The 143,082-nt window shown below is 44.0% G+C and overlaps 4 protein-coding genes and 1 long non-coding RNA gene across 6 annotated transcripts; 2 read left to right on the top strand and 3 right to left on the bottom strand.

The window, feature by feature from the left end:
- Positions 1–5,949: 5,949 nt before the first annotated feature.
- On the top strand, positions 5,950–29,029 carry PWP1 (PWP1 homolog, endonuclein). The gene is made up of 15 exons (XM_061445071.1): positions 5,950–6,100; positions 6,191–6,249; positions 8,179–8,333; positions 8,773–8,858; positions 11,061–11,157; positions 12,433–12,543; positions 13,171–13,301; positions 14,603–14,676; positions 16,890–16,986; positions 18,022–18,083; positions 20,006–20,117; positions 24,551–24,641; positions 25,475–25,596; positions 26,518–26,623; positions 27,352–29,029. The coding sequence occupies exons 1-15, from the start codon at positions 6,035–6,037 to the stop codon at positions 27,453–27,455; spliced, it is 1,473 nt and encodes a 490-aa protein (XP_061301055.1). The 5' UTR covers positions 5,950–6,034; the 3' UTR covers positions 27,456–29,029.
- A 342-nt stretch (positions 29,030–29,371) lies between these two features.
- PRDM4 (PR/SET domain 4) lies at positions 29,372–47,610 on the bottom strand. Of its 2 annotated transcripts, none has more exons than XM_061445069.1 (11): positions 47,346–47,610; positions 45,675–45,808; positions 44,843–45,028; positions 42,001–42,795; positions 38,488–38,637; positions 37,145–37,284; positions 36,319–36,404; positions 35,036–35,163; positions 34,169–34,483; positions 31,981–32,149; positions 29,372–30,582 (listed from the first exon to the last, which is right to left on the bottom strand). In XM_061445069.1, exons 1-11 carry the CDS (start codon positions 47,354–47,356, stop codon positions 30,273–30,275), a joined length of 2,424 nt encoding a protein of 807 aa, XP_061301053.1. In that variant the 5' UTR covers positions 47,357–47,610; the 3' UTR covers positions 29,372–30,272. The 2 variants fall into 2 exon arrangements, with proteins under 2 accessions (XP_061301053.1, XP_061301054.1); XM_061445070.1 differs by having other exon boundaries at positions 37,145–37,263; positions 47,346–47,608.
- Positions 47,611–56,216: 8,606 nt separating this feature from the next.
- Positions 56,217–59,826, top strand: ASCL4 (achaete-scute family bHLH transcription factor 4). Its single transcript, XM_061445072.1, has 2 exons — positions 56,217–56,911; positions 56,998–59,826. Exon 2 carries the CDS (start codon positions 57,908–57,910, stop codon positions 58,472–58,474), a length of 567 nt encoding a protein of 188 aa, XP_061301056.1. The 5' UTR covers positions 56,217–56,911; positions 56,998–57,907; the 3' UTR covers positions 58,475–59,826.
- A 15,504-nt stretch (positions 59,827–75,330) lies between these two features.
- Positions 75,331–85,647, bottom strand: RTCB (RNA 2',3'-cyclic phosphate and 5'-OH ligase). The gene is made up of 12 exons (XM_061445073.1): positions 85,452–85,647; positions 85,276–85,354; positions 84,513–84,580; positions 83,397–83,496; positions 81,998–82,154; positions 81,230–81,386; positions 79,956–80,115; positions 79,461–79,636; positions 78,672–78,860; positions 78,076–78,186; positions 77,263–77,382; positions 75,331–76,402 (listed from the first exon to the last, which is right to left on the bottom strand). Exons 1-12 carry the CDS (start codon positions 85,542–85,544, stop codon positions 76,295–76,297), a joined length of 1,518 nt encoding a protein of 505 aa, XP_061301057.1. The 5' UTR covers positions 85,545–85,647; the 3' UTR covers positions 75,331–76,294.
- A 19,457-nt stretch (positions 85,648–105,104) lies between these two features.
- Positions 105,105–110,436, bottom strand: LOC133275885 (uncharacterized). The gene is made up of 3 exons (XR_009745721.1): positions 110,331–110,436; positions 106,410–106,537; positions 105,105–105,306 (listed from the first exon to the last, which is right to left on the bottom strand). It is a non-coding gene; the product is annotated as an uncharacterized LOC133275885 (long non-coding RNA).
- Between the last annotated feature and the right edge of the window lie 32,646 nt (positions 110,437–143,082).

Consider the following 143,082-nt stretch of genomic DNA (forward strand, 5'->3'; position numbering starts at 1 on the left):
CGGGTGCCTTTGGGCTCTGCAAACTCTGCTGTCCAGGAGCAGAGTTTGAAAGGCAGAACAATTTAAAAACCATCATTTCTGGGCATTGGAGTTAACTCTTCACTGAGAAAAATAGGGAAGTTCAGCTATAATTGTTAACACCATTCTTCTGGGTTCACTATAAACTCATCTGTGCTCTTGCTACATTCATTTCACTTTCCTTGTCTGAGTTTCCTTGCACTGTCTTAACATGTAGAGACTGAGGGCTGTGGCACATGTTCACTGGGCTAATTAAGGTTTGGGACGGACTTGCCCACTACTGTCTTCTCTTCTCAGTGGGGCAGAAATGGGCAGCAGTGTCTAAGCCACCACTGCTACACTGTAGGGCTCACATTAGTGGAGCCTAAGGTTTAGTCCTGAAGCAAAAGCACTGTCAGAAGTGCTTGATGTAGATCTGCTGTTGGAATCAGTAGCAACGACATCTGTGTAACATAAAAAAGATCATTATATATCTCAGTTTGACTACTTTGAAAGCAACAGTAACATTTAAACCAGACAGAAATATTTTTTTAAAAATCTGCATAATACAGACATATTTCTTGCTGTGTAGCACTTTCAGCTAAATTTCTCCATGTCAACAAAGCCTTATATTTTAATGAACATTTCCTCAGTGGCTTTCATTTTATCTAATGAATGTTTCAAGGAAAATGTTGTTTCGGAGAAGGCGTGTGGGCTGGTTATCTCTTAAGCTTTGCAACAAAGATGTAAGACTATGAGGTAAATGACGGCTGACAACCTGTGCACATATCCTTGCAAGCTGGGAGGCCCCCATACCCAGCACAACCCTACTGCCTGGCTACCTTCCTAGAGCTTATCAGCTCCTCTGCTCTGCAAGCCCAGTGGCTTGTGTAAGGAGTTGGAGTCTCCTCCTGAAATAGGCAAATCTTTGGAGAAACCAGTACAGAGCAATATAAGGCCAGGTTGAACAGGGCCTTGAGCAACCTAGTCTAGTGGGAGGTGTCATTGCCATTGGCAGAGGGCTTGGAATTATATGATCTTAAGTTCCTTTCCAACACTAACCATTCTATGGTCCTATACGTCTATGTGAGACAAACACTGGCCCTAACGTCTGCCACCAGACCCATGGTGCTGGAGGGGTAAGAGTCCTCAGCTGTTTTGACACATGCCCCCGTCTTCAGAGGCGTGATGTAGCCCTGCTGCACGTGCCACTTCTCCCAGCACTCACCCAAGTGTATGCTGACACTGAACCTCTGGTTACCAAAGCCTGGAGGTAGAGGCTGTAGCAAAGTCAGGGGAATGCACACAGACCCTGCTTCCCGCCTGCTGTGAGAACAAGCGTTATGGGGCGCAACTCACATAACTTGGCTGAGTCCCAGCACGTGGAGCGCTGCCAGTTGTGTTTTTTTCCCATACCCATATGTTTACTGACTTTACTATTAAATCTTTAGTATGTTGCACCATTTTATGCTTCTTTTCAATTTAATCTTCTCTGTGTAAGTTGGCCAGGAATTATGCTAGATCTTTCATTTTGTCCTACTTTCATGTGCATCTTGGTTCTTCTTCTCCAGAACACTTCTTTTCCTCTCAGCTCTCTAATCCTGGATCCTGGTAGGCCAATGTATTTAAAATTACTTTTCTGTATTGGCTGTATGTGGCAAACATGACTCTTCTCCATACCCAGCCATCCTTTCTCCAGCTTCCTGAGAGAGCACTGATGATATTTCTTTCCCTTCATGTTAGTTCCAGCTCTATCTGACAGCAGTCATCGCAGGGACGATGGGATTCTCACTCCCAAGCTCTCTGCACACATTCTGGGGAAGCAGATGCTCTGTAAGCATGCCTCTCTGCCTTGATAATACACTTACTGTATCCCAAGAAGGATTTAATATCTTTAACATGTATCTAGTTCACATTGAGATCACACTTATTACTACATACAGTTAAAAGCGAAGTGACAGACCTAGTTTATTTCATAAAGTTAAGCAAAGAGCATCAAAAGCAACACGTAAAATCTGGGAGAATAAGCCCTAGCTCAAAGAAGTTTTATCTTTTAAAGTGAGGAGATTGGTGCTCTCCCAGAGAACTCCTTAAGGAGATCATGGATGAAAGAAAACCAAACCAGCCTTGTTTCAACTACCTGAAAACTTAAATTTATGCCTAGCTATCAGTTCAAGAGCTCTTCCCTCCAGGCTATGCTGCTGTGTGCAGAAAGGGTGTGTAGTCTCCTTGACAAGATGCTGCCCTCCTGAGGTCTGATCTTCCTTTGGTTTCCTCCCACTATTCATGCTATGTGCTTTGCAGAAACACAAAGGGAATGCAAATAGAGAATCAAAAGGTAACCTTGAGGACTTTTATGGCTGCCCTTAGTGTTTCAAGCCACTGATAAGTACTTTTCTTTCTTTCCTGAGTTAGAGAATTTCTTGATGTTGTGACTTTGGTTTTAGCTGTTCAGCATCTCTGGAACTGCAACACTAATATTTCACGGCTCATTTGAGAAAACAGAAAATGTTTTCTTTAGTAAGATTCTATTCTAATGTATCAATCCCTTTCCCCTCTTCTCATCTGAAGAGTCAGCTGAACCACAGCCATAAACCTATAGCACAACTTCTCTTAAAACACATAAAATTCCCTTTGTTTTCTTGCGTACACCCTGTATGATTTGCAGTAAGAACCTTTTCATGACCTTGTAGTACCTTCCAGCTGTTATACTAGCCATGTTTACAATGCCTCTGACAGTTTCATGATTCAGGGTATGTCAAAGCCCTTGCAGAGCCTTGGACACTGGAGCTCTTCAAGATTTCAAATACCAGAGCCTGCTGGTACCAGCTGCTTCAGCATCACTCTTTCATCAACCTGCTCTCTCCTCTCTTCCACCCTTACTCAGTGTGAAGAGGAATAATGTAGCTTTCTGGGAACTTCGACATGCCCTGAAAAAGAAGCTGGACCTTCCCTTTGGAGGAGCCATTGATTTTTCCCACTGAACCTGCTTTTCTTGACTGGTAAATCCTCAACAGAGGTTTCCTCTCTAACTTAATCCAGCTGAACTTTTGTGAATGTTTATGACAATGCCTTGAACAAGGCACAAGCAAACACTTCCTGTGGATGAGCACTCTCCAGCACTTGCATCCTCAGGTGAAAATCAGTAGGTCGAGATGGATCAAATGCAGAGCTAGAAACAGGAGCAATGTTTTAATGCATTTCACTTCAGACAGGCAGAAGTTTCTGACACCAGAACTGATTACTAAGCTGAAACAATGAAAATCAGTGCTGTCAGGTTTTATCTTAACTTTGCAGAGGTCCACTGGGATCAAAAGAAACTTAGCTCTGCTCACTGGAAGATAAGAAATGGGTCTAAGAGAGATTCCAGGCACAAACTAGTGCTGGAGGAGAAATACTGCTGTGTCTGATTGATCTCTGATGATGGAGGGGAGTGGGGGGGGAATGAAGCCTTCAGTTTTAGAAGCTAGTTTTTAGTAAAGGCCCAAGGCCAGCCCAGAATGGGCTGTGATGAGAATGTTTGATGACAATGCTTCTGGCCAGAGACCCTTTATTTCCACTGGTCTCTTCCTGGGACAGCCATTCAAGTCCTCGTCTCCTGTTGTATGTACCTTCATGGCCATTTCTTCCACCTCACAGAGATGCAGAGAGACTTCTGTCAGCTATACAGACTCATTTCCAATTAGGACAGCTCTCTGAGTTCATCCCAAATTTCCTCCAACGGTTGTGTCAGAATTCCGTCCAAATTAAGAAATGAACATCTGGTTTCTTCCTGAATCTTCACACCTCTGTGGCTGAGTCATCTTTGGACACTAAATACCAAGAAGACCACTTTTTACTGGTGTGTTATCATGTATGAATTGTCCTGGCTGGTTCCTTGGGGTGAGTGGGCTGTACTGCACTAGCTCCCAGTTACTATACCAAGTGCCTCCAGGGAGCTAAAGGGGCACCACCTTTTCAACCAGCTCTCTGTGATTGCCAAGGCACCCTGGAACAATAATATCTTTAACAGATTGGTGTTTCTTTCCTTCAGACTTTAAGACCCAGCTCCACATCCCCAGCAAGTGTGTGACTGAGAAGTACTAAAATCACACAGCATTTTGGACTGGGTCTTGAAAAAGGTTTATTACTACTAGCTGCAGTTCTCTAAGCTGTAGTATCCATGTGCACAGTTGATACCTATTTTCCTTCCTTTCTCCTTCTCTAAGTCTCATTTTCTGGTACCTCTGTTGTTAAGCCTCACTGCGGTAGGCTGCTATTTTGTGATTATGTACACAACAGGAGGGAAAGTAGAGCTTGTGTGCCCCCTCTGGGCATTGCTTCAGTAAAAGCAAGTCTGGCTCAAGTGTTTGCTGAGCAAACCTTCACACTGTAAATGTATATATCTGCAAAAACACATATCTAGGAAGCACAGCCACTGGAAAGTAACCTTGCTTTCCTTGTCTTGGCTGCATAACACTCCCCTCTGCTTGTCCTTTAGGAATAGCATCTGCTTACACAAAACTGACAGGCAAACCATAGCCAGCTCATGTGTGGAAGGACAAACAGGATTTCTTGACTGCTGTAAGAGAAGGTGACCAGTAAAGCAAATAACAACAGCCCAGCAAAAAGGCAAGCATACCAAAATGCAAGACTCGTCATTATAGTCCCCAGGTAGGACTAAGATGCCTGTGCTACAGGGTAATACAAGGAATAGCTAGAAATAAGCAGCTTTTGCCTTAGTATGCTTGTGTCTACACTAAGACAAAATGTAGCAAATGGGTGAAATGCACAGGGTATTTTGACAGAAATGTATTTATCTCTCATGCCAGAACCACAGAAAAATCAGGATAAAAATAATTAAATTGAATACAGTTGTGCTGCCTAGTGACATGTGGATGAAATAACGCAGCCATCCTGTCTGCCAAGCTGAAGTTCAGTTGCCAAGTCCTGGAGTTTTACCATGAGAAATGCTCCTTTCCCTAACCTCAGTGGCCCATCCATGTAATTTGCAGTTATCCCCTGAATTAAGATCTTGGTGATGGAAACAACAGTGATTTCTGCATGTTAGTAAGAGACTACCTTCCTGTGTATTCCAGCTGGCTTTCTATTTTCTGATTTGATAAGTTAGCTAGTATAGGAATCTGACACTTGAGAGGGCAAAAAGCAGCACCTCCCATGAAGACACTGGTCCCTCCAACTTCTGTACCTCCCTTTCACTGTTGACTGTGCACTGGTTTCATGGATCAATTTTAGGGATCAGTAAAAAGTTTCTAAACCTTTACTTTTGGTGGATCACTGCTGGGGTACTTCAGAGCCAAAGTGAAAGTGTCAGCAGGGCAGGTTTCTCCCTGCAAGTGGGGAATGCCAGTGGGGAAAATGGAGGACCTGAAAAGCCTGAAGATGGGGTTGCGGCACTGACGTGACCTGGTCACTTTCAGCTGCACAAGGACCTTTGCATGGAAAAACCTTATTTTCAGTTACTAAGAGCCTCTTGGAGCTCCAGCAGGGCCCAGCCACAGCTAAAGACAGCAGGGGTACCATGTGTGACAGCCTGGGCATGAATCATAGACTTATAGAATCAAGCAGGTTGGAAAAGACCTTTAAGATCACCAAGTCCCAACTGTTCCCCCAGCACTGCCAAGGCCACCACTAACCCATGTCACTGGGGGCCTCATCTACATGGCTTGTGAACACTTCCAGGGATGGTGACTCCACCACTGCCCTGGGCAGCCTGTTCTAATGCCTGAGCACCCTCTCGGTGCAGAACCGTTCCCTAATACCCACTCTAAACGGGATCGCCTCAGGGACGCGAATACCAACGCGCCAACACCACCCGCTGCCCCTCCCGCTGAGGCCACGCCCTTCCCCTCCTTCCGGCTCTCTCGGCGCTGGGTGATGACGTCACGCTGCTCTATCTCCGCCCGTTCCGTTGTCCTCGGCCGTTGCAGGCGGGGTCTCGTGTCAGACACGTCACTCGTGGCGCGCCGCAGCCGCTTGCACGTGTCGCCCCGCACGGCACCGCACGGCACCGCACTCCACAGAGCCCCGCACCGCCATGAGCTGCCCGGTGACTTGCGCCGCCTGGGTGCGCTGCGGCGTGGCCAAGGAGACGCCGGAAAAGGTGAGGCCGGGGCTGGGCTGAGCTGAGGGACCCCCTGCCCGCTGTCGCCTCCCGCCGTTGCCCTCACACCTCAGTGTGTCTGCCCCGCAGGTACAGCTCAGCCAGGAGGAGCTGAACGACCTCATCGAGGAGGCCCAGGACAGGGTGAGGTGAGCCGGGGCAGCGGGCGAGGCCGTCTACCGGGACCGGTTGGAGCCCGCCGGGTATCGTCGCCGCTGACAGAGCAGGGAAGAGGAAGGGGGGGGGGATGGGGGGGGGGGCGATTGCACAAACCTGTCACACCTTAGATTTTTGTACGTAATAGAATGGTTTGGGTTGGAAAGGACCTTAAGATCATCTAGTTCCAATTCTTCTGTCATGGGCAGGGACAACTCACACTAGACCATGTTGCTCAAGGCTCTGTCCAGCCTGGCCTTGAACATCACCAGGGATAGAGCATTCACAACTTCCCTGGGCAACCCATTCCAGTGCCTCACCACCACCCTAACAGAAAAGAATTTCCTCCTTATATCCAATCTAAACTTCCCCTGTTTAAGTTTTAACCCATTACCCCTTGTCCTGTCACTAGAGTCCCTAATGAAGAGTTCCTCTCTGCCATCCTTGTAGGCCCCCTTCAGATACTGGAAGGCTGCTATGAGGTCTCCATGCAGCCTTCTCTTCTCCAGGCTGAACAGCCCCAACTTCCTCAGCCTGTCTTCATACGGGAGGTGCTCCAGTCCCCTGATCATCCTCGTGGCCCTCCCCTGGACTTGTTCCAACAGTTCCATGTCCTTTTAATGTTGAGGACACCAGAACTGCACACAATACTCCAGGTGAGGTCTCACAAGAGCAGAGTAGAGGGGCAGGATCACCTCCTTGGACCTGTTGGTCACGCTCCTTTTGATGCAGCCCAGGATACGGTTGGCTTTCTGGGCTGCAAGCGCACACTGCCAGCTCATGTTCATTTTCTCATTGACCAGCACCCCCAAGTCCTTCTCTGCAGGGCTGCTCTGAATCTCTTCTCTGCCCAACCTGTAGCTGTGCCTGGGATTGCTCCGACCCAGGTGTAGCACCTTGCACATTAGCAACTCCATAAGGTTGGCATCAGCCCACCTCACAAGCGTGTCAAGGTCCCTCTGGATGGCATTCCTTCCCTCCAGCGTATCAACTGAACCACACAGGTCGGTGTCATCGGCAAACTTGCTGAGGGAGCACTCAATCCCACTGTCCATGTCAGCGACAAAGATGTTAAACAAGACCGGTCCCAACACCGATCCCTGAGGGACACCACTTGTTACTGGTCTCCAGCCGGACATTGAGCCATTGACCACAACTCTTTGTGTGTGGCAAATGGGAACTGTCTTTACTCATTGTTGCTTAGGAATCCTGAGGGCAGAAGGAAAGGAATACAGTGTATTCAGCAGGGATGAATTCCTCTGGATCACATTCCACTGAGACATCTCAGATGCCTATTAGGCCCTCAGTTAATCTTTAATGCACACTTCCTTCTGCTGAATTCCCTGCATATGGAATTGTTCCACCTAAGTACCAAGTTATTCAGATGTTGCATAGTTTACTTTGTAAGAAATAATCCACAATATATCCCTACCTAATGAATTTTATGTTGTTTTTTCCTCTAAGGTAAGTATGGGAAATACGAGTAAATAAGGTCTTGAAAATCTTGAAGAAATGCAAGGGTCATCACCCATGACAGGGCCTGTGAGTATGGGAGGAAAAAGGAAGGAAGGAATTGGACATGTGCAAATGTACACAAGTGAGGTTGAGAGCATTGTATGCATAAAAAAATAAAAAGGTAAGAGCAAGGGATTTAGACACACAGATTATCTCTGAAAACCAAAATGTGTGGCAGTTTGTCATGAAAACTGTCAAGAAAGGCTTCCTTTGGAAGCCTGTGTATAATGGTGCCGTTTATTTTGGGAAAAGATAGGAAAGGAGTGGATGGATTTCCAAATTATTGGCATAAAGGCTGGAGCAGCCAGGATTGGGTGCTGAAATCTTGTAAGCAGTCTCCTAAGCAATTACCTGGAAGAATTCTAAATGTCCGCCTTAGTTTCTCAGGGATGTGTATCTTTAAACAGGGATGCTGCTGATGGTAGTGATGAAGGCCAGATGGCATCTGATGTGAATGTAGATGTTCCTGGCAGATCTGAGTCTTCTCATGAAAATGAAGACCCACCTGATGATGAGCTAGATGAATATGATTTGGAAAATTATGATGAAGAGGAATGCACAGGTAACAAAAATGTTAATGTCAGATACACAATGTAAGTGAAGAACCTTTTCATGTTTTCGTTGTAATTAAGACATTTGTATCCTAAAACTTCACAGGTCTATGTTTCAAATGCTGAAAATCCACATTTTTAGTAATCTGTTTGTCCTAGTTTCGGAAATCGTTTAGTGAGTGAAGTCCTTCGGTGTTCCTCTCCCTGATGCTTTAACCGAGAGCATGTTGGAAAGATTATCGCTCCCCCTGCTGTAGTGCTGGAGCAGAGCAGCAGAAGTCCTCCAAACCAGCAAGCAATTTAGCTTACTGAGGTTCTTACGTTTGTAACTTTGAAGTTAATTTAGCCCACTCCTTTTTTACAATATAGGTAATCCAGGTATTGGTACAGGAGTTTCTAACTTCACCTGTCATTGACATGTGTTAAAGATGTTCTGAAATTCCCACCTAGGTGAACTCAAACTTGGAGACTCCTTGGCTACCCTAGCAGTATATGGGAGTAATGATAATGATCCTTACATCACTCTAAAAACCACTGTAAGTATTATAAAAATGTTAAACATCTTAAACAGCATAAACTTAAAAATCAGTTAAATTTTCCATGCTGCCTCAGGGTCTGTAAGTGCTTGCAGTCCTTTTCCAGAGGTGTGCCAGATTTTTGATCAGATGGAACTCCTTTTATAGTTGCTTTGTGCAGGCCCCTCTACACGTGCCTTTTATGTTTGAGGCAGCTGTAACAGTTCTATGTGTGGTGTGGTTTGTCACCTGTCCAGTAGGACACAGAAAATGCTTGAAGAGGTAACAAATCTCAGGCCACTAATGATCCAAATATTAAAACTTCCCAGACTGCAAGACTTCTACACCTTCCACCAGTTTGTGGAAGAAACCAAACTAAGGTAGACTCAGGTATGGCATGAAGGAATATGTCCCTGTTAAGCATATATGCCCAGCATACTGTGTAGTTAACTGCTTCTGTCTGTGTTAGTTTCTATCAAGTATCAGATGGGGAACATCTTTGCAGGAGCTGGCTTTGTAAGATCTCCTGCAGGGAGTGAAGAAGTCTCTGTCTGTAGTCTAACAAGCTAACTGTGTCAGCAGTGCTGTCCTGTTATGCAGCCTGTTTGTCTTTCTCTAGTGAACATTGGTACTGCCATGGCTAGGATATTTGGTCCTCAGAAAAGACAAGGAGCAATTCCAGAGACTATCCACATTTTAATTCAGAAGGATAGACTGCAACTTGCGATTGATTTACACAGAGAAATTGCATAAATTAGTTGGAAGATGAGGTTGCAAGAGAAGAGTCAATGTAGCATAGAGGCATCAGGAGAGACTATGGTCATCTGGGTCAGGGTGAAGGTATAGGTGAATTTTTGGGACCTCTTGTAAGCATAAAGACTTTTCTGGGTGCTGTCCTTTTTATACTATTTTTTTTTTCTTTACAAAGCTAGTAAGGGCGAAAGAAAAGAGGAGCTATAGGTTTCTACTGCAACATCTAGTTTGTGTGTCGGGGGACTTTATCCAATGTGTGGTCTTGGACAAGGTGTTGTTACGGTGACTTCATATACTTTAACAAAGCTCAAGGAGGAAGGCATACATCTTACCTTTCTGTATGCATTTTGAGGCACTGTATGTTTTCTCTGTGTTCCACTGACTGTTGATGATTTTTCTTGTTCCTGTGTAGCAGTAGAGGAGAGAAATGCTTTCAAAGTGATTTTTATAGTCAAAGAGGTATTTGCACAGGGCTTCAGAGATAATATGAGCTGCATATATTCTATGTCAGAAAAGCTAACTTTCTTCTAGACAGAAAGAATGAACATCTTTTTCTTGGGCCTTTCTTGCTGCACTCAAGACCATTGCTCAAATTCTGAAAGAGAGTACTTTTAGTCTTTAATATGCATTTTATATTGTCTTTTGGTATTTACTGCTGGTACTGTTGAAGGCCAAGTATTGTGTAACATTAAGTTGATTAATTCAAAAAAGTGCAGGACTTGATAGAATTCAAATATTGAAAAGATGCTTCCAGTGAATAAAATAGAAATTAAAAAGCTTGCAACAAGTCCAAAAAGTATGTGTTGTATATTTGAAGGATGGTACTCTGTGCAAGACTATTGACTTTTATGTACAGTTCTTAGTTTTCCACTAACAAAAATTCCCTGAATGCCTTCCATTCCTCAGTAACAATGAAAGTTAGATGAGATGTTACATCTGTTCTGGTACTGCTGAATGCCCAATATAGCTGTAGGCAGCACTTTTTTTGAAATATTTTCCATAAAGTAGACAATGCTTCAGTGCTCTTGGAATTGCTTCCTGGATGTGAGGAGCAGTTACAGTATGCTTATTGTGTAAAATGATGTTACACTATATAGATGCTTAAGGCATGAGAGCACAAGGGAAATAAGCTGCATGTGTGGGCTCCTGGCAGTGATTTTCTTTTCAGCAATGGGCTGCATCATGGTAGCCTCAAAATATGGTTTCATATTTGATAATTAAACATCTCTCTAAATCCACCTAGGTCCACATAAGCACTCCTTCAGTCTATATAATAACTATCCAATTCCCCATGATTGAGTCTGGTTCCTGCCTTTCTTTGTTTACCACTGTAGGATGACTTTAGTCAGGTGGGCAGCAGGGTGTTGGGTTTTTGAGTGTTTTCTGCTAAAAATTATTACTGATTCATGTGTAGTTTTGTGCATTTATGTGCTCTGTTTAATATCCACTGATCTCCTTTTTGCTGTTCAGGATCAGTATGAAGAAGAAGACTTCTTGATTAAGCCCACTGACAATCTTGTCCTTTGTGGCAGAGTTGATAAAGACTACTGTAGTTTGGAGGTCCATGGTATGTAACATAGGATTTGTTCTTTACAGTGAATTTAGGGAGTATGTCTCACCTAGCCTATGCCATATGGCTCTGTAGAAGGGCGAGAGGGTTGGTTTTTGGAAGGTTCTCTTTCTCCTTATCTTTCCTGTGTCATGGTGCTTTAGCCACTTTCCAGAACTTGAGTCTTTCATGTGGTGGTATTGCTATTTAGAGGGTAGTGTGTTTTTTCAGCTATATAGCATTTGCTTTTCTTATTTCATTTCTAAGGGCACTTAGAAAATACTATGGCATTTTTATTCTCTGAATAAATTTATTCTCTGAATAAATTTCTTCTAAATCATGCGAACTTCTTCTACTGGCTTCGTGCTAGGAGTAGAAGAATCAACACCTCTATCATCGTAGTTTTAGAAGAGATGGTCCTTAATGAGGTCTGAATACCACTTGTTCTAGGGATGGTGTTTACAAATTTTATTAACTGTGTAATTTTCCCAATATACACTTATAAAACAATAGCACAGGCTTCTGCTGTTTATAACGTAGGGTGGCTCTGTCTTAGTTAACTGCTAAGACTGCTTAGTTAACTGAAGACTTCAGTTACTATCTGAACATCTGTCACATGCACTTAAAAATGGCACAGTGATTTTGTGTTTGTGATGATACCATGTTATTAAAATAATTAATGGGTTTCTCTGCTGTCCAGTTAGTAAATTCTTTTATTATAAGGAAAAAAATTGCTGGCTAAAGGGAATGCTGTATTTAGTATATGGTTGCTTTAGCAAGTCTTCCTGCAGCTCAGTCAAAACCTGCTAAAGATAATTTCTTCTGACTTCTTCAGCTTTCTCTAATTTGCAAACTGTTTGTCTTTTATCTTCATTTCCCCTTTGATTTCCTCTCAAATTGTTTCTGACTGTATCCTGATGTACAGAGTGTTGGATATGGAGCATCAATTTCGAAGCAGTCGTAGAAACAAAGTAGTGTAGTATGCTCAGAGTCAAGTGTCTAAGCTTTGCTGAACTTGTCACTTCTTTGTCTAAAGTGCACATGAGAATGTTTATTTGTTTTGTGTAATTCACAGGCCATAACATTAAGTAGGCATAATAGTAGTAGTTGGAGGCACTGGCCTCTGTGCTAAAACTCTGAATGTACTGAGTTCATACTGGAATGTAAATTTACATTCTAGATCTCCTTGACAATTTAGCTTTTGCTACGTCTGCCTTTTGCAGAAGTGAACTGTTCATAGTTGCTTACTTTTCCTCTTCATTGATGTCTTGTATGTCTTTAATTCTTTTTCAGTTTATAATCATGAAGAGAACTCATTTTATGTGCATCATGATATTATCTTGCCTGCTTACCCTCTAAGTCTGGAGTGGCTGAATTTTGATCCTAATCCTGATGAATCAGTAGGTAAATTACAAAGGATATTGTAAATGTCCATTTTTTTTATTTGTTTTGGTGATACAGTCATCTTAGTGATGCTGCCATAACAAGTGATTTTACTAAAACACCAGCTTTATTACAAATAATTAAGTTATTGCCAGTTAGACCAAAGCAAGCTCTTCTCTAATTTGCTTTATTTTCCATTTGCAAATGAAAAGTTATTTTTGTTCAAACTCATTATGGCAAATCCAAACTGTAAAACACAGCAAAAGTTTTATATATTTATGTATTCAGTAACTTTTTTCCTCTGTTTTACAGATTTTTTTTCCAATAGTGCAGCCAATGTGGGATTTTGTTGTTTGTTTTTTCATCAAAAAATAAACCAAAACATGGAACTGTATACAGCTGCTTTGGGCAGTTACTTTTACTGAAGGAGGAGAGCAAGTAATCTTTTTTTTCTGGCAACATCTGCTGTCAGTTGATTTTTTAAAATTGCTCCTAGTCAGTTATAAACATCAAATATGTTCAAATGGGAAATTCTGGTACATAAGTATAAGTTTTACTTAATCAAAGAAATAAGCAACAGCTGGATTGCCAAATATGCTGTTTCGTAATTCTAAATAAATGTGGTCACATTTGGGTTTCTGCTTGTAGGAAATTATGTTGCAGTAGCTAACATGACCCCAGTTATTGACATTTGGGACCTTGATGTAGTAGAATCCCTAGAACCAGTCTTTTCTCTTGGAGACAAGAAAGAGAAAAAGAAAAAAAAGAAAGGGAAGAAAGTAAGTATTGCAAAATTGTTTATCTAAATTATAGATAATTGGATTTAATTCAGTCTGTTGAAAGATGGTATTTAGACAGGTTACAGAAGATAATGTCATGGTCATCTGCAGTAGGTTAAAATTGGTATTTTCCTGTGTCTTGGAGTTGAAAAGGCATTGAGGAATAAAGGACAAGGTTTACACTAGTAAAATACATTTACTGAGGATTCACCTTGTTAGCTTTATCTAAAATTTAAGCATATTTCAAGATGATACTCATAGAAATTGAGGTAAAGGCATAGAGGCATAACCTGAAAATGGCTCAGTTTCTCGTAGTGGACTACAGGGAAAACCTTAACCACCAAAGAGGAAGAGTGAGGTTGAGACTGGATGCTAAGTTATGCGAGATGAATGTCATCCTAATTGTATGCCAGAATGTGCTATGATTTATCCTAATCCTTTGGTATGTGAAACAAGTCTGGAAGTTGACGTCACTTAAATTTGCTAGATTTTGTGTGTAATAGATGCTTCAGGAAGTGCTTAAAAACTCCCTAGAGTAAATAGGGAATGTGGATGCTAAATATATAGCTAATCTTGGTTTCCCAAACAAAGGAGCACTACAGTGTTAGATAAAGAACCTTTTTATTAAAGAACCTTACTGTCATTGCGTAGGGGGTTGACTACTGCAGCTCTCAGACCTATTAGTTGTAAATATAATAGAGAAAATATCCTTGGAAGGGGAATTTGTTCTATGAAACTTGCTTCTGAAAATCGCTGGGTTATCAGGATTGCTGTTGAAGATATCATTCATAAATGTTACTTCAGTTTGAAATGCTAATCGTTCTCTGTATGGATAATTAAAACCTGGAATTGAGAGAAATGGGGTGAGTTATGGGTGGTTTCCAGTTGCTGTCTTTGAAGCTTAACCATTTTAAGTTAGAAGTTGTAGGAGCTGGCAGTTACAAGGGCTTCAAGCTCAGTTAATTTGAAGGAGTGAGGGAACTGCCAGGAGTGTTTAGAGAGAAGCTGAAGAAGCTGCACGTTAGCTGGAGACAATGAAATTCTGCTACTAGCCTGAAGGGAGTACCCAGTTCTGTAAACCCAGCAGCTGTGAATGAAATGAAGCCATCTGACATCTGGGATAGGAAGTGAGGTGCAGGTACTGAATAGACACTTCTATCAAAAACCTTGTTGCAGCAAGTGAGAGTAATATAAAATACGAAGTTGTTTGTGAAGGTATTAAGGATTTTATACTAATGTGTTATAACGCTTGACTTCCATTGGAGCTGTAATTTTCAAAAGTATTTTGTATCTACATACAGAGCTTATCTTCAGAAGAGACAGTGAAAGGACATACTGATGCTGTGCTTGATCTTTCGTGGAATAAACAAAGCAGGTAAAAGTATACTTGAATAACAATGGATGGTTACAAATTTGTGCATTTAATTTGGCATGCATTTTTCACAGAAATCCAAAATACAATGTAGTATAACGTTGAACTTGAAAGCAGTGCTGAAATGAATCATTTCTCAAAACTACACCTCCCTCCCCCCTTTTTTAACTGGAAGTCTTGATTATTTTTTTTATTATCATTATTTTTAACCTACATATTGCTGCAGATCACTGTGTGTTTGCAGGTTGTCCAGATGAGTGCAGGGCTAAGGTGGGTTTAAGCCATTTGTTAAATCAGCTCCGTTTAGGTCAGATGCACAGACTAGAGAACCAGATGGCTGCTGTCATCTGTGCTGATCTGACAATGACCTAAAACACCATTTCAGCAGATAGTAGCAGATTTGTAGAAGAAAAGTCCTTGCTATTCTCTTGTTTTTTTTTAACTCTGGCTTTTGCACCTGAACTGTGAGCAGAAAAGATAGTGTAAAAGCCCTAATAGCACAGTTACAAAAATGCCTCTGACCTTTGGGTTATCCTAGACAGAGACAATATTATGCTGCCTGAACAAACTAGCAATTAAGTGCTCCTATTGAAGCAACACAAAGCTGGCCCATCTTGGGTGAGAGGTCAGGGGCAATGTGATGACTGAAGTATCGATGCTGCTGTTTTTATCAATTAAGGTAGTTGTTAACAGTTCAGCTATCAGAGGGTCCTCAGCGTGGGCCTTGAAACTTGAAAGAACTTCTTCCTTGTATCTAACCTGAACTTCCCTGTTTTAGTTTGAACCCATTGCCCCTTGTCCTGTTGCTACAATCCCTGATGAAGAGTCCCTCTCTGGCATTCTTGTAGGCTCCCTTCAGATACTGGAAGGCTGCTTTGAGGTCTCCAGGGAGCCTTCTCCAGGCTGTAGTTAACTCTGTATAGTCCTAATGAGCAGCTGTAAGCCTTCATTTGTAATGACTTTTCTCTAGATACTGAAGGAGGAAACATCCATATAGAAATGCAATAAATGTACATAGATTGCCCTCTTCATTTACAGCGCTTTGCCTGTTCCTAAATTATACACATGTGCACAGTGTGGCAGTGATCTTTCTGTCTGTCTTACAGAAGAGTAGTTTTCACGTACATAGAAATGATTTTCTGGTGATAATATAGAGACAAGTCATAAAACTTAGAGCCACAATAATTAAGTGTTTGGAATGCATAATTCTGCAATGGGCTGAGTTACAGACTCATTGATACTGGTAGATTTTTCAGGACATTAAACCAGCCTTGAAGTAGGAAGCTTATGGGGAAAACAAGAAACTCCGTGGAGCAGCTTGTATTTAAATGTTTTGTTTGTTTTTTAAGCAAGATATACTGTGACAGCTCTCTGTAAATAACTTTCTGCCTGTATGTCATAATGGTGCTACTGTAAAATATTCTCAGAGCCTTCACTATGCATTTTCTTAACTTTCCCTTATAACGTTTGGAAGGACAGTGTTTCCAGGAGGATGTTAGCTCTTTCAGTCCATAACGCTTCGTTAATACACAAAAAATAAGGGATGGGGGAGCAGTTTTGATCAGAAACAACATGTTGAGGTAACAGATCAGGTTTTAAGAGCAATAGTAGTTGTACTGTGTATTTGACAGGCCTTTGGGAATGTTTTGAGTTTTTTTTTCTGATTAAAATTCTAAACTGCATGTTTATTGCTCTTAACACAGTTGGCCAAATTTAAGTTGAAATAGGGGGTCTGTAAACTAGCTAGTATGTTAGTGGTTCCTTTTAGGATTCTCAGAAGGGTGTACAGTGTTAAGTCTTCAGCAGCTAGATAAACAGTCAGAGAGCAAAGTGTTTTAAAACCATTTTTTTCTGGCACTTGGCTGTATGTGTATGTAAGCAGGGCTAAGTTGCTAAGGAAAGGAAATGCTTAAAGCCTTTCTTCATTTTGGTCAAGAAATTTTCCAATAAATGATATTTTAAGTGGTGTCGGGGGGGGAACTGAAGCAAAACTGTCAAATGTTGTTACTGTGTTAAATAATGTAATATAGTCTGTTTGTACTCTTCACTCGTAACTTAGAATTACCTTCAGGGAATTATCCGTCAGGCTTGAGAAATACAGTCTGTAGTCCAGGGCATACTTGATCTCAGAATTGAGTCAATGTATTTTGGACTTTTGACCATTTGTTTGTATCTGTATAAAGATATTTAAAACTTATTTCTTGATCTGTTATCAGGAATGTTTTAGCAAGTGCATCTGCTGACAGTACTGTGATTTTGTGGGATATGTCTGTGGGTAAGCCGGCAGCCAGCCTGATGCTACACACAGACAAGGTAAGTAACAATTGCTGTGTTTCTTCCACTGTAAAATACAGAGAAAAAATAAATGCAGTTTTTCATTAACTGCTTGGTGGTGAACCCTTACAACAACAATTCTGTAGTTTTCTAAGAACTGTGCAGAATTCTTTAAAGTTCTGAATTAGTTGCCTTTGCAAACAACATTGTATTTGCTTTTTAAAGTGCTATTTAACTTGTCCTTTAGATAGTTTGTGAAGATTTACAGCAGTTTTCTAAAATGCCTTTTTTGTGAAAGCCCTAATGGTGGGAATCCGATAGGGCTGCAATAAGCTCCAAAAAATAGGTCTCTGAGAATAGGTCAAACTATAATTTTCTCTGAGGAAACAGTGAGTGTCAGTTCTAGGTAAGAAAAGTTTAAAATAGATGATACTAAAATACCACAGTGGTGGGTACTTCAGAAATGAATTAATCTCATAGTAATTAAAATGTGGAAGTTAGTTATTAATAGCTGTAACCTTATTCTGCTGTTAACGAAGTCGCTGCCCTTGGCAAACTCCTGATTTTCATTTTTTGCTAACATCTGCATTTTTTCTATAACTGGAAGCAGCTCTTTTTTTATCTCCTCTGATTTTGGGGTTTTTTAGGGTTTTGTTTGGTTGGGTTTTTTTGTGGTTTTTTTTTTTTATATCTAGAGCAGAAAGGGCCCATGTGGTTCTGTTCAGTTCATTTCTATATAAAAATACATATAATATATCTAATATATATTATATATTAGATATATTATATATATAAACGTATATATAAATATATATAAAAATATATATAAAACAAGGAAAATACCTTGTTTCCACTGGGTGGGGTGTTTGAATAAAAATAATGTGCCTCTCTTGCACTGTTTTATGAAAAATCTGAGTATCAACAAGCTTAATAGGATCGATTTGGGGGGGGGGTTGGGCAATGTGCTGGCTTTGGGAAGGAGGGCTTGTGCTCTTGTTTGTTCAAAGAAAGATCGTGTATATGCGTACTATACCTCAGTGCTTATTTTTAAATACAAAATTTTCTGTTATCTAGGTCCAGACGTTGCAGTTTCATCCATTTGAAACTCAGACCCTTATTTCTGGATCTTATGATAAGTATGTCAGGGTCAAATGTCATTTTCATTATCATTTCTGGATCTTAATGATAAGTATGTCAGTATGTCATTTTCAAATGTTACATGTAGGGAGGGTATTAGTATTAAATAAAGCCTGTTAAGTTGCTTCATGTTTTCCTTTTCGTTTGCTTGTAACTGTGCCAAATTTGAATAATGCTGTTTATTTTTTTCCAGCAAGGTAGCCAGGTTTGTATGTGGCCAAAATGTAGTTTTCCTTACCTCTTTCTCAGGACTAGCTAAATCCTTTAACCATCTGGAGCAGCATTTTCTGTGCCAGGTGTCTATGCCAAACTGCATTTCTTTCTTAATTTGGCCTTATGGCATTTTCTGCATTGGGAACGTGACACTGCTCATTCCTCTGAAAACCTGTGCAGGTCTTGCCAAGCTGTAGGACCAGGATGGGTGCATGAGGGACTTCAACATCCCAGTCTCCTCCCTACAGCCTCTATTAATAGGCGTGCCATAGCCAAAGTTTAATGGGCTACCTCCGGTGACTGCAGGCTGGAGATGCTGTGAAATGGTTTGTGGCTGCACGCTTTGACTAGCGCTATAACTGCCAGTAGCTTATAAGCCCTGCCAGCCCAAAAACTTCCCCTCTGTTCTCCCATCCCATAGGGGTAACTGTTTAATTTTGTTCTGTAACTGTGACTTTCTTATATTGATTTTTTTTTTTTTTTAATTCTTTTAAGACTTTGTCCTTGTGGTATTTATAGACTTGTCAATCTTTAGCCAGGCCTTTATATTTTCTGGCTTCTGTTGTGCTCTTGCTCCATCTGCTTAAGTGAAAGTAATGGAGGAAATCCTTTTATTGCTGTTAGGAGCTGCTCTGCCTGCTTTCCTCGCTCTTGACTTCCTTCAGTAGAAAGAAAAAAGTCCACACCCTGAGGCCAGCTACTCAATGCTATTTTAGCTAGCCCTTCGATACCATGGACACCTATAAACCAGTTTACTGTCTGTACACTGCCTTTGTGGATTTTTTCCTATGAAGCCTTGCAGAAACACAGGCTATTCAGTGAATATTGGCAGATGCCTTCATAACCTAAAAGTCAGACCATTAAAAATTGCATATATGCTAGAACTGTTGTAAAATGCCAGGTAATAGAGATCTAGATCACATCTCTTTGGTTTTAATTATATGATAGAGTAGGAGCTAGTTACACTGTGGATGCTGGTTGTGATGAGGTGCTGCAAGAGTGACATCATCACACCTCTCTTGCATTCATATCCAGGAGATTTTGGGGTTGGGACACATTCTGCCACCACCGGTTTAAGCACGTACCTGTAAAGAATACCAGGGGACCCATTAACTCCCATCCACTGTTTCTTCTTTTTGGAGCAGCATTTCCCTAATCCCTTGTAAAGATCCATTTTGTATTTCTTAAAGCATATTTTAGGTATATGTATTCCACAAATGTGGAAGGTGTCCTTGCCCAGGGCAGAGGGGGTGGAACTAGATGAGCTTTAAGGTCCCTTCCAACTCAAACCGTTCTGTGATTGAATCCTGAAATGGATTTCCTAATTAGTGCAATATTTTTGAAAGTCATTGCTTGACTTTACTGAAGTGTGTTCATAATTCAGTGATATATTTGCATAATTATGGTCTCCTGTGTAATAAGTATCTTATGCATTGAGTAAATTCAAGCTCTATTTGGTTAGTTTCAATAGAACAGCTGTTTGTAACCGAGATGAAACTTGAAGGCATATGGGAAAGTCTTGTGACTTATCTGAGAAATTTTCATCTATTGTTGAGTTGGAAGACTAAATAGTGAAGTTGTTTCCATTTTAACTTTTGAATTGTAGTTTATGTGGGCCTTCTATAAATGCCAATGGTAAAACAAACTTTGTAAGGTGTTCTACCCTGATTTTTCTTATTCATTTATTTCCTCTCCCTTTTTCGCATAGATCAGCTGCACTGTATGACTGCAGAAACCCACAAGATAACCATCGCGTGTGGCGGTTTAGTGGTCAGGTTGAAAGAGTAACTTGGAATCATTTTTCACCTTGTAACTTCTTAGTGAGTACATGCTCTTCTATTCTCAGTTTGTAGACTGTTGCCATTTCATTTAGCCTATATTTTTGTGTTCATAATGTTTCTGAATCATATAATGGAGGTGATGGAGTTGGACTGTTGTTGTTCCTTATTTTCAAGATGCAGTGCGTGTGAGGATGGTTTTGGGTAGTTTTTTTCAACAAGTATATGAAGACCAGATCTTTACCCAGTACCTTTATTATGGCAGTAGAAAAGCAATTGATACAGTTGCTTTTTGACTCCAGAGGTGGCATCTTTGCCATACTGTTATAGTGTTCAGTGGATGGGATGTATTTTCCTTTGCATAGTTGCTCTTGTGTTTCGTGTAATGAGGCAATTGCAGCTGAGAAGCAGCTCTTTAGACCGAAGATCCTGAATATTGTTTCAAATCAGCACTAGAGGGCATTGTCCACCCTGCTGGGGTACCTTGGGTTTGTGAAGATTTTTATAATACAAGTTTTAAACAGAATTTAAAAAGAAATAATTTTTATTACCTCAGTGGCTGTCTGGTTCTCTGTTGCTTCATATATACAGCCAAAAAAAGCAGTTGCTCAGTTCTCATGGGTTTGTGATACAGATCTCTCAGCTTTGAGTATGGCTCCAGAAACAGCTGGCTGATGCACTGGTAAAGAAGATCTCTACTGGTGCTGCCAGGAAAAAGCGGCGAGTCATAGTAGTAGGGGACTCTACTTTGAAAGGGACAGAAGCACTCATCTGTCAGCCTGACTCAGTCTCAAGGGAGGTGTGTTGCCTACCAGGGGCACGGATCAGGGATGTTGCAGAGAGGCTGCCTGCTCTAGTAAGTCCCACGGATTATTACCCACTTCTAGTGATCCATGTGGGTGCTAGTGATATAGATAGTAGTAGACTGGGGAACATAATGAAGGACTACAGAGCCCTGGGAGAGATGGTTAGGGGCTCTGGAGCTCAGACTGTCTTTTTGTCAATTCTCCAGGATACAGGGGAGGACCTAAAAAAAGCTAGGAGGATTGGCCAGGTTAACAAAGGGTTAAAAGGGTGGTGTCATAGTCAGGGGTTTGGGTGTCTTGAACACGGGACCCAAGTTTGTAGGCCAGGTCTAGTGGGGGCTGGTGGAGCTGGTCTGATGATAAAGAAGGGAAAGAGCAGTTTTGGTAGGAGGCTTGCCAGACTGGTCAAGGAGGCTTTAAACTAGATGTGTTGGGGGAGGGGGGCATCATTCCATCCCAACACACCCAGTCAGTTGCCAACACCTATAACAAATGCTCAGAGCACTGTAGAGATATCCCAGCTGCTCCAGCCAATGAGCTGGCTTCAGTTGGAGCTCGGCTCAGATGCCTCTATACAAACGCCCGCAGCATGGGGAACAAACAAGAGGAATTAGAGATGCGTGCATGTCTATGTGGGTATGATATAATAGGCATCACAGAAACATGGTGGGATGGCTCCTATGACTGGAGTGTTGGAATTGAAGGTTACAGGCTCTTTAGGAAAGACAGGCCTGTGAGGCGGGGAGGGGGAGTTGCCCTTTATGTTAGGGATAGGCTGGAGATTATGGAACTCTGTCTGGGGACAGGTGAGCAGTCCACAGAGAGTTTGTGGGTCAGGGTTAAAGGGAATATAGCTATGGGAGACATTACTGTGGGGATCTGTTACAGACTGCCTGATCAAGGAGAACCTGAGAATGAAGCACTCCATAGACAGACAGGAAAAGCCTCACGCTCGCAGGCCCTTGCTCTCATGGGTGACTTCAACCACCCTGACATCTGTTGGAAGGACAGTACAGCCCAGCACAAGCAATCCAGGAGGTTCCTCGATTGTGTAGAAGACAACTTCCTTCTGCAACTAATAGAGGAGCCGACAAGGAGAAGTGCCATGCTTGACCTCGTGCTCACCAACAGGGAAGGACTCGTTGGAAATGCGACGCTCCAGGGCAGCCTTGGATGCAGCGACCACGAGATGGTCAAATTCGAGATCCTCAGGACAGTGAGAAGAGCGTGCAGCAAGCTCACTGCCCTGGACTTCGAAAGAGCAGATTTTGGCCTCTTCAGGAACCTGCTTAGTAAGGTTCCATGGGATACAGCCCTAGAGGGCAGAGGGGCCCAAGTCTCTTGGTTGATATTCAAGGATCACCTGCTACAAGCTCAGGAGTGTTGCATCCCAACTAGAAGGAAGTGCAGCAGGAGGGCCAGGAGACCTCCTTGGATGGATAAGGAGCTGCTGAGGAAAATTCAATTGAAAAAAGAGGCTTATAAAAAGTGGAAGCAAGGACAGGTGGCCTGGGAAGAGTACAGGGATGTTGTCCGAGAAGCTAGGGACCAGGTTAGGAAAGCCAAGGCCCAGTCAGAATTAAACTTGGCTAGGGATATTAAGGATAACAGGAAGGGATTCTACAGGTACATAGCAAATAAAAAACAGACAAGGGAGAACGTAGGCCCCCTCATGAAGCTCTCGGGAGAACTGGCTACACAGGATTTGGAGAAGGCTGAGGTTCTGAATGACTTCTTTGCCTCGGTCTTCACTGGCAAAGGTTCTGACTGCACCACCCAAGTCTTGGAAGGCAGGCGCAGGGACTGTGAGAATGAAGACCTTGGGCCCACCGTAGGAGAGGATCTGGTTCAAGACCATCTTAAGAACCTGAACATGCACAAGTCCATGGGACCTGATGAGATCCATCCGCGGGTCCTGAAGGAGCTGGAGAATGAAGTTGCGAAGCTGCTGGCCATCATATTTGAGAAATGATGGCAGTCAGGTGAAGTTCCCGATGACTGGAAAAAGGGAAATATAACCCCCATTTTCAAGAAGGGGAAAATGGATGACCCAGGGCATTACAGACCAGTCAGTCTCACCTCTGTGCCTGGCAAAATCTTGGAGCAGATTCTCCTGGAAGGCAGGCTGAGGCACATGAAAAACAACAAGGTGCTTGGTGACAGCCAGCGTGGCTTCACTAAGGGGAAATCCTGCCTGACCAACCTGGTGGCCTTCTATGATGGGGCTACAGAACTGATGGACAGGGGTAGAGCAGTTGATGTCATCTACCTGGACTTGTGCAAAGCGTTCGACACTGTCCCACACGACATCCTTGTCTCTAAATTGGAGAGACATCAGTTTGATGGATGGACCACTCGGTGGATAAAGAACTGGCTGGATGGCCACACACAAAGAGTTGTGGTCAATGGCTCAATGTCCGGCTGGAGACCAGTAACGAGTGGTGTCCCTCAGGGATCGGTGTTGGGACTGGTCTTGTTCAACATCTTTGTCGCTGATGCCAACCTCATGAAGTTTAACCATGCCAAGTGCAAGGTCCTACACCTGTGTCGGAGCAATCCCAGGCACAGCTACAGGTTGGGCAGAGAAGAGATTCAGAGCAGCCCTGCGGAGAAGGACTTAGGGGTGCTGGTCCATGAGAAAATGAACATGAGCAGGCAGTGTGTGTGCTGGCAGCCCAGAAAGCCAACCATATCCTGGGCTGCATCAAAAGGAGCGTGACCAGCAGGTCGAAGGAGGTGATCCTGCCCCTCTACTCTTCTCTCATGAGACCTCACTTGGAGTATTGTGTGCAGTTCTGGTGTCCTCAACATAAAAAGGACATGGAACTGTTGGAACAAGTCCAGAGAAGGGCCACGAGGGTGATCAGGGGACTGGAGCACCTCCCGTATGAAGACAGGTTGAGGAAGTTGGGGCTGTTCAGCCTGGAGAAGAGAAGGCTGCGTGGAGACCTCATAGCAGCCTTCCAGTATCTGAAGGGGGCCTACAAGGATGGCAGAGAGGAACTCTTCATTAGGGATTGGAGTGACAGGACAAGGGATAACGTGTTCAAACTTAAACAGGGCAAGTTTAGATTGGATATAAGGAGAAAATTCTTTTCTGTTAGGGTGGTGAGGCACTGGAATGGGTTGCCCAGGGAGGTTGTGAATGCTCCATCTCTGGCAATGTTCAAGACCAGGTTGGACAAAGCCTTGGGTGAGATGGTTTAGTGTGAGGTGTCCCTGCCCATGGCAGGGGGGTTGGAACTAGATGATCTTAAGGTCCTTTCCAGCTCAAACCATTCTATGATTTACTATTCAATGATTCTATTATGTACCCAGTGGATAGCTCCAGAAGCTTTGAACTGCCAATTAGGAGACTGTATTTCATTGCCTACCGTGACAGCCAAGTGTGGTAGCGTATCTTCAAAATAACAGTTTAAGAAATTTGTATATGATTAAAGCTTCCATGTAAGTCAGTGCAGCATAATTTAGGTACATAGAACAGCTCAGGCACTAGCTGGATGGAGTCTGACTTTGTGGATGCAGATCCATGTACTATGACAAGCGCTACCAAGAAGTGTAAGTCTGTCTCAAATCACAGGGGTTTACTAGAGGGTGGGTATTACTTTGTAGGACCTTTTTTCCAAATGAGTGACTATGGCTGTTTTCACAATCTTGTGTTTTCCTTAGGTGAGCACAGAGGATGGCTTTGTGTACTGTCTGGATGCTCGTTCTGATAAGCCACTGTTTACTCTGAAAGCTCACGATGAAGAGGTGTCAGGTAAACACTCTGTATGTGTGTTATGTTTGTCCCCAGTGGCGAGGCACATCTGGAAGATGTCTTTAATGGCTATGACTGAGGTAGTAGCAATTCCTTGCTTAACAAGTTAAAGTTGTGCATACTCACTATGGGTAACTAGCGAGTGAAACAAATCTGCTGAGAAGCTGTTGTAAGCAAAATATTTTAACAACAGTGAACTTTTCTCAGTGAATGTCCTGAATAAACATGTCAAAGCAGATCTGTTCACTTGAGACACGTTCCCTGTGGTTTTTTGGGTGAGGAAGAACAAAAGCTATGGAACCTGGTCCAGGATCACGAACTATAATGTTTACCTTTATTTTATACTGGCGTTCACTCTGGAGATGATTTAGGTATAGCACTTGGGAAGGTTTATACACTGCCTCCTTCAGGCTACTTTAATTGCTTGATCAGTGTAGGAACCCCTAAGAAGCAACTTGAAACACCCGATTAGGTGTCTGAAATGAGATCTATGAATATGCCACATTGTCTTGCATAGCAAAAGAGTCTTTGGCAAATGAATGAAGAAAACTACCTGGAGAAGCCAGATTATGTGAAGAAAGAAGCATAACAATAGCATCCTTGCACTGCTACAGTTGGAGTGGGAAACGGAATAGGCTGGCATACCATCAGTTTGTTGTCACTACGGGAAGCAGTGGCAGCATGAAACTTTATCACTTTGCTCCTTTTTGCTGGAACAATTTAGTGTGAGGAGACTATTGGATTTCTCATGACTTTGCTTCAAAAAGGGTCCTCATGTCTGTGAAATAGTGATTACCTGGTGCTATCACACTTCTGTATTCTTAATCTTCCAGGGCTACAGCTAAGCAGTCAGATCAAAGGATGCCTTGTGACATCATCTGCTGACAAACATGTGAAAATCTGGGATATCCTGGGAGACAGACCAAGTTTAGTCCATTCCAGGGATATGAAAATGGTAGAGTAATATTAATTTCTTAATTCCAGGAAGGTTTATGTCTGCTTATTCATTTTTTGTCTATCTTGAATCGTGTTTTACCTAACATACTATCTTTTAGGGGAAAAAAGTCACACCTGTGTGTTCTGGGTAAATCACTGTCATTATAGTGCGGTATTCAATTCAACATCTAATTGGCAGACCTGAATATCAGATGCAACATTCTGAGTAGAATTGTAGGTGCTCCAACGTGTAACTTCCAGGTTCAAGACAAAGATGTGATTCACTGTTTGTAACTAGCAGCTCTTGACTTTAATTTTGTGTCTTCACAAAATCAGTTTCAGGAAACTGTCGTGGTTTAAGCCCAGCCGGCAACCCAGAACCATGCAACCATTCGCTCCCTCCCCTCCCACACTACACACAAACCACTGCTGCTACCACCAGTAATAATAATGATAAGGGAAATAACAAGGGAAGAGAGTACAACTGCTCACCACCCACCAACCGATACCCAGCCTGACCCGAGCAGTGATCTAGCCCTTCCGGGTAACTGCCCCCAGTTTATATAGTGGGCATGATGTGCTGTGGTATGAAATACCTCTTTGGTTAGTTTGAGTCAGGTGTCCTGTCTCTGCTTCCTTCCGGCTTCCCCTCCTCCCAGGCAGAGCATGAGACTGAGAAAGTCCTTGGTCAGAGTAAACATTACTGAGCAACAACTAAAAACACTGGTGTTATCAGCGCTGTTCCCAGGCTGAAAGTCAAAAACACAGCACTGCACCAGCTACTAAGAAGGAGAAAAATGTCTGTGACTGCTGAACCCAGGACAGAAACTTAGAGAGATTACATTTCTTAAAACTTGCTTGGGATTTTCAGATGACAGATTCATTTTGGGATGGTGGGTTTTAAACAGTCTCCTCTTTTTTTTCCCTTGCATCTTCCCAGGGTGTTCTCTTCTGCGCGGCTTGCTGCCCTGACCTCCCATTTGTTTTTGCCTTTGGAGGAGAGCGAGAAGGGCTGCGTGTTTGGGATATTAGCAAGATTTCTGCAGGTAACATTCTCATTTCTTTGGATCTTACGATGCTCCCCTTGCCCCCAGGGTGTATTTGTATATTCAGTGATGTACTGTGGCTCTGAGAGTAACTAGGTTAGTATTTTAAATGCCCCAAGGCTGCAGGTGTGTTCACATTTTCAGCTTCAAAAAATGTGGGTTTTTCTAACTTGGAGACCTGTGTTTGCCACATGATTTTCTTGTAGCTGAAGTGTAATACCTGATTTCTTGTAATACCAATGTTTTACTTTGTTCTTAATGTTCCTGGTGTAATCGAGTACCACATTCTTGAGTACTTGTAGGCATAAAAGTGAGGACTGGGTTTGATTGGTGGTGGTAGCTACATGTAACTAAACGGTGTGAATTTCTGGAGAAGGCTCTTAAGAGCTTGGTGGAAACCAGAGAGACTAAAACCAGAAATAAATTATTTAAACATAATGTTTTGCACTACAAAACTCATCCATTTCACAGTACTTAGGCACAGGAATTATACAGAGAGAAACCTCTAGAGATGCTTTGGAGGAGAAATAACAGGACTTGTAATTTAAGTATCATACGTGGGAGATTGTTCTGATGTGTAAGCTTTAACTCCCTATACAGGGGAAGGGGAAAAGCTTTGCAATGGCGCCAAGTTAGGTTTTCCATTCCATTCCGTGATGCTCACCATGCTCCACCTGCTGTAGTTCTCTTGCCTCTGGGAGAATAGCATGTTCCCATCTGTTTTGCAGTGAATGAAGTTTTTGGAAACAGAGAGAGACTTGTTCTGGTAAACGCCAACTCTGTTGCCAGCAGCAGCAGCAGCAACAATTCAGAGACAGCAATGGAATCGTGATGGACCAAACATCAAAAATCAAAGTAATTAACGGCACTATGACTAATGTGGATTCTGCAAGTCCTGCCATTTGGTGAGAGTTCATAGGAATTACTCTGGTGTCCTGCAATCTGCAGGCTTCTTCATCTTGAAGAAATACGGTGATGGGGTCAAGCTCTAAGTCAGCAGTTCTAAGTTCCTGCCTCTGTTACTAGCTGTGAAAGATTAAATGACTTGCTTTTTGCCTGAGATTATGATCCCTGTAACAGGAAGTACTATGTGTAAAGTTGATACATAAACTGAAACAGGCACTAGAAGAGTACTTTGCTACTAACAGAAGTTTGAATACTACAAAGAAGGTAAATATCTTCTAAAGGCATAAGGAAAAATACTTCAGCCAGCAGGTGTGTAATAAAAAAACAAAAGTTAAATGAAATGACAAGTGTAAATAGATAATTTATACTTGATTTGAGGCTAGATTTACAGATTCCTAATACAGATTTTAAAAGTTCTATGTAACTTCCCTAAGTCTTGAGTATTTCTTGGGCAGTAAGTTGGGAGTCCCCGAGTAGGATCTTGAAATGCCTTTGTAACACCTTAGATCACCAGTATCAAACCAGAAATATCCCATATCTATCCCATCAAGATCCAGGGGTTCTTTTTTGTGGTTCCACAGCAGCTGAAGCTTGTTAATGTCACATGTGCACTGGGTTTTTCTTCAAGCTCCAGATGTTACATATATATGAAGACAATTTGAACTGAAGTAAGGGGTTACTACTCAGAAGAGGGCGAGAGGCTGTCAGGACACAAAGCAAGGGTGGGGATCTCGGCTTGTCACTGTCACTGGTGAAAGCTGACCATGTTGCATGCTCATGTTCCTAACTCCTCCCAGGTATTTCTGCCTGAAACCTGAAGGCACAAAGGAACGTTTTGAGTATAATCACCCTAACTGCTGACTTTAATCATAGGTTAGGGTGGGGTGGAAAGGACCTTAAGATCATCTAGTTCCAACCCCCCTGCCATGGGAATGTGACCTAAAACACCCAAGCGCCTTACCCCAGGCCAGTGATTATTGTGTCCTCCTGGGATGTGTTTCCCTGTCTTCATAGTGGAAGGTATCTGTGTCTGTTGAGGTGGTGCTGCTGCAAGAAGTCCCTGGGTATCAAAGCAGCCATAGTATTGGGGCCTGTTGTTGATGGGATCTTACCACCACTTCCCATCCCAGCTCACTGTAACTCCTGGTGAGGTGAGGCAGATTGACTGTATCAATACAAAATGCAGATGGTGAAAAGGCAGGGCTGGCAGTTTGCTTCCCACCCCTTTAAGTTAAATGGCTGCTTCTAAGTTCAATTTAGTTGCTTCTAGTCTGGTGGCATGTACCTAGCATGGCTCTGCAGGAACCAAGAATACTCTGTGTTGGGATTCCTGCTGCAGTCCAAGCAGTAGTGAAGGACGTGATGTGGACAGTAAATGAACCACCACTTTTGTGAAGCTGAAGAAGGTGAAGGCATCAAAACCACCTCTGTTCAAGTGCTCTCCACTGAAAATCTGCAAGTTTTTCAAAGCTTTCCCTTGAAATAAATGCTTTGTGTTAAGCTCTTGGAGGGTAGTTGTTTCTGTTACCTGTACCTCTGGTACTAATTTCCACCATAGCACTAGATGTTGCTTTTTGTTTTGGGAAGAAATTGTGTTACTGCAAGCAACACATCTTTCCCTTGACTAGACAAAATCCCTCAACCTGTCCTTCTGGAGCTTTTTATTCACATTCTGATCTCAGAGGGCAAGCAACATGCATTTATCATGGGATTCTTTGGGATCTCCCTAGGAAATACAGCGTACAGGTGATGAAAAAGTTGTGTTATTTCTCTTAGCATTGCTATCACAAATGGGATCCTTTTTCTTAAGAATGTGTAAATATTAAAAAAAACTCAAAACCATTAGAAAAGAGCCACATTTTTATTTTTTTCAAAGGAAAACCACCAAGTAAAAATACATCTTAATTACATAAATAATGTTAGCAGCAAACCCTCCCATCATTCCAGGTGGTACAAGGTTTACAGCATGAGAAGTAATACATACTGTAAACACCATCTGAGCATCTGTAAGCCTCCTCCTTACTGTATAGTCTTTACGTCTTCACCTGCTGCCATGTTCTCGTGAACCAGAGCAAGAAGAGGCAGTAACTCTTCTCCGAAAGCCAATGTCTGATTTTCTGTACTGGGGTATTTGCTTTGTCTGCAAATGCTGATTTTTGCTGATTTCATGGGATTTTTTTTTCTTTAACCAAAGCTGTTTGTTTGAGGTTTTCTTTAAGAAGGAGACCTGAGCATTGCTAAGTCTTTGCTTTGTACCAAACCACATCTTTCAGTTAAAAAGTATTAAAAAGCAAAATACCTCACATGCCACCACCATTTTTTGTTCATTTCTCTCATTGTCATGGCTTTGGCAGCTAAGGACAGTTGGCTTACAGGTCACTGCAATCACTCAACTACATCTCTTCTGGTTTGTGGCTCTTTATTCAAAGGGCTATGCAAGGTGTGTCATGTATCCCGGCACTGGATGGATTAATCTGAGTGATTTGGAAGAGGAAGTATGCACAGTGTGTGTGAAAAAGTCTGCTTGCCTCACATTTCCTTCTTAGCAACTCTTGACTTGTATGTGCATGATCCATTCTCATTCAGTGTTCTGGCTACAGTTTAATAAGTAAGTGGTGGTAGTGTGGAGACAAAAACAGAAGGAAAAATCCTCATTTGACATACGCTGTTGACTGGGAAAACAAAGAGGGTGTTTTTCCTTCTCAAGTTACAATATCCAAGGATATTTCCCTCTCGCTTTTCTTCATTTGTGTCCAGAGAGGGCATCACCAGTTGAATAGACCCCATTGTTAATCCTACAGTCTTCGGTCCTTATAGAGTCTATTAATTCCTCCTCTGAATCGTCTTCCTCTTCCTCCTCTGGGGCTGACAGGCTGGATGCAGGGCCTTTACATATTTTTAAGTGGCGAGTGAGGTGATATTTGGTTAGATAAGCCTTGGAGCATTTTTCACAGACATAGTCCCTCTTTCCTTCATGTGAATTGAGATGCTTCTTCAGGTGATTTGTCCTCAGAAACAGCTTGTCACACTTGGGGCACTTGATCTGCCGTTCTCTGTAAGACATGATAAAGTTAGTTACAGTCTGCTCCTGCTACAAGGCAGCTGTTCCTGTATTAAATAGCGGGGTGGGTGGTGATAGGAAGGGTGAAAGGGTCAGTCTGACTCCTAAATCTTACTTTCAATATACCTGAAGGAGGAGCAGACCAAAAATAACAGTGCTACTAGTGTAAATACTGCTCAGTTTTCTCACACAGTACACACACATCCATCTTCCCTGAGGCAAAAGTCTGGCTTTTTAGGTTAACTGCTAGCTTGGGACCAATTGTTCTTTCCCAATGATTAACTGAAAAAGAAAGAATTCTACAAGGGTTTTGTTTGTTTGTTTGTTGAGTAAGACACAGCTCTGGTTGAGCTCCATATTTTGGCAGGGGAAGAAATGTTGCCATGGTGGAAAGGCTGGTCTCCGGCCTTCCTACCCTCCCACCCTGCATAAATGGGTGCAGAGGGGTGGGGAAAGAACAATGAAGCAAACAAAGCTGCCGAGTGTTAACAACCCTCGGTCTGTAAATGCCAAGCAGAGGCTTACCAGATTGCAGCAGTCAAATTCTGAAGATGACTCTGCAAAACACCTCCCAGCAGTAGTGCTCTGGGCATAAGAACAAGCAGCCAAGCAAGACTGTCTGTCTGCCCCTCACTCATGCTAGCTGTACTATCCTGTCTCCTAGGCAGCATTAAAGAAGTAACAATCAATTCCAAGCGAGTACAACAAACAGATGCTGAAAACAAAGTAAGCAAAATGAATGGCTTTGGGTGAACAGCCTTTAAGGGAAGACCTTGTCTTGGGAGTAACAAAGCAGGATGGAAAAACCTCACAGCAGAAGGAAAGATCTGGCCTGGCAGAGAGCTGAGGGGCAGGGGGAAGACCTGTAGGTCTGGAGTAGGAGGACCTGTGGGTAGGGATCTGCCCTGACCACGGACATCTCCCTGCAGGAGGAGCAGGAGACGAGGTGCATGTATGAGACCTGGGGGGAGGTAAAAGGTGGGAATGGCTGCACCCCACCCCAGGTGCAAACCAGTTACTCAGGATAACATTGAGGAGTTTTATGATTTTGATTTGTATGATCTATGATTGGGGTTGCGTTCTCAGCAGAGAACTAAATGTAAATCAGCTAACCCCCTCTCTCTCCAAAATGATGAACACTCCAAAATGCCATTTCACAGGACAAGGTGCATGTCTGGAATTTACTGTCATTAAAACACTGTGAAGACTAGAACAGGACAACTCCAGCCAGTAACAAGAAATTTGTCCACCTTGACTTCTCTGTCATTTCAGAGAATGAGCCTATACTCCATAGGCCAAACTATTTGCAAACTTGAGATTCTCTCTCAGACTGTCCAGCTTCATTATATATTGCACTGGCCAGTCCAATGCATCCTGTGGGATCACTTACTGCGTGTGAGTGAGTACATGCTGCTTTAGGTCCTGCCTCCGCATGAACAGCTTTTCACAGTAATCGCACTTGAGGTTCTTCTCCCCTGTGTGGATGACCATGTGCGATTCCAGGTGAGCCTTCTGGGTGAACGACTTGTCACAGAGGGTACAGCGGTAATTCTTCTGCCCTAGGATTGCATATGTACACCCACAAACTGACAGTCAGTGTCCCAGGAAATACAGTAAGCAAACAAGCCTGACCACTTCCCAGAAACACATTTTACCCTGAAAAAAAGCAGATCTGTTGTGAACAGGTCCTGTTTCCTCCTGCAGTTCCTTTAGATTCACCATACAGTCTAGATTTAGCTATGCAAAACCCAGGCATGGAATCACAGAATGGTTTAGTTTGGAAGGGACTTTCAAACTCATTTAGTTCCAAGCCCCTGCCACAGGCAGGGACACCTTCCACTAGACCAGGCTGCTCCAGGCCCCAGCCAGCCTGGCCGTGGAGCTGCCAAGGATGGGGCAGCCACAGTTTCTCTGGGCAATCTGTTCCCATTATCTGTCAGTGTCCCGTGCATCTGACTTCATCATTCCCAAAGCTTTTCATCCGCTAGCCCATGCCCCCAAGCCAAAAGCCCCACTTGATGCTACTGTTTCAAACCACCGAGCCCTTCATGAGATGCAGTTATGCACCCTTATTGGTCCTTCTAAACACCGATTCCTCCAGTGCATGTGGTCAGCCAGCCTTTCCCATAAGACAGACTTTCCGATTCTTGCCTACACGATCTGTGCCTCCCTGAGGCATATTCTGCATAACAAAACATCACCAGTAAGCTTGTAATTTTTCCCGCAAAGAGACTGAGGCAAGCACTTAAAAAGACCAGGCTTATCCAAGATGAATTCTTGAGGAAAAATAATGGTAGCCTCCCTTTTAACAGTAGCCATGGTAGCCATCTAGTTACTGTACAGTAGTACATCCCTATCTCCACTGATTTCCCACTGGAACAGTATCTGATGCCTTACTGGAGCCCAACAACATTTGATGCACTGCATTGCCTTTGTCTAGAAAAACAAGTTCTCTTACGTAACAAACACAGGTACAAAGCTCACTGGGTCTCTGGTAACTTCTGTGTTTTATCCCATTTTCCCACTTACCTGTAGTTCTTCCATTATTCTTTGCCAGAAAACCCCTACACACCACTGCATTCATACTCAGCTTGAATATCACTAGACTCCCTCTCCCACTGAGTATTCTGTGGTTGTGTATACTGCATTTGTACTTGATCAGTTTATTAAAACTCCTCACTGCTGTGCCCACAGCTTCCTGTGCTTGACTCAAGTGCACTGAACTCCCAGTTTTGTTTCCAGCTCTGTGATTTGCAATCTGTGATTCCCAATAGCTGTTTCAACCTTACTGAAAAAAGGAGGCAAAAAGATGCACACTATTGCTAGCCTGTACTTGACCTTCACCTTCTCCCTAGCCTCACACTGTGCTATATCCATGCTTTTTGTATTTCTTCTCTTCTTACACAGATGAGAAATCTTTCACTGTTTAAGCTCTTTTAATGCTCATTCACTGATCTGCTGGCAACTCTCCCTTTATCCCCAAAGGCTCTAGTGATACCCAAATGCCCACAGAAGTCAACAGCATGTTCCAACTTCAGTTTTGATGAGTGACTGACTGACCCTTATACACATCAGTCTCACCCCAGAGTCACCAATTTCAAGTCTTGTGCCATTATCTTAAGATAAAAAACAGTTCAGATAGGAAAGAGGGGAAAGATCTCAGACTTTATACCAACGCCTATAATGACAGGACAAGGGGCAATGGCTTTAAACAAAGTAGAGAAATTTAGATTTGACATAAAGAAGACATTTTTTTAGTGAGGGTGATGAGACACTGGAAGAGGTTGCCCAGAGAAGCTGTGGCTGCCCCATCCCTCGCAGTGTTCAAGGCCAGGTTGGACAGCGCTTGGAGCAACTTGGTCTAGTGGAAGGTGTCTCTGCATAGGCAGGAGAGTTGGACTAAATGATTTTTAAAGGTCCCTTCCAACCCAAAACATTCTATAATTTTATGTTTCTTAGAGCTTAGATTTATAGGCACAAGATATGCCCCGACAACTGGCCAAAGGATCAGACAGAGAAAGCCCTGCCCCAGTGTTTTACTAGCAGACGCATCTCTATTTAAAGTCCCCAGCCCTTACCTGTGTGTATCTTGAGGTGTGTCCGTAAGTTGCTAGGATCACTGAAAGCTTTGCTACAGAAATCACACTTGTGTGGCTTCATGCCCATGTGCCCCATGAAATGGACATGGAGCTTGGATGGGGAGATGAAAGCCTGGGGACACATGGAGCACTTCCACTTCCTTTCCTTGCCATGGCCTGCTCCATGGCTGCTGCTGTGCCCCTGACTGGGGAGGTGGCTGTGAATATGGCTGCTCAAATGGGCCTTGAAGTCCGCATAGGAGGCGCATTCCTTTCCACAGTGGCAGATGTGCACGTCCGGATGTTCAGGTACACCTTTGGGCACAAAGGCATCACTCTTAATGAGGCACAGCAAGGCCTAACAGAGTGTGATCCATGTTAACACTTAGTCTGCGGTAACAAAACCAGCTGCAGAGATTTTCAGCCCTGTTCCTCTCAGCTCTGATGCTTGCTTTTCAGCACTTTTAGGTAGGCCATTTCTAATGTTTTGGGGGGCCAAACTTTGGAATGGTTTTGAGCACAGCTCCACCAAACCTACATTATCATAAGCACAGATACGGGAGGATGGGAAAATCTTCAGCTAGCAAAATTCCTTTAGCACCAGATGGATGAACAGAAGAAAAACAACCCTTTTTTCTTTGAAATGGCAGTCTTTTACTCCTATCAGTGGAATTAGATAGTGAAATATTTCTTTCAGATGATGGTACTCCTGTAGTCATGGAATAGAAAAGGAAACTATGATGTGCATCACTAGGAACTGAGAAGGAACAAAAGGTACTCCCAAGTCACAGTGCCCAGAGATGGCACGAAAAGGGAACTCAAGCCAAGTACTCCCTGCAAAGCCAACAAAGATGCGTGCTTACTTACCAAGCTGTCGTGCGTAGTCCCGACTGTAATAAAAGAGAAGCTCGTGTTCAGGTGGGATGTCCCGAGAGGTGCAAAAGTAAATCTTTCCGTCATGAGGATAAGCTACGAGATTCTGCTCTTCCCGGTTCCTGTGGCAATAATGAGTGTTATGAAAAAAACCCTCCAGAAATGATGACTTGCAAAGAAAAAAAAAAAAAGAAGGAAATCCCTACAAGTAGGTAATAAGAGAACCTCAGTGCTTGTCAGGACATAAACCCCTTCATGTCTGTCACTTCTGTCCTTGCTTATTAAAGGAAAGTAAAAGAAAACTGGACCTTGAGAGCCAATCTGCTTCACTAAATGATGTCTTTTTTGCAGCACTGTGATATCTTGCTGAGAAAATTATTAATACACACTGAAGTGGGTTGAGAGAGGAGACTTTATGATCTCTTAAGGAACTACAAAAATATATATATAAAAAACATTAACCCCCTTAAGAAACAGATAACACATGAGGGAGAAATAAATATCAGTAAAGTCTTAAAGCAAAACTGTCTTCAAAAATAACTCTTGAAAAGCATTTCCAAGATGTGGTAACTCATCTTCTGAAGCTCTTTTTTGCACATATTTGTTCCCAGTACCTGAAACCAGCAAAGCTTTGCCCCACTGCAATGGTAGATCAAGCATTAAGTTCTTGACTCCTACATATAGGAGCAATGAAATTAATAGCAGGGAAAACGTACTCGTGTCACAGAGCAAGAGGAAAGCCTCCCAGTGGACTATATATGGAGCAATACTGGATAGGTTTCACTGCAGGCTCCAGAAAGACTGAAAAGGACAGTTCTTGTGTGTTGTAAGAGCCTGGAACTTGGCCAAAAGAACCCAGGAACGCTTTGTTGATAAATTATTAAAATAAAAAATACAATCAATATCAACTTCACAGATGTATCCAAAAGGAATGGGACAGAGCGAAGGCAGTAAACAAGCTAATACACAGTAAGCCAGTATAAAAAGAAGCTGGTTTAAAGCTTTAGAACAAGAGAACAAAAGTTCGTGGACAGGTTTGGGGCTGTTTTACTACAGCATGTGTACTGGCTCCCCTGTAACATTCTCCACTGGGTGCTCTGTTTCATTCTCCCCACCAGTCCAAGATGCCTGTATAACTCCTGAAGGGAAGGTCCCCTGGTCCCAAGCTCATTACCCTTCTGGGCAGTCAGTGCAGCAGTGTACATTCTCCAGCACATCCTCCTATGAGCCCACAGCTCAGACTCAAAGGTACTCAGCACAGTACAGGTGGTTCTCACCTGGCTTTGTGTACAAACATCATCCAGTTACATTCATTTTCATCAGTTGTAATGATGCAGAACTCCAGGACACCATTGTGGTAGATCTACCAGGAAAAAACAAATGCAATCTTTCTTAGGACAAAACACAGCAAGAAATGCAGTGAAAGCCAGCTTCTTTCTTTAAGAGAAGATATGTTTATCTAGAACAAGCCAAGAGGTCTCCATTGCAATTGCAAAGACCACAGCCCTGTTCTCACTTTCCCTTCCCACAGGAATCTTGACCTCTCTGCTATCCAGGAGGTTAGAAAAACTGTTTATCAGCATCCTTCCTACACACCACCTTTAGCTCCAGCAGAAATGTATTTGGTTGCTTTTCTTACAAGCAAAGTCTTGTGAATAATAGTATCTGAGCAAACAGTACATGTTTTATTTATATAGATCAATTTTACTTTCTGAACATGAAACGATGGGGGAAAGAAAAGCTTTAAAGCAGCCTTCCTAAAACAAATCATTCATCACCTGGGGGAACTTTCAATAAACAAGGATACAAAACAAACAAGTGCTACCCAGTAATTCATATTCAATCTCTATTGCAACTGCACACAAATACTGGAAACCACATACAGCCTTTTAAAAGAAAAGATGTTTGTTGTTCTTCAGAATTGATTACCAGTGTATTACACAGTATACAACTCTGCTATGCTGATGCAAAGTATTAAACAATCAAACTGCATTAAATTTGATTCTTGACAAGGAAGATAATGTTAACTCTGATGTGTCATGTGGTGACTTTCACGAGATAAAGGCATGCCTGCAGGCTCTATGAGGTGCAACATCTGCTGACCTTCCAGATGTGACTAGCTGCTTTGTCTGTCCAGTCTGCCACCTCCAGAGAATGGCTCTGCTGCCCGATCAAAGGTCCAAAACAAGTTCTTACAGGAATGGTTTCTCGTGTCCACACACCTATCAGTAGAAGACCAAAATCTGCAGAAATCAATTACTTAAACAACTAATCATGCATTACAAGGAGGTAGGAGGTTTATGAGATAATGCTCCAGGGGTAATATCTAGGCAGAAGATCATCAAAGCTTCTACTTCACATGTAAAACACACCTAAGGCAGAGACAAGAACCACCACCACCACATGACGCTATTGGGAGCCGCTTTGTTCTAATTACAAATGTTTGTTTGTCAAAAGCAAGTAATTTACTTTTCAGTAAGCTATAAAACTAAGATCCTAGCCACTGGTACCAACTCAAGTTTTCATGGCACTTTCTGCAGAAGCAGAAAATACTAGTTTCAGTAACTACATTTCGCCTACCTAATCCCCAGGAATTTCCAGAATTGTTGCTGGGCATTGTTAAGCAGCTTCTGCATTTCTCCCCAGAGGCAGCTGTATTTCTGTCATGGGCAGAGGGATTCCTGCGTGTATATTATTTATTATTAAACATTTATATATATATATGTATGTCGGTCTACATGAATACACTGAATAGCTTTTAAGAATAAACTGGAAACTAGTGCATCTTGAAAAGATGCAATCTACTCTCAACAAGCAGCATCACTAAGCAAGCCAATAATCACATTCTCCTCTAGGCTTCAGATCCTTAGGGTATTGCACTGTACTCTTCGATTTCCAGGTGACAGTGGCGTGAAATAGAGTAACAAGGTCCACATCCAATGACAAGGTCACAGTCTACATGCCAAATGTAAATAAGGGGAGAAAAAGAAAACAAACAAACAAAAAAGAGGCACTTGTGATCAATACTACAATGAGAGCATCCAGAAGACCCCCAGGTAGCAATCCAGGCTGATGAACAAGCAGACAGAAATCTCCTCCATTATTTATAACTTATCTTCCCCCAAACTGCAACTGCTGTAATGTTTGCTCATTAAAGCTGTGCCCAGGCTGCTTAGTGTGATAAAAATAAACACTGTACCTTGCTTGTGCTTGACCTTATGAAGTATTTCAGTAACACTGTGGTAGCATGCCTAGAGCCTAGCTGAAGTCCAAGCAGTAATGAGAGGACAAGAAGCTCTTCACAATGTAAGGGCGATTAGAGAAGAGGGAACCACCTCTCTATTGCATTATTTCTTTCCCACATTAAAATCCCTGTGGTTTTGGATTTCAGGCAGTGAGTGTATTTTAAACGGCTGCATAGAAATACAGAGTAATCTGATTCTTACCCGCTTCAGCTCCCATGATGGACTGCCGGAGGACGAGCTGCTTAGGGAGAGAAAGCCTGGCTCGGCTCTCTATTGGGGTGTCAGGGACAAAGGTGACGGGCCCATGATCTGGGCAGTCTGATGGATACGCCTTGTCACACAGTGTACACCCTGCAGGGAGGGGAAGGGACAACAGGGATTAAAAAGATGCAACAACCCTGACAGTGCAGTCAGGTTCCTCCCATTCATCTTATCAGAATCTTCAGCCGCGCTCCTGCCACAGGCTGCTTCCATGTGGTTTAACTTGTCAGCTCTACTAGTGTAAAACCAGTAAACTAGGACAGACTAGCTTTTACTCAGAAGAATACAAAGCATACTATTACAGATGGGCACTGACAGACATGTCACCCATGTCATCGTTCATATCCAATTCAGATCAAATGTGAGGATCTCCACTGACTTTCCCAATGGCAGATTAATCACCTCTATTCTCAGTTATCCCTGCTTGGGGCAATCTAGCAATGGGACAGAGTCCACACTTCATAAAAACTACGGCAAAGTGGATGGTAGTCTCCCAAGAATTGGAAGTAATGCTGATGATGAAAGAGCCACTTTCTGATCACAAGTGAAATGACCTTTATTGCCAAAAAAATCCAAGCCAAACACTTTCTATCTGGTTATGGTTTTGGAATTTACCAGGAACACGCGAGTTTTCTTGCATGTAGAACCTCAAGAATATTCCTGCAAAGGGACAGTAAAGCCTTCCTGCTAAACTTTGTCTAATTTGAATGTACAAATCCCCTTATCTCCATTTAAATTCAGACAAAGTGCAAATCTTCATGGCAGCAAAAAACTGACCTCAGTGCTGCTTTTGAAGGACTCACTGCACTACACTCATACAGTATACCTCTGAGGGATGCCACTGAATAGAACAAAAACAAAAGCCCAAGAAAAATCACTTTCCAATCTATCACTCAGCAATAAGTACTGCTGAAAAATAAACCTCCGGAAGTCCTCTAACAGATCTAATAAATTCAGGAAAAAGCACAGCATAAAATGCTCTCATCTAGAAAAAATATGCCATTTTAATTCTCTATGAATGGAACAACCAACACCTATTCAGCAACCACCCTCCTGATAAATCATTCTTCTTCCGAGGAAAGACGCTCAGCTAATTAAGCAAGATCTCCACAAAGACCTTCTTTAGCCTCTTGATGCTCCAACTTCAGTATAAAGACCTACCATACAAGTAGCCTTCAGCGAGCAGAAACAGCAGCTCCATTATTATTTGTTCAAAGAGCTTTTTGGGACAATCCCTTCATACATCAGAGTACCATAGACTGTCCCCATACAACGCACAGTTTGAGCAGCTACACAGTTACAGATAGGAAGGTACTCAGAAAATTATTAGGTAGGGCTTACAAAAGCATTGCTTCATGTGCACAGATGACATGTAGGAGTACAGCAACAACAGCCAGACCTGACTAATGAGAAACACTACCTGGACCCGCTGTTTTTAAGCACTGCCTAGCACACACGACTACAGCTCTGTGGAGAGGTCTAGCCCCAGAAAGAGGCAAAAAGGAAGTAAAGCAAGTTCCAGGCATCTGACCCCTCCTGATAGAAAGACTTAAGGATTCATACATTTTTAATAAGTTGAAAAAGAAAAAATCCTAACATTTTACAGGAAGCAAAACACACCATTTCCTTTCCACTTCTGCCCTTGCCAAATAGTAAATAAAAATAAATTAAAAAAAAAATAAAATCACAGTGATTACTTCTCTGATTTGGGTGCACAGAACTCTAAGCCAAGATCAAAGAAAGAGCTACTTAAAAGTTTCAGAAACATTTAGGACTGTAGCAAAGGCACACTGTTTCCTTCCTGCTCAGGAACAGTGTAAAATGCTTTCTAAAAAGGGCCATGACTCCTGCCTTCTTAATAAAGAAAAAACACCAAAAGGCTCTAAAACAACTCCTCCTCCTCCTTGCTGTCACTTGTCTGGACACAAGTTCATGTTTTATTCAGGAGAAGTTTAAAACCAACAACAAAAAGTTAAAATTTAAACCTTTCCAAGTCAAAGACCTATTTTGCAAATCCCATGAAAGCAGCAGGCATGCAACAGCTGCTGTAACATCCTACCAATGGGGACCATCATCTGGGAAACAGGACTGTTTATGCATAGTGACAATAGGCTGGCACATTGAATCTCACTTAGGTAAAAAAAAAAGAAGTGATTTCATCATGAACATGTTAGATATCACAGTATTTTGACCATTATTTGTTCAACATGCAACAGATGTATGTAAGAATTTCGGACTGCATCAACTGTAAAACTCTTCCTCTAGGAATCCCACAGAATACAAGTTTTAATTCAAATTCACTTTGCACTAAACTGCACCTCAAGCATTGCTAACCAAGGCACTCTTTCTTTCCATTCCGTAAGAAATGTTCTCCAGGCAAAGCTTGTCACAAGGCTCAGCACTCAGCAATGCCACCACAACTAACAAAACTGAATATAAAAGCTGGCCTTATGCAGTCTCTTCTCTCAAGTAACAAGCAATAGGACAAGAGGTAATGACCTCAAGCTGGGCCAGGGATGTTCAGACTGGACACTAGGAAACACTTCTTCACCAAGAGAGTGATCAAGCATTGGAACAGGCTGCCCAGGGCAGTAGTGGAGTCACTGTTCCTGAAAGTGTTTAAAAACCATGTAGGTGAGGCCCTCAGTGACATCATTTAGTGGTGGCCTTGGCAGTACTGGGGTAAAGGTTGGACTCTAATCTTAAAGGTCTTTTCCAACCTGATTCTATGATTCAGTGGCAGGAAGCCAGACACACCATGGGTGGAAGTTCAAATCTCTGTCCCACCAAATGAGAACTTTGCAGTTCTCCAGCACCACTCTTTGAATGATGTCAGGACTGAATGAGTGTGATGTCCAGTATTCCTCTCTTCTTAGGAGATCAACTAACCTCTGGACTGAAGTCTTTTGATAAGAATAACTGGAAATATTTAAACTTCCCTCCCTCTCTGCAATTTTTCCCAGCAGGTCCTGTTGACAACATCATTTTCATGATGATTGTTCATAGTTTAATAATAACATCATACTCAAACAATTATACCAACTTGATGAAATGTGTGGCTTTTGGTGGCGTTTATTATTTTTTCAATGGAGCAAGAAGAGTAATTTGTGATGTGACTTTAAAAAAAAAAAAAAGACTTATTGCAAAGGGTAATATCAGCATACCACAAAAGGCTAAAGGTTCATAAAAAACTCAGCTTCCAACCTCAAGGCAATATGGGAGATGGATACAGAAAGAACGACACTAAAACACCCTATTAAGTCCACTTCCAAATACTGTCGTTTCAGCATGGTTAATCTGCCACTGCAGATGTTCCAAGTTTCGTGGAGTTGCTAAATAACTAAATTTCTTCAACCAGAAATCTTTCATACTAGCAACAAGAGTCATGCCATCCCACCAGACAACAGCTGCGTAAGAAACCCCACCCCAAGAAAGCAGGAAATGCCCACTCACATATGGTAAACAAGGTTGCCATGTTCTCCTTGTTCGAATTGGAGTCTTCCATTTGCAGAGAGGATGGTACGAAGGCAAGATTGTCTGCAGACACATCCACATGACTTGGGCCCATGGCTACTTCCTGATTCATGGAAGAGACTGCCACCGGCTCAAGGCTGAGGCCCACTTCGTGCAAGGCTACCGAGTCCAGAGAAGCTAGATTGTGTGAGGTAGAGAGCGCCACACTCACAGAGTTGGTGCTCATGGCCACAGTATGAATGGAGTCATTTAGTGTGCTGTCCGGTATTCCTGCCACCCGCCCAGCCATGTGGTCAGGCTCCATGACGACAGGCAGTTCCAAAGTGCTACCGTGAATGGGAATGACACCGCCGTGTCCCACAGGGTCCGATGTCAAGTTACTCCCCACCGTGTCTACGGTTAAAGATTCATGGCTCCGGGAGCCATTTGGGATCTGTGAATGATCCCCAGCTACGTCATCCATGGTAAGTTCCTCTGCCATCCCATCTGTAGAGATGGGGCTGGTGACCCTCGATACGCTCTCCATAGTGATTGTAGTATCCAGAGCTACCTCGTGGCCGTCACTAGGGTGCAGATTTTGAGCACCATGGGTGTTCACTGTGCGGGAGTCCATGGAGACAATCCCTGGTTCCAGCCCCACAGTTCCACTGGGCTGGTAGGGATCTAGGGCTGAGGGATTGCTGGGGACTGACAGTGCTGGATTGCTATCCACATTTATAGTGTTAGGATGGATGTACTGAGGCGGAGGTCTGTCAGCCAAGTAAGATAAAATACCTGACAGAATGAGAGGAGGAAAGAGAAGAGAGTGAGATAACACTGGTTTTCAAATCTTGAACAAAAATACCCCACCATCGCAGCACAGTATTTTAAGAACTAGCTCCTTTAAGACATGTTCTTTACATTGCGCCCAATTAAAAACCACTAATTCTAAAACATGGCTCACAAACATATGCCAACCCAACACTCTTGTCAAAGTATCATTTGAAACAAATACAGAGCTTCCATGCAACACGGCAAGTCTCTAGTTATTTGTCAAACCCTGAAGAGCCAAGCTTCTGGCAGCATTTAACCCAGGCTCTTCAGTACAATGACTGAATTAGAAAGAAGTTGTTCACATTTTAGGCATAATTTTTCATTCTTAAGAAATAGCTCACGAAGGATGAAGGACTGCTATAGGAATCTATTATCTGATAATCTTAGGTTTATCTTTGCTAGAAATAGAAACAGTTCTCCATGATACATCCTTTTTTGCTTAGGTATTTAACAATGACTACTTCCTTCCTCTATGACTAAAGTGACACAACTGTCCATCTCAGAGATCATCAACTACAATTCTGAAGGACCAAGATAAGGTCTCTCAAAGGTATTGTGAGTAATCTGCTCTCTTTCCTTATGTGTAAAGTATGCTATTTCTCCTGAAACAACAGACCAGTTAAATTCAAATCAGAAACCCTGATTCAAATCTTTTCTCGAATTCTGGAAAGCTTCTCAACATCAACCAACCTTAGAACTGAAGATACAAAGATATACTAAGCTATATTTACATGCTACCAACTTCTCTTGTTGGATAAAGCTGGAAAAAAAAAAATCTTTGGAAGAAATACATCAGCACATTCAAGTAAACAGCAGTGGCAGAGATGGATTTTGCAGATTCTGCAAGATCTGAGTCAGCACATTTCTTTCTGGCCTTGAACCCTACCAGCCATTTGTTATGTAAAAATTTTCCATTCAAACATGTCCATTATTACAAGGATGCATGCATGGATACTCCTTCTACAGCATCATCCCATTAAAAGTGGCTAAGCCAAGAAGTGGACAGTTGAATTTAACCAGCTACATGAACTATTTCTACATGCAATGCTGCCTTGAAAAAGGCCTGAAAAAGAAGGATCCTTGACAGCAGCAAGATGACTGACAGAAAAGCCCAAAACACATTTCTGCATAAATTATTCCAGCTCAGAAGAATAGCAAATACCTTTGGTCCCTAAATGCACTGTCACCTCTTCTACGCTTTGCCCACAAAATGGGCTGGCATGTAATGCAGTAGGAAAGGTTACTCCTAAACAGCTGCTCAGTTCAGCCACTAGTTAACACTAGTTGGATGAAATCTGGGCTGCTATATTTCTTTTCCTAACCTAGGCTAAACTAACAACACTCACTGCGTGACCTTGAAGACATTTATCTACTCCCTTCCACCCTGTCAATCTTAGCCACAAACCAAAATAAGGACTACATTTAAAGCTCAGACTTCTGTCTTCACAGAAATAAAATTCTGCATTTATACTCTAAAGCACATGTGAGACAGGACTCAAGATAGAAATCAGTGTGTTAGGCCTTTGAAAATCAACCTCGACCAAAAATAAAGAGAATTATGTCATAGGCTAAACGGGAGGGAAAATGCCCTAACTCCTCAGCTGATGGCTTGCTCTTTTTCACCTCTGAACTACTGCAACCTACTTGTTATGCACATATTAAGTATGGCTTCAGACTACAGGAGAAAAAAAAAAGAAACAGCTTTCAAACTACAAGCCATCTAAGGTACAAAACAGGCATGCTTTGTTTTTTGTTAATCTTTAAAACAAAGCAGCAGGAGGAGTGATAAGAGGTCAGGTGTCAGTAGAAAATTACCTACAATTCATACACATGTATAGCAACAGAGACCTGAAAATAAAGGTGTGTAAATGACACAACAGACTCCAGACAAACTCAGGGAATTTACAGCTCTGCAAAATAATCAGTCTCACCTGCTTCAGGACAGAAACAAGTAGCTCTTAATTAAATTTATATTGCTCTTCCCACCCATCAGCATCGCACTACTTACCAGGTAGAATGTGTCTGAAATAGCTGCTCTCCAGGTGAGGGTATGGTGGTGGAGGTAGGGTGTAGTTTCTCTCTGGTATACCACACATAACTCCTCGATCTCCAATACCCATTGGGAGCATCAGAGACAGAGCAGAGGGCAAGGAACTCAAGGAGGGGCCCAAGTTTGGAATTGCAACAGGCAAGCCTGCAAAAGAAAATGCCTATTTAAATCCAGTGGAAGTACTTGAATTTACGAACACACAAGCTAACAAAGAGGTTACTAATTCCTCAGGAGTTTCCTATGGATGTACAGTATGGTACTGTCAAAGTAAGGTGGCAAGCTTCGAAGAAAGGATCACATCACAACACCAAGGGACATCCCTTGCTGTTGTGCCTGAATGTGGCTACATCTTTTTTTGGTACATTATGTAGGGCCTGCTACTACTTCACAGCTGTAATGGACTTTTGTCTCTGTAGCCCCCTGAAGAAAAGAGCTAGGAAAGCAGTTCTGCTTTACAGGTGAAAAATCATTATTTTCACTTGACTGAAGTCAGACCTAGATGGGGGCAGTCTACATTTCAAAGGATTATACTACTACCCACACAGAGTGCAAACCACCACATTAGAACAAAATGAGACTCCCATTAAGGCATAAGTCTGGTAAGCACACATCCCTTTTGCTTTGCCCACCAATGTTTTATGGTCTACCCTTTTCCATATCACCTCATTTCCTGCCATAAAGACATGACTTGCTATCAGAGCAAGCACTGCTACCTAATTATGAACACTCGTGTGACAGTCAAACACTGAGCATGAGCTGCAATACCCTCTGTGGGAGCTTTCTCCATTACCTGGTGCTGGTATGGCGTTGTGAGTGGGTGACGCTGCCAACCCCAAGTGACTCCCAGAGACCGGCAGGGCATTGCTCACAGAGGATGAGGTCAGCTGGTCCATCCCTACAGTACTCAAGTTCATTTCATTCATTCTGAGGGCAGGGAACAGAGACGGGAGGGGAAAAAGAGAAAGAGAAGCAAGAGCAGTCCTGATTACTGACTGTACTGGGCTGAGTAAACAAACTAAAAATCAGATACCGACACGTTAAAAACTCTGCCTTAGAATGCTAAGCATAAAGTACATCAGCCACACACACCGTGATCACATCAATACATATTGATCATATCAGATAGCAATAACTAGGATTGAAAAGCCAGTTCAAAAAGACAGATCAGATCAGACCATAACTTTTTCCTCGCCATCCAGAAAGTCTCACTCCTAGTAGTCAAAGCTACTGTGACTGAAGTATTGTGAACACAGATCTATTTGCAAGCTGAACATCACAATTATTTGGGCAATGGCATCTGATTTATATTTCAAGACTTCTGGACACCACATTCATGTTCAAAAAACAAACCTTAGGGGAGAGGAGTGGGAAAGATCACTTAACATTTGTAATAGACACAAACCCTCTAATTCGAACCACCAGTTCAAACCAGGCCAATAGTGACAAGAGTCACTGCTGCAGAGTTTTAACAGGCTGTCTCAGTCTGGTTCTGCAGATATATCGCATGCTCCTACCACATCAAAAATTGGCACCATGGATGACACTGTATTTCAGAGCGACCAACCAGTCTTTCTTGAGTGCCTGCAACCTCTTAAGCTACTCAAGTGGGCATACACCACATGCATGGCTCTAATGCTGCAGACAATTCCAGGCTGCCCAATAGCCCAAATCCCCAGCCTTGGCAGAAACCATGTGGGCTCGGGGCACATCTGTCCTCTGCGGTGTCAAGCTGCACGTGCAGCCTGAACCAATCCATGGGGATGAGGACACTGAGGAGACACGATCACCTCTCACCTGTCAAAGCTTTGCAAGCTCTGCCTGGCCTTAGCTCTGCTCACCCAGGTGCTCCTGCCCACACACCAGCTCTCATCAGCATTTCCTTGGGTACCAGAAACGCCGGCTGCCCTCACTGCGGTCAACCCCAGCAGCAAAACCCCACGCTGACTGAGCCTCTCACATGCCCCTTGCAATCAGCAGGCCCAAGCTCTGCAGTACCAACAGAGAGCTGGAACTTGGGTTGACACTCGGTCAAGGAAAGGTACCGCTCACAATGGAGAAACAGCCAAATACACCAAACTCACACAAGTTAACCCAAAGGTCTGAGCCGCACAAACGGAGTCACCGACTTTCACGTCGCTTCTGCCCAGTTTTTGCATCGCAAAGCCTGCCCTTGTCAACCGCCCCACTCTATCCAGGACAGCTTTACAAGGACGTCGCCGAGGGGTCCTGCTATCCGGCGGGGCAGGCACATACGCCCACCCCTGGCCCAAACGGCTCCTGAGGGTGGTGATACCCGTAGGAAAGACCCGGGACCAAGCCTCAGGGCCTGAGGACAGGCTGAACGCTCTAGGGACCCCCTCCCCTCCTCGCCCCTCGGCCGACGTGCGCGCCGCCGTCGCAAGGCCCGAGGTGCCCGGTATCCGCCCAGCCCACCTCCCCCGGCTCCCCGGCGGACGCTCACCTGGGGTGCATGGGGACCGGCACCTCTCCCTGCGGCGGAGCAGCCGCAGCCGCATCAGGGCCCTCAGCCCCGGCCCGCCGCCGCCCCTGGGGCAGGCGCCTGCCCCCGGCCCGGCCGCAACCACCGCCACCGCCGTCGCCGCCTCATGGGCGGGGCCGCGAGTGGCGCGGGCCCGGCCACCGGTGAGGGGGGAGCGGGGCGGAGGAGGCGGGAGAGGGAGGCGGTGATGGCGGAGACGGCGGGAGGGGGACGGTGGCCGCTTCCGCCGCCGAGCGCCACATCCAGGAAGCGGCGCCACCGCCCCGGAGTTCGGGCGCTTCACCCGGGCCGGCGCCTCCGGCGGGGCTCGGTCATGGGTGGAGAAAGGGTGCCTGCGGGGCCCGCCCGGCTCCTTGTCATCCCTGACAGCCGCCGGCCCACCACTGCCCGTGCCGACTCCCTGGCAGCCGCCGCGGGGCTCGGCACCAGCCACAGTGCTGGAGGCCGGGCAGGCCTGCCTTCGGTGTACCTCAGCAGCGCTTCGGCCCCTTCCACCGCCTTATCTCCAGATTGCTCCCAGCACTGGGGTGGGAGCCGCGCAGGTTCACGGTAGTTCTCCCTTTCCGGAGGAGCAGCTCGGTTGGCACTGCCCAGGCATAAAGCGTTAATCCCCGGCCTGCTCTGCTGACCAAAACCCCCTGCCCTTGTTACATGCACTACCTCTTTCAGAAGGGTGCGATGCTAACTCTTGGTTTTCTTCACAATAATCGGCAGCTCTCTCGCTGCTTTCTCATTACGCCCTCATGTCTGCTGTCATTAGAGGGTTGTGGTTCATATCCTCTGGTACGGTAAGCCTGTACGTCCCCAACTGCCTTCTGCACGCCAACTGTTGTTGTTATCTAGGATTTATGGTTGGTACAATTCCTGCTAAGGCTACATTGCAAAGGGATGTCTTGATACGTGCAAGTGGTTTTGTAGCTTGCTTTCTCACCTGTGAAACAAGGGTATTCATCACATACACTGCCCAGATCAATCTGCAAGTTCCGCAAGTGCCTGGGTGGACAGCTGTTTCCTGAAACACCGTAATGTGGTTCTGTAGTTTTATCGTGCTTGACACTTACAATGCCTTACTAAATGAGACATCTCTTGATAGGATGTCAGCACAGGAGGAAACTTTAGTTATTTTTCTGCCCGCTACCTTTTGATCTAAAGAACTTAAATGTAGGATCTGGAAGGGTCATTCCAGTTCAGTACAAACCCATTGGTTCTTCTAAGGGTGGAAATATGCTCTCCTCACTTGGCTTTAGCTATCAGGAAGTAAAACACCTTGTATAGGCTAGGTCTTCAGGCTGTTTCAGTAGGTGAAGGAGAGAAATAGGCTGCTGCTTAGAGTGCTTCATCTCACCCTGAGCTGGATGTCTGAGGTGAGTGAGAAGAATTTGGAGCTACTTACTGGGACCTGCGTATTTAGTTTAGCCTATCACTTATAGAGAACTACATTTAAGCAAAGTAAATACAGGTCTCTGCCATTCATGACCAAAACAATGACCTTATTTAGTTTACCTCATACCCTATAACATCTCCTCCACTAAGCCAGGTAATCCTTCCTCTAACCATGACTGAGTGTATCTGATTTGACTCACAAACATATTTCATCAAGTCAGGAAAGAACTCATCAAGTCATCAGGTTTTTAGGGACTGCTAAACTTGTGAGGGATGGGGGGGGGGGGTAATCCGTGCTTCATTTTTATGTATATAGTACCACATATTCACATGGTTGGTGCTAGTATTTCACATCTTAGAAACTCCAGCAAATGATTACAAGCCTAAAAGTCTCTCTCTTCACATTGCATTCCCCAGTATGTAGGAGATGACTGGAGACCTTCCATTTTCAGTTGCCATCCTTTCAACTTCACAGTTATACTCAGTACATCCCAATTCTGTCCCAGAATGCTAGGTTATCCCAAGCTCTCAGCTTGCCTTAATGCCATTTATGATAGTTCTAGTGCAGAAGTGCCCTGGTGCTGAAATCCTGATGCTATTTCAACTGTCTGAGCTGAAAGCAATACTTTGAGCCTATGAGACAGATTGGATATTATCGTACGCAGATAAGAGTGTGTTTTCCTACTGTCAAACATGAGTCCTCTGAGATTCCAGCTTTTTCTGTAGTCACTTTACTCCCTTGAACGAGTGATATCTTAACTACCAGTCTAAAGCAGAAGTATCAAAGGAAGCCAGTGATAATATAAAGTGTCAGTGAATGAGAAATTAATCTGTGTCTACAGAGATGTATGTTGCACGCCCAAGGTATTGTGATAAAATACATTTTAGAACTGTTTTTTCTGCAAGGGAAGATATTTTTTTTTATATACCGAGCACTTTTATTGTATGTGAAGTGTTTTGATAAGACAACTGCACTATGTCCCCTGAAAGCTTAGTTTATTGACATTTATAGCAGTACTTGCTGTGTGAGGAACAAATTGCAGAGCTATTTTTCAAGTAGTCTTCAGATCCTGGAGATGTACTGAAAGATAAGGGAGACTTATAAAACCACAGGGAAAAGAGATGCAGTAAGCTCGCTTCAGTCCTTCTCTTTAGTGTGAGCTGAAATCCCTGCTGGACCATGCCCACATTTCAATACAATCAGTTCTCTTCTGCTGTCGCAAACTTGCTGTTGGGTTCCTTCTCAGGGTGAGCAGAATTACACAGAACAAAGATTATGCAAAAAGCCAACATGGAAGCCAGCCATTTTAACATCAAAAATCCAAATTTTTCACCATCTTTATTGGCTACTCAGTGCTTTATAGGTGTGTATTTTGGTGATAGTCACAGCATTAAAGCTGGATAGTTTAGGTGCAGCTCTCACTGCTAGCTATAGAGCTGGAAAGGGATGGCTCATGCTTAAGGATAAAACAGGATTAGAGAGGCACAGAACTACTCGATCCTGTATTCCTGGATCTCAGTCTAAATTGCAGTTATTACTCTAATTCTGTGGTATGCCGTTAACAAGAGAAACTGCTAATTTCACAGTTTCATATCTGTTAATGAATTGCAGCAGCCCAGACTAACTATATGTCGTGGTTTAAACCCAGTCAGGTAACTTGTTCACTCACTCCCAGTGAGTGGTGCCGAGCTGACAACAATCGAGGTCCGTGTCCATCTCCCCCCCCCCTGCACCGGGGCTCTCCCCTTCCCCGCTCCTGGACGAACGGGGAGGAGGATCGAGAGAGTGCAACTCCTACGGGTTGAGACAAGAACAGTCCAGCAACAAATCACCACCGCTACTATCAGCTAAAACAATGATAAGGGAAAATAACAAGGGAAGAGAATACGATACCACCGGCCAAGAAAGCGAGTTCCACCCAGAAGCTCCTGTCCTTCCGGGTAACTCCCAGTTACCCCCCACCCCGGGCATGACGTGCTGTGGTATGGAATACCTCCCTGGCTAGCCCGGGTCAGGCGCCCCGTCTCTGCTTCCTCACAGCTTCCCCTCCTCCCTGGCAGAGCATGAGCCTCACAGAGTCCTTGGTCAGGGTAAACATCACTTAGCAACAACCGAAAACATCGGCTTCACCAACACTGTTCTCAAACTAGAAGTCAAAACACAGCACTGCACCAGTTAACACAAAGGAAAAACATGACTGCTACTGCTGAACCCAGGACACTATAATATGTATTGTAAATACTAGAATTTGGTATGATTATAGCACAGTAAAATATAACAAATCATAGAATGGTTTGGGTTGGAAGGGACCTTAAAGCTCATTCAGTTCCAACTCCCTGCCATGGGCAGGGACACCTTCCACTAGACAAGGTTGCTTAAAGCCCCTTCCAACCTGGCCTTGAACACTGTCACAGAATCACAGAATCACAGAATCCTAAGGGTTGGAAGGGACCTCAGAAGATCATCTAGTCCAACCCTCCTGCAAGAGCAGGGTAACCTAGAGTACATCACACAGGAACTTGTACAGGCGGGCCTTGAATATCTCCAATGTAGGAGACTCCACAACCCCCCTGGGCAACCTGTTCCAGTGCTCTGTCACTCTCACAGTAAAGAAATTTTTCCTGATGTTCACATGGAACCTCCTATGCTCCAGTTTACACCCATTGCCCCTTGTCCTGTCACTGGACATCACTGAAAAAAACCTAGCTCCATCATCCTGGCACTCACCCTTTACATATTTGTAAACATTGATGAGGTCACCCCTCAGTCTCTTCTTCTCCAAGCTAAAGAGTCCCAGCTCCCTCAGCCTCTCCTCATAAGAGAGATGTTCCATTCCCTTAATCATCTTTGTGGCTCTGCGCTGGGCTCTTTCAAGCAATTCCCTGTCCTTCTTGAACTGTGGGGCCCAGAACTGGACACAATATTCCAGATGCGGCCTCACCAAGGCAGAGTAGAGGGGGAGGAGAACCTCTCTTGACCTACTAACCACACCCTTTCTAATGCACCCTAGGATGCCATTGGCCTTGGCCACGAGGGCACATTGCTGGCTCATGGCCATCCTCCTATCCACCAGGACGCCCAGGTCCCTTTCCCCTTCACTACTGTCCAGCAGGTCAGCCCCCAGCCTGTACTGGTACATGGGGTTGTTCTTCCCCAGATGCAAGACTCTACACTTGCCCTTGTTGAATTTCATCAAGTTTCTCCCCGCCCAACTCTCCATGTTGTCCAGGTCTCGCTGAATGGCAACACAGCCCTCTGGTGTGTCAGCCACTCCTCCCAGTTTAGTATCATCAGCAAACTTGCTGAGGGTGCATTCAGTTCCCTCATCCAGGTCGTTGATGAAAATATTAAACAGCACTGGTCTCAGCACCGACCCCTGAGGGACTCCACTAGTCACAGACCTCCAGCTAGATTCTGCCCCATTGACCACAACTCTCTGCCTTCTTCCTTCCAACCAGTTCTACCTGATCATCAAGCCCACACTTCCTTAGCTTATCTATGAGGATGCTGTGGGAGACAGTATCAAATGCCTTACTGAAATCAAGAAAAACCACATCTACCGCTCTACCATCATCCATCCACCTAGTTACTTGCTCATAGAAGGCTATAAGGCTGCTCAAACATGACTTCCCCTTGGTAAAGCCATGTTGGCTGCTCTTAATGACCCCCCTCATCCTTGATATGCCTAGAGATGGTATCAAGAATAAGTTGTTTCATCACCTTTCCAGGGATGGAGGTAAGGCTGACCGGTCTATAATTACCCGGGTCCTCCTTCTTTCCCTTCTTCTAGATCGGTGTGACATTTGCCATCCTCCAATCCCCAGGCACCTCTCCTGTTTCCCACGACTTACCAAAGATGATGGAGAGTGGCCCAGCAATGACCTCTGCCAGCTCCCTCAGCACCCACGGGTGTATTCCATCCGGACCCATCAATTTATAGATGTCCAGATTACTTAACTGATCCCTAACCCAATCCTCATCTACCAAAGCAAACTCCTCCTTTATCCTGACTCCTCAGGCTACAGGAATCTGGGTCCCCTGGGGAGAGTCTGCAGGAGTAAAGACAGGGGCAAAGAAGGCATTCAACACCTCTGCCTTCTTTACATCCTCTGTCTCCAGGGCACCCACCTCATTCAGCAGTGGGCCTATACTGCTTCTTGTGTTAGTTTTATTCGCTATATGTATTTGAAGAAGCCCTTTCTATTGTCCTTGACCCGACTTGCCAGATTAAGTTCCAAGGAGGCCTTAGCTGTCCTAATTGCTTCCCTACATCCTCTAACAGCTGTCCTATATTCCTCCCAAGTGGCCAGCCCCTCCTTCCATAATCCATAGATTCTCTTTTTCTGTACGAGTTTGCCCAGCAGTTCCTTGTTTAACCATGCTGGTCTCCTGGCTCCCCTACTTGACGTCCTACTCATTGGGACACTCTGATCCTGAGCTCTGAAGAAGTGGTCCTTGAATGCTGACCAACTATCTTGAGCCCCTTTACCACCTAGTACCCTTTGCCATGATACTTCCCTTAGCAATTGATTGAAGAGGCCAAAGTTTGCCCTTCGGAAATCCAGAAATGTGGCCTTGCTAGGTATTCTATTCCTCCCACACAAGATCCTAAACTCCACCATCTCATGGTCACTGCAGCCCAGGCTGCCACTGACTGTCACTACTTCAACCAGACCCTCCTTGTTGGTGAGTACCAGATCCAGCAGCGCTCCTCTCCTAGCTGGTTTGTCCACCATTTGCATTAAGAAGTTATCATCAGTGCACTGGAGGAACCTCCTAGACTGTGAATGACTGGCTGTGTAAGTCTTCCAGCAAATATCGGGGTAGTTAAAATCCCCCATAAGGACCAAGTCAGGGATGAGGCACCCACAGCTTCTCTGGGCAACTTGTTCCAGTGACTCAGAACCCTCACAGTAAAGAACTTATTCCTAATATCTAGTCTAAATCTACCCTCTTCCAGTTTAAATCCATCCCACCTTCTCCTATCACTACATACCCTTGAAAAAAGTCCCTCTCCATCTTTCTTATAGGCCCCCTTTTAGGTACTGGAAGGCTGCTATAATGTCTCCTTGGAGACTTTTCCAGGCTGAACAAGCCCAACACTCTCAGCCTGTTTTCGTAGCAGAGGTGCTCCAGCCCTCTGAGTATCTTTGTGGCCTCCTCTGGACTCACTCAAGCAGGTCCACATCCCTCTTGTGTTGGGAGCCCAGGAGCTGAATGCGGTACTGCAGGTGGGGTCTCACCAGAGTGGAGCAGAGGGGGATAATCACTTCCCCCAACCTGCTGGTCACAGTGGTGAACAATGTTGTGACGGTTTCTTTTTAAACTCCTGATGTAATTTCTTTTTCCCTCTCAGTAGTGTGTTCACAGGTAATATAGTTGAGACATCATCTATTGGGAAATAGGTGGACTCAGCTGACTCTTGTGTTTCTACTACAATATTCCCATGGATGACTTTCTTTTCAGACACAGAGGGACACAGTGTCAAGGAGAATCTGTTGCTTTGAGTAATTCAAAGTAATGCAAAGCAATCACTGTGTAGTGTCAGTCGTGTTATTCATGATTCTTGTGGGAGTGTGAATGAGTTGAGGGTTCTTTTGTACAAATGTTACATTCTTGTAGATACTGTGTTAGGATATATGCAATTAAAACCACAACTAAGTTAGATCTGGAAGTAAGATGCTTCAATGTTTTGTTTTTAGGCATGTCAGAAATACTTTCTATTCATTTTGGCTATGTAATTAGGTGAAGTAAAAGGAAGGAAAGAAGGAAGGGAACCTCTTTGAATGTCAGTGGAGTATGTAAGGAATCTTCCAGCATCACCATTTAAACTTTGTATTCAAAAAAAGCAAACAAAACAAAAAACAAACAACAAAAACCAAACAAAAACAAAACCAAAACATACAATATATATAGAAACAGTGCAACTTGTGTCATTGCAGAACAGTGAATGACACCTGGTTTGTACCACCTGGAAAGCAAACCAAGCCATCTGCTTTGTATCAGCATGAAGGATATTGCATTCTGGAGTAAAAGCATCATCAAGGCAGAGGTGTGAGGAGGAGTTCATTGGAGAAACAGTGTAAGAAATAAGATCAAAGGTTTGTCTTAGAAGAGGAAAGAGTCTTAACCTACTCTTAAAATTAAAAGGAATATGTATTAGCCTGTCACTTTGGTGGGCCAGTCCTGCTACTTTCACTGAGCCTGCATGTGCAGACATGTTGAGAAGGGTCTGCTTTGTGCAGAAATCGGTATGGAAATGATACATTGCTTTAATCTGCTTGTGCTCTCAACAAGGACCTTCGGGGGGATGGTAAGGTGCATTGGCCTTGTGCTGGCTCCCTGCCCAAGGGCAAATCCCTTTCTGAGCAAGTGGCATTAGAGCATCAACAACGATACAACAAAAGCCTGTGGCATATATTCTTATTTCTCTTGCACACAGACAAAACCAGACTACAGAGTCCATTTGATATGAGATCAGCTTCAATCATTCAGATTCATAAGTAACATTCACCTGTTATGAGATCAGCTTCAATCATTCAGATTTGTAAGTAACATTTACCTGTAGTTTTTCTTCATGTATTTCTCTAGAGGTTTAACAGTGCGGATTTTCCTGTAGGAAGAACAGATGTCTGTTTAGTACAGGTGCAATTCTGACACTCTGGGAAGTGCCAGTGACCTGCATTTACAGTAAACATAGAAAAGAGGTGTGGTGGCAGAAAATAGTGCATTTGCATGACAGAACTGAAATGTAACCCTGCCTTTTGAACATGGCTAGTCTTTGGGCAAGGTCATAGAGATCTGTGAAATGATCTGGCATCTGAGACCCCTGAGAGGCATGCTTCCATTTCCTCACAGGAATACTGCTAGGGAGCAGCATTTTAAGTGTAATAATGACACAAATTAGATGGCATTTTCCTACTTCGGGTATCTGGCTAGAGGCTGACATCCTCTTTGTTTTAAGAAACCTCTAAGTCCTTGTCTCCCTTAGTGCTACAGTGAATGAGTTATTTTCATTTCTAAGCATTTAATGAATAAGCATTCATTTCTGAAAACATTTGTACTGGACAACAGAGTTTGTAGTGCAAGTGAAAAGCCTGGACTGTTCAACTGTTTCCAAGGTTTTTTTAAAAGGCAGAAAAGCTCTCATGATCATTTGATCTGAAATGAGTTGTGCATACCATGGGGTGTTCCCCAGTAATTCTTCCCTCACACCCATACCTTTCGTCTGAGCTACGGCACATGTTTTAGAAATACATTCATTTGTGACTGGAAAAGATCACAACCCCTCATGGAATGCGTTAGCTAACTCTTAGGTAATACTACAAAACCTTCAGCTTCAAACACCAGCTCTTGCTAGGCTATGTTGGTAATGGAGGCATAAGTAGATGGACAGTTGCCCTGTCTTATGAGCCATTTTGATGCTGATCCTGCCCCTGGCATAAACTATAGTCCAGGGTTGTTCTCAGTCATGTCTGTTTAGAATGGTCTGCCTGTATGTTCTTCATACTTTGAAGATTATCATTGTTTTTTGAAGCTGCAGGATAAGCCAGCAAAGATATAAAGCCTGACTTGAAAATGAATGCTGATGTGACTGCTTCTGGTTTCTGATTCAGCAGAGACATAGATGTGTTTCTCGGAGTGGAGGATGTTGTTTCAGTTACGCTTCTGAGGTAGTTTGGCATGAAAGGCTGAACAGGGTGGAAACTTTCACTTTGAGCAAAAGAACGGTTCTAATGGAGTCTATGTGCTTGTACTTTTTCATGTCTGTCCTTTCCCACAGCTCTCCCAGACCAAACATTCAACTCCCCAAACTGATGGTGGCAAAAAAAAGAAATTCAATTAACTGTGAAGATGTGTTTTCAGAAAGAAAAATATAACCATGGAGCTCTTAAACACAATGTGGGGAAGTGTCAAAGACCCTTCAGTTGCTGCAGAAAGAGATCCCAACACAACCAGGTTAAGTTAGAGGAAACACACAGATGAGGACATTATGCCCCTATAAACTGCCAAAAGTCCTTGTCTTTTGTCCACCTCTTCTCCTCATCAAAGCTGCTGGCAAACTGGAGGACGCAGCACAGATCTGGCACAGTCAAGAAGGATTTTCAGCTCCCCAATTAAAGCAGTGTGTATGGTCCATCAGGTAAGCCAATGCCCATGTAAACATCTAGTAATAGCTACACAGGAGGCAATCAGGGCATCACCTTTGTTTTTGTTTATCTGAGACAGGTGCTCATAGTGGTGACCAGAACTTCCCTGCAATAAGAAGAAACATGCAAAATGGTGAAGATTTTTTGAAAATCCTCATGTTCAATTTGTGAAACTCACATTTCTTGAAAAAGCCTCTTTGGGTGAAGAAGGCAGTTTTTCTCTTACGCTTGCACGTGTGCATTCTTGATCTGACATTACTTGCAACCACAAGAGAGCACTCTTTCCTTTGAAGATTTCTCAGTTTCCCCAGAAAGCTAGAGACATGCCATATAAGTTTGCAAACAGCTTGTAAGCTGTTTCAGTTAGACCAGAGCAGCCGAAACAACAAAGCTTGCAGTTGTCTTTTGGATTTCGTTGTGAAAAGCCTTTGGGTAGTTTTCAGATGACAGAAGATTTGGTTCCTGAGAGGGAGGAGTTGTGCCAAAACTTTGAAGATCCCTGTAAACTTTGCAAATTACCCATCTTTTGGAGACAATTATATCAAACGATATCGTGGATTACAATACATGAGAAGTGTTTAGAGCCTGGAAGATTATTTATGTTTGGCATTAGCTCTTATGGTCATAATTTCAAGCAGAGAGAAAAGGAATACACAGGAACCCTCTTATTATCTTTTGAAATATGAAGATCAGAGGAAAAGAAGGGTTTAAAGTGTGGAGTGATGGTCCTCAAAACCTGTCTGTAAATTAGCTGGTATCCAACATCTATAAAAACAACAAGGCTTAGAGCTGACTTCCAGGCACAGAGTGGACCTCATGAATGGTTAGCAGTGCTTTGAGATCTGAGTGTTCATACACCGCAGGAGGAAATTGCAGCCTGTGGGGCAGAGTACCTATACAAATGTTTCCTCCTTGCTTGGACTGATACAAGATTTGGAAGCCAAATTCGGGAACTGACATTCCACCAGTGGGGAATAAAAAAAAGAAGCATGGACAGCAGTAAAGATGATGATGGACTACTGAACAGGATTGCATTTCCAGGAGCTATGTCCCTGGCTAACAGCCATGTGCATCCCCATGGGGTGCCCCTAAGAGAGCCCTTTGGGGTTCCCTTCCATCTGGACCCATCTTACTGGGAGCAAGCCTATGGCGGGCACACAGGTCGCATCTCCTACATCCCATTCCCTGGCTACGTGGGCATCTATGACTATTCCTTTGAGCCTGCCTTCATTCGAAAGAGGAACGAGAGGGAAAGGCAGCGGGTGCGCTGCGTGAACGAGGGCTACACACGCCTGAGAGAGCACCTGCCCAAGGAATTTGCTGACAAGCGCCTCAGCAAAGTGGAGACACTGAGAGCTGCAATAAGCTACATCAAACACCTACAGAGCTTGCTGGACTGTCATCCCTTAGGGTCGAACAGCAAAGAAATGCTCTCTGACAAGGAGCTCCCAGAAGCTCCCAGTCCTGGTCGCCCGCGGGAGTGCAACAGTGATGGAGAGTCCAAAACCTCATCAGCTTCATCCCCCTACAGTGAATTTGAGGAGATGGGCAGCTAAGTAACAGCCTCTCTGGAGACAGAAAGCTGAAAACCAAATCTAAAACCCTGGGGATTTTTCCACAGATGAAAATGAATACCAGGAAAAGGAAAAGCAGCTAGAGAAAACCAGAAAAGGTATTTTCGATCTGTCAAAGGATTTAACTGTTGTCTGTACAAAACCTAAAGATGATTTGTGAGCAAACAGATATATCTCAGGTTGCTTCAGCTGTGTTACTAAACTTCCTTTGGACTGTTAAAACTGAAGTGATGTTTGTATTCTATTTTTCATTCAGCTTTTATTCTATTCATCTATTTTCTTTTGCCTTTCACTTGATGAGACAGCAAAACAAGATGAATGCATTTAAGGAAATTCCCCTTCCCTTTCTCCTGCTTCCTCCTGTAAGTTTTATTGGCTGGTTTTCCTGACTGCTAACCTGAGATGCACTGGCTTGCAAAAACATGGACTGGGAAAGGTAAGATTTAGATAAAATGTCTTTCCCTAAAATTTTTAGGAAACTCACAGAAATACTTATGTTTCTGAAAAGACAATTAAAAAATATAAATAAGGCTATATTTGGGAAATAATTTATCGCATGGCATCTTTGAAAGTGAAAGAAGCAACTCGTTCATTGGACACTGGCTATCTGGTGATTATTTGAAGGACAATTTTCAGGAAAAGAAAATCTGACACTTTCATTTTAATCAATACGAAAAAGAGGAAACAAAGTTGTGTAAAGCTGCATTTTCAAAAGCAAAGCTCCGCTCATTATACTGAAAAAATGTTGCCAGTCTTTTTCCTCCTTTTCTGAAAATTGAGTTTGTGGACAAAATAATCTTGACTGTGTCTTTTCGGCAGGTCTGATAGAAATATGCTTAAAAGTATGTTCCCGTAGTGGTTAGATACCAGTGTGTACAAAAAGGGTAACATTGAATATATCAGTTTACATCTCTGCATGAAAACCTAGGTATTTCTCCTTTTGTTTAGAATATTGTAATACTTTTTCAAGGAATACACCTTTTAAAATTAGTATCTCAAATTCTATGGACTACCTTTAATTTGGACTATGTCTACTTAAAATGAGAATTTGTCTCCAAATTGCTTGAAAATGTTCCTTTCTCCAAGGCCAGATTTAAATAACATTTAGCTGTCTTAAATCCCATGCTGAATATGGGGTAAACACCTTCTTACCCATACACTTTCAAACAGACTTTTCAAAATTCTGCTTTTTTTGCCCTATGTTGGTGAAATGGATTTGTATCTTTTTGTCTTTCCTTCATGTCATGCTGACTCGACACCTGAAAAAATACTCGTGTATAAATAAGAACAAATACTGATGAAATACCTCAAAATGTGTCTATAAATTTCATTTAAATAAAAAATTGAATTATTCCTGGCTATGTTCTTTTTCACTTTCAATTGCTAACAAATGGGACAGCACTGTTTGCTGGAGTAATGAATTTTCAGGAAAGAAGAAAGAAACTAGATAAGAAGTAAATAGGAACTGCTACCTATTAAACAACATTTTAATCTAGATTTTTAAATCTAGATATGGAGCAGGTTTGTGCAGTGGGCATCTAATGAAAATTATTGGGTATAAAACCTGCTGATTTTTAGCAGATCATTCTGAACATTTGTTCTTTTAGTTATTGTGTCCATCGCATCCACAGGCTTCATTCTTTATTCTTTATATGGTAAACAGCTTCCTTTTCTAATGTCTATTTTGTTTTTCTTGCTACTTTTGCAGGGTCTGTTTCCCAGACTGAAAGAGTAGAGGTCTAGTTACCTGGACAATTCAGATCCAGAGCCAAAGCACTCGTTTCTGGGTGCATGTTGTATTTGTTATCCAAGAAAGGGGAGGGGAGCAAGGTTGGGATCCATTATCTCATGTCTTTTTTTCTTTCCTTTGTGTTCACTGACAGAGATTCAACCTCTCTCTGCGTCAGTTTTTTGATTTCTAGAAATACGGTGGTGCTGCTGGTAACGCTGTCAGTAAGCCTGAATTGCATTCCTCGGTCAGAGCAGAAGTTAAATCTTTGTTATCTGTGAAAACCATACACTTCCTCAGAGTACCTGAGACAAGTTCCATGAAACATAGTTGTTTGTAAAGCACTCTGAAGATGAAAAGTGGTTAATGTGCACATAGTGACAATTCATAGCCAAATCAAACTGAATCAACATAAAAATTACCAGAATGACCGTTACTTCCTGGGCAGGGCACATCAGATAACGCTCCAAATAGTTTTTTAGGTCAGATGGTTGTCATGGAGGCTTGGTCCCTACAGAGATATATGTAGGAGCCAAAATCCTCTGATTTCAAACGCTAGAGCTAGTTAGGCCATCCAGAGGAATGAACTAGGCTGCGGCTCTGCCCCTTTTCAGCTTCATCTCAAACGGGATCTTCCTCAAAGGGAGTCTAATTGAGTGACAAGCATCACAACCTGTGCCTCTGCTTGGCTGTCACTGCTGTAGGATGTCTCTTCCCCTGTGAGATGCAGGCTGATCAGCTGCACATTTAGATAGGACTGGTTTTTGTTGCAGATCCTAAATATTCTGCAGTCAGAACCAAACCTGGACTTTGCGAAATAATATTCTGGAAAATGCCTCTGGACTTCAAGTCAAGGAGACTTGAAAATCTACATTTAATAAAACTGTGGCTACTTTTATGTATGTATTGTACATCTCTGGAGATGTCCCTAAAATACCCCCAATCCAATGTTAATACTGAAGGTGTAAAAGCTAGAATGTCACGTGTAGCTTAATTTAATTTTAAAGGAAAACTGATTTCTGGATGAAGAGAAAATTCTGTGTGGGAAAGACTGTCACAGGTTGAACTACTCTCCTTAGGAAAGTTTTACCTTTCTATTTCTCACAGTTCCTGTTGTCATGCAAATCTCTTGCACATTTTTAGCACAAGGAAGTAGAAAACAGCTCAAGATTTCCCAAAGATGAATCAATGCTTCCTACAGGCATCAACAAAAGTTTAAAGTGAATGCTAAGTTTCAAAAGCTTTCTTAAGCTGTATCTGTCTAGACAAAGGTTTTCTTCAAAGCTTCTAAAGTGTATCATTATCAGACTTTGAAAGCAGACATTGATCCAACTTGTCATCATGAGAATTAAAGTTTCAATAAAAATGTTGACCAGGGAATTCTCTCCATGTGGCAGAATTACTGTTTACAAGAAAGGTGAACACTTCTATCTGTAGGCAACCATGCTACAGCTCTATTGAACTCCTGCACACCAAATGCAGACACTTTAATCTTTGTATCAAATGTGAAAGAAACCCCACACATCTGAAGTCTTCCCTCTTCTGCCATTAAATTACAAATCCATTTGCTCCTTGATATTATCAGCATTTTAAAGATGTGTAATCCTGGCCATGGAATTGCTTTTAATCCCCTAATAGCTATTTAGCTGATTTCTTTGTAAAAGCCTGTCCACACTCCTTTCATGTTATATTACCCAGTGTCAATAACATGGCCAAAGAAAACCAGAGGCACTATAGAAAAGTCATGTTCAGACAGTAAAGCAATCAGGGCCAGTTTATCTCACTGGAGTAAATGAAAAGGGAACATCCACACAGAAAATAAAGACTGAAAACATTTGACACCAGCATACTTGCAAAGGAGACAAAAGAAGATCCAAAACATCTTGAGGAGAGGCTTGCAAGTTGTACCAACAGGAGAGCCCTGCTGAAGTTAGCTGAGGTCAATCACTATAGCTGAGCAAGGTCTTAGTAAGTCTCTCGAGAGCAGAGTCTAAGCAAATATAACTTCAGCAGGTGCTCCTCACCAGTGACCCTCAGGGTATAGATAAATGGCTGTACACAGTGGTGCACTGGGTGGCACTGGGGTTCTGAGAGGCAGATGACGGCAGGGTGGGTGTGAGAAGGGCTGTTGCTACTCTTAGAAGGAGATGGGGAGTGAGGTGGGAGCTACTGCTCCCTAAGAGCAGGAGTCAACAGGCCCTCTAGTAGCAGTACTACACTTCAGTAGCCTTTACCTATTGTACCACTCAAAAGGTTCTTATTTAAAAAGCCAAATCAAAAAGCAGGCCTGGAAAAAGACAGGGGAGCTTCAAAGGAGTAAGTCTGTCACTGAAGTCAAATGAGCTTTTCTCACTGGATAAAGCCCTATGTGAAAGTCACCTGGTGTCGCACCTGAGCTGGGTTGTCACCCTTGTTAGAACTTGTTCTCCATGGCCTGAGCATGCAGCATGAACACAGGCAAGGTACAACCAGAACCATGGCGGGTACTTGAGCATATGAAGGGTGTGGATATCTGCTTCTACCAGGCTGAAGGTAAGCTCTAGCCTGGCAGTGAGGTACAGCCTTAGAAGACAAAACCTTTGCTTGGTTGCAAATCAAGTTGAAAAATGAAGTGAACAACAACTGAAGTCCAACTTAGGAATGGATAGCATGAGTATGTGCAGAGGCTGGGTCTCTGGGATATACTTCAGAGGAAAAGCACAAGAAAAGGTTGGTTTGATTGGTTTCCCTTTATTTGTCATGGCTTACACAAGAACCGTTCTTCCCTAAGCAACACAATAGCTACATGTGTACGAGCTGGAAAGGCTGGGGTACCTATGACCCAGCTCTGAAGCAGCGTTCTGCCACTACGCGTTTTGCTTTTCCTGGGGAGAACAGGAACTTCATGCAGTCTCACACCTTACAAACCCAAGGCAAAGCCCATTAGCAGGTTTTTGTCTGCTTTCCAATGAAAACAAAGCTCATGTGAGACATCCCGTCTCCAAAAACTTCTGAATCTCTGACTGATTTTCAGCCAACCCCAATGGGGAGAACATCTCAAAATGCAAATCGAATTTCTTCCCCCTCACCCCCAAAAGAGGGGTTGGGCAGAGATGGGGAGCTCAGCTTAGTGCTTATGGTGATGAGCTGTGGTGCTTCATGCTGGGTCATCCTGTGATGCTCAACTGCTGAAGGCCGCAACCCCTGGGCCAGACACAGAAAACAAGCAGTTCATTTGCTCTTCAGCCGCCTCCAGTCATAACTAGGTATATTCATGTAAACTGAGGGGATTTGCCAAGGTTAAAACACCCATCTGTGAAGCTGAGAAGCTGAAGACTCTGATTCATTACATCACTGTCTTTAGCTATGCCTGAACGGGCAAATACCCCCAAAACTGTGGGTTACAGGGATAGGGAGCAGCCAGGAAGCCTCTATATCACTATGAGTTCCCTCAGTCTTTTTCAAAAGCTTTGAAGCCAGGCTTATGGGATTCACTGTCACTGGGGAATGGTTTTGCAGTTGCTGAAGCACCACGATGGAAGTTTGTTAACCTAGTCCTCAGTTTATCAGTTACGTTTTTGCAGCTGCAGGGAATTAAAAGATATATTAGTATGGATCATGGTTTTTAACCAAGTTAATAGAAGTCCGTACATCTCTCTGCTAGTCTACCCCGTGCAAATTTTGGATACCACTCAGCTCACTTCAGATATGACTGGTATAAGGGTTTCAAAGACATGAAATTGCTACACAGTCCATGAACAATGGTGGCATCAGAGTAGAAAAATGCACCAAATTAGAGTCCTGGGAGCATACAGTACCAATCCAAGCCAAGCTACATTTGCTGTGCTACTCACAAAGCACCTTACTTGTCCCCATGATTTTATTTGGATGTGTAGTGGTTCTGGGCATATACAGCAGATTTTTGTGTTCCAGGGCTGTCAGCCGTCAGTACTGAACCCAAACCAATCTCTTCCAGCTGCACTGAGATTACAAAGAGAACAAGTAGTTACAAATAAATGGAATTTGCACATCTTTTAATGCATTTGTTTTACTGCCAGAATTATGCTATATTAGGCTGCTCTCTAGATGTAGCTTTTTGAAATTAAGAAACATCGAAGAAGTCTCAGGCTCAGCTGCAGAGGTTTATCCCAGGGACACTCATGAGGAGGTGATATGTGCATCCCAGAGGTGTTAAAGCTCAGTGGTGCTTAATGAATTGAACTGATAATAAACAGGGTAATGTATAAATGAAAAAAGCCAGACGTATAAACACAGGAGTGTGTGTTGTGGTGTCTGCGCATGGGAAAAAGAGGAAGGGTGGCAGAGGGGAGGGAGAAAAGAGAGTGGTATTGAAGTGTGGCACGCTGCTTGATAACAAACCAGCTGTGTGGCTGAGACAAGGGAAATAGCAACCAGGTAGATAAGATACTTTTTGGGGAGGATTAAATCCTTACAAAAAATAAAAATACTTATTTGCAGGCAAACCCTGTGAAGGTATAAAAAGGCTGTGAGTTTTGAATAGCGGAAATGCTAATGACAGCAAGCAAAGCAGCAGCTCTCATGAGACCAGGATTTAGAGGGAGCCATAGGACTGGAGAGAGATACAACTCCCTCCCTGCCACGACCATCAGCCAGAGTGGATGTTCTCCACCATTTAAAGTGCTTTCCTCCTTCCCGTGGCATACTTACTCTCCTCCACTGGAAGGGAGGAGTGCTCCTGCCCTCTGGGCATTTTTAGCCCTGGGGAGCCATGAGTTTAGGGAGGTCTCAGCTTTGCCTCTTCAGGCTTTGCTCACTCGAGGCATCCCTCACAGGGTTGGCTAGATCAGCTGCATCTGCTGTCTCTGTTATGAGGCTGAAAATGAGAGGTGGAGCAGGATGGGGCTGAACTACAGGGTGGGCCCTAATCCTGAAAGAGCAAAACAGAATAGTGGGGAGAGTAAGAGAAGCCAAGCACCATGATGAGGAGTCTGGAGCATGAACAAAAGCCAAGCACAGAAGGTGTCTCTCCTAAAGGAGGAGTTGCATCACTGGCACTGCTCTGTCTCACTCCTCTGTCCCCAAGGCTGCGAGTCAGGAGTGCTGCTGGAAAGCATGGGGACATTGTGGTGGGCATTTCAGGGCAAAAGGGGAGCACTGGTTCTGTGAATGGCGGTGAGGGGACAGGGGAAAAATCTGTACTGTGAATGTCCAACCTAGTGCAGTAACACATCTTTTAGGAAGAGGAATGACATAGCTGTAGGCTAGGTGTGCTCTGCTGGTCATGATTAAAAGCCTCACAAAGCTGAGGACTGTAGCAAGGGCTGTTTACTGCTGTTACTGTTTTATTTTAGAGGGTGGATATATGTTTACATCATGGTGATAAGGCCCCCACTTTCTTTACATTTTGCTATTCAACATCAATCCCTATTGTTTTCCTACTCTCCCAGCCCCGGTAGCTGTGGCTCCTGCTATAGAGGCAAGGGTATAGAAGCATGCCCTGGCTGTGTATTTTGTGTTCTTCTCATACAGCAGCCTGATAGCATGTCTTCTTGCTAACACCTCTCTGCTGATCACACTATGTGCAGCCCTTGATGAAGATGGACAAGTCTTGCAGCAGCTGGGCAGGGAGCTTCTTAATAAGCAAAATTTAAATTGAAATAAAATGTCCAACCACCTATCAGAAAAGCAGCAGCAATATGATTTTACCACCAGCCATTGTGCAAAAATGGCTGAAACCACACTATTTGCATGAGGATGAGTCTGTCTGCCTGCGCCTCAGACACACCACATTTATCTGCCTACCATCGCTTCTCATTCATCTTTTCTTGTTCATCATTGCAAAATACCTCCAAGCATATTTCTTATCAAAGTGCTGAGCAGTTGTGAGCAGGCTGTGCTCTAGGTGGGGAGCTCAGCCCACCTGCCATCAGGAGCTGAGTGATAAACCCAGGTTACTTCAGCCCTGGATTTTCCTTCTGTTTCAGTAACAGTGTGGCCCTCTTGCCACTTGCCTTTGTGCTGGGAGTGCCAGTAGATCCTGCTCCATCTCACTGCAAAATATCACCAGGCTGTCCCTGTCACACTTTACCAGGAGCTGGTTGAAGCCATGGCTCTGCCAGGAGCTAATTGGGCTGTTTGTTCCCTGTGTGAGTGGAATCTCATAAATAAATCTGCCCTTGCACATTACCCACATCTGGTATCACAGAGCTGGCATCTGCATCTGCATCTGTTCTACTCTACTCTAATCAACTGTACTCTACTTTACTCTCTATTCCGTTCCATTCCATTCCATTATGATCTATTCTGTTCCTGTACATTACAGTTATAGTGAGGGTGGCAGGGACGAAGAAGTCTTTCTGCCAGTCTGTCACGCGAGTGATGCCACCAGCATCCTCCTTGCTATGAGCACCCTCATTGCTGACTAATGCAAAAAATTGCCAAACCCAGGCAAAAAAACGTAAAAAGCCCTGCCCAGTTCTACTATCACATCCCTCAGCACCCTGGCCCCAGCAATACGCTCCCAACACAGCAGGATAATGCTGCACTTCTGGTTCGCAGGGGCGATGCCCCGTGCAAGCAGTGGTGGCACATCTGGAGAGGCCTGTTAGATCAAAGCTGAGCACCTGCAGCATGTCATGCTGACAAATGCAAGGCATTTACCTCTGTTTATGTGCAGAGTGCTCTGTAGCTTTGCATTTTGCAGTGCTATGAAAGCTTCAAAAGTTCCATTTATGTTAACAAGCCCATAAAGGATGGCGTTATTAAATGGTGTTTATAGTATGCTGTCTATGAAGCTCATTTAGTTACCAGCTGGCTCAATTTTTACTAAAAGTGAGTTCCATGAGAGTGCCAAGTTGTAGCTTTGTTGGGGGAGTTTGTGCTGAAAGGACAAGAAAAACAATGGCAATGCCATCACCATGCAATGGCTGAATTACTCTGTAGTAGGAATGGTCAGTGTTTTCAGAGATGAATATACTGGATTTGTGACTGAAGAAAAAATATTGTGTTTAAGCATTTTTAAACCTATAAACACTGAAATTTTACTGAAGTCACAGTTTAGGTCATTTCATCATCTAGTAATCACCACAAAACAGGGTATCAGAAGCTGTGGCTGGGCAGGAGATGGTCATGCAGAGTGAGGATTAGGTGACAGCAACACGGCCAATGTGGCATTGTATGGAGTAGGCATTTGCAAAGAGAGGCTGGACAGGAAGGGCTGGAAAAGAAGAGTTAAAGGAGATGCCTCTTGACATGTTTGGATAGGATCCCAAGGCTTCATCCACAGGGGCCTGCTGAGAAGGTGACACTAAGCACATTCACAGTCTCAGGGTTGTTTTATTTGCTTCCAAGGAGGAAGTCTGAAGTGGGGTCTCAGGGCAGACTTCCCATGGCTGAAGGACGGGGTAGGAAAAGTACCTCTAGGAAAGTCACTGCTGAGTTTTCTTCACAGTTCTTAATTGCAAGAGAGAAAGAGTTTGGTAATTAAGTCCAGCAGCCAAATGAGCAAGTTACTCAGGTGTGACTACAGCAGCAGCAACCTGTGTCCAGGAATCATCAGGGTGATGTGTTTTATTTTATACCTAAGTTTTACAGATAAGAGAATATATATTCTGAAGGGTGTTTTCAGTTTGCAAGATACAGTTGAAAATACTGTAAAAATCTATTTGTATTGAACCGTGCCTGCAAAACAGAGGTAGTGTTGGTTTTACTTTTTTATGAAAGCACTTCTCTCTTTTCAGGTAGCTCCAACTTTTAATACTGAGAACAAAGCCCACAAGCTTATGCTTAAATATTGACGATGACTTGATCACGATTAGGGAAGTAACTTGAGAGATGTGAAGGTTTTAGGCATTCACACCATGAAAGGTGTGAATGGAAATCCAAGGGACTTAGAATTTACTCGGAGAGGTGTAAGGAAAGGCAGTTTGTAGGGTACAGTAAAAAAGCTCTAAAGCTTTGGTGAGTCATTGTGATGCCTGGAAGATCAGATGCTATATTTTTATGGGACATCTTGGGATGGACTCTTTGGAGAACAGGTTTTGTAGAGAAATTTCCAGTACCTCTTTGTTTCAACCAGGTTAGACAGATAAAGGTATTACAACACAGATGCTCCAAAGGTTAAGCGTGTATAAACCAGGTTATCAAACAGTACTGGATTATAGTCTACCTGGCATGTTATGGATGTGAGACATATAGGTGCGACAACACCTATACGGTTAAATCATATCCCTTCTCTTTTTTTTTAACCCTAGTTTCAGTGGGACAAACTCATCCCCTCATAAAAGATCTGGCAGCTCTCTCGAAGTCCTGAATGCTATCCAAGTGATAATTACACCTGTTTGAAATCTAGGAGCTGAGGTGTAGCCTCCAGCCACTCAACAGAGGCTCCTCCAGTGCTCCGAGGAAGTGGTGCCGACACTTCCCTTCTCCTGCTGAAACACATTTGCAGAGTTTCCTGAAGCCTCTAAGGCTTTTGCAGAGATCTGGTGGAACCAGACCTGGTATCTCATGAAGTATCATCACATGCAAAGACAAAGAAACACCCCCACAGGCATAGTTAATGCAGACAAACTTTAATGGCTTTTTTTCCCCCCTCCTTCTTTTCCCTCCAGTTGTAAATGTGTAATTAATCTCAGTTCAAATTTACATGTTTGATCTGATTCTGTTAGTCTTCAGATGTCTTTGAAGGAAGGGGAAGACCCTGTGATTTGATCTGCAATGTGTAGGATACACTCAGTGTTTACGTGGACAGATATCCCGTGCCCAGTGCAGGTTGGATGTGGAGCACTCCTGGCTTGTAGACGTGGTGGGGGAGGACAGGGGCTGAGGTGCTCAGCATCCCTTCATCCCAAGCCACCATTTCTCCAGGGCTTCCATGGACAATGAGTGCATCTGTATCCTGGTGGTGGAAATGTTCTGCAGACAAGGGCCGCGGCAGAAGCTAATCCTTCTGCTGCACACAGACCCTCTGAGTTCTCACTTGCACAGTGCAGAAGAAATGAAAGGTGTAGAGATAAAAAACATACCCACTTCAAACAGGGGTATTTCCATTTGAAGTACCGTCTCGAGTCAAATCCTCTCCAGCAGCAGCACTTCTTTCCCCCTCAGTAGTGTGTGTATCAATTTCTTCTGACAACAGCTTCATGGCTCCAGGATAAACCAGCCCAGCTCCATCGGTATTATATTTTACAACTACAGACAGACCATGGAGATTAAAATTCTTTGGCCGAGTCACCAAAGATGGGGAGGAGGGAGGCGGGTCTGCCAGGCACTGTGAAAGGCGAGTTGAACCCAAAACACACTGAATACAGCCTTTCATCCTCTGCTGCACCAGGGAGAGGGCAGATGCAGGGAGTGAGTGACAAGGGCAGAGCTAAGGGGACACCACCACAAGGGTGTCATCCCTGTGTGCTGTGGAGGTGGCTTCTTGTCCTCAGGCTGACTGAGGGCTGGGGAGGCCTCTGGGCTATTCAGTCCTTATGGCACAATGGTAATTGCTTGTTTCCTTGGCAAGCATGAGTAGCTGAAGAAGAAAATAATTTCTGGTTGATCCACAAGGGTTTTGGTTTGGTTTTGTTTTCCCACTGGAACCGAAGGCCTCCCTTAAGTGTTTTCTTCCCTGAAGTGCAGCGTTTTGGTTTGATCTCTGGATTTCTGAAGTCCTTCAGAAAGTAAAGTGAAAGAGAACCCACATGCTGACATGCATTGCTGAGATGTTTCCTGCTGAAAGTGTCAGCCAAATGCTGTCCCTTTCCCTGGTCCACCTTCCTTTCCCTCCATTCCAAGTAAACCCACTGATGAATTTGATGTGAAGTCTAGATGAGTCACACAGGCTTTACCAGTAAAGATAAATCTGCTGGAAGCCACAGGCAACAGCCGGGGCTGCACTCCGCAAAAAGGTACCGCATTGTTCACCAGCACTCATAGGTGCAGAAGGAGACAGTCCCTGAATCAGAGCTTCGTATTTCAATAGGATAATTATATATATAGTAAAAAAAAAAAACCCAAACAGATAAAAAGTGAAAGTAAAGGAAGTGATTTTAATCCCCATTTGCAGATAGGGCACCAAGACATAGGAAGATGAAGTGACTTGGTAGAGGCTGGACAAGTCTGTGGTGGATAAGAGCACAGAAAGCTGTTCTCTAGAGATGTACCCAAATGCCGTATGCCAAACTTTTCACTCCAGGAACCAGTTTGTGAAGGTTCACATTCTGCCAGAGGAGCAGGGAGGAAAGGAGACAGCAATGGTGCTGTTGGCTGCTATTGATAATCATCAAGCTCCTGCCTGAGAGACAAGGAAACGAATACTTGTCTCATAAAGAAGGCTTCGTGTTTCTCAATCCAGATAAAACTTCTGCCTCATCCACTGACCATTAATGGAAGAGCTTGTGGGGTCTGGCAGGAGGAGCAGCCAGAAGCCTGTGTGTCTCCTGAACTAACGGGATTTGTGGAGGCTTTGCTCAGGTCACCTGGGCCTGAGGCAGGGAGGGTTGGGGGAAACAGGAGAGACAGAACCTCTCCAGAGTAGTGCACAGCTCCTGGCATGCCAGGTGCCTGTGAGCAAGGGTCTCCCTCCCTTCTCGCTGCTCCAAGTGCCTTACAAGCACTGCCATCTCCTGAGACCCCTTCCCTGGGGAAGATTCTGTGCTATGGAGGTGCCCACTGGGGCTTGACAGCACCCAGCACAACACTGCCTGCACTCGAAGGCACCCTCTTGCCAGCACAGCACAATGTCTTGGGCTGGGCAAAGAGCTTTCCATGGGTGGAGGGGTTCCTGCTCCACTGCCAGGCTCAGGCTCCAGCCCTACAGACACACATAAGCTTTTGTCGAGAATGAGACAAAGTCCTTTGGGGGGCTGGACTCAAAATACAGATTCCAAGAATACACAAAATGGAGAAGAAAGTGCTTGTCATGGACCTTTCTGTATCTGCCTGACAAAAACCACTCCTATGGGAGTGAATGGAGAAAATCCCTTTGGCAGCAGCTATGGTACAAATACCCTCCAGGGGGAAAAGAATAATAATTTACAGTGATACCTTTTTCTTCCTCATCCAAGAGGTGGTTAAGGATTTGGCAAGGAAACAGTGGAGGAACTGATCAGCCTACCTGTGATATTAAAATGTGATAACTTGTCTGTGAATGCCTCCAATTTATAGCCCAACAATATTAAGCTTTATTTAAAAATAAAACAACCAGCTTGCCTTGTTATAAGATTAAAAGCACAAACAGGGTACAATTCTTAAAAGCCAAGATGATTTATCAGCAAGGCATTCCTCCAGCAGGGAAATCTTCCCTGCTTCCTTCTGCCTGGAACTGCATAAAGGGTAACAAAGGTATGGAATTTCATTTCAACTACTATGTTTGCCTTCTTTTCCTCTCCGTCCTTTCAATTTAGTCTTAAACCCCTCATGCCTTGCTCTCAGGTGAGTATAATCACAACCACCGGCAGGTTGCTATTCTCCCTGGGCGGCTCTTCCCTATGAGGGTGCCCAGGTGTGATAATCTACCACTTAATTGACTCAGGTAATAGCCTGCTGCTCTAATGCATTCAGGGCTTAGACCTTATCGCACACACACTCACCACTGCCACATCTTCCCCTGAGGGAGATGCACCCTTCCCTCCCCTTGGGTGCCTGCAGGGCCTCGCTCCCCATCTATTTCTTCCTCCTCTCCTGACACATGGTAGGGGAACAGGTTTGCCAGGTTTCCGATTCACAGGGAACAGCAGAAAGCCTGACCTACCCGACTTCATACCCCATGGGGCTGAGAACAGAGAGGGGAAGAGCCTGGGCTCCCACTTTGCCTTCCTGATGTGAGGCACAACTTGCGCAGAGGGGAAAAAGGGGTTGGTGCCTCAGTTTCCTCAGGCACTGAGGGTGGGGAGAAGGGAGGAAAGCATTTTCTCTCCCTTGCAATAACCTGTGGGGCAAAGCTGAGCCTAAGGAGAGAGCCGGGTGCTGGCTGTAACTCAGATGGGGTGGGAGAATGGGGGGAAACAACCCAGGCTCTCCCTGGCACCTCTGTTTAGGATCAGGCTCCATCACAAGGCTGACTCAAACCCCTCAGTATGTGAGGGCAGTCCAGCCCCTTCATGTCTTTTGCTAAGCTAGTAAATGTTAGATTAAGTGCTGTCAGATGACTCCCCTTTCCTGGTCCTAATCTCTGCAATTAAGACTAGTGATTATTTTGGTTTCTGAACTTTATATACAACATGACCTGAAAGCGGTCTCCTGGGTTTGGGGAACGAGAGTGCAGCACAGCGGGGCTGTGCTCAGCACCAGGAAAGACAGAAACAGAAGCTCAGGCTGGGGATTGCTTGGTCCGTGCCTGAGGAAGCTGAGTCGCCCATGTGTCTAAAGAAGATCAGAGGCTTTTCTGTGCTCTCTGCCCTCCCATCTCACTCACGCACTGCTCTGCACTGCAGGGAATGACCCCCATCCTCCTGTTACATACTGGAATTAAAAACCAAAGCCCCCAGCAGAAACCACATCATTACTGGTGTTCTGTGGGTGCCATCTTCCTCTCCCTCCCACAGTGCAGGGACCTGGCTGTGGAGCTCCTGCTTCTCTGCCATACACCTCCTGCTGCCACCTCTCCAGGCAGAACCAGAGGTGCTGGTGATCAAAACCCCTCACTAGGATAGGGCTAAAGAGAGCAAAGTGAATGCGAGGTACAGGTAGGGCCTGCTGTTTAATTGAAGCCTTCCTCTGCAAGCAAGGGAGCATGCTGGCACATGCCGCAGGAGGAATATTGCTGTGTCTGATCGCTTTGAAGACTGGGGGGGTGGAGGGAGAAGAGGCCAGTTAAGTGTGTTTATGTTTGAGAGGAACAAAGGAGAGCGGAGGAGAGAGTAGGGGGTGCCTGCAGCCAAAGATGTGTCAGAGATCACTTACTCCTCCTGGGCCAGAACAGCAGCGTGGGACCACCAGCGGAGGAGCAAGGAAGCCGTGTGTGCAGAGCCCTGTTTAAAGCAGGGAGAGGAAAGTTAAAGCAGAGGAGAAAGGAAACTCCTAATAGACTTAGGACGGTGATAATCAAGACACAGGTTAGACGCTGGGTTACCTATCAGTGGGGTGTGTGATACAGCACAAATACACCACAGCAGATAGCACTGTACCTTGGCGGGTCTTGGTGTCCCTTGCGGAAGGCTGAGTACATGAAGTTTAACCAAGTCAAAGAGAAGGAGTCCATCACTCCACCCCAGCTCTGCCATCCTTTACAGCAAATGAAATGCGGGTCTCCCTGTTTGCAACAATGCTGGGAGTATTGCAAACACTCCTTTCCCAGGGGGTTCCAAGCATTGCCCTGTCAGCCTCACACTGCACCCCAGCAAACAACACCCCCCCAGCACAGGGGATGCAGTTAGAGGAATTTATGGAAGAGCCACCCACCAGCAGCAAAAAAACCCATGTACTTCTCTATTTGCTGTTTAATGCTGTGATGGGAACATTACCTGCACAAGCCCCTGAGTGCACTGCTAACAGTCAGTTCCCAGCAAGAGGAAGCGCTTGCCCATGCTCACTTCCATTGCACAGCACCAGTCCCTGCAGCAAGCTCTGTGCCACTCAAGCTGCCACCAGAGATGATACCTTCTACTTCCCAGAGGCATTAGCTCTGTTTTGACAGGTCCAATCTATAAGTTAAACGATCCTGTTGTCAAGCAGAGAGCAAGATAAATGCAGTGAGCTATTTGTTCTTACCAAAAAGAAGCCTGCATTCAAGGACTGGTTTTATTGCACTGGCTGAAGGCAGACTTAATGCAGATACCCTGTGCAAGCCCCAGGGCCAGAAAACCTCTGCTGCAGGTCATGAGTGAATTAACCACACTTAGGTGGGGAACAGGTAAGTGCCTGTGGCCAACAGAGGTGTGCAACAGCTCTGGGGGTGTGGTGTAGCCACAGATCTACCTGCAGTTTCCCTCAAAAAAAAAAAAAAAAACAGAAGAAAAAAGACCCTAAATGATCATACACCAAAGCTTTTTTGGTCTGTTGAGGGAGGGAGGGAGGGAAGCACATCATATGTTAACAGGTATTTCCAAGTTCTCAGTAACCTTCCATGGAAGCAGAGATGGTTCAGTAACTAAGTTCTCTTTGGTGTTGCCAAAATGCTTCTGAAGATCCACCTGTATTGCAGCACATGAATTTTAATACCACGTGCCTTCCCTACCTTCCAGTTTTTAAAATTCACTTTTAAAATGCAGATTAAAAAAACCCCAAACTAGTGGACTCTCTCTTTGGAGAAAAAAAGCCAGACTTGAATGAGAAAAACATCCAGGTTTAAACAAAGAACTGGAAGACAACATTTTCCTTCTTTTTTAGGTGGTTAGGAAACCAGCACTCTTCTCCATACTGCACAACATATAAGCAAAACAAGTACTAGCTTTGCAACAGGAAACCAAAATTGGCAATTCTTCTTGTGTTCTTGAATGCTAATGCATAAATACTGATGACCAGACTTAAGGCATACATATGAGACCAGCTCCATGGTACCTGTGATTTCTGCCTGTAAGAAACTGAAATTTTTCTCTTGATGGCAATGGTAAGTAAAGGCAGAAAGGAGAACTATGTTTGAGACCCCCATGGACTCACAGTAGTGACTGCCAACTGCACATGCTGTTTCTGAACCTGCAGCAAATACAGTATTTGAACTTAAGAAACCAGTAAGCACAAAGCAGTTAAGCAATAAAATGCCATTATGCCTCCTGAGATCAACAGTTTTCAGCTAAGATCCTAAACTTAAAGGGATGTTTTATCAAAAGGTATTCGAGTCCCATCAATCACTATCTGTTCCTTTTACAAGAGTCCCTGGCAAGGCTCCACTCCTGCTTTCAGATTTTCCTCCAGCCGCCCTCTTGTGTCTGCATATAGAGTTACAGGCAAGCCCCATCCCCTCTCCAGTGAGGTGGACCCAGGAGGCCCCAAGGAAGACAAATCATAGCCATCATAAGCTTATCATAACCAAGCTGAGAAAACAGCACTGTGTGGCCCTTCTCTTACTATAGCCTGCAAGCAGTTATGCCATCTGCACATTTCTTTGCAAGATCCATCAGCTGAAGTCACAAAATGATGGGTTTCAAGCTCACGTACGTACTTAAAAGTGGAAAACAGACATTTTAGCCACAGAACAAACATGACAAACAAACACTGCTGTGTCCATCTTCCCATTTTATTTGTAAACTCCAAAATGATCCAGTGGTAATGGTCAGCTTCCCCTCGAGTCTTGGTTAATGAAAGCAAAAGAAACATCAGAAGTTACATCATACTGCGCCTGAACCTGCAACTGGACTTTAGGACACAGTGAGCAATATTATCCAACCCAATTTTTACATACAAATTTGCAAAATGTTGGATTAGCACATCTACAGTTGTGAAGTCACAACTTTTACTGGGCAAACAAAACTTCTCAAAGCAACATACTCAGTCCTACTGTCATTTCCAGAAAGACCATGGAACACCTTCTTGTACTGAGCCAAGTACACCAGGTGCTGTGTTAAACGGGAGAGGGTGCAGGCAGAGGGAAGGAGTGTGCCTGGAGCCTAGCTAGTCCCTCTCAACCCAAGCAGAAGACCACTCCCAACTCCAGATTTCTTACCCATTTGCCACAAAACATGGAACAATAGAGACAATGCATAAAGGTATCTGCAAACAGAGCAACCTCTCCCTCCCCAGGAGGGCTATACCCTGCCTAACAGAGTACTTCCATATGCTGAAAGAGCATCAGGCACTCATGTGTGGAGACAGCAGGTCTGGTTCGTATGCTATCTTCACTGTGAGAGGTGGTCTTGCAGCACAGCAATTAGTGACAACTCAGGCAAGCCTGAAGTTCTGCCTGTGGAATCATCAGGCAAATGGAGGAGGAACTGCATATAAAAACCAAGACTTACTTATTTCTTTGCCCTTTCCTCACAAGAAAAGAGCACCGTACAAGGAGGGGGCCATTAATTATTCCTAGGAGTGGTTAAAAATAGGGGTATTCTCAACTGTTGTGTGTCCAGAACAGGGCTGTGATATCTGAGTGTCCTACAGAGTCCAAGAGGTGTGGGAAGACGATGGTTCTAGTCAGTTTTGTAAGGCCTGGAGATGTCGGCGAGTTTCTGATGCCTTGACAGTTCCTAACCTTTTATAACAGCAATAGGTCTCAGTTTAATGGCTTTTTTGCTGATGCCAGCTGCATGGCAGGTATTAACCACATCTGTCACATTCTTATAAGATTCTGGTGCCTGGAGGAGGAAGAGAGAAGGGAGTAAAACAAAAGACAAAACAACCCGAAGTCACAGGAAGCTAGATGTAGGCTTTTGACAGCCCCTCTGTCTGGCTGCCTTACATATGAGAAATCTGTGAGACACTTAGGTTTCCAAATAAGCTTTCACCATATTTCAAATAAAATACTAGCTATGCTGGTTCAGCTTTCCCTATATTCTCAGATAATCCAGTCCACTAGCATGTGAGAATGTCAGGCCTCATTATCTGGCAGGAACTGACTCCAGCTTCCTCCTTACAGATAGCCTTTAAGATTTATCTTCACTGTCCCTTAGTGACAGGAATCAGGGTTCCCCCTCCAGCATTTTGACATGGAAGCTGCTCTTATAGAGACTGTAACACCAACAGTGCTAACAGCATACTTCCAAATGATTAACACGATTCTATGAATGAGGTTGTGAACAGAAAAGACATTCTGTAGAGGAACTGGAAGTCATAATATTCAAAGTATCTAGCATTTAGAGTTCTCTTCTTCTTGACCAACTATAGAAATTCATCTTAAAAGAGGCAGATCTCTTACAACTATTTTCATGATGCTCACACAAAGACTTCTCAGGGTCAATTAGTAATTACCCTACTGCCAGGCAGAAGATGAAAAAGATATACCCCCAAAACCTGTCAAACAGGCATCTCCCCTTTCAGCAGGATTTTAAGGACAGGGAATACATTTCATCTTATTTTCAAAAAGTTAAACAGCTGAAGCTCTATATTTAGGGTACTAGCAATCACATAGCCCTGCTAAAAAATGAGTAAGGGATGGGCATTAAGCTAAAGAGCAAGACCCCCTTTTTACTCTCAGATAATGAAGTATTAAACTTACTTCCTCCATGACCAGTTTGGGAGAAGCCACACGGATGGCAATGCCCATGTCAGCCAGCTTGTCCAATACATCCTGGAAGTCCAAGTTACGTCGAGATTTGGCTCGGGACAGCGCGCGACCCTAAGACAGCAATTTTGTTAGTTACAATTGTTTTTAGTGGTTTGCAAAACCAGAACTCTTTCTTATTAAAGAAAAACATGATTACATTATAAGTAAACACAGAATGGCTGAGAGCATAGACCACAGTAAGCCACAAAACAAGAAATTAATTTAGACTTTAGGTGATGGGCTCCTGCAGAATCACACATCTGGTATGATGGCGAGGAAAGCTCCATGTGTCTAACATACTAGTCTGCAAGTGTCTTTCTACCTACACCACTTGTCAGACAGTGTGCAGAAGTCAAAATCTTACTCGAAGCTATTTCTCTTCCTCAGTCATCCTCTCACACTGTAAATTGTAGGAAAGGAAATACCTTATTCTAACTACTGAGGAGTTTTATATGGACAGCCTCAGCACAGTTAATCCTTGTTAGCTCACAGATGCCAGAATTTGGTAAAAGGAGCTCATTCTCCACATCTTCATCCACATCATTCATTTACCTTGCCCCCTAAATTTTCTGCAGAAGTAGTCAAAACTACTCGGTAACATAAAGGACTTATAGACTGCAGTCCTCCTGGGCTGGGATTACTGTGGCAAGACTACTCTCTAGCGATATGACGAAATGATGAATCACACATTGTATGACACTTGAACAACCCTGTTCTCTGAAAGATAGTCACATTCCATTCCCTTCCTATCACTTTTTGACTTACAGCTCCATGGCAAGTAGTTCCGAAGGTCTCAGTCATGCCTTGTTCTGTGCCAGTAAGAACATAGCTACAGGTGCCCATCGTCCCGCCGATCAAAACAGGCTGTCCAGTCAGCTGTGGATGCAAAGTTTTAAGTCACAAGAAAAAGCCTTAAACTCATTCCTAATAAAAGTCTGAAAGGAACCATATCTCCAGAAAATGAAGTCAGATTCACATTCCCCCAGAGCATTCCTGCTTGCCTTGGGTGGTTGGTATCAAGGATGCTAGAGAACTAACTGTATTGAAAGATGCAGACAAGCAGATCAAAAGACTTGTGTCCAACAGAAAGACAAGGCAAATCACTGAAGCCTGCCCTAGGTATGAAACACTTCTTTCCCTTCATGATATTCCAGCCTTTGTGGGTGTGAAGCAGAAGAGAGAGCTCAGTGCCCCAAAGATCTAACACTCAGACAAGCAGAATATTGCCATCCCACTAGGGTTCCAGTGCTGTTAGCTCATAAAGGGAACTCACAGCATTAGATCTCCGTCGGGGACAGAGATGAATTGCCTGAGCCATCCAGAACTGTCTTCCAATTTACTTCTCCCAAAGTTAAACTTACTTGATAATCAACAGCAATAAGAGGATGGTGAGGAGGGAAGGCCCTGGTTGATCCCTTTCTGTGCACCAGCAGAGTCCGCTCCTTTCCATCCACTACATGTTGCTCTACTTTGGCAATGTTGTGAGACACATCATAGATAACATGCATATCAAGGTCATCTGGGGTTGTATTGAAGACTTTGGCAAAGGCCTAAAAAGAGAGCAAAACAGGATGTGAACTACAAAAAGATAACCGCTATATATATGTAGAAGAGTTACAATCTGTTTAGAATTAAAAGGAAGAAATTTGCTTGAAAGTGTTTCATATGGTAAGTCAGTGACCTAAACACTTGGCATGGCACATAAGAAACATCAGTTGAATTCAGTCAGAATGGCATTCCATACAACAAATGTGTGTGTGACAGAACTGGACTATCTAGATTGTTTATCTGCCCATTGGCAGCTTTAATGCTGGAATTCAGCCAGATACTGACAAGATAAATTCTTGCAACTCTGAAAAGATGGCTTTAGCAGTGTAAAAACAATTTTCTTGTATCCTCTTCTTCCAGTTGAAGGCATTTTCAAAAATATTGCTTAAGGGGCTTCTGCAAGTACAATACAGTGATGTTGAAAGGATTTATACAGACTGTAATGACTGCAGCTTTGTGTAAGTCTCTCCAGAAAACACAGTTTAAGAAGCACAAAAATGAAAATCGCATTAAACACAGCAGCTGCTCTGTGTTCCGTATGCCTGGGATAAAGCAGGAGATGCAAACCAAAATCTCTGCATCAGAGACAACTCTGGTCCTACCTGTCTTGTTAGAAAAGTCATAGAAGAGCGGTTGACCCAGGCATAGTTTCCAGCAGCTGCCATTCCCTTCAAGTAATCCTGCCCCTCTGCGGAAGAAATCCTGGCACATGCCAGCTGGCGATCATTCACTATGATTTTGTCCCGTTTCATAGCTTTTTCCATAGCCACCAATGCATCTGGGGAATAAACACAGTAAGACTAAGTGACTTCCTAATTTTGTTTCAATCTGTTGAGATGGATGACTATAATTTACATTTTAAAATTGAGCTCATCTGTCTGAGGGTCAAACCTATGGTGTCTTCTCAAATGCAAAAGCTAATCTGTGGCAGAACCTTATCAATTGTTTGCAAATATACAACCCCTGTCAAGGCAATTCAGAGTAGACTCTGCAATTGCACTCTAAGAAATGCTTTTTGGTGCTGGAGTTTACTGTCAAGGACAAGATCAGCTGAAGAGTTTGCTTCACTCCAGTTACCTATGCCAGTCAGATCATACCTGTAGCAACTTGGTGGCCCAGACCTCTGCTGCCACTGTGGATCATCACACACACCTGCCCTTTGTGGTCAATGCCCATCTTCCTGGCAGCATATTCATTGTAAATGTCATCCACAACCTGGATCTCGGCGTAATGATTTCCAGCTCCCAGGGTCCCCAGCTACAAACCACAACACATTGATTAGAAGTGCTAGTAAAGCAGCCTCTGGGAGCAGAGGCGTGAGCTATGGGAATATGGGCAGTAGGGCAAATTTCTACACCAAGGTTTTGATTTTAGAAGTTTTCCTAGGAAAAAAAAAACCACAAATCCCCATATCAACTGAAAGGAAGTAGAACACAGCAGCATCATGACTGTCCTCTTTGTTCAGATTTATAACGATTTTTACCATTGGGAACAAGACTGCAATTAAACAGAAGGACCAGGATCTACAGCCTCTGCCACCACTTTTTTCCAACTTACTCAGGCTTAGTTGAAAGATGGGAAGAGTACAGAGTATTGGGAATTTACCTTCAATTTGTATACACAAGACAGACATATAGTCTTATCCTTGTGGAGTTGTAACCAAGTAAGTTACAACATCCTGTTAATTACGTACTTTGAACCTTTCAGTAGGTTAAAGCAAGATATTCAATTTCCAAGACCAAATTTTTCAAACTCCGTAATAGATGATCATTTACTTGCAAGGCAAATGTGAAAACTGAGGATGGAAGATTACTGTCAGGTTAGAATGCTATTATCTTGGAGTACCACAGTTCATAAAACTCATCATATAAAAGAAAGCTTTATAAATGTAGCATTAGTATAGCCATCTCAAAAGTGTTCCACACAGAGCAAAGAGACACTATGTATAGAAATGAAATCCTGCCCTTGAACTGCAATTGAAAGTTATGCGCTAGTTCTATTTATTATTACATCCTTCTTCAGCATGCTATTAACTTGCTGAGCAAGCAAGAAGAAAAGTTGCAGAGTAACTTGCCCACTTCTTAAAAACAAAACTCCATCTGGATAGGGAAATGCCACTGAACATGAATTCCAGTCCCAGGTGTTAACTGATGAAAGATGGCCTCAGGGACCTTGGGTATGTCCAGTATCACTTCCCTATGTTTAAGCTCTGTCAAGAGTTATTCAGAAACGGCTGCACCATCTCACCTTTCTCCCTACCCAGAAATGCTAAGCAGAATTTCAAGAAAAGACACAAAATTAGAGAACTACTTGCTAACCTTTATAATTGAACCCTGGGAGTCCTTACAGCCCTCCAGAAACACAGTATTACCTGAGGCAGGCCCCTTTTCTTTGCTCTTGAGGAGACCTTGTTGGGATCGGCCTGCAGCATCCTTCCATATTCCTCACAGTGCTCCTTGTCCTCTGCCCAGGCATAGCCCTCCCTGAGAGACCAGTCCACACCCATCTCTAGTGCCTCTTCCAAATCCCTGCAATTATCAAACACCCACATAGGTTATCCTTGGATATACTCAAAACGCCACTGGATATGGCCCTGATCAATCTGATGTAACTTGTTAGACCTACCTTTAGTTAGCTTTCCTTCATGCAAGGAGCTGTAAGAGATGATCTCAAGAGATCCCATCCAAACTAAATAATTCTATGATTTTATGATGAGCCCCTAACTTCTAGTAAGGGGTTCAACATCTTAATACTTCATGAAAATGTTCTACAAATATATTAACTTCAGATGGGCTATTACTTTCTCCTCTTTGTTGTGTGGGGAATAGCCTATTTTCTCTCTCATCCTTTTAAAAAGGATACCTTAAGGTTCATGGAGGTTTTCTGTCAGAAGAAATAAGAACCTTTCAAGAACTTTAAGTTATTATCGGGTTTTAAATGGGGGAATAAACACCTGACTTTGTGCACTGATGATTATAACAGTCCTCCTGGTGAAGCACATATGCAGAAAGACTGGAAAGAGTTTTCTGGAAAGAGAACTACTTTTTCTTTCTTAAAGTCTCTCACTGATGAATCTGTCATCAAAATAAACACCAGAGATGTACCCTCCAGTAATGGGTGCACAACATCAGTCTCTTACTTGGCATTCATGGGGATGACACCTTTTGAGCCAACACCAACAGGAATATGGTCAAACATAGCCTGGGCAAGCTGCTCTTTCACAGGCTGCACATCACTTTCATCCAAATTTGTACGCAGTAAGCGGACACCACAGTTGATGTCAAATCCGACACCACCTAGAAGTGTGGAAAAAGCCATGAAGTTAATAAAGAAAGCGTGCTGATGCTGAGCACTTGCTGAATATTCATCTTAAATCAGTGTCCCTCTGACAGGGAGCAGCACTGAACATTGTGATCTTACACCTTCTTTCTGACACAATACTGGGGGAAAAAAAAAAAAGCAGAACTGCAGTAAGCATCATCTTTATAGAATTATATGGAGCCTCAGATTTCAAGACAGCCAAAAATGTAGTCTTGAAAAGAACCGGAAAACTCTTAAAAAAACCTTGGTTTTTCAGTCTTAAGCATATGCTCTGCAGACATAGTTGTACATTTACCTATAGAGCTCTGCATCTACCAAGTTGCTCCAGCAAGTTGACAAAGTAGACACAATTATAAAATATGCTGCCCACAGAAAGTAGAGAGGATGTTCCTGTTCTTCTGCCTAAGGTCAGAAGTGACAGATCTTAGCATGGCTCCCTGCTGTAAGATGTTCTCAAAAGCAAGTCCTTTTTGCATCTTCACTGGAATAATAATAACTAGCTATAACAAGTGATAAATACTTACAAGGAATATTAAACTTCAGTGCTTAGTGTTTTGCTTAACTCTTACTATTTAATAAAAATAAATACTGCAGGGGAGGCCTAATGTGAAAGATCACTCATGCCACCTTTAGTATGAAGGTGCTGGTATTAACTAGTGTCAGAGGTGGGGATACCAGACTAAGAGATCTTGGGTTTGAGCCAATCAGAAACACTGGAACTGACTGAAGCAAACCTGAAACATGACTATCACATTTCATGACAACCACAAAAGCATCTCCAGACCACCAGTAATTAAAGACCCAGGTGTTGATTAAAAAGATGGACATATTTTAAAGTCACATTTTTAATCAAGAGTAGAAATATTCTCAATAGAAGTTTTCAAACATTGCTCAAGGAAAATAATCAGGTTTTTATCAACCTGGTGAAGCCCAAGTTGAAAGCCTCCTCTTCTTCCTTCAAAACTGAGGGATATCATGAGCCCAAGCCATAAACAAAAGGGCTATTCTCTCTTCACCGTTTAGATGTTTTCAGTGTAATCACCTGCTCCATAAAGAATACAGATTCTGAATGCAAGAATTAGGCATCTTTTAACTCCCTATTTTTTTTTTTTTTTTTTGCTTTGGTTCTGTATATGAAGTAAAGACCTGTCATTTCATAAAGTGGTTTTGTGCCATCCCAGGTATTTCTCAGTGCAAATGAAGTCAGTCATCCTTACCTGGTGAAACCACTGCTTCAGGATCATTCATATCGAAGGCAGCCATGTTGCCAATGGCAAACCCATAGCCAGAGTGGACATCTGGAAGACCTATAGATCTCTGAAAGAGAAGGAAGGGGATTGTAAAGTTGTATGAAACTCTACGCTGCACAGTGTCATCTTGGTTACGTTTTGCTTTGTGGCACTGGTTGTCACATTAGTAAACAAATATACCAAAAAGACAATGGATTTTCAGATGTGGATGAAATAAACACATTGGTTCAGGTCAAGTAAGTATCTAAACTTCTGCAGTTACAGGACCATCAAATAAAGCAGAGTACAGATCTCACTCTGAAGCAAACACCCAGTGGCCAGTCATGTGAGAAGCCCTACTGGCTCTGCTGACCAGATCTCAAGAAAACCTAAGGGGAACTTAAGCACTTAAATGTAGGAATTGTAATCTCAAGATGAATTCTAACCTAGCTTTTGCTTGGACTAAAGAGTTCTTGCATTCAAAACTTATGCAGGCAATAGCTTACTGGCAGCATAAAGCAGAGACATGAAAGTGAGGAAGAGTTCATCTTTACCAAGTTCCATCTGGAGGCATCCGCAATATTTAAATACTGCAAATGTAACAAGGGAAGAGTTCAATGCTATGGAACAGAATCTTAAAACAGTCAGCATTTTCTCTTCCTATCTGTCACTGAACAATGACCAAAGACTGCACCCTATAGGCAGGAACAAGTCATCATTTTTAGGATGATATCCTGAGAGGACAGGACAAGAAACCAATCTTTTTCAAGGAACCTTTTCATATTATTACTTATTAGAGAAAGTAAGAATATGCTTCTACACAAGTCCAAAGGATATCTAAACATGCCAAGCTAGATTAGGATGCCACAAACCGCATTCCACAACCTATTTGAGCAAACAAACATAAAGCCCCAAATACACAGGAGCCTGTCAGAAACCGGAACTTCTCAATGTGCATTAAATGGTCACTATACAATAGTTTTTCAGTGGGATATGTGCTTCTTTTGCCGATTCTTGCCACCACCAAGAAATCTCTTGGGTTGGAAATAAATCCCTGGCAAACAGAAACCAAAGAAAGCACAAATTTTAAGAGCAGTTACTCACATGAACAATGCCGGGTAACGCCGCCACATTCCCAATCTGTTTCATAGCAGGCAAAAAGCCACCTGCACCTGAAGAAGAATCAAAACCAAAAGGTAAGTAATCTGATGATTTACCACAATAATCACAATGGAGCACTTCATAAACAAGTTGCTCAAAACAGTGGCAAGTCAGAAGTCAGTTACCAGCAAGTATTGCAATCTGGCATAAAGCACCTGCCATTATGCACGATCTGCAGCTTAATTACATGAGGTATTATGCTAATGTTCTCTTGCTGTGTTAGTACCACTGCAGACCGATCCATGCTCACAACAGAAGCGTGCTAACCGCCACACTGTTAGTAACATGCCAGCTGTCACATCTGGATCCAGCCCTGCACTTCAGCCCCACACAGAGCAGATAAGCCTAAGTTACAGCCCCACTAAAGCAAATTCTGACAGCAGGCATTCAGGAATGCTCTGGAGCACAACCACCAAGTCTGTGCCTACACATCTGATCTAGGAATACGACACACCACAGCTGTAGGTGACATGCCTGGCACGCAGTGGCTGGCAAAGTGAGAGAACTCATCCCTGTTTGCTGTCCCTCCACACGTGCCACCCGGGGCATACACCGGGCCCGCCCCATTGTCCCTGCTACACTCTGGCCCCCTCAGGACCCACGGGCAGCTCGATGTGATCCAGGCCCTCAGAGAGGCCACAGCAAGGAGCGTGTGAGTGTAGTCCCGGGGCAGAGGCCCCGCGCTCTCTCCTCCTACCATACTCACCTCCTCCGCGGCAGGCATTGCGCAGCTCCTCGAACATCAGCTTCTCCAGCGGGTCGTTCACGTAGAAAACACCCTCCACCTGCAGGGAGAGCTGTCAGGGATGGCGACCGGCACCAGGCCGGGACACCCCAATCGCGTCCCAGTCCCCCCGTTTGGGTTCCCCCACCCCCACGCACATGCATGTTGGGCACGAAGCCCTTCTTGATCCGCCAGCAGTTCTTGTCGATCTTGTCCAGGTACTGCAGCTCATCATTGTAGCTGCGGCTCATGGCGGCGCCGCTCCTGCCTCCTGCTCCCCGTCAGCACAGCCGCCACCACCGCAGCGAAGCACGAACGGACGGCGGCCGCCGAGGGCCACGCCGAGACGCGCAGCAGACGGGAGCCTCCGAGGGTCAAACTTCCTGCTGAGCTGTTGGCCGCCGGCGCCCCCCGGTGGGAGCCGCCTTTCCTCGGGAGAGGCGCGGTAAAAACTGAGGTGCAACAGCGGGCTGGCCGCGTCAGGGCTGGGATGCACTGGGGGAGGCCGCCAGCTTGTAGCATTCAAGTCTGCGGCCGGCCCGAGGCCGTCCGGCTTACTCAGGCACTGTCTCTCCCTCAGGGCTTGACTGTCACTTATTACCTGTGAGAAGAGACCGGCGCCCTGGGGTAGGGCAGTGTCAGCCTGCAGACGTTTAGCTCCTGCTCTGCTGCAGGTGGGTGCGTGGGGTTTGCGCAGCTGCATTCAAGCAAAGCCTGCTTGCACCCCATCAGCAATTGCGTTTCTCCCCATGAGGGACTCAGCTTTTTGCTGCTCAGTCCTGGCTTGAAAAGGACTCCGATTAAGGAGCGAGTGGCGTGTGCTAGTGCACAGATGGAGTTTTAGGTGGCTATGAAAAGGTGGATTGCCATGCTGGTGGCACTGTTCTGGAGGTCACCATGTGAAGGTGACGCCCATCACCAGGTTTCTGTCCTGAGCGCTTAGGTTTAGGAGCAGGGGCTGGACGTTTGCACTCTGTGTGGTGGTTTGTAGTCTGCCTGAGAGCACTGCCCTAAGCACAGTGTGCAGATGGAGTTTCAGGTGGTGAAGGAAAGTTGGATTGCTGTGTTGGTGGCATGTCCGGAGGTTGCCATGTGTAGGTGATGCCCTTTGGGGAGTTATGACTTTGATGGGGATGAGGACAGAGCCTGCTCAGCTCTAGGTTTCCTCTGTGACTGCAGCACGTGTGATGTGGAGGAGGGACTGTTTTAGGTGGGTAGCGCTCTGTGATACTGGCTTGCAGGATGGGGTACCACCCAGCTTTGGGGTGCTGATCACGTGAGGTCTGGAGCTGACTTCAATCTCGCTTTGGTTCTCCAACATGCCCTAGCTACTGCAGGGCTGTACCATCTTTCTTCTAACATTTATTAGAGAGAGAATGTTTATCCTGGTCATTTGGCTTATGTGTACAGGGACACACATCATGGTGAAAAGACCTTGGAGTGCTGAGGTATTTTGGGAATCATTACACAAGGGAAAGAGAAACTGTACCACATGGAGCCATAAACTAACCTTTCCCCAGCTATCTAAAAGCAACTAGTCCTTGGCCTTGGGGTAGATATAGCTGGTCAGGGATACAGTGACTATTTTTGTGTGGTTGTAATAGTGTTTGTTAGCAAACTTGCTTAAAAAAAGCCTCACCTCTCACTGTGCCACAAGCTGAAATAAATATTAACTCAAGGTCACTCTTTTGGGTTACAGGAGAACCTAAAAATAAGGGCCTGTGGCATTGTGACATGGTACAAGAGAGCTATGTAACTGAGAAGTCTGCAGTCTGGGCCATAAGTGAGCTAATGCTGGGAAAGACATAGGAGGGAAGGCCTCTATAAAATGAATTTTAACTATATTTTACACCAAAAAGACAAAGGAGTCATAAAGCTGAGCTTTCTGGGCTTTTTTTTTATGTGGAGACAGTGTGGGTCTGAAGTATAAGTAAAAACATGGGCTCCACTTGCAATGAGGACATTTTCTGTGCTACCTGCATCACAAAGCTACAGAAGAAGCTGAGGTGCTCCGAGATGAATCAGAGTGGAAGCTCCTTCAGCTCATAGGTCACTGCAACTGTGCAACCATATTTTGATTTTTTTTTCTTCCTCTGATGGCTATCTAGATGGAAATTGGGAGTTTTCAGCATTGTCTGGGGGTGCTGAAGCTGTTACAGTCTGACCAGCCTCCCAGTGAACCTCAAATCCTTGCATGTGGATGGGCTGTGTACTCATCACTTGTACACTATACAAGGGAGAATAAATTGTTCTCCCAAGATATTCTGGTCCCAAATAAGGCACAAAGGTTTGTGTGCCACACATTTATTTGAGTGAGAAACATAGGGAATAATTTGATGTTTTGTATTTAAGGTTTCAGACTGGAGGAGTCCCAAAGAAGGAAAAAAGCTGTTAATTTCTATGAAGGATACAACCCTTAGTCATACTTACCTAGAGAGAAGCAAAGAGATTGTGTCAGCATACATCACAGTCATGACTCACTTCTCTTTTTAACAGTACCAGCTTGGTAAGGCTATTGAGTGTTGGTGCTGCACTTGGAGCACAGAAAGAATGGGATGGTTTATGGTCCTAAATTCGATTCATGGTTGAATGTCTCAAGTAATGGAAGCTTTTACCACACCACTTGAGAGACAATTGTATTGTCTGCTAGATTTCATAAGCAAGAAGGTTTATTTTTTATTTAGTTGAGCTGCTTGCTTCTTTCTGAAGAAATAAATGGCCAAATGAAAAGCAAATCTGAAAACCTCCCCTACTGAGACTTTCAGTTGTTGCTGTTTTCTTCACATTTTCCTCCCTGAAATGCATTAGTTTCCAGTTGAAGGAACCTGAAGAAAAGATGATTATTACCAAGAAATTTGCAAATTAGCACAGCTCAACACCCCCCCCCCCCCCCCCCCCCAGCAGTGTTCTAGTAAAATGAGTGAGGCTGGGCTAAAACCTCTATATATTTATTTGGATCATTCTATATTTGGATTTAGCAATCCTATTACTGAGCTGAAATTTAGGACTCTTTAGATGCATTTGTCCTGGAAATAGCAGTGGTAAATTATAAGCTCTGATAGGTGGGAGGAGGAGGATAGCATCAAAGTTCAAACAAGGAGAAAAGCAATAGACATTCTTCCTTTTCTATTAAGTGTGTTTGCATATTTTCAGCACATTCAGCAAATGAATAGTTTCTCTGGATGGACAAAATTAGTGGTTAAAGAGAAGCAGAATGCACTGAGTGGGGATGTGGGATATTGCAGTGCTATTATACAAATCGATGTTATGCCTCCAGCAAGAGTTTTCAGTTCAGTTTAATCACCTCCAAGGAGGAGGAGACGGCAGCTAAGTCAGACCACCAGCATGTCTCTATGCATGGAAAAACTCCCATATAAAGAAAGGTTGTAACATAAGTGAAGAGATGAGGAAAGGAAGGGGTGGGAAACATACATGGCATATAAGGTGCAGTGCTGGAACAGATGCGACCATTAATCTCTGGGTTTTTTATTTTTTGTTTTATGAAACAAGAAGAAAGGAGAGTTTGGTGATGAGGAAAGAAGGAACCTTTCTTCCATATGGCTGCTTTTGTGTTTCTTGGAGTCCAGGAGTTTAGTCCAGCTCTAAACAAGGGTGGAAATTTCTGTGTTAACTCCAGTGTAATTACTGTAGTTGCAAATGCATTTTTATTTCAACAGTGCCATTATGGAAAGCAGAGACCTGCCATATTCCTAAACAGAAGTCAAATTTGGATTCCGAGAATTTGTCAAGAAATGCTCCTGGGAGACAAATGATCACATAAATGTCAACTGCAGCATTTCTTAAATGTTTTTGCTCCAGTAATTGCCAGGAGTAATGCTTCAGCAGTATCTTTTGGGCTGAACGTGGACCTACACAACATTATGTTCATTATTTTCTGAAGACATGCAGCACTGAATTTTTTTCACCATATTCCTGTCTTTACCACGGCTAAGTTTGCACTTTAGGTAAGTATTATCCTGCGCTGCTAAACTCATGCTCCCTGCCAAGATTTGCAGCATCTCTCCTTAAGCTCAAATGACTACAAAAATCACCAGGTGGCAGCAGAGCCATATCTGGTCTCCTCTTACCCTGAACTGGTCACAACTGCTTGCTCTGGCGTGCTCCTTGTAACCACAGTTCCCAGTTTTGCAGGACATGAAAAGGCAGGTATACCTAGTGAGAAAGTACTTGCCTCTTCATTAGCAAAGGTTTTATGTTCTCCATTTTGTGCCTTCACGAAGGCTGGGTTTTAAGGGATGATTTCTTTAGATTTTTCTCCAGATTCCTTGGTTTTGTCCAGAATTGTCCCAGTTTGTAGCTTACAGATCCTGGTATATACACACAATAGTGGCTGTGTTCTTATGGTATCTGCTGCAAAGGTAATGCAAGGTAACTAACTTAACTTTGGCCAAGAGGAGAGACTGTCTCTGAAACTAGCAGTGGTTGACTCCTTGGCTCAGGGGTGAAACTGGCTAATAGGAATCTTGTTAATGGCTCTGCTGTTGTTCCACTGTTGTGGTCAGTTTTGCTCAATAGCATGCTAAAAGCAAAATGCTGAGAGGAGACAAATACCCCAAAGGATTACAAAGTTCAGACTAATTTTGTCCTGGAACAATCCTTAAGTTTCCCTGTTATGGAATTTCACATAAAAAGGAGTCTTAGACACTGAGGCTCCATAGCACTAAGTAGTCAGGTAGTCAGGATCTGGTCTCTGTGGGTCCAATAGTTCCTTCCCTGCCTGCTTCAATGACAAGCTGAGCTCTGGAACAGGGAAAGGAGGGAAAGGTTATTATGATTCTTATGGATTGCTTCTTCTAACAGAAAAAATGAAAATCCGAAATCAACACACATTTTTATTCTTCCAAAAAGAGCTCCTTTCAGTGGAGTGTTAGGTCTGGAAATGGATAAAGGGGCACCTGTATTCAAACCTGCTGCAAAAGACATGCTTTTGTCATTTGATTTCAAAACCACCTTTACCAAGCTCTTGCAAAATCAAAAGATGCTGATGTGCTCAGCAAAAAGAGGTGGAGGCTTCTGAACTCAGGGTCATCAAACATGGTCTTGGATAGACATTCTTCCAAGGTTACCTCTTACACAGCCTGTAAAATTACTGAATTTTATTTATTATTTTTTTTTAAATTGGTACCTGGGGCTTGGTGTATCTGGAAATTTTCACAAGATTTAGGACTTGATTCTTATTCCCACAAGTGTCCCTATGGTGGAAGAGATTCCTCAAAGTGGTGCTGTTCCACCCATTTTTAAAGCCTTTTTTACATAGCTGGGGTTCTGGAAAGTTAGAATGAAAGAAAAAGAGACTATTTTATGTATTTGCACATCCAGACACTCATGCATTTAGGGCTGCAAACTTTCATTTCTTCTTTCTCCCTCCTACTTAACATTCTTTGTGCTGTCCACCAGCAGGGGTTGGAAGTTTGAAATGGACTTAAAGCAAAAATGCATACTCTATTATGAGCATATTTCAAGGGTAAAATGGATTATAGTTTTATTGGACTGAATGCATTCAATTGCAGAAACTTCCATTATTTCAAAACAAAGTTCTGTTATTCAAACAAAAGGGTGTTACCCACCATGACAACTCTAAGCATTTTCCTGTAGCTCATTTTTAAAATAGCCTTTAGGATTTACTTGACTAAATGAAACCTCAGGAAGGAGAAGCTTGGCAGGGGGGAGAGGCAGAAATCACAGCATTAGAGGTGATAAAATGAGAAATGAGAGAGACGAACATCAGTGCAAACTCATCAGCATTAGAATAAACTCAGAAATAGACATTTTACATTTCCATAATGCTGTCAGCTGCCACTACAGAGACAGGGATCTATTACTTCTGTTTATACTGCTGCTAACTTAATTTATAGCAATTTCTTCTATAAAAGTAGACATGAACTTGACTGCATGAGAAAGAAAAATCCCTTTGAGCTGAAAATAAAAATGATAATGCACATAATAGATTTCTGGAAGTGATTTGAATGGCCAGTTAAAATGCAAGGTGAATTAGACATATTTTTAGTAAATCTCAGCACATTTGTAGATGGAGCGACGAAGGGCAGACGTGGGACATTTGCTTAGTAAGATTGGATGGGACCAGGTTAGCTTACCACTCGCAGGCTTCTTTATTTTGCTGGGATTGCGTGGGAGGAGGAGGTCGGAGCAGAAGTGGGCACAGTGTCCTCGGGGCTGTAATCAGGTGCCTTTTCATAATCAGTATTGTGAGAAAGGGATCTGATACAGGTTTGTCCTGCCAAAAATGAGCAGCTCATGTCAGTTCTGTCCAGATGGCCAAGAAGATAAGAAACACCAAGCTTTCCACAGCTTTCAGTCAAAGGAGGAGTCTGTAAGATATTTTGCAGGCATACATCAGTATGTTCTGCTTTTGCTCCAAACCAGCTGACACAAGCCACAGACTGGAGGCTTGTGCTCATGCCCATCCCTCAGCATGGTGTCTTAGCTTGAACTCAGCCCTATGCTCACCACCACTGCTCCACGTTGGTTCTGGAGCTGATTGCATCCTATCAGATTGGCTCCAGAACCAGTTCTCATCAGTTTGCAAGATATCACAAAGACATACCTAGGGATGTTGGGATCTCAGTCCTTTGAGTGAAGTTGCATCCCAGCTTGTTAAAGCTCATGGCCTGTCTCAGTCATACCTGTTCTGCTTTCAGGCATTGGTCCTCGGTCTCTTTATTTCCTGAGAAGGAGTCTGGACCTTCTCCATAGCAAAACAAGCCTCTTGGTGAGAAACTTGCTCTTCTTAAGTACCTTTCAGCCCCCCTTAGAAGTAGTTCATGAGCCTCTAGGGATCCATAAACCAGAGGCAGAAAAGCACTGCTCTGGAAAGTCTAAGGATTATAATCATCAGCCTCCAGGTAAACATGTGCTTAAATGCTTTGCTGATCAGAGACAGTCTGCTGGACCTGGATGTTGGAAGCTGCTTTATGATCACAGTTATTCCTTTTATGACAAGAAGCTGATCTTCAAATTGAGGTGAAGCATTTTCCTGTTGCAACATAACCTGTTTTTGCAGGGAGAAGAAAAGGGAGGAGAGGACTGGCAACAGGTTGTGGCAATCTTTGCTCAGGATTTGCTCAAAATTAGGAGTACTGTCACTGCTATGCAGATACCACCAGGTTTGAATAAAACAGGGGATGAGGTAGCTGAGAACTGAATTGCATCCACCAAGCCACAACAGGAGAAGTGTAACACAGAAACAGCAAAGTCTGGCATGCCTGATAATGACTCTGGATGGAGAGAGGCACAAGACTATTGCTTGATACCTGTCTGCCAGCTTTCTGGATCCAGAGAGTACTGGTCCAGAAGAATCTCACATCTCATGACAATGCCATGAGCAAAAAAAAAGTCTCTATCGCATTTTGTACCACACTTGTCCCACTGATTCAGTGGCATCCCCAGTGTTTCCAGGGTTAACAGGTGAGATTGCCCTCCTGCTGACTGTTGTTTCAGAACTGAGGACTACCATGTTTCTTAGCTCAGCTTTGCCTATGCCTTCCACCTCTTAGAGGCCTCTACTGTGCTTTCCCCTGAGCAGCTAGCTGCATGTTGGCACCACATCCTCACCACCTGTGGGTGTGAAAATTGCTGAGGTCATTCTAAGTGAGAGTTTAGATTAAGAAAAGTAAGTTATGGATTCATTGACTCAGGTCTTCAGTTGTGCAAACAGGCAGGGCATTGATTTATAATATGTGAGAGTCTGGTAGCCCACATCATGAATAAGTATACAAAAGGCTTTATAGGAGTGTAAAAGGGTAGTGTTTCTTCTCCTCATTAGGTTTTAGCTGCTTAAATACCACCCATTTTGGTGGGTGTCAGATGATTAATGACTTTGAGGATCTGCCATCTTGCATATCATTTAAAATCTCCTAATAGGGTAAGAGAGCACAAATGAATTATCTTTCCAAATTCATACAGTCAAGCAGACAACACTGGCATATGCAACAGTGTTAGGGGAAGGAAGGGAAATCTCAATGTGCGTGGTAAGAGATGACAGGTCTCAGCCACAGTGCCTTATGAAGCAGGACGCCAGGTTGGCTGTGGGAACAGAGAACTAGACAGGGGGTGAGGAGTGATGCTGGAGTAGTGAGTGTTGAGATGTGAAGGAGCAACATGCATGGCAAGTTAAAGACTTCTCAGTGTACAATACGTACCAAAAAGAAAAAAAATCCTTGTCTATGATCTCAAGCCTAATTGCTGCTCCTTGAGGGCCTCAGTATAACAGTTTATTATTGATGTGAAAGTAAGGGCTTGCTAGGAAGCACGGTTAATAAAGTTTTGAACTGTAAAAGCTTTGATCATAGGGCTGATATATGTCCACTTCAACCACACTTAATGTAAAGAATAGCTCATGACAGCATTTTTCATAGTAATCACATATAAAGCTGGATTTTACCATCAAAGAGAAATTAAGAGTCAATTATCAGTGCAATATAATGCATTCAGACACAACACACAGGCAGCCACTATGCAGGTTATAAACAACATCACACATTGCATGAATAGCTGCATTGTCAGGTCCACGGAGCTCCATGAGGTTTGCCTTCAAGTACCGTTCTGCTCTGAAAAGCAGGCTCTGAAAAGCTCACTGCGTGGCTCCATGTTTATTGCATTGCTCTAGCCCTTATCAGATCACACTGCTTAAAACAAGATGCTTTGTTCCTTCTATTTGCCAGCTCAGCGTGCGATCAGAGAAAAAAGATGAATTGTTCTTCCATGTCAGTTTAGAGGATAAGTGATATATGAATGATTTCATCTCATTATGTTTTCCACTGTGTTTGGGCAGCCCTCATTGTCTCACCTAGTAACACTGCTGCTGGAACATCCACCTCAATATTTGCTTTTTACAGAAGCCAGCTTTGCCTTCCCTGCCCAGTGTCATTTAGGTTAAGACAATTAATCCTGGAGTGGCTGTAGAGCTGTAAGCTGTGTTTCAAGGTAAGGCAGCTTGCAGATCAGTTGGTCGGCTAAGAAGCTGTGGTCTGGCCTCCTTCTTTTGATGTCTGTTCTCAAACGTCTGTCCAGCCTCAGACTCCTGGGGCTGGGTGAAAAGCACCGTCAGACACCAAAGGGTGCACACCTGCTCATGGTTCCATGAATCAAAACCCCTTGCTAACAGATGAGAGGGGAGCCAAATGAAGTGAGACATGGGGTATTGAACACATCTGTCAGTAACATCTGGTGAGAAAAGCTGAATACTGTTTCACTGCAGTGCGAGGCAATGCTCGTTCCTTTTCAGTAGCTGCCAACTGGGCCTTCTGGGTCTCATCTAGTTTTCCGAAGTACCTGCCTCGTACCCTTCCTCTTCTGCTTTCTTTCTCCTTCTTTTATGCAGTTTTTCCTCTTGGCAGCAGTGGGGCATGGATGGACATATGCTGAGACTTTGGCTCTGGTCTCAAAAGAGGGGTTTCCAGGAGGAAGGGGATAGAAGGGACTGGGCAGGAGGAAAAGCACCAGGAGGTGTGACCACCAACACAGCACAGCGTCCTTGGGGTTTATGCTTTGTGGGGTAGTAAGTTCTACTTCAATGTCTTATGAATGTAGTGTCCTCAGGTGTCTCTTCCTTATGGATCCTCTCACCTCTGTGCTCACTCTTGAAAGCTGTTTTTCAGCTGTGCTATTCAAGAGTCCCTCTCCACTACTCAGACAGCTTTTGTTCACTGACTTGTCAGGACAGAGCAGTCTCTGACCCTCTTTATCTAACCTGGCTGGTATCACAGTCAGCCTTTTCAGAAGTCACTTGCGTGAAGACAGGGGGACTGGGACTTGATGGTTTTATTAGCCTTTTATATTAGCCTTGTTTCCATGGGAAAGCAAGGTAACAAGTGCAGAGCCAATGAGTTTTCCACCAACTAAGGATATATAAGGGTAAGGCTTATATAAGGATTTATAAGGATAAGGCTTATAATACTGATGCATCTGGTTTCTTTTGGCCTGCCTGTGGGTCTTTTGGTCTACTCTGTAGACAGTCTGCTAGGAAATGCTGGTGAGCAATCTTTGCTTTTCCCAGGTTTCTGCCCAGTATGCTTGTTTGTTTTCTTCCTAATTCACCTTGCATGATCTCATGTGGGGTCTTATCTTAACAGAAACAACTACACTTCCTGCTTTATTTAACAGTGAGCTTGGCCCTCCATTTCAAAACTGAAGGCTGAATTTCCCTTAGCTGTAGCTGCATAGCTCTTGCTGACTTAAAGATCAGAGAGGTGCATGATAGGAAGCAACCAGCCTCCTTCAGGGTTCCCACATGTATCACCATGGGGAGAGTCTTCCTTGCTTTTTGCTGAGAATGAACTGCTCAAATTCCTCCATAACCTCTAAGGGAAGAATTTAACTCAGAAATAAACACTGCCTTCAGATACAAGCTGCTTATCTGAGTGCTGAGCAGGGGCTTTGTACAGGAACTCCTTAGGAAATACTCCATCATGTGCTTCCCCTCTAAAGCTTGTAGGCAAGTGGTGGACCCTCCAGCAAGAGGCAGTGATACAGCTTAAACTAACCTGCTTAGCCACCCCAGCAGCCTTAAGCAGGTTCCCCTGCCTTTGCTGTGTTGCCTCACACCCACAACCTTGATGGTCAGGTGGTGTTCAAGGACTGCTGCCTTTGCTAGCATTCCCAGCTGCGTGTGCTCGAGTTTTGGTGGTGATGCTCCCCTACCTCTGTGCTGGCTGTTCAGTCCATTAATGGCCCTTGATGATCTCCATTGCTGTACTTGGGCCTTGACAAGGTCTCATCCTTGTGAATGGCAGTGGATTAGCAGATTTGTAGTAAACTAGTAAAAGAGAAGTAACCTGTGAGGTAATAGTCACAAAGAAAATTCTCTCTTATGGGCAGTTTAGAGGAAGGTGGGAGCAAAGAATAGTTTTCTCCTTTTATCTCATTACAAGAAAAGCAGAGAAAACAGAGCTGCCTAAGCAGCCAGAGGGACAAGTGGATGGAGGGGGGCGCAATTCTCTTCTTCCCCATCCCCATTCCCTGTTAAGGACAGAAAAGAGGGAGGAGAGTCAGAGCCCAGAGAGGACAATGGGTGGTGAAAACCTGTTGAAAGTCTGTAAGAGACACAGGAGGAAAGATGTGAATAGTCAATGATGAGTGGAGCTAATGAGGCCTGGTTTCAGTAATTTTTTTTGTCTCACGGTTGATTGTCAGTACAACTGAATCTTTTCCTTTAGTTGGGGCATTTGTAAGACTTCTTGTCTGTGTGGGCTGTCTTGAGCCTAATAAGCTGTGAGTTCAGCTGCAGACTTTCCATCATTTGGGACACAGGGACTCTGTCTTCTACCCAGACATCCTCCTTTTTTTTTTATGAAAACCTTTTGTTTATGCCTGTTAGGCCAGTGAATTTCAGCTAAAATTGCACAATGGGCTCGAAAGACTGAAGGAAAGAAAGGCAGACAACTGAATGGACAGACACACATGCATTAACACCTCTGCACAAACAGCATAGTTGTGTGAATCCCATTTCCTTAGAAAATCTGGATCAAATGTCTGATTTTTCAGCAAGTGGAAAGTGGATTAAAACACCCTGAGAGCCTTGGGGAAGTGAAGGGCCTTGCAAATGGGATGCTCAGTTTTTATTGTCCAACTTCCGTCATTGTTCTAGAGAAGGAGAAATGCCACACATGTCTTGAAATCTTCACCCAGCATCTACTTCCAGCTTCTCCCCTGCAATTACCTTTTAAATGGAAGGAAATTGTTTTCTGCTCTCCATCTCTCACTGCTGCTTTCTTCTTGTCTTTTCTTTTTTTTCATAAACAACATGAAATCATCACTTGAAAAGAGGCAGAGAGGGAGAGATTAATTAAGAAGCTTGTATTTCAGTTTAAGGCTTTCTCTGATAATCAGAAACTGCTTGAGTTGCGCTTTCAGGGGTTTGTAATATGAACAGAATCTCTGGATAGGGATACAGGCTGTAATTAATTTCTCTCTCCAGGACGATTACAGATATAAATAGTAAAACAAAGACAGGCAAGTATCAGCAGAGGTGCCCACATTGCATATACTCCATCGTAATGTTGCTCAATAGCAGATTGTTTTCTACTCAAGATCAGTGGTTCATAGAATGAAAAGGATATGGCACTGGATTTCCAGGAGGTCACTCTTCCTGGCTTTTGCTAGCACAAGATCTGATAATCATTGCTTTCAGCTACTTTTCCAAGTGTCAGGCATAGCAAAGAGACTTTCTCCTTATCCCGTCCTTGCACTAGCAGGGACCTGTCCTGTGGAGGGCTGGCAGCAGAAGCTAGTTAAACTGGGGTAGTCTGAGCATTAATGCAGTAGTATTGTGGGAAGTAGGAAGCTTTAGCAGGAGATGAAAGGATTAGCAGAAGCCTCTAGCTGCTTTTCAGCATCTTGGGGTTTATGGGAAAAAGTAAGTGCCTTGCTGCCAGGGCTATGCAGCAAATTTCAATAGAAAGAGCAAGTCTGGTGTTGCAGCACTGAACAAATTTGCAGACAGCCTGCAAAAGCAGCTGTGGTATACAAATGATGTGGATTTGTTTCAGTAGGTGCCGTCTCCACAGACAGCGATGACACTTTCAGTGTCTTCAACATGAAATGTTTTGTTGCTGAACAAAGCCTGTGAAGAAGTAGGAGAAGGCAGAGTTTACAAAGGTTTGTCTGTTCTTCTCAGACAGACCAGTGGCCTGGGCCATGCTTCGTGCTATATGATATAAGGCTGTGGAGGGTGGGCTTGGGGAAAAACATGTCCTTGCTTGTGTGTCACATGAGGATGGAGAGATGTGGCTCCTCTATGTGCCCCTTAGTCCAAAGCTAAGGGAAAGCTGGTGAGATAACAGCCAGCTCTTCCCTAGAGGTCTTCATTACCAGTCACCAGTGTTTCTTTTCGAAGCAGGGCAACAGCATCATTGACTGTTATAGAAAGGGACAATAAGGCATGAGAATACACAGAGCAATGTGCTCACAATTTCTGCTAGCAGCAGATACTGTGTTTTCTATGACCCATATTGTGCCTGACCCAAACCCCATAGCTTCCTTTAAGAGCAAATAAGCTCAAAAGAGCTACACCAGAAGCAGCTTCCAAAGCGAGTTGATGCCATAGCAATGAAAACTGCTCCTGTTATTCTCTCCAGGCTTGTCAACCACAGTTTCAGGTTCCAGCTCTGCATGTATGTTAGTACCAGGAATGAGGGGATAACTCACTTTGAAAGCTTCCTTCTGGGGTTTATGTTGAGATTTTATCAACTTGTTCTCACACTGACGATCTGCCTAAAGGACTTTGCTTTGAAAAACAGGGACTTGAGTATCTACTTTTAAATAAGCAGCAAGGAAGCAATAGTCAGGCACTGGCTGAATTATGCAGCAGGCTCCCTTCCAGAGTAGGATAGGAAGGATGGATCTGATGGTGGGTCAGAAATCATTGTTTGTCAGGTGAAGAAAAATGTAGGTGATATGGAAAGGTCCAGAGAAGGTCAGTGAAGATAGAAGTGTCATTGAATTTATAGATGAGAGATCACAGGGACTCTTTAGGCAGAAATGATGACTAGTTAGAGGATGACTTGTCTGAGACATTCACTATGATTAAAGATGGAAAGTGAAATTGATTGTTCCTTCCTGTCTTTCCTTTTTTATTTTTTTAGACTCTGTCCTGCAACATGGGAACAAGGGGTCACTCGCTAAAATTAAAGGGCAGCAGCTTTAGAACTGATAAAAAGAAATCTCTTTTCTTTTAAAAATGCTGCATGCAGTTTACCCATGGAATTTGTCACTCCCCCTGAGGTCGTGGAGGCAAAGGCTGTGGCTGGATTTTAAAGAGGTGAGCTGATTTCACAACTGTTTGCAACATTTGTGGCTACTCGAGGCAAGGCAAAAGGGCAGGTATTGAGTCACATGCTTTGGGGCAAAACCCTGCTCCTAAGGCAGGATAGACAACTTGTCAAGAGCATGGCATGATGTCCATCCTCTAGCCATCTGGAGTGAGTTTAAACATTCGCACTCATGTGCACCACTCTTTGTGAGGGGTTTCTGCCTTGTCTGTGGAGCATTTGAAGGGATCATGAGCTTCAACTCAGCTCCTCTCATGCCTGGGATGGGATCTTAACAAAACCTCACCTTCACAGCTGCCCTAAGCCATGAACTGGTGCACCCCGTGTAAGTTCCAGCAGAGGGTGGCAAAGGAAAGACCTTCTTTAACCTGATACAACTCCATCAGGCAGAGCTTATTTGTTAAGAGTTATCTTGAGCACTATTATTTATCCAGTGACTCTTCCCTTGCCTGTCCTCTCATGCAGCAAGGGCAGGGTGTTGCAACAACATTAGGAGCACCAGTGCTCAGTTCCACCACTGCCAGCCTCATGCTGCCAGAGCAGAAGATGGCTGGAGAGGCAGTGGAGTGCGATTTGTGCAGCCAGGGAGTCAGGGTGGAAGGGTGGGTGCATCATATTTTGTTCTTTGGAAAGAGATGGTTTCATTATTCATTGCCCATGACACTCATCTGCTTGAGAAAACAGTGCACAAAGGACAGGTAAAGCTGCAAATCAGCTGTGACATGAGTCCCAGGGCGATTCTGCCAAGAATGAAGAAATCACCATTTCAACAGCTGTACCCTAAAGATAAAATTACAGCCTTATAATGTGTTGTAGATACCTCACGCAGAGTAAAATGTGAGCTGGGCTTTCACTTTTGGGGCTGGGATTCAGTTTTGCTTGCAATTTTGTCTTCAAATGAAAATGGTCGTGGAACGTGTGGTTGTTTGAAAGAGAACTTGTTCTCTGGCAAAACACAGGTTAGAGAAGTTTATTAGCACTGGAGTTCTCACTGGAAACATCAGTAGTCACATCCCTGTATCTGGAGAGCCATCAGCGTTTTCCAGTGTTAAGGGAAACACAGGGTTCTTGGTGCTCTTTCCCAGTATTTTCTGAAGTAGGGATTACATGTCACTGCCGCTAACACTTCATTTCATACCAGTGATCATCTGGCTAGTCTTTTTTTTTTTCCAACAGCAGCCATGACTAATAGCTGAGGTTCTTTGTTGCTGTGTTCTGCCATCAGACATCGGTTTTCCCACCTCACCAGTCAGGAATCATGGGATAATGCCATCCTCTTGGCAAAGCTGTCAGCTCACCAAAATGTTACGTGATGTTCTCCCAGTGACCACTTTGGCTGGGCAAAGCTCTTACCTGTCTGGTTTCCTGCACAATTTTGGGGTAAAATCCCCATTTGACTGCACACTCTTCACATACTGATCTTAACAGGATAACTTCCTGATAAGTGCCATTTAAATGTGTAAGCCATTCTCCTCCCTGTCATCCCATCCTTCAGGTGTATTGTGCATGGCCAGCTGGAAAGGATACTTTAAGTAGCTGTGGACTGTTCCTCAAACTGACATAGCAGGGCAGACTTCTTGTGAATTTTCCCCAACTCTCCAGACAATGCCCTCCACTGAGATTGCTGATGATCAGGTGGAGCTCTTTTTCATCTGGGCTACAAACATACACATACACACAGAGGAAAGATTATTAATAATGCAGCAGTGACTGTGATGAACCATGATAGGTGGTGACAGAAAGTGGGAGATGAATACATTCAAATCAGCATGCTTGGCAGGTATATGAAATATTATTGTGTTAGAGATGGGACCTTTAGCACTGTAACGCCAGTACCCCATGCAAGAGATCCAGCACTGATGCTGTCAGTCACATTTGATTTTCTCTAGGTTCCTCTCACCCATCACTATGGTGTAGGAGCACCTTTTATCAGGCGGTATCACTGATGTCTGTCACAGTTGTCTCTTTCTTCCTTTTCTGGCTCCAGGAGAAAGAGAGCAAAATTAAAACAGGCAAATGGAGAGGAGGAGAGAAGGGTGAATGTGTGGGAGCTGTGTTACAAAGCGGACTGCAGGCCACTGCAAGCTGTTTAATAGCTGTAGCCAGACCCTCAATCTGAAAGCAATTAGATGTGAAAGGCAGGAAGAGAGAGATTCAACTGCAAAGAGGATCACCCTCATGTATGCAAGTGCGATTACTTTTTGAGACCATAAGGAGAATATGAAAGGCAAAGTTTTCCAATCAGCCCATCAATCAGATGTACACCTTTCCCAATCCTTTTGTCAGGAAGGGGTGAAAATATTTCTGAATTTGAACCTTGCCTTCACAGTCTGAGGCCATACTTAGTCTCATGGAAAAGCAAAATGTCCCATGATCTTTCATGCTTGTCTTCTCCTCTGATCCTTCTTCCTGGGAACTGTTCCCCTTTTTCAGCCTGAAGAAATGAAGGCTGAAAAGGGCAGTGTGGTTCACAGGTCACTTGGCAGTCTGTGAATTCTGAACTCTTGAATGAAGGTCACACCAAATGATTTCTGGATGATCCATGTGCAGTTAAACATGTTTGCACAAAAGGCTCATCAAGTAATTCTGAATAATGAGTGCAGGTGCTAAAATCCTGATATGCTTGCAGGCATTTTATGATCAGAAGTAAGAGCTTAAAATTTGCCAGCTTAAGTTGTTCCTGACAGAATAATCAGCATGCTGTGCCGTGCACTGTGGTTGCACCCTGTGTCCTCTGCCTGCATCACAGGTACAGGAGATGCTCCGTGCAGTTAGCTCTCCCTGTCTGGACACTTTAACAAGCCAGTTTTCTTATTCTGCCAAACAAGAAATCTCAAAAGCAGACTCACTGCAAGGTAGGTTGGGTTTGGGGAATTGAGAATGAAACTGAAAATACTCTCATGGCTCACACTCAGAGGAGACTGGAGGTGACTCAGTACCAGTTGCTCTCATTAGTTAAGTTTTTATGAAATGAGACTGTTGTGTTGATTGTCAAGCTGGTCAGCCCTTTGGTCCTTGTGGTAAAATACAGGCACGGGGATAAATGTCTTTGCTTGAACTACTCTAGCACCTATACCAGTGCTGTTCAGTAACCATGCAACAATCTAAAGTGGCTGCATCTATGATGGACAGGATGAAACTCCCTGAGAGGGCAGCTTCTGTTCCCTGGATTGAATTTGTTCTGTTTAAAAACAGGACTGCAGTCTTTAGAGCTATTGACTTGGCATATTATGAGGGTCCTATATGCAAATGTAATTATACATATAAAAAAACCCTGAGAAAAATCCAAATAATTCTTAAATTGGCACAAAGACTATACTGCTGCTGATTTTGAGGTGGTCAGCCTGCTGGCCATTGCATTTCAATTACCTTTATATTCATTTGGCACCACTGAAGTGAAGTAATTTTCACTGATTAATGCCAGGAACCAACAGATATGTTCTTCCCTTTTGTTTGCTCCTTTTCAGAATTGAATTTAGTGCTGATGAGCAGTGCCAAAATGACAGCTCTGCAGCCCGCGGTGTTATATTCAGCCAGGGAACTAGTTCTAGCACAGTATGAGAAGGGAAGCTTTGCTTAGGGATGGACGCACTGAAGAAACTCTCAGCTACATGAGGCACATTTTACTTTCCTGGTAAAATGCATGATTTATGGACTAGAGGGAGTAGGTGGAAGGGGTTCCTACACTTGTGCAGTGCTCAGACACCGTTGTCTTGTGCCTAAAGCTGGTAATGCAGTGTGCATACAGCGTGCAGTGGAGTCAAGGGAGCCTCTTTTCTTCTCTCAGAGCCAGCATTTATTTGAGCTCCCTACATCCATGTAGCACAAAGTGTCTCCAGGGTTTTAGGTCATGGAAGCAGTGTAGCCCAGCTAGCAAGGGTCTATGCCTGCCTGCATAAGGGCTGCTCCTTTGTGCCTCAGGCTGCATTATAGAATCATAGATTGATTTAGGTTGGGAAACACCCTAAGATCATCGAGTCCAACTCGATCTTAACCTAACACTACCAAGTCCACCACTAAACCATGTTCCTATTGCTTGGATGGGAATTTTCTGGGGCTGATGTCTCCTTGGTACAATGTCATGGACCATGTAGATGAGCCCTTCCATGTCTCCAGACAATGGGACTTGCAGAAATCAGGTTGCACAAACCACAAAGCAACTGGCAAGGTAACAATCGTCTTGAGCCATCTGTCATGGACATGGGTACATTGACACACAGGACTAGGCTGTCGCCCCCGCTGTACCCTTAAAGGCAGGGGAAAACAGCAACTTCAAGTCTGAGCTGGGCTTCTTGTCCTACTTATAACACAGCCAAGCAATGTACTAGATGCAGGGTCTTCAGGACAGGCCAAATGGTCCCATGGGGAATGAACTCACAATGCTTCTGTACCACAGCACTTCCTATTGCCATGAAGCTGCTTAACACGTCCTAATCAATGACAAGGGCCAGTTACCCAGTCAACAGGGATGTCAGTCAACCTTGATGTCCGCGACTCAATCCCTCCTCCCCACCCAGCCACCTCTTTTCCTGAAGTCCTAAGAAGGAACAGGAGGAAGGTGGATATTTATGAGTATCTCAAGGAGATAAAAGAGAAACAAGTATGCTAGAAAGTCATTAGAAAGCATGCTTTTATTGTGACATTTTTTAATCATAATTATTATTTCAGATGCCTTTGGAGTATAATCAACAGTTGTCTCCCCATGAATGTGCTTAGTAAAAATGTCTCAAATGCACAAGAGAATCCATTTATTGCTTCTCAGTTGCAGGAAGCTGAAATTACTGCTTAAATAACCTCTCAGCTCAAGTGAGGGTAAATCAATGCTGACTGCGGAGAACAAACAGTGCAGATTTTACTCTTGTGACCCAAAGCTGCGCACCATCACAATTCATCTGATCTTGTCAAATGGAAATGAAGGTGAATTATCTGTCTTTTTCCAGCTGGTATTCCTATGATGTGGACAGAAGCTGCATTATTAGAATAGCTTAGGGATTTCCCCCCCTCGCCTTTGGTTGCTTGCCTGTACATTAAAAAGGGAGTATGAAAAGCCATGATGTTGCCCTGTTTAATGCACTTTGTAAATTGGCTCTTGCTTAAGGTTTCCTCCAATGAGTCATTTAAAATCTTACTAAGCATCTGCTTTGTCTGTTAGATATCTCATGTGATTATGGACTGAGTATTGCTTTCAGCTTTGCCCGAGCCATCTTCTTAAGTCTGAGGGGTTATAGGGTGGTAAATGAGGTTAAGCCCTTGTCTTCTCAGTTTTCATCACATGTGAGGAGCTGAATTTTCCACCTACTCCTTTGGCTTGCTCTAACCCTGACAGAAGCAGTGCAAATATAGCATTACTTGTATTACAGCTTCATGGCCAACAGAGTGCTGGTGTCTATTCAGATTCATTTCGACAGAAAGTGGCAGAAATTAGTCTGGGATGTTGAATTTTCTGAGTACCACTTTTCTACAGTTATATTCATCTGAGATTAGCCATCTCATGCTCTTTTAGGTCCCTGGATTTTACTTACTTTTTGAACCACTTATCTGCCATGAAGCTTAGCAAATATTTACACACAGATTTAACTGTTAAGGCTGGAACATGCAAGGATTTTTCCTCTTTTCTGAAAATATGTTCTAGGGATATTCCAGCACCCAGAGGTTGCCTGTGCATAAATCTAGCTTCCAGCTGTTTTCTCTGGCTTCATAAGGTTTCCAGGCATTTCATAAGGTTCTTCAAATTGCTAAAGTGTCCTTGAAGTTGTTAGCAGGATGATGAGATGAGGAAGCTCATCGTCTTCCAGGCAAGGACCTTTTCTAGAAGAGGCATTTTAATCCTATTGCATACTGGTGCAAGAAGTGGAGGGTGAAATTTATGGTCTCTCATGTGCGTGAGTGAGATTAGTGAAGCTTAATGGTCTCTTTTCTGGCTTTAAATTCAATTTTCCTTTTATTTTTCTTGAAAATTGGATCGCAATGATTTTAGTACTCACCTAAGAAAGGGATTGAAAATGTGGCTTATGATCAGGTGGAGAGGGTCTTTGGAAAAGCTGTTAAATCAGCAAAAATTTCCTCAACATGATCTAGACACTTGGACCTCACTTGTTTGTGACCAAAGAAAAGGCCACAGAGAGATTTCTCAGTGCTTGTGCTCTGGAATGTGGTGTCTTTGGTTATCACTGCTCTGACAGCAAAGCTATGGGCAGAGGAAAGTCTACAAGACAGAGAGCTTTCAGCCACCTCCAATTTAATTTACAGAAAAAGTCAGTCTCTGTGTTTACCATCTACATATCCCCCCCATGAATCTTGAATTAGCAAAACCTGTCTCTAGGCTGTTGGATGATCTTAATTAAACTAAATTAATTATTTATTCAAATAAAATAAGACTTGCCAAGACTCTCCAGGGAGGCTGTAAGGGTAATAATGCCTCTTAGTAGAAAAACGTGTCAATAGCTCACACAAGCTGCGGCCATTTTATTGTTGTGGGATCCTGTTTCCTTAAACTCTTCAGGATGTAATGAATTTCTATTTGCATGTGGTAGAAGCCCTCCACCCCTCTCTTACCATCTCCCTCTTGCTGTTTTGTGTTGTGGATCTGCAAATACTAGATTGATATCTCTCCTCCCAAGAAACTTTTGTCAGCCTTCACCTGAACTTTTAAGCTCATTTATATGGACCGGAAACTAGCAATGCCGAGAAGATATTTGTTTTCCATGACACATTGTGAGTGATTCTTGCACAAAATTGCCAAGTACTTGACAAAGCCATAATCACTAGCTAATGATCCATAATGCAATTGCTGTAATTAGTAGCATTATTGATATTACCTTACTAGAGTAATTGGACTCACTTAACCTTTGTTTCTAGCAAGAGGAATTGGGATATAGATGCTGACAAGGGCTGGCATCAAGTGGACAATAAACAGTCTGTGCAGCAGTTATTTGATGACATGCCTGCAGCTTGGCCTCTGCTACTCACCACGGCTATGTGGCTGGTTTGGAGCTGCAGGAATTTGGAGCAGTGGAGAGTCCTTTTTCCACTCAGGTCTGCTCAGCCCTCTCAAGGCTATGCCTTGACTGAAAGGTTAAGTGTGCTCAAAGTCCCATGACCTCTACACGAAGCAGGGAGAGGAGCAGGAGGTGGTGGGTGAAATGACAGCTGATGGCCATGTGGCGTATGGCGTGATCTAGTTTGGGTTTAAGTATTGTAGTAAAAACTTTGGGGAAATCAACATTTTTCTCTTTTTAATGACTGTGACACATTACATTGTCCTTCCATGGCTTGTTTTAAGAGGAAATATCCACCAAACATGTTCACCTGCACACAGGCTGTCCTCCTTGAAGTCTGGTGGTGAGGAAGACCACCACCTATGTTGCAGCTGCCTGTTGCAGACATACTGAATAATCATGATGTTCCTTTTGGCTTTGTAACTGTGCACTTCATGGCTTGAATAATATTAATAATAACAACAACAATAAAAATAACAATGTTATAATGATAGCAATAATAATAATATCTGAAGAAAGAAACTATGTTGGTTATGTTTGTATGGAGCTCTTATCCTCCTGCTGGAGCCCCATTTTGAAGGGTGCAGTGGGGAGAAAGGGCAGAAGTGTTGAGAAGGGTTGCTGTGGAGAGCTGCCTTTCACCTTAGCAGAGCCATCCCTCCCACCATTTCTCCCCAGAGCATGTGAAGGAGCTTTCCCCACTTCAGGGCAGCATCATCCCACAGAGCCTTGGCAGCATGATGGCTCTTTCTTCCTTGTCAGGCTAGCTACCTTGGAGCTGTTCCAAAGTTATTTTCTAATAGACCTTCATACAAGCCTTAGATTTCCAAAAGCCTACTGGATTTTGAAAAATTTTTTCTTTTTTTTCTCAGATGAGGTGCATTCAGATGAGTTTCAGCTTACTGGAGCCAACAATCTCAGTCCCTTAAGTGTACAAGTGGATACTTAACTGGACCATCCTCTTCGTTGCAGGGAAAACCTGCTACATGCTAAAAAAAGAATAGAATTTGCTGAGCTTTATAAAATCTATTCATAATAAAATCTACAAAGGTGAAATTAGATTGAAAACTGACTCCAGACACCACTTAGTAAGAATTATTTCATGCCAGTATGTGTTCAATATCTATTCCATTCATGCAGTGTAAGTTATTATAATGAACAGCATCTAAAATATGCATTTCTGTATGCAGTTACCTCTTGCCTGTTCTTGATGGATCTATTACTGCTGAAGGATACAAATTTCTTCTGACTGTGAGAGAGTTCATGGACATTTGATGGTGGAAAAGTAAAAGGGGGGGGGGGGGGGGAGAGAGAGTTGAAGGCATAAAGTGCCTCAGCCTAAAAACAGCAGTGAGAACTAACCAGCAGGAGACCCACATCAGAGCAATATATAGGCTGTCTGTGGCTTTTCTTGTCACAGAGCCTGACTGCCACATCACTGATAACAGATGGTTATCGTGAGCATTTTCCACTGGTAGGGAGGCACTTTACCAGGGCTATCTCAGGAGGTGCTGGAGCTGAGGTGCTCTCATCAGCCTTCAAAACCATCCCAAACTACGAGGGTTTGGTTTTCCTTGAGCCAACAGGTGAGCTTCCTCCACAAACCCAACAAGTTCTTTATAACACCAACTCCATACCAGCTCTGCCCCTAGGACCCCTCCACCAGCTGGCACCTCTCTGCCTCCATTCCTGACAACATCTTTGTCCGGTCTTTTTACTCCCCTCCTGAAATGAAGCTGCCCTCACTTTTTGCTCCTGCAGCCTGACCCCCAGGTGTCTGTCCAGCACCGGGCACTGTGCACCCAGCTTTTTGTTTCTCACACCATCCAGCCACTTAAAATGTCTATGTCCCAGGGACTATATTGAGTGTGTAATGGGCTTCCAAGGGGAAGCTACCGTAAAAGCTGCAGCAGTGAACATAGTCCAGAGTCCGAGAAAGCAAAACGAAGAATAACTAGGTAGGCTGGCTGATTTAAATGGGCCATCTTGACTTCTCTGTCTACACACATTTTCACTTTTCTAACATTCTTGCCTCCACCTCTGATGTTTTACTATATTTAACTGCATTTCCAGTAACCTTGAAAAGCATTTTCAGCTAAATGAGCATGGAATATCCTACCAGTGATAGTATCAGGTTAGTTTGTGTTACATGTAAGCTTATTTTTCTGCCATTTTCCCTGCTGGGGTAAAAATGCTTAAGACATATATGTGCCTGGTGGTTTTAGAGTGCTGTCCAAATGCTAATTGCTTGTGTGAGGTAATTACTGACTTCTGTTAGCTTAAATAAGAGGGGAAAGATGAAGCTGATGGAGAAAGAGACTTGCAAAAAGAGTCAGAAAAGAGTTCATGGCTAAGCAGAGGTTGAAACCACAGATGCTGATGGGTGCTAGGTCTGGTAAATTAAAGCTCTCATTAGTACTGTATGCCTGCCCTGACTTATGTGATCACAGATTTTGCATCCCTGCCTTTCTGGTGCATGCTGATTCCCTGACTTCAGCAAATCAAGTACTTCTCCGTGGGTAATAAAACCAAATATACTCCAAACCATTCCCCATCATTGGAAAAATAGGTGAGGGATGTGTTGTTTACAGCTGGGTCGTGATACCTGACATCTGTTACACCAGTCAGCAACAGCCAAAGATGTGCTGTATGCTGAAGCAGACCTTTGTGAATTGACTCAAAGAGACAGTCCAGAAGTTCTAGCCCCATAAATTAGGGCTTCCACAAAAGGATGGGTAAGGATGTAAACCAGTGTGTCAGTCCAGCACTAGAGATGTTTTTAAAAGGAATAATTTTTGCCAGGGTTGAATCTTCCCAATCAAAGGCCTCCATTTGGAGCCTGGCTTTGTCATACATGACTAATTGACAAACCTCTGTGCTATAATATTTTCCCTGTTACCCCAGTGAAATACAAAAGTGATGCTGGCTTCTATAAATCACCCTGATCTTAAAAAGGAGAGTTAAATGAGCATCACATTATAAACCACAAAGCACATTCATCACTCTGCTACAAACCATAAATATGACAAGTACATCCATCAATTCAGCACCTTTCTTTCAGGTCTGCGTACATGGACATTAGTAACTTAATGGCTTCAGAAAGCTTCACCTTCTTAAATACACTGTGAGTCTGATCTCTCATTAGCTGCGGTTACCAGTGTGGGAACTCAGCTATCTATAGCCATGTTCCTGTGCTGAGAGCTCCGGGAAGGGAAAAATCCACCTCTTTGGAGGCTGCTCCTAGAGTAAACCGCTTGCAAAGGTTACTCCCATGCTCCTCCACTGCTAGTGCTTTGACTGTACAAACTGTGGTAACAGTAGGATGTCTGTCTACTATGGCCATCAGGCTACACAAACTAGAAAATAGTCTAGCAGAAACTATCTATAAACAGATACAAAGATAAGGTTGCAGTGATTTGCTGTCAGACTGTGAAAATTTATTGAGTGGGTAATCTGGATCTCCTGTAATACTTTGTTTTCATTACCAGCAATGTGGATGGGCTAGGGAATTATTAAATCTGCAGATAAGGAGCTCTACACACATCTAGAAAGTAGGATTTGAAATGGTTGATGGGAAAGGTGACCCTGGAAAATAGTATGTGGTTCAAGAAGGACAACCACCAGTTGAAAGACTGCTAGGTGTTCTTTTGAACATGATATCGTGACACTTCAAGAGAGGTCTGAGCCAACTAGTGACAGTCAGACTGAGAGTAGAGAGAATGGAAAACATGCCAGGTGAGGCAAGAGCAAAAGAAGTGGGCTTGACCAAGAGAAGTGACTGAAGGCAGACATGGCAGCGATCTCTAAACACACAAAAAGACACAGTAAGTACAGGAATACTTTCTGCCTGCAGTGACAAGGGAAAGAAATACTGTCCTTGAGTTGTAGAAAGAGAGATTTAGGTTTGGCATTAGGACAAAACTTCCTGATAGGAACAGCAGATAAAGCGGTTGGAGGAGGTTGCCTGGGAAGGCAGTGTTATCTCCATTGCAGAAGGCTTTCAAGATCTGACTAGGCAAGCAGTAAATGGCACCTTGTGGAAGTGGGATGAATAAGATGTTGCTTGTGCCCTTGCAGTTCTATTTTCTATAATCTGTAGTGTGTTTGATTAGCATCAGGGATATTAGCCCTGTTAGTCCTACAGGACATAACAATCCATGCTCTGCCTGCCCATTTTCCCATGTGCAGTTAGATTTTGGAGGAAGCAGTTTTCCACTTGGATTTTTCCTACCTCCTGCTAAAGAACAGGTCCAGACAAGTCATCACCCCTTCTTTCATTTGATCCTTTTGGGTGAACAGCAGTAGAGCTCAGCCCAACCCTGCTATGCTGAGGGGAACAGACTTCAAAAGCAGCACATGTGCAAATCCTGATGGAGGCATTACCACCAGAGCACTATGCATCCCCAGAAAGAAGCTTTTAAATGTCAAATCCCAAGTGCTTTTAGATAGAGCAGCTGACAACCTAACAACTGGCTGCAAAACATCCTCCAAAGAGAGTTGCAGTAAAGCTATCAAAGGCTATGCTAAGCACAGTGGGCAAGGATTCTGCCACGGCTAGCAGTCTGTGGGAAGGGAGTGGTGGATTGGGGTGGGTGGAAGGACCACTAAAAGAGGTTTGGAGAGAAAAATTCAAGATTCCATATCTTGTACTTGCTTCCTATGATTGTGAGGGTCTATGCCTAATGCTGTGGGGCTGGGACCCTATGACATTGGTGCTGACTGCCACCTTCACTCATTCTGTCGAGAGATGTTGATGCTCTTCCATCCTAGAAGCCCCCTCCCACTATGCCACAGAGCACAAGTGTAGCCATTGTTCCCCACGCCGTGGTACCACTCATCCTGTGCTCCTGGCATGGCCAGCAGCAAGACAGTACCTTCATGATCCTAGCTGGGAAAGGGTGAAGAGTGGAGTCAATCCTGCCTGCCTAGGTCCCACATCTTGCTGGCTGGCCCTGCAGCCAATGACCCATTTCAGTGTGTCTTTTTCTGCCTCACCCATAAAGTATCTTTTGTACTCATCAGCAAATGAGTTTGCCTGGAAAAAAAGCCCCAAACAAAAGGCAGCAGCTTTCCCTCCCCCCCCCAACAAACCTTGGTTATAAACAGGTACCTGGGGAAGAATAAGAACAGAGCAAGCATATGTGCTGCTTCTTCTAATAAACTTGCCCTGTTAAATAATTTAGGTCAAATCAATACACAGAAATTACAGCAACTGAATTAAGTCGGTGCTGAGAAAGCTGCAGGTTTACTCTGTTACATTCAGTGTTGCACTTGAAGACCAGGTAAATTTGTTAGGGCAAATCTCAGGTGTTGGTGCCTATCCAGGCAATGAGCAGTGCTGCAGAGAAGGAGCTGGTGATCACCTGAAGTGGAGCTGACCAGGGATAGACAGGACCTCACTGCTGACGTGTTACATCCTTTAGCTTGCAGGTGGATTTGGGTGGGTGTGAGAAAGGTGCTATTTGTATGTTTCATCTGCTTGCTCATATGCTGTCCCTTTAGCCTCCCCTAAGACTACTAGATATCCAAGTACTTCTGGTGCACATGTTTCATTTGCGTGTGTGCAGCTTTAAAGCAAATTAGCTCATGCGCAGACTTTAGACTACCAAGAGCTTCAGGGATAGTGGACTGGCCTAATAAGATCTTTTCCCCTCTATGAAAAACAGTACACCAAGTATACACTCAGCATGTTAAGCCAAACACCCAAAATGTTGAAAATATAAGAATTAAAGATCTGTCTCCAAGCTTAATCCTGACCCTTCATTCCAGTTCATTATGGTGCCCTCACTGATTACATGATCACATGCTATTTTTTTCAGATGCCCCCATGCATCACTTCTCATTACTAAATTTAGTAACCAGCTGCTAGCGAGTTCTGCAGAGGAAAACACAGATGGGAAAGGTTGATATTAAACTGGCTTTAAGAGGCCAAATCTGAGCATATTCAGCTGGATGCAGCAGATGCTGCTGCTTGAACTCCCCTCCTGCAACATTTCCAGTCTGTGGCTTTTTAACAATGGAGAGAGATGGGAAATTTCAATAAGGGTGTTGTGGGGAGATGTAGATGAAATGGCTACATGAATATGGAGAAAGAAAAGGGAGTGTCATACAGCTGGTCTTCTTTCCTTTGACCAGGAGTAGCCTGTTGCATCAGGCAGTACTGAAAGCGAAGAAAGAGACTAAATCGTTTCCAGAGGTATAGCACTTTGCATTAGGCTCAAGCTGAAAGCCTTGGCTCAAAACAAATCTGAACACAAGGAGGTTTAGTCACTGGAGTCAAAATCCGCGGCTAGCACACAGCTCTTGAGTAAATAATGATACCAAAGCATATTCTTTTCCTTTTAAATAAGGTCCAGATAATTATGGAGGTCTGCTTTTGAGAAAAATTGCCCAACCTTAGCATATCTTAATTAGCTTCCATCCCAAAGGAAAAAACTGAACGAGATGGTGTACTGCTTAATTCACCTTGCCAGAAAGGACCATCTTTGAATGCCTGACCTTACACTTGCTAACTTTTACCCTAACTCAGCCTGGCTTAACGCATCCTGACAGGATATAATAACCTGGTGTGGCATGTTAAGAAGAAATAGTCATCCTTTTTGGACTGGGCTTTAGAACCAATAATACCGATATAGAAAAAATAAGGGCAAGGGGGAGGGAGGGGGGCGGGGGAAGAAACCCTTACAAGTGGATTCTAGGAATGAGATGTATTACATCAGATATTTCTCAGGTGGTATAATCTGATGGTGCCAGTGGTCAATGATGTTGTGTTTTCCAGTATTGGTGAAACTCCTGTCAGTCTTCAGTCATTGCTGATCCTGAAGTGTGAGAGGTTAGGACACTTGAATAATTAAATTGGACAAAGTCTAACTTTCAAAACTCCACACAAGCGATTCTTTGCTGTTTGTTGGTGCAATAGGGATTTCATAGTGATTATAAAATGATCAGGGTTTTGGATGGCCACAAAGTTGTGGAATTAAGAGTCATGCCAGAGGTCTTACCTAGCTTTAGCCATCTAAAGGTTGTGCATGTGGTATTTGGTGGTTGACATAGAACAGATTGGCAGTCTCAGTCCAAACCACAATGGTGGCCAGGTGTCCACAGTGGAGCAATGAAGGCTTGGAGGAGAAATGAATTTGGGGTGTCCTGTGTCAAGGTGGGTTGCAGATCCTCCTAAAATGGCAGCGAGCAAGCTTGGAAGTTACCTGTGCTGCCTCCACTGCCTGTGAAGTTGTGCATCAGTCCTGTGCAGTCCTAGTGGACTGCAACCAGATGGGGATGAAAAGATCCATTCTTACCTCTACCCTCACTTGGGCTAGAAATATGTTTAGAATTTTTATTGTACCCTGGAGGAAAATAACAACATGGGTTCTCTGGGCTTCTACGGCCCAAATCTTAGCTCTACTTGCAGGCCTTCATAGTTTCACCTTCATCATGGTGCTGCAGAATAGGCTATCCCCAGTTTATAACTGGGAGATCTCAGGGAGAAGGCAAGTCAGGTGCGACATCTAAGGGTCCCCAGGAAGGCAGTGATGGGATGTAGAAGTGAGAGGCCATACTCAGGTCCCGTGCAATGCAGATAAAGGCCCATTAGTCATTAACTGGAGCTTACTGCAGCTGATGGCACTGCTGCACCTTCTTCACCAGGAGCTTGCAAAGCCTCGTGGTGCCGTTGGAAAGGCTGCTACGCACGCGATGGGCTTCTGGCCAGTTCTCTGTGCTCTGCCGCCAAACGTTAGTTTGCAAGTGAAGTTTACAATTTCCTCTCTCTTTACTTGCCCCCATCAAGGGCTCGGGTGAATACAGCAATAAGGAAGCAAGGAGGGTCAAGTTTATAAATGACTGTGGGAAGGTTGGTTTCCATGGCTGCCAGCAATTACTGTGCAGACTCAGATGAGTGGAGATTACAGCCCAGGGCTGCTATTTTGTGCGCTGGGAAGACAATAACAAATGACAAACCTAATTCATTGCTGCAGCAGGGAGGAGGCATCTCACTCTGCAAACCTGGGGCTTATCTTACAGGAGAAGCAGCTCTAAGTGGATTTCTCCTTTTTATGGCTGTGCTGCTGCCAGCTAATGCATATTCTTCAGTCACTAGCATCACCTCACCTCAGAGATCTTAAGTCTATTAGTCACCCATCCTACCTATTTCAGGACATGGGATATGTTAAGCAAATGAGAAAATCCAGCCCCCAAGTGGGCTGAGAGGTCAGTCTTCTTTTATTCCCCTCCCCCCCCCCCAAGGATCTGATGAATTCTTTGCTAATTGAAATACAAAATAGTTGATCTGCTAAGATGCTAAGCTTGCATTCCTCAGGGGCTGGGAGCTCACCTCTCTCCAGAACGTTTCCACATGCTGCCTACCATCAATGCAGATGCAGGGACTTTATTTACAAGATTACAAGTCTACTCTATGGAGCCATTTATTACTATTTGCAAACAATTAATAATATACAGCCATCTGTGCTAGTTCAGCTTAGTATTGTGATTTAAAACGCTGTAAAGGGTATGCACTTAAGCAGCGCATGTTGCATGTTCAAGCAGAAAGGTTTTGTAAGAGCCTCTGAGGCAAAAGAAGCCATTTGGAGCAAAAGGGAAATTTTGCAGTCTGCTCTTTGCTGAGAGGAAGCAAGAATTAGGTATGCAACTATATAGTGAGTACACATGAGGCAGCACTTTTCAGCTGTTGTCTTAGTTGTTCCCATGTCTGGACACAGTGGACAAGTAATGCTGCTTTCCAATAGATGCAGGCGATAAATGCTGGCAGTAGAGTTGTGCATCAAGGACCAGATTTAGAGGCAACTATCACTCAGCAAATAGCTACTTCACTGAAATAAACGGTACTGATGTCTTCCTCTCTGTTGGATGCCAAAGGATGGTGGTCAGGTCACCTCTGCAGCCAGCACTTCGGTAAACCAAGTGGTTTTGCTGTTGAAGTCTTGCCTTAGAAGGCAGGTTTACAAATCCCAGGACCGTTGTCCTTGAATCTTCTCTGAAGCATCTCCAGCTCATCATCTTGAGCTGAGCAGTCTAGGTTCCTGCTGTGGTTGCACCAATTTCAAAGAACTGCTGAAATTATCTCCTTGTTGCCCTGAGGGGTGGACCCAGTCGGGTGTTTTATCAGATGTTTTGGTGGCAGTATCACACTGAATATTTGTGCTCCGCTGTTCCCTGTCCTGTAGATGCCACCTATGTGTTTCGTTCCTAGATGTTTACTTCACATAGGACTGAACTGAAATGCATATAATTCTGACATGCTTGTTTCTGCCAAGTTCACCAAGAAATTGCAAAGTTATTGCATCAGTGACCTCTCCTTACAATTTTCTACCCTTCCAGTGTTAGCATGACAGATTTTAGTAAAAGATTTTAGTAGATCACAGGTATGAATGTAAAATATCATTATGCCACCCACCTCACCTTGTGGGATCCAAGCCCACAACGGCAGGATGACAGCTTTCTGTGTTCAATTGTATTTTCAGTCATCAGCCACTTTAATCCATTTAGTACATACTCTGTTGGCTTTGTATTGTTCTAGGATTTAAATCCAGCTGATGTGTGGTGCCAAGATGAATGCTTTGGAAAATCTTAAGTGTTTTTTTTCATCAACACCATTGACTTCATCAGCTAAACTTGCGATCAAGGCGAAGAAAGATATTAAGTTCATTTGACAGGGTCTGTTTTCCATAAACCCCTCCTGATGGGCATGAATTATATTCCCCCTATTAGTTGCTCCATTATTTTACCTGGGATCGATGTCAGCCTGACAGGCCTATAATTACCTGGGCTGTCTCCTTTACCCTTTTAAAATATTAGCTCAACACAAGCTTTCTGTCAGTCCTGTGGAAATTCCCTGCTGCTCCATGCGTTGTGGAAAATTAAACTTCATGGTACAGAGACCTGTAGACAAAGCAGCATAGGGCAGGACAAGGCTTTCTTCTCTCACTTGCTCTCACCTGTCATACTCAGAAGTTGTCCCCAGCCTCCCTGGTATCATTACACATACTCATGAAAGTTGGACTTTGGCTACTTGCCCTTCAACTAGCCTAGGTCACCCTTTCCTCCCAGCACCACTACACAATGACTTTCTTATGCTCCATACCATGGTCTTGACTTCCACAGTGTGGGTTTTTGGGGCCATACCCCCTGGGCAGAGCATCCCAGCTGTGGATGGAAGAAGCTAAGGACTTACCAATAGTGGAGGCTGGGTTGCTGGAGCACTGAGCTGCTGGGACCCAGGAGGTGGTGGGATGCCTGGCAGCTCTGCCTCTTGCCTGAGGAACAGCCCTGAACAAGTGTTTCCCCTTGTGATGCTGAGTCTCCTGGCAGGTAAAATTGGGGTGACTGTTTCTTGGCAGGGAGCTCTGTGGTCTGTGCATAGAGGAGGTAAATGTTAATGTTTTCTTCTTTTTTTCTTTTTGTTATTCCTTCTCCCCTCCCCCTGCTTCTCTTCTCCACAATCTTTTCTCTGCTTCTGCCTGCTTCTTAATCCTTGTCTTTGTCTGGGCTTCTGCTGCTCTTATCAGACTCAGGCAGGGTCTGACTAAAACAAATGCCTGTGCATGTAGGCACAAGAATCCACAGTGTGTTGTACCACAAGAGGAGCGCTGTGGCTTTCATGCTCTGGAGTTGTGCTTGTATGTGTGGGCTGCACTTTTAACTGATGTCAAGGTCCCCTGGGTAAGAGACAGACATCTTTTAATACGTAACTGAAAATCGGCATGACTAGTTGTGACTTATGTAAAGAGGCAAGCAGACTTATGTGCAGGAAAGAATTCCTAATCAATAATATCTAGAGCAAATACACAAGCTCCCACTGTCCCCATTCATATAACCACAAACAAGGTCAGCACATACACACAGAGCATAAAGGTACTGAAAAGGAGTGTCAAGCCACTTTAGATGTAACCCATAGTTTAGTACTGTTTGTCAGTTTAGCTGATTCTTTTCTAGGTATGTATCTCAGCATCTTCTTCTGATCTATGCCTTTGGGTGGGCTGCACCATCTCATCCCAAAACCAAGAAATTTTTGTTGAAAGGAGCTCGATGGACCCCTTATGCTGACCTCATTCAACTTTTTCTCTAGCCTTCTGAGAAAAAAAAGGTATTGTGCTTGAATTAAAAATCTCTTTGCTTCCAAAAGTGCTCTGAGCTAGGCTGGGAGAAAGGGTTAAAAAAAAAAAGAAAGTTGTAGATGAAGAAATTAGGAAAGATATATATCAATGCAGAATTTTTCCTCATGGGCTATTGGCAAGGGACACAGCCAGTGCAGTAGCAGGGAATGATCATCCTGTCAAGTCAATGAGATGGAAGAGACATAGAGCTCGCTCAAATTTATGAGGACCCATGTAAGATGCTAAGCACGGCTTCCATTTGGATATTAGTTTGCAGGCAAGTGATGTTTCTCTTCCCAACACAAGCCCCATAGAATAGTAATAAGGGAACGTTAAGGACTGGAACCAACTCAGGGTTATTTTATTAGTGTATGTGGTTATCAGGCAAAGCCTAGCACTGGGGATCCTGTTACACACCACTGCTTCCTAGTCATTACTCCAACCTTATGAAAGGATCATGTTTCCCTCCTGGGGGAATCCAGATAATTGTTGATTTGGAGAGTGAAGATGAATGGCAATGATGAACCACACACACACACAAAACGTCAGACTTCACTCCCCATACTGTAACATAGATACTTCAGGAAGAGGCTGGGTCATTGATTTCCTTCTCTGGGGTGAACCCTAAAGAATAGGTGTGCACTGACACACAATTTATTTCTCTTTCTTTCTGATAGCAAATAAATGAAGCAGCACCGAGAGTAGCACTGAAGCCACTGAAGCCATAAAGCACCCACCATAGCATACAGCCAAGAGCATTGGGATAATTATGCAGTGCACCCTGGGGGAAGGTGGTATTGTAGTATTAACTCTTGCTTGCCTGCAGGAAAACAAGCTTGAGCTGGAACTGGAGTCACTTAGTAACTTAACTCCCAGCTTGAGCTGAGGGTGCTGGTGTTTACTGGAGACACTGGAAGGCAGCAGTGTCTAAGACTTAGCACACATGTCTTTGCCAGCATTGCTTAGAGAGGAAGAAGCCACATTTAAAATTCAACCAAACACTTGCTGAGCTTATTTGTAGCTCTCACTGTAGAGCAGACTCCAGGAAAAGTTCCCCTAGGTGCAGAGCTGGTATGAAAAGTCTGGAGTTCTTCAGCTGTGCAGACTCCAGAGGCACAGACAAGTGTGTCCATGTGGCTCACTGGATTTATGGAGGTCACCTCAAACAAGACATTTTATTTCCTTTCTGGACTGAGCCAGGAGCATCTGAGCTCAGTCAGTTATGGCAACTTGGGCCATGAGTGATAATTCCAATTCTGGTGGCCACTCTGTCACAGAGGTACTGCAGGTATAGTGATCATCCCAGCACTGCTTTAGAGGAGAGGGAATCAGGACATGTGAAGGAAAGAAGGGAAGAAGAAGCATTTCTTGGTGCCTGCAATCCCTGTGGGCAGTGGGGTGCTGGCTCGTTGGTGGTTTTTCACTGAGAGAGGGAGCAGCATCTTTCACCTCTAATTAGATGACGATTCTCAGTCCAAAGAAAAGTATCTGATTGTAAGAAATTTGGAGAAGCCATTTCCTCCTATGGCAGGAGGTTCCTTATATTAAACCTCCACTTATGGACATCAAAGCAGCAATGACATTTTTCTGTCACTAACACATTCCAGCATATCCAGGGACTACTTTGGCCCTCAATGAAAGTGAAGTCAGCTCTAAGTACACTCCAGGCAGGCTCCAGGAAATGTGTTGCCAAGGCTACACAGCTACTGGTGTCCAAAATAGCTGAAGTCTGCTAAGCAGTGGTACCTGGAGCACAGACATCTCCAGAAGGATAGGGCCCATCTTGCCCATGGCAATTTTATGTCAGGGTTAACTCATATTGGAATAATACTGACATATGCCGCAGTGTCTGCATACATGACTGTATGTGACCCCAGTTGTATGAGTGGTTCTTGTAAAATGCACAGACAAGGGCAAGTCCTCTGTTTCTCAGATCCAGCACAAGCCATTTTACACCTCTGGAGTGTGTTGAAAATGTGAGGTCAAGCAGGATATTCACTTCTATCACTGCTTCTGGCAATGTAGCCCTGTGTGTCGAGGTGTGCAGAGCCCTGGCAGGTCTTGCTGCTCCATTGAGGGAGAACAGAAGTGATTCCTGCTGGTCCATCACAGCCAGTGCCTCTTTAGTGATGTGGGCATGAAGGGGCAAGGTGAGGGGAAGGATTTCTCACTACCCTAATTCAAACAGCAAAGTAAAACTAAAAAACTGTGAAAATCCTTTCACAGCTAGTCTTTAATTACAGGGCATCAGCCCTATGTATTGACCTGGACTGAGCAAGGTGCTCCTTCTGGGGAACAAGTGTCTCTTGCTCTCCATGCTGTTTGTCCTAGAGCTGGAAGGGATGCCAATGAGTCACCAGGAAATACCATGTTTTACAGACCCAGAAGTGTCTTTATTTCCATTATAATATTGTTTTCTTCTCTTAATTATTGATAGTCTTCCTAGATGAATATAGTCTTTAAAAATGTATTAGGCAGAGCTGTTCTGCCCTGAAAGAAAGAGTAATAGTAAACCTTTGTCTTGTACTGTCTGGAGGCTTTCTCCCACAGCAAGATGTTTCAAGGAGGAAGAATAACCTAACAAGTAAGGTATTGGATAGAGACTTCAGGAGCTTCATTTCTGTTCTTGATTATTCCTTGGGTGTCCATTGTCACCCCTACTCCCTCATTGCTAACTGTGATGCAGAACAAGATGTATTTCCCTGGTGTGTGCTTTACTTTGAGGCTTTAATTTCCTTGCTTCTTACTCTGCAGAAGAGACAGTGGTCCAGGGGATTGGTGTCATATGGGGGAATTTAACTGCTGTCGAAATACATGCAGTAATGTAGGGAGCATTGTTGCGACTAGGAGAGGGTCTGGGAAACAGATGTAACTGCATTGTGGGAGTTTTCTAGTAATTTTTCAGGTGGTGCTAGCTGTCACCACTCTCTAAGGCAATGTTCCAATGCTGTCAGAAAAATAAAACCTTAGCTCTAAAGGTAAAAAATCAATGTGTCTTAGCTGTGGTCTCAGACCTGCTCAGGGTATGCCCCAAGGGACACAGTATCTGACAGCAGCCTTCTCCCTCGCTATCCTCTACAAGTCCTGTAATGCCAAGATCCAGGTGAGGCATCAGAGATCAAGCACAAAGGTTATCCTTAAGGGAATTCTCAGCTGGTATCCAAACTGGTAACATGGTAGTTAGCCTTCAGACTCCCTCCAAAATGTCATCTGCATGGTTCAGGAAGGGAAGGTGAGGCAAAAACTTCAAGCAATTTATTCCAGAAAGCACATGGGCCAGAAGCAGAGCGGGATCAGTGTTCAGATAGACCTGTGTGCCTCAACTCCTCTGTGCTGACTGCTTGGCAGCCCAGTTTGTCCCCCTAAGGAGAGCAGAATCCCCACTAGGATTGCTTAAACTTACTTTGCAAAACTCATCTATTCCAAATGACTACCCAAAGTAATAATTTACACGCAATGGAGTGTTGTCTCAGAAGTAATTTACTACTGATTACTTTTAGAATGTGCATGCTAGTCATATGCAGCCTCACAGCACTGCATGATAATCAGCCCTGCACTTCAGAGGGAAAAGCTGAGTGGCCCAGCATAATCCAGTGAGAAATAATCTGGTGATACTGTAAGAATATAGTTTTTACTCTAAAAAGTTCTGGTGCCGTTTCACTCAAGGACGTCCGTCATCCCAGCATGAGTGGAGCAGACCACTAGGTGGAAGTGTTGGCTGAGCAAGCTCAGGAGAGGACAAGCTAAGTGTGAGAGGAGAAAGTCCCAGGTTCCTGGCTTGCTTTCCCTTTAGGAATATCTGTGCTAGCAGCTCGGACTCAGACCCAGCTTGTTCAAGGAAGGAACCATTGGAGAAGGTGCGCTGTCATGTTGCTGATGCACTGTTTCTTGAGTTGCTGTTGCTTCAAAAACATAGAGAAATTACAACTGAAATTGAGGTGGGAAACACCTAACCGATTCCAGAAACACTGTCAACTGCAGAATTCCTGCTGACCCCAACAAGACAAATACAGCTGTTCATTCAAGTGTCTTAAAAATGTAACAACAAGCAACATAACCCCTTTGGCTTTAGGGACCAGCTTGGGACATTCCTGACCTGCCATGTTGTTCTGGTACCTCCTTATGCCCTATTTTGCTTCAAGTAAAAAATTCTGGGTAAAACAAGCTTTTGCCTGATGATCAGTTTTGGATAGAGAAGATCTGGCACTGGGATCAGAAGAGCTGCAGAGATGCCTCCCTGGTTCTCCCGCCCTGCTGAGATGAAAGGGGTGACCTGGGGGTCCATGCTGCCTTCAGCAGTGGGAAGAAGATGATCACAACAGGGATAGTGAGCACCGTGAGTGATGTGGGGTTGCATGCAGAGACAGGGACTCATAGGCAATGGGGCGGCTTGGTTGCTCCCCCCTTGGACACCGAAGAGTGCTGTTAAACCTGTGTGCCATGAAGATTTCTTCCTGTGGGATGATTGAGGCTTCTTGCTGCTCTTAAATCATGAAGGAGGGGAGCAGCTGGAGTTTCTTTGCAGCCAGGTTTACCAGTGGAGGGAGGTGTTCCTGCGTGGGAAGCTGCTGCTTTACTTCTGTATTTACTCTCACAACAGTTCCCACTTAATTAAAGCACTCCTGCAACAATAAATACTTCGGTGTGCTGTCTCGCTCATTAGCTGCCTTACAGAGCGGGGCTCACAGGGCTGCTGCGTTTCTGTGCTCTGTGGTGGCTGTGTAGCACTCGCCATACCCACTGCTTCTCTTGACTGCCTTTTTAGTCTGCCTGAGCATAGCGAGCTTGTACCTAAAGGGGGCATAGGCGAATATCAAAAGGATGGAGGATTAATTCAGAGAACATGGCACATCTCAGTGTACACAGGTATGAACACTGTGCAACCTAGCAAAGGTGGAGGATGGGATGCTGAGAGTTAAACACTGGCTTTCTGGCAAAAGCACCTCATTGCACACTTGAGAGGAGGTGGGGATGGTGAAAATAAGTGAATGCCTTTTAATAGCACTCTTCTTGGGGTTGTAAGGAAGAACAGCAGCAAACTGTTTAGACTCAGTCATATAAACCTTAACAGGACTCATACAAGAAGGAACTTATTGGGTTCCCCTGTGGCACGCAGGGACAACCCTGCTGCTTCCATTGCCTTAAGGGTTGTTGTCTTTTGGGTAGCACTTTCAAGAGAGCTTTTCGGGGGATTGGCTGGCCCTGTCACTGTGATGTCCCTGCCTCCCAGGCACTGTAGCTAAGCCAGGAGATCACGGCAGTCAGTTTTAGGAGATTGCAGCCTTTGGGCTGCTTCTCAGAGCAGATGGATTGTGCTGTTTCATACAACAGAGAAATGATGGGTTGGGATGCAGCTGCCAGCTAATAGTGACACAGCCATGTGGCATTTTGGATTAGTGCTCCTTCTTCTACATGCTTCTGTAAGTCAAAGCAGTGCAACCTCAGCTTAGTCCCTTCAGTATATGCATTAGGAGCATTAGAGGGCACTCATTATTTCATATTAATATACCCCTTTCCAAATATATGTTTTCCCCACGCCCTTTGCGTTTTCGTAGCATGGTCCTCGGTGAATCTTACAACATATTCATTACAGCTTCAGAGCACAATGCAAGACCATCAACTCTGAGATCTCCCATCTTTCCTTTGTCCTGTTGAGAAGTGCTCTGTCTTGACAAATACACCACAGTGTGAAGACAGCCAGTGAAAGATTTGCAAAGCTTATGTGCTATTATTTGCACGTAAGCCCTGAGCCCAGCCACCCAAACTTGGTTTGTGATGCCCCAGACCTCCATAGAGAAAATGAAATCCCAGCTACTGCAAGCATCAGTTAGAGGCTGAGACCATATATTCACATGATGTCTTTGGAGCCGTGGAGATCCTGGAAGCTGGAAGGTACAGAGGCTAATGTATTCCAACACTGGGTGTACTAAATAATACAACAGACCATTATGGTAGGAAAAAGCTTTTGCTCCTATAGTGGCTCTATCAGAGCCTCATCACTGAGGGTCTTGTGGATGTAACTATGGTCCAAGAGGAGGGCAAGGTTCCTGCAAAAGACGGAAATTTGGCCCAGCCAAGAAGCTAGCACCGATTTATTCCGGCTGAAGATCACCCCAAATACATGTGCTTAGTATGCTTTTTCTGCTCCACCAAAGCAAATACCCTTGTTTTCTGAAACAGCAAGATTAATACTTAGCACTTGCTAACCACTTTACATGTTCAGTGTGCTATACAAATATTAACTAATGAATCTCATCATGACATAATTAAATCTTATTTTACAGTAATTGAATGTTATCTTGCACTTTGTACAATATTGTAATTACAAAGATAGGAAAAAATAGCCAAATAAATTAAATGATAGAACTGAGAGGGAGAACGATTGACAGTTTTATGGTTTCTTTTTTCCCCCTTCCTTATACCCAAGATGACTGAAGAATCCAGTACATTTATTTGAGGTCTTGGGAGAAAATTAGTTCAGAAGGTGAGCAGGTCCCAAATCCTTTGATGGTTGTTTCTTTGAGAGGGTCTTTTCAATACTTGCCTTTTCTCATGTGCCTGATATATAAACACCAGTCTGAGCCCTGGGTCTCCCATTGCTTTCTGAAGGAACCAAAACTAAATGCAGTCACCAGAGGGTACTCCTGACCCTGTTCCACCAGTGTGTTTGCTGACTAATACCAAGGAAAGAAAGATCCATCCCAGCATACAGACTTCTTGGTTCCCTGTTCTCATTGTTGTGTATCAGACAGCCCACTGCCCTTCCCTCCAGGACTCCCCACGGAGTACACACATCCGCAGGACATGGCCCTGTGGCTACTGCCCTGCCTGGCCTGACAGCAGCCCTGGAAGGCTGAATGCCTGTGGTTTGATGCAGGAAAGAGTGGAGCAGGGCACTCACCCGCCAAGGTGGCGGCAGCAGCGTGTGTTTGCAGACACTCTCCTGTCTGATGCTCTCCAGGCTGGGGTGACAAAGAAGCTGTGAGACAGGGAGCAGAGATGGTGCATGAGAGGAAAGTAAGGACTGTTACTGAAACATGGTATCACCCTGTGTGATCACAGACTTCTCCGTGTTACGTGCTGTCATAACAAGGACTTTTGACTCTGAGGGGTTGTTTATGTGAAACTTACTTTCCAAAGGGAATGGCATCCTCCCTTATCTCTCCTGCCTTGTTTGCCAGGAGTAAAGCTCTTCTGAAGCTCCCCTCAGGACACAAGGATTGCTCTGTTGGCACAGAGCAGGTGGGGCCAAACTGCCGTTGCCAGGGCAGAATATTTGCTCTGAGATGCTCTGAGTTTGAAATATGGAGATGGGCTGCAAGCTCATTTCACCAGGGCAGCAAAACTGGGGGGCTCCTTGCAAGTAAAGCAATCCCACAAGGCCAGTGGGGCCAAGTTCTGTTCAGCACAGGATGCAAGGAAGGGAGTACCTGGCTCCAGACCACCATATGAGTAGGCAGAAAGCTGCTCTGCCATGCCTCAGATATCCAGCTCTCCCAGCAGAGGCAGGTGTTTCAAGGATGCTGAGGGGTGCTGTGACTTAGCAGTGCTTTTAGTGACCCTTGACTCTGTGTTGGCAAATGTTCTGTAGTGGGCAAAAACGTGCAGCAGTAAATCAGATAGGCAATGTTAGCCACAAAGGTGAAAGAAAGACACAGGTGCTTGTAGAAGGGCAACAAGCCTATTTCTGTGTATGACAAGGATGTTACTATAGGAAAAGCTTCAGTATGGAAGGTAAAGAGGTTGATGGGGTCATCAAATAGGAGTAGAAGCAATAAAGTGGTGAGGAACTGAGCCAAACATTTGCTCATGCATAACCCAGTCTGAGATTTCACTGAGAAACAGGTGACAAGTAGCAAGCAGGAGAAGCAGGCAGACAAGCCCTGGATGGGTTTCTTCAGCTCTGCTCCACAGGCTGTGCAGACAGCTGTGGTGAGTGTGGTCAGTCTTGGTCCCTGGAGCCCTCCAGGCATGGCTGGTGCAGGCAGCAGGGGACAGTGCACAGTGGGTCTGGGTCTAAAACTGGAAGTGGTCCAGCTGCAGCCCAGTGTCACCTCCAGGGAAAGAGTGTGAGTAGGTCAGTAAGGCTGCTGGGAGCAGACCAAGCCCCATTCATGGCTTGCCTGTCCCCATGTGCCTTAGCGTTGGTTAGGTTTCCTGCTGTGTTTCTTCATCATTGAAGGCACAGTGGCAGTGTTTCTGGTATAGAAAGGGGTGAAGTTGCTTGCAGTACTATCCAAGAGGCTGAATTGAAATTCCTCTCACTCTATCTAGGAACGAAGTCCATAAAACACTCAGCATTTTAGCATGACTGTTCTTCAGTGAATTAGTGCTGGCAAAGCTTTAGTTATTCCTGGCAGGGTTTTTTTTTGTGGGTGTTTCCTTTTTGTTTTTGTTTTTAAATGATTTTCCTTTAACCATTAATATTTGAGTTGTGTCCATTAATACCTGAGTTGGCTTTTTTCCGACCTGTTAGCCAGGTGCAAGCCTCTCACACCTCACCTGGAGTTGCTCCTATTGCTTTATAGGAGGAGGTGCAGTCACTAGGGACAGTGGGTGCTTCTCACCAGGTGACCACTCTGAAGCAAAGGTGACAGCAGAGGTGAAACTGGCTGAGGCTGCCAGGTGAATTCCTGTCCTGTCTTTTTGGAACAGATTATATGCATAAATCATAAAATACCTTGCTCTGGGCAAGTGACCGCTGAGCTGCTCCATCAGGCAAAGTGTGGCACTCCTAAGGAACACAGCAAACCTGGACAGATCTGGCTGGTTACGCAGGAAGGTTTAAAAGGCTGAGTCACACTCAGAGTCACCCATACCTCTCCTGAAAGGATAATAGTCGGAGAAAAACGTGAAGAGCAAAGGAGAGCTGGTGCTGGCTAGTAATCCACTAGACCAGCTTCTATGGGCCCTTTTCTCCTCTCATTTCTGACGCTTCTCTTTCTGAAGGACTGTCTTCCAGTTGGCAAAGGGAGCTTTAAGCAATTTTGGATACATTCATGGTCTCCCAGGAGGTATAAATGGATCCTGTGATGCCACCACAGCTGCCAGCTACATGGCACCTCTTTCCCCTTTGTGCAGGGGCTGCCTCTGCCCCCCACTTTGCTTCTTTTAGTCCGTGACCATGCCGGGGTCTTGCTACTGGTATAAGAGGACTGCACAGAAGGGACTGTCACCATGAATCATGGTGGCTTTGCTCTGTATGCTTCTCTCAGGTAGAGGCCATCAGACATCCTTTAGGCAGGGTTCAGCTGGCCAGGAGGCAATAGAAACTGTGAGGTCTCTTTCTGCCAGTTTAAAGCCTCACTGGACCACAGTGCTGTAACTGGGATAATGTCCCTCTCTTTCAGGCCTGGCTGCTAGGGCTGCTCTGATAGTTGTTCCTGCAGCCTTCAGGGCTGGCTGGGATTGCCTCATTATTGCTGGGCTGTGTTTCTGCCTCTGCCCTGTCAGGCACATCAGACATTGTCCCTGGCACACATTGAGCTGAGGGAATGCCATCAGGGCATTTCTATTCCTTCTTCTTATGGACTGATGGACATACCAGGAGCTGCTGCAAACCCTGTGGAGGACATTGTCTGCAGGGGGGATGCATTTGGCATGACTAGTGCTGCTTTGAGCACCTTTTTCACAGCCTACAAACCAGGCTATGAAAGCCACTGGCCACGTTGATTACCTGGACTGTTCAGCTGGGACCAGGTGGGAGCCACTGAGAGGAGAGCTGAAGGCACTTGGCCCCACAGCAGACCCTGAGCTTACACTGCTGCCTCATCAGGCCAGACAAGGGCCTATCTGGGCTTAATGCCATCCAGCCCACCATCAGGGATCTGTGCTCAGCCCTTTCCATACACAGCCTGGCTGCTATGCTGCTCTGCTGGTCTAGCTCTGGTCTCTTGCCCACCTCACATGTGCCTTCAGGCACTGTGCTAACATTGTGTGGCTTAGTATTAACCCACAGTGTTGCACAGTATGGCAGGGAGCGTGTCTGAGCTCAGGCATCCTCTAGCTATGCATGGGGCTGTGCCTGCAAGCTGTGTGCGAGGAGTGAGAATCCACATGCAACAGTGACCTGGAGGTGGTTCTCCAGATGTACTGTAGACACAGCTGGAGCACCAGATGGATAAGTAGTCCATGGCACAAGCAGAAGGCACGCAAGTCACGAATTTGCTGCATTTAAGACTATTTGAGTCCATCCTTAATGCTGCAGCACAAGCACAGCCATTCATGCTTGATCTCTTGTCAGGAGGTGGGTTTCTGTTGTTGCCCTGAGGTAACAGGGAAATAATGCTTGAAGAGGCAAGAGATACCACCCAAGTCTGCAGGTTCAGAGACACAAAGAGGAGGTCTATGTGCTCTATTTCACATGGGCTATGGGTTTTCTCCTTGGGTCCCTCTTCCTTCCCCCCAAAAAGCTCTGCATGGTTATGAAACTATGACAGCAGAGAAAAAACCCTGGCTGAGGGAGAGAAGCACAGTGGGAAGCCACATATTATCACAGTTAAACCCTTCTAGTTTTTCTCTGATGACTATTTGTGGCTATCAAATACAGTTAAAAATTACCCCAGTCTGCTTGTGGGGTGCAGAGGGGCCATCAGTTTGGTTAAGACCAGCATTGTTTTTCCACTCAGGATCATGCTGTAATGCCTAATAAAGGACATGATAGTAGCTCTGGCATGGATTAGCTGCAACCCCTCTGTTAACCTGTGCTATCCCACTGAGATGATACCGCAATAAATAATCAAACACATCAGTGCATAAACATGCTGCCTGTGATCTCCCCAGGTCTTATTCCAGAGGAGCGAGCATTGTGTATTCCACACCAGGCGAATCATGGGGAAATTTGCTGCGGACTGGAATCTCATCAAAGCAAACAACAGCAATCTCAATGAATTGCAGCGACCCAAGTGTCTGCTTTAATCACTCACTCATGTGTTTCCTTTAGTAAAATAAAAGAAAACACAACACATGTAAACTTGATTGCTCTTAAATGAACAGTTTAATCCTGGCACGGCTGTTGCTTGTCTACAGAAGGAAGGGGATTGTCTTTACAAGACAGCCTTCCACATGCTGCCGCACTGAAGCGCATGGTGCATGACAGAGGGTAGAAAGATAATAAAGCAAGGGAGGTCAGTGATGCTAGGTAAAAATCTGCTGTGAAGGAGCTAAAAAATAAGTCATACTCTAAGTAAGATGGACTAGACAAGTGGTTTGGATATCAGGGAGCGTGTTACTGATGCCACAGTGGACAAGTTCAATGGCTCATAGCAATTGCAGGCCTGGGTAATGTTGAGGGGTCATCAGCCTTTTCCTTCTGGAAGGGACAATTTAGGCTGTTATGGTGAGGGGTATTTAAAGACAACGGAAGCTGCTACCAGCTCCTCAGGCCAAAGACAGGCTGCATCAAAAGTACTTCTTTAGGCTAACTATGCTTTGAAATCTGCTCTTCCTACCACTGGGGTGAATTGGATGACTTCTGTTGAAAGAGAACTTGTATTTTTTGACCCATGGAGCTTTGGTTGTATTACACACATTTATGCGGTGGTGCAGGTCAGCTCATTTCAGGAATAAATGAACAAATCTGTTCCATCACTCTCTCCCCTCCCCACAGCAGGAATTCAGAGCATCTCCATTTTAAGCAAGTGGAAGCTGGACTTTTTCTTTCAACAGTCTATAATAGACCCATATATTATTTCATTTGCTATTTTGTCTCACTTAGCCATCATTCCTCACTTTCTACAACCATGAAAATTATTTGGTTTGATTCAGGATTGTGTTAATAGATTTACCTCTGGGCACTGGCATTGACTACAGTGATATAATACGTGATTTATGTCCTGTGCGAGATCAGAACCAAGCATGCCACCTCTAATCCTAAATCATTTTCTCACTTTCATATGGTAATATTGATCTGTCCATTTCAAAGCAGTCCAGGCATTCATCTTGTTATCAGATTCTCGCAGGGAGCACAAGGCTATGTTCAGTCAATGATTTCTCAATAAATGCTCTATTTTTAAACAAAGAAAAAAAGCCCAAAACAGACAAACAAAAAGAGTTAATCCTTAGATTTGACTACAAAACAAAGCTAAGTTAATAAACTGTAAAATGGAGTGGAGCAATGGGCTAGATTTCCCTATATTCATGTTGTTTTTAATTAGTGATTTACCCTGGGAAAAAGCCCCTTAACTCAGAAGAGCTTGCTGCTAAATAAGATGTTATTGAACAATAAAGAGGCCTGACTTCCCACCATGAAGCTTTCTGTGCAGATGAGCATATATGTCCCTTGGCCGCTCATATTAGAGAGTGAGGAATGTGGATTTAGGGAGAGTGAGTGCTATGCTGGTCCATCCAAAGAATCACTCCTCTTTTAAACCTGGAGCCCTCACGATCCCACTAACAACTTCAAAGATCATTAGTCTAGGGCTAAGCATTTCAGGCTGAAGCAACCCAGTGCAGGTGCTGAGTCTTGTTATGGGCAGCTGGTTGGAAAGAAGGAGCCAGGGGCATGCAGAGACGCCTGATGCAATGTACCCAGGGAAGCTTGCCACCGACTTCAGGGGGACTGAGATTGCTTCTCCCTGCTGGTGCTCAGCATCATGTGTGCTATTAGGTGATTTGCATTGAAATATGGGAATGCAGCACCCCCTACCCAACTGTATCATGACTGATGCAGCAATACCTAGTACATGGTGGGTTTAACATGCTGGTAGCTTCTCTCTCCTCCTCACTTCTGGCTTTTCTTGTGTGTTTAATCAAGAAGGATTACAGAACCCTGATAGTGGTGGTAGGGGACTGTGGCGTGCAGGTAATCTTTTCATTAGTCCTTCTAGTCAAAGGGAAGGGGTTTGAAAGGGTCAGATGAATCTGGTGAATCAAGAAATAGTTACAGGATTGGTGCCACAGTCAGGGGTTCAGCTAGTTAGACCATGGGACTTGCTTTGAGAAACCTGATCTACTGGGGCTGATGGGGTTTATCTGTCAGAGAAAGGGAAGAGCTTCCCTGGTCACAGGCTTGCAAGCTGATAAAAGAGGACTTTAAGCTAAATTTGCTGGGGAAGAGGAGCCTCCATCCATCCCACTCCTGCCAATTTGATGCCAGTGCCGGCAGTAGGTGCTCACAGCCTGTAGAGGAATCATAGGTCAGTAGGAGAGCACCTGAAGAGCAGCACAAAGAAATTCCAGCCACTGCAGCCAGTAAACTGGCTTTATCGGGGGCCCAACTTAAATATCTCTATGCAAATGCATGTAGTATGGGGAGCTACAGATGTGCACGTGCTTGCAGGGCTATGATTTTATTGGCATCACTGAGATGTTGCAGGATGGCTCCTATGACTGGAGTGTTGGAATGGAAGGATACAGGATCTTTAGGAAGGCCAGGAAGGGGAGATGAGGAGGGGGTGTCACCGTCTATGTCAGTGTTTCACGGACCATTCCCAAGAGGCAGTCTGCATTTGGCCACCCTGCTCTGGATACAGGCAGAGCCTGAGGCAGCTGCTGGCTGCTCTGTGGTGCTTGGCATAGGGATATTCCTAAAGCCCTGATTTGCTAGTACAGCAGAAGTAACCCCTTCACTTTCCCAGTCACCCCATCTCCCTTCTGTTTTGACAGCTGTAGGAAAGAACCATGTCTGTGGAAAGCTCTATTCCAGCACTGAAAAAAGAGCCGCTTATGTTTCCAACACAATACTTGACCATGTCTTGCTGTAGTCAGGTCATGCAGTTACATTGGGATTGCCTGGACTCAGATGCCATGTGGGTTGACCTGAACACCAGAATCAGGGAAGAGTTAATACCAGGTTCAACAGAAACAGCAAGAACTGACCAGGCAGCTGGAGCATAGTCATTATACTGGGGATGAGATGTTGAAACTAGAAGGTATTGCAGGATCTTTGATAAGATCCTGACCTTATGGACACTAAATCCCTTCAGAAAGGCAGAATCTTCCATTACACAGCCCCCTTTATGACATTAAGCCACACTCTTGTGTCTCCAGGGAAGGGATGCATCAGACAGTAATGGACTATACGATCCATCAGCTGTAAGTGCTGCAACAGGCTGGGAAGGGTGTTAAAACTTAACTGTGCTGAAAGGTTGATATTGCTTGCCGAGGTACTGCTGCTTACTTCTTGGCCACCCTATGCTTGTCCTTCCTGAACTTCTAGTCCTGCTCCATCCATGTCACTGTTGAGATGTACAACCTCATGAAACCATGCTGGTAGTATCCTGGCCTGCTGGTCCCATGTAGAGCTCCTAGCATAAATAAACATGGCTGTCCACAGATGTTCATCATCTCTTTTTCCTAAGGAACACAAGAAGTCCACTAGCATAGCAAAGAAAAGAAACATTCAGAAAGAAAAGCAGTATTTATAAATAGCTTCAGAAAATGGATCACATTTGGGTCGTCTAAATTCCAGCACATTTCTTGTGCATCTCACAGGTAGAGTTAGGTACTTCTGAAGACACCTAAGAAATCATCTGTGGGCTTAAATAAGGTATGGAGTGAGACCACACTCTGAGCCAACATGAAGGGCTAACTGCAGAGGATTATGTACCATTTAAGCCATCTGCCTATAGCCAAGTGTTGCCATAAGGTATCTCCTAGCCACCAGTTCAAACTCAGAGATGGCCAAGGCAGTCATTTAGCATGGGATGCAACACATCTTCTCGAGCAAAAGGCTGAATGAACAGAGAGGCTTCCCTTGAACATGTGTGTCAACACATGGTTTATCAAGGCTTCATGCAAATCTCAGAGCCTGAGCCTGTTCAGAAATGCAGGGACTGTAATTTCCATTTCTTCAGTCTGAGTGAGTCTGATTTTGTGTCACATTACCTTTTTACATGCTGCAGATTTAATTTTAAATACCTGTGCCATTTACTTTGTACTACAGGCTACAAGGTGTTGGAAAGCAGGTTATTTTGCTGGCAGTTTTGAGACTGCTGTGGTTACAACAATGCTCCCATTTGAGTAGCACCTAGTGAATAGGGTACAATATATGATCAAACAGCCTTAGCAATCTCTTTTCATTAGTGGAAGTAAATGCTTGGCACTGCATCAATCTTCTCCCTCTCCTCTTCCTCTAGGAGTGCCAAGTCATTTTAAAGACACATTAAATTGCCAGAAGACTCCCAAACAAAGCCAGTCAGCCTGCTGCTCGTTTGGATAAAGTTAATTACAGCGAAGATTAAAATCTGCGGTGCTTGATTGGTGTTGTTGAGACTTACAGAAACACATTGTCTTCAGGGAGCTGCTTGCCAGCTCGCCTCCCTCCTTCTTCCTCTGTGTGTGTGCCTTTCCTTTGTTGTTCTTCATAATTGTTTTGTTGCCTTCCTTGTGGTGTACCTGGCAAGGCCCTGGGGACCACGGGCTGAGCTGCGCGGGATGTGATGTGCTGCTGCCTCATGCTGCAGGCAGGGCTTGGCTGGCCAAGAGCAGTGTGGAGGTGCCCAACTTTCATCGCCATTGGCATTGCGTTTTCTCCCATCTGCTGCCTTTGATAAAGATAGGGGGGTTTTCCAAGCAGAGGGAATATTCCTGGGACTGATGGAAGTGCATGGAGGGTGCATGGAGGGGGAAGGAAGGGCATCCTGCATAGCCATCTGGTGCTGCTTATGAGGTCCTCCTGAGTAGGTGGCTTCTGGCCAGTCCCATGAGCACTCTTGAAGAGTGGTGTAGCTACATCCTTCAGGGTACCTCTTGTGTTTTTCATTATGGTACCTAACACCTGCATTTCCCAGTCAAGATTTTGGTTCACAAGAATAAAATCTATAACAAAAAACAATGGGTAACAAGAAGGATTTGTGATACCAGAGGATGCAGGGTGTGCTCTGTCACTGGTGGTTTATTTTTTGCACGTCTTCCAGAAAGAATTGAAGAATTTTGGGGAAATGCTTGGAGGAGAGGAGAGGGAAGAAGTTTACCCTGTGCTAACATGGTGCCCTCATCTCCTTCCCGATCTGCTGAGGCCAGGGAGCTCAGCATCAGGGTGCTTTAGGAAATGGCTGCTGTGAGAAGTTTCAGAAAGGAGAAAGCTATACAGTGCTAGAGAGAGAAGGGCCCTACATTTGTGTCTAATGCTGAATCTTAATAATCATAGAATCATAGAATAACTTGGGTTGGAAGGGACCCTCATCTCGTCCAACCCCATGAAATGAGAGGGGACATCTTCAACTAGATCAGGTTTCACTGAACCAGATGAGTGCTTATCAAGTGGAGAATACTAGAACACAGTCACAAATGCATTTTGACTTAGTTGGGTAAAAGAGGATTAATGACTATTTTTTTATTAAGCGGCAATAATATTTGATTTTTTAAAAAACAACCCACCAAACATAAACCATTCAAAACATCTGGACCAAAGTTTTCTGCAAAATTACTAACTGGGCCTGTCCCTTGAAACTCTCAAGGATTAGCTGGTGGAGGAGCATATGGGATTTGGTATCCCACCTGTGGGACAATCCCACCCGTGGACACTGGGTCATATGGAGACAATATGGATGAGTACGTTGGCACATATGTAACATATCTGGTGGTTTTAAATATTCTGGGAAAGTTAATTTAAAGTGTACTCTTGACTTAATAAAGCCATTGCCCAGAAGTGCTGTTCTTCCTTGGAACCTTGAGGTTCCATGCACAGATTAGCTGCCTACAAGCTCTTTATCTATCTCTGCATTTCTCTCAGCCGTACTTAAACTCTGACTCTTATGAGGTGACTCCTTGCCATGAAGGCAAAGTTTGTGCCTCAATATGTTTGTGTACAAGAGTGGGGTTGCTCAGGGTCCAGGTGGTAAAAGGGGGAGAAGGAGGAAATAATGCAAAATGCAGTATCAGTTTCACGCTGCCTAAAGCTATGCTTGTTCTTTGATGGATAAGAACACATCAGGGATACAGGGTAATTATTTGGCATGTATCTCCACCCCATAGCTAAAGGAAGAACTGCTCAGAATCACTGTGTTGCCCATTTTCAAAGGGAAAAGCAATGTCTAAAAGTGCAGGTAGAAAGAGCAATGCAAGATTTCTTTCAAGGGTACCAGCACAAAAGCAAGAACTTAGTCTAAAAGCAGTTTCCCCTGCCAACTGGTTTGCTCTTTTCTCCTTGAAGTTCTATTCAGAGTCTTAGGAGTTGCAACTGATATTTTGCAGGACATCTCTATTCCCCTTCTCTCTTGCCCTGGCACTCCCTTGTGCATTAGGCCATGTAAGCATTAAACTGTCACAAAAAAATAATAACATCTTGAGCAGTTTCCAGGCACTTGAGGTGCTGTACCCTGACATAGTGACTTTAAGCTGGGTGTAGTGAAGGGAGGAAACAACGAGGCAGTGATGAAGAGCAGTGGAATAGGAATTCTGAGTCTGCTGACTCAGAAATAATTTTGTGCGTGCAGTGACAGAGGTGACAGCCAGAAATGCTACATTGACTTGTCTGAGTGGTCACTCCAGGCCTGGAGAAGGGTGTTTTTGCTAAGTCTGCTTGTTCATCTTGGTATTTGGCTTCAAGCATCTGTTTCTGTAGTCTTCACAGACTGCTTAGTCTAACTGAAAGTCTTGCTGGATTAAAGCCATTTAATGACCCTCTGCCCTGGCTGCTTTGCTCCTTTCCCTCAGAAGATGTCTCACTGGGTTCATACCCTGAATGGACTAAAACTGAGCAGTTATCCACTTCACCAAGCCCCTCTGAGGGGCAGCATATCTACTGAGGCCAGCATCTTGCCTAGCACAGTTGCTTTGCTCCTGCTTTGCTGGAGATGACCCAGTGTCTGCTGACAGAAGTTATGTAGAGTATTCCTCATCTTCTCCAGGTAGGATAACTCACATAGATAGCAATGTGTTGGGCTTTGGGTAAGCCTGGATCCAAGAGGGTCCTCGGTACCTAGACCTTCCCCTTCATTTCAGGTGTGGCTGTAGGGGATTTAAAATCAAGGCTTCCCTAGGCAGTGAAGCTAGCTTGTAAACAGGAGGGGAGCCTTTCACTCTGTGCTTCCTCTCTCCCCGTGCTAGAGTGAAGATGATAATAAAATGTGAACATCAAGCCTTGTTTTGCGGAGTTCTTTGATCCACAGATGGAAGGTTATATAAATGCAAAGCGCCATCATTATTTATAAGGAACACACAGTCTACAGCTCCTTGCAATCTGGTGTAGTGGAAATAAACAGGAAGGCACAAATTTAGCACAGTGACTTCACTGCTGGATCTAATACGATGCAAAGACAGGCTGGGAAGACGTGAGTTTGTTTGAACACATGATGCTGTTTTACCGGTAATTGGCAAATACAGGAATAATTATGGAAAAAATATGATGAAAAAAGAACCTGATGTGCCAGATTCACAAGTGATGACAACTGATCTGACCCCTCACTGCAGCAATCTCCAAGTGTTCGCATCAGTTTAATTTCCCCTATTATCAAAGCCTTACTTCCAAATAAATGTATGTTTTAGAAGCCGACTGCTTTCCTTCCAGGTATAAATCAATCCAGCAAAGATTACTCCCTTACACCAGTGCTGACTTATGGTGTTTTGTGCAATTGCAATGGGAATGCAGGCTGACAGCCTCAGAAACTGAAATGAGGAGTTCTGCTTCAGAGGAACAGGTGGGAAGACAGCTGCTCCTCTTCTGCTAAGAATGAAAGAGCAAATCCCTTTGCTTCTGGCTGGCTTTAGGGAACAGCTCTCCCCCTCCTGTCTCTCTTCCTGGGAGACAGTCTTCTTTTCCTTTTTTTGACCTTTTCGTGTTCCCAGTGAGTAGGTGCAGTACAGACAGGGAAATACAAGCTCTCCAGCAACATGGCTTAACTCTTCTCTGGGGAGATCCTGGGCTGGTGGAGAAGGGGAGCTCACGAAGGCTTGCTCACCTCTTGATTCCCCTGGGACTCATATGCTGCTGGGATTTCTCATACTGGGGGATGCGTAACTTGGTGCAGACGCTGAAGGGTGAAGACTGTGGGGCCCTTTGGTGGCTTTGCCTTGGGTACTTTGAGTACCTGTTGTGCAACAGGAAAAGCACTGCTCCTCATCCCATCCACCCTTCTAAATTGAGGTGCAGGAACAAGTTTTTATGTTGGGATCCCACAGGCAAGAGAAAGAGTAGGAAGTGCAGTGTAACTTTGCCTGCTGTCATCAATATAGGTACACTAAGATAGGGGATGTGTCCAGAGATAGACAGAACAATGGATTTGCTTCAGGAATACAGACATAGATAAAGAACGAGGTATTTCTCAGACCCCGAGGAGCACTTGGTCTCAGGGTATTGAAGGACTTCTGACCAGTCCCATATATCTTCTGGGTATGTACCATGGCCTGTCATGTAGGGGATATGAAGTGATATGCTTAATTAATACTTTTGGACTGTACTTGAGCTGGATGCATACTATAGGTTTTGTGAAGAGATGCTCTTGTCTTTCATGGGAGTACACATTCTCTAGATTTTGTGTTGTGCTCTGGAGGAATGAGTCAGTCATATTCGGAGAAGAGATACTTTGCCAAGTGCTTTGATGCATGGTGTTTGGGTGATACATGAAAAAAGCTTGTCTGATCTTTTGATGCTCATTCTTTCTCCCTCTGTGCCCTCTGTTCAGTGAATAAGTACTAATACTTCTCCTGAGTACAGGACTAGCTGCTAGTGTCTTATACATTACATGCTTTGTACTGTACATATGCTGTATTTCCTGCGAAGGTGTTCTTGCTTCTTATAGCCCTTTGGATAGACAGATAGAACCAATAATTTCAGTGAAACATCAGCTCTTGCCTCTTATGGCCTTTGGATGGCTTCCAAAGTCATGTCTATTCACAGACATTGCTCTGGTTAACTTCTCTGCTTCCCTTGGCTGAGAATTGTGCCACAGTGCTTGGGCTGGGAAAGGCAGCTACAGCAGCCTAGAGATGTCTCTGTGTGCAACAGGATGGATCTGCCAAAAGGTCCTTCCTTGTTCAGAGCTGGGTGTCTGCAGTGGCAGAAACAAGAGCAGCGTGCTGGGTGCCTGCTACGGGTGAGGGATAAGTCAGCTTCTATCTATCACATATTGTCCCCAGTATCTATAATCCCCCGTTTCCATCTCAGTGTTCTCAACCAACCATGTGCTCTTTCAAAAGTAGAGAGGATATATAAAACTCAATGGGCAAAATCACAAATGTCACTGTTGTTCCATGAGAGCTATGATGTGACTGGAAAGCATGTAGGAAGTGAATATCACAGCCTTCTCCTGCTGTTAGGTTTTTGTTTGCTGTTCAGTTGGATTGAAACCTGGGAGCATCATCAAGCAGAGAAGGGTGGAGATGTCACAGAAGTGATTTCCACACCCCACTGTGCCTCGGCTCGTGGAGAAGCACCTGTGGGAAGTGGTATCCAGCATGCATTTGCCTGCCTCCTCTTGCAAACAAGCAGCAAGCAGGAATGAGCAGCTCATTGCTAGTAAGCAGGCCCAGCAATTGGGGAAAAAATGTAATACATCGCCATGTCCTCTGGCATATACAACAGTTGAATGCACAGCAGGGTATATAAATCCATGGAACAGCTTTTGCATCATTGTTCTTACACCTGGTCAAACTACCATATGCTAAGGGCAGGTTCATAGACACAGCATCAGCTGTAGCACCTTACACTGGGGCTATCTAACCCAGGATGCCACAATCTCCTCCTGAAACATGTTCTGGGCAATTTCCCCTGGAGTCCAGGTGTCTCAACAAGCCATTTCTGCAGTGGGATGAAAACTGGAAGGTTCCTAGTACTGGCACAGTCAGAGGAGGGATGCATTTTACTGCTGCTACTTTATGTTTCTGCCTCTGTCATGCAGGCTGAATCTGTGTTCTGGTGAAGCCAGTGGCTTTACTGCAATTCCCATAATGTCTGTTCAGAGGAGTAATGACCCTTTTCCTCTGTTGGGAAGTTGCACCCTTGTTTAGAGGCTGTGTGGGCAGTGAAGCATGGCAGCCTGCCCGCATCTGATGGGAATGATAGCAGCACATCTATGTCAGACAGGACCAGTGGTTGCGTTCTCTGGCTCTGTAGACATCTCTGGTTGAGATCCTCAGTCTGGGTCATTCTCAGCTCGCTCTTTGTCAAGCAGCGGTGACCCTTCCCCTAGCCACAAACCTTCTTCTCCACCTGCGAGATCCCCCTTTGTTGACTGCATCCATCCAACCTTTTTCAGTTACCTGCTAATCTCCTCAGAGTCACTCCTGAGCCAAGCTAAACATGTGCTCTTTTATTTTTCCCTTATAAATCAAATCCTCTGCCTCTTTCATCATGTTTTACTGCTCTCCTCTGAACTCTGCTCACTTCAGGCACATGTTTCTGACTGTTAGATGCTGAAAGTAGAATATAACCCTTCAGCTCTGGGTGTTGCCTGGCTGGAAAGGGCTATTACCTCCTGCAGCACCTCGGAGACAGGAAGAAAGTGCTATTGGAGCTGCAAACTGCTGCTTCTCAGCTCCGGCTGCTGCAAACCAGGCAGTAGCCTTCTTCCTTCTGGGCTAGCCAGGGCCTTCATCCTAAGAGGTCTCCTTTAACCAGCTGAGGCAGGCTGCCACGGACAGAGCAAAGCTGCCTTGCCCACTGCTGCTGCACAAGGGTTTCACCACACTTGTCCAGTGTTCAGCCCCGTCCCATTGCCCGTGCTAGTGAGGAAGGCAGGAGGAGGGGAGGATGAGCCCACGTTTGCTAGCAGCCACTTGTTGCCTTTGCAAGAGCAGTGACCTGGCTGCAGGCGCAGAGCATCCCCAGCTTTTTGTTGTGTCGTGTTTCATGGCCAGCTTTCATAGCCTAACCCCCCCATTTCCCTTCTATTTTCATCTAAGAGGGAACTGATTTCTTTTTCATTCCACATCACAGTCTCTCTAGGTCTGCTGGTCTTTCTTCTTTCTCCTGTGTGTCTGCTCCTTTCAGCAGCCTAAAGGGCATAAAGGGCAGAGGCATAAATAAGCAAGGGAGAATCCCCAGGGCAGCAGTAAGACATAGGCAAATTGGCTTTGTTGTACAACAGGTGGCATTAGTACAGTGCACAGCCTTGGGTCCTGAGGCACCATCGCGGTCTGTTGATGATGTAATTTTTTGACTAAATGCATCTGCCACTAATGTTTTGACAGCTTTCAAAACAAGGTGGCATTTGCTAATATCCATGTCTCTTAATCCAAAAGCTTTATGGATGGCTGTATCTCAAGGAAATATTCCCTGCAGGTTATGGCTCCAAATGACTGCTGGTTTGTGAAACTCACGCCCCTGATAAAATGTGGTGGGGCTCTTTCAAGTCTTTCTCCCTGGCAACTTTAAGCTATTCATTTTGTACTCCAAATGTTTGTCCCTGAGCCATCTGCTAAGCTTCCAATCCTGCATTCCAGCTGCATTCCTGCTGACACCAGCAACCACCCCAGTGCCTCCTGGTCCCAAGGTCTCCCAACCAACCTGAAAAACACCATGCCTGCTGCCTGACAGGGTTTTGGTTGTACTGCTAGGCAGGTGACACCATGCCTGAGACACAGAGGGTGGCTGTCCTGAGGAGAGGGGACAATACAGCCACCTCTGCAACCACCATGTCTCCAAGCCAGTGCCGTGGTCAGCAGGGTGATGAAATAAAAGATGAACAGTGCCTAAATGCAGTGGCATACTGGGGAAAGCAGGAAGAGCTGCTTATTGACTGTCACAGCAGCCATCATGTGTCACACACAGGACTGAACTGCGTAGGCCAGAGTACATTGTAGTATTACTGTGAAGTACAGTGAGGTTGTTTATCTTTTAACTAGTATCCTGTTGCAGGATTCTCAGTCCCTTGGCAGGCCCTCACTGACAATGTAAATGCTCATGGAAAATTACACATGTGCAAAATGATGATGCATGCTCACATGTGAGGCAGGCTGAGATATCAGTTTGTTCATGGAAAGTAGAGGTCTCTGTCCCTCTATTTCATGATACAGCAAAGGTGTCTGGAAAACTTGAGTGACCTGATACTCTTCTGTGACCTTAAAGATTTGTGTCACGTACGTTGCTTGCTTTGGTGAGTGATGGAGTACAGGGTAGGCTTTGTGGGAAGATAGATCTGGGCTGCAGAGCCTGTGCACGATGGCATATGTTAGAGCTTCTGGTGCTCCAACTTTTCTGTGCATTTTTAAAAAGGTGAAATGAGTCTTTCAGATTTAATCAAAGCAATACGTAAAGAGTCAAGATGGGGGTACATTTTGTGTTTTGTGGGGTCTACACTAATTATTTGCTACTTATTTGCAATGCTGGCAGTAGATGTTTGCTATTGTCCCAGGTATTCTTCAAACACAGCATCAAAGATGGGACCCAGCCATCAAAACACCAGCACGTCATTGAAGTGGTCCTCCCATTTATGTGATAATGCTTTTGTGTATTAGATCATGTGTTGTACCCACAGTCCTATTAGCAGAACAGGTCTGAATTTGTTTCTCTGCAGCAAATCAGAGCTACCTTAAGAGTGCTGGATTTAATGCTAAGTTAATGACAAAATCCCTCTCTGCCTATGATAGAGCACCCTGTTGCCACTGAATTTCCAGACAAAGATGAAAAATAAAAGGGAGAGGGAAAAAAGAAAAGACCATGAGAAAAGGAAACGTAGCTCATGTTTACTGCAGGACAGCTCAAATCACTGCGTATGGAGAAATAAATCTACTCACTATGAAAATGTGCAGCCTCCTGTGAAATAGCAGGGAAGTCGTGTGGCTCCAGGTTCCTGAGTAGGTTTAAGAGATTTCTCTTTAGCAGCAGTGCTTAGCACAGGTTGGTAGCAGGTTAGTCATGTCCTATCCTTTCAGAATTGGAGCTGTCTGGGGAAGACTGAATGGAATAATTGATTTTTTTTTTATCAGACACAATAATTGAGGAATAATGGAAAAGGAGAGCTCAGAGGAAGAAGGGCCTGGGAATTACAATAAAAAAAGGGAGGAATCCCTTGGGGGCAGATCATATCAACTGAAGTGGAAGAAATATATAGGCTTTTCTGTCCTTCTGGCCTCCTGTAATAGCAAAATGATGAGGAGAGCAGGAAGTATGAAAAATAAAGCCAGCTTCTGCTCTCATTCACTCCACTTTTGGATTAACCCTCTGCTGTCTTGTGCAACTGAGGGTAAAATGGGATTTCCTTCCACTCTAATTCATGGGCTGAGAAACTCTAATGCTGCTGAAGAAAGAGCAGTTCAGCAGGTACAAGGCTGATGGTGAAGAGGCAGGCCTGGCAGATTTGGAAGAGGCCACTTGCAGTATGGCTGACAGGAATAAGCTCATTCCTCCTTCCAAGAAGCATTTGAAGTGTGGATGGTCTGCATCAAGTAAAAAACCCACAAGCCTAGTGAAATGTCTGCAAATCATAAGGAAAACTTAGGAGAAGCAACTGTCAATTTCTCTATTTCTTGGTCCCCACAAAGCACTTTCAGTGATTTATGGCACTTTTCAATATCACAGGTCACAAAGATGCACCGCCTTCCCTTGGGGAAACCTGTTACACAAAGTAACGCACTATCATTGCCTGGTAAAGTTTCCTGAGACTTTATAAATTAATTTATTTCTTTATCACCTGTTATGCTTCTCTTCCTCCCAGTAATTTTGCCGTCCCTATTTTATATCTGCCTACTTGTCAGCAATCATCCTATTTATTTTTAGTCATTGCTTAGTGAACAGATACCAACTTTGCTTTTTCCACCTTTCCTTGTAACTAGATGTCTCTATTTTGGTAATCAATGTATATTGCTCTGTCAATAGCTTATGGAAGCTATTGGAAGAACAGAAAACAGTAGCTTAGGTGTGGCATCCACAGAGAAAGAAGAGCAGGGCTTGCTGCTGCATAATATACACAGGACGTCTGTTCACAGACAAGGGTGTTTCATTGCCTTGCTGAAGACATGCAATTTGCCCTTTATTAGAACCCTTATTTTTCTGGTGCTTTAGCTCTGTCTTTCTCATTAAGCACCTGTGGTTTGGGTTATTTTCCTCCTCCCTCCCTGATCTCCTCAGATACATTTTTGTTTTCCAAGCTTAATGTTTCACTTTGGGTAATTTATTTCTGTTGCTTTGGTTTCTCCAGCTCCCAGTTTTTATTTCTCCTCCTTAGCTGCCTTTGAAAGAAGGTTCTCACATCCTCTCCGCTCATTCGTCCAAAGCGTTCCAGATCTTTAATGAAGACATTAATGAAACAGAATAAATAGTAAAGCAATAACAGACTCACTGCAACTCCCCTCCTGACAATCCTCTTACTGTACACATACTACCACCAATGGCCTGCTGCCACATTCACACTCCATCATGTCCACATCTATGTGCCCTTGTGAATTTGTTTTGCCACTGTAAGAAGCCACAAGTTGCTCTATAAAATGCCCTCTTTACCAGGTGGGAAGCACTGCTTCTGGTGCATTTTCTTCATCACCATTATTCCAGTGAGTGTGTTAGAAAAGCAAGCCAGTGTGCTATGATGAGCTTAATCATTTCCCATCACTCCTTTGTGCGTGTGAATGCAAAGTGCTCCTTTGCACCCCTCACTTGGCAGCACACCTGCTTTGCTTGTGCTCCTCACCTTCGCTTCGCAGCATTTATGTCCAAAATGTTTATCAATTCCACATGCACCAATATACATCCTTAACCTGTGGTGTATGCAGCCCTTCCAGGTTCCCCTCCAAGCTCACTGCAGTTTATAGGACCAGAGCCTCAGCTGCTATAAATTGTCGTGGTGCCACAGAAATCAATTGAGCTATGTGATTTGTTCACCAGCTGGGCATATAGCTTGCATTTTATGAAAGGCCATTTGCCTGGACTACAAATAGGGCACTAAACATCCCAAGGGCCAATGAGCTTGGGGAATGAAGGAATAAAAAAACCCCAGAAACTGCAGAAGAAGCCAGCTCTAGCAGCCAAAGGACCTGGAAGAGGGCCAGACAAGGCAG

Source organism: Pezoporus flaviventris, unplaced genomic scaffold (assembly GCF_033815535.1).
Source record: "Pezoporus flaviventris isolate CSIRO_AGI_PZ_B2104156 unplaced genomic scaffold, CSIRO_AGI_Pfla_v1 ptg000002l, whole genome shotgun sequence".
NCBI lineage: Eukaryota > Metazoa > Chordata > Aves > Psittaciformes > Psittacidae > Pezoporus > Pezoporus flaviventris.

Bases quoted from the DNA above. Each gene is read 5' to 3' on its own strand.
- PWP1 (XM_061445071.1), top strand. From the start codon at position 6,035: ATGAGCTGCCCGGTGACTTGCGCCGCCTGGGTGCGCTGCGGCGTGGCC. The intron at 20,118-24,550 runs GTGAGTACATGC...TGTTTTCCTTAG, and splicing joins TTTCACCTTGTAACTTCTTA to GTGAGCACAGAGGATGGCTT. The intron at 25,597-26,517 runs GTAGAGTAATAT...GCATCTTCCCAG, and splicing joins ATTCCAGGGATATGAAAATG to GGTGTTCTCTTCTGCGCGGC.
- PRDM4 (XM_061445069.1), bottom strand. The intron at 38,638-42,000 runs GTGAGTGGGCAT...CCCTCCCTGCAG, and splicing joins GGCAACCTTGTTTACCATAT to GGTGTACACTGTGTGACAAG. The intron at 36,405-37,144 runs GTCAGCAGATGT...TTTTCCTGGTAG, and splicing joins CAGCTAGTCACATCTGGAAG to ATCTACCACAATGGTGTCCT.
- ASCL4 (XM_061445072.1), top strand. From the start codon at position 57,908: ATGGACAGCAGTAAAGATGATGATGGACTACTGAACAGGATTGCATTT.
- RTCB (XM_061445073.1), bottom strand. From the start codon at position 85,544: ATGAGCCGCAGCTACAATGATGAGCTGCAGTACCTGGACAAGATCGAC. The intron at 84,581-85,275 runs GTGAGTATGGTA...ATTCTTCTTCAG, and splicing joins CAATGCCTGCCGCGGAGGAG to GTGCAGGTGGCTTTTTGCCT. The intron at 79,637-79,955 runs GTATGATCTGAC...TTTATTCCCCAG, and splicing joins GGGCCACCAAGTTGCTACAG to ATGCATTGGTGGCTATGGAA.